Genomic DNA, 144,179 nt, shown 5'->3' with positions numbered 1-144,179 from the left:
AACCTCCCTGATATGTGCAGGGTTGCCAACCATTAGACCAGGCTAGGTTCTAAAGTTACTGATATCCAGTTCAGACAACTAATGGTTGCGACATCTCTCAAATGTGACACATAAGATTTGAGCATGGATACACCCAGAATACAGTTTTTGAAGGGGAATGAGCACCAAGCGCTTGCAATAACAATGAAAGAAACTCCAACTGCTCAGTGTCTGCACCAGAGTGAGTTTCCAACTAGAACCTAAATTAGATGTAGTGTACAGCAAGGTTAGCATCCCTTCTAGAGTAATATGATGATCATATTTTTTGTACAAACATGCTATCCTCTGTTTCACCTTTGAGACCAAACAGGTGAAGAGAAAGTCATGATTTCTCACAATGTCCAGCTAAGATCTGTTGACTGATAAACAGGAAGGTGGAAGGAGAAGACATGCATGCCTGCTGTTAAAGAAAAGCCTATTTGCACATAATGCTCTGTAGAAATTATTGAACATTTCATCCACACAAAATACGAGTCCTGTCATTCTGCCAGGGTCAGTGAGACCTGAGCTGATGTATTGAGTCAGTTCTAGTTATGCAAGTGAAACGGTTTACTGGTTGCTTTAATTAGGAACCTTGTTTTATTTACAAACTTTCAAAAACTTGTAGCAAAGAATGTTCTATGCTCATGCCTACCAGCCACAATGCCTGTCCCAGCTCTCAGTCCTCCAAAAAGTCTTCTCTGCCTCCTCTCACTCATGCATAACACGTTGCCAGAAACTTGTTCCAGAATATAACAAGTATATATATAATAGCATAAAAGCAAGATGAAGCAGAAAGCTTTTCTTCAAGGTTCTCATGTAGTGAGGTGATAATAAGATTAAAGAATTATTGGCACAGCAAAGAAAACAACAGGAATTTAAATTAAAGAACAATTTAAAAAATTATTCACATTTTCCTACATCTGCTAACAACATCACTGAAAATATTTTCATTGTGACATCAGTCATCCTTCACATAATACTCCTCCATAATACTTTCTTATCTCTCAAACAGATCCACACCTCAATCCACTCTGCTCTTTCTAGCAGATAGGACTGACTTTCCACAATATAGCTGTCCAGTTTCACCCTAACCTGACACAACCTTCAGCTAAAAGAACTTTTTTAAACACCATTGCTTCACTGATGTTCTGTGTGCAGAGGACCGAAATTCATCAAACAACTCAAATTACAAGGATAGCCATACCTAATCTTATTTCCACAGCTCACCCTCACTCCTTCTGCTTCAAGATCTTCCCCCTGAGGTTGCTTCTTCTACTGTTTGTACTGTTGTACACTGGAAATAATTCAATTAAAACCAATGGGCCCAAACTCCTGCTGCTGAGAGTGGAAATATTATAATATAGCCATCCTTCATAGAAACTTGTTGAATTTCTCCAGTTTAGTGTTAATCTCTTTGCTTATTTGCCTACCAAGTTCATCATTTATTTGTGATACGTGCATTCGGTAGGTTTGGGATCCTCCTCCTTGGATCCCATATGACTCATATAGCATATTTGTAAGTGCTATCATCAGCAAACAGCAGTAAAAAGTAGTATCTGTCACATTAAGCATATGCATATAGAGCTGACTCAATATTTCTCAGAATTGTTGAATTTTCCTGTTCTAAAATATAAGGCAAAGCCATGACCATGCCTATTATGGGAGTCAGGAAAGGGAAAAAGAGTCACATGTTGAATGGGCAGGAGCTCTGCAGATTTTGGCTAGCTGCTGCAAGGGTTCCTCCTTGCTGCCACTGCCCTGTGGACACAAAACACTCTGTTGGGTGGAGGAGCAGCAGCTGTTTCCAGTCTTGTTTTCTTCAGGTCCTGCAGAAGCAAAGAAGGCATGACATGTAAGGTAACTGTACTGCATTAGCTTCCTGCTTGCTCTGCACCCAGAGTTTGCCCTAACTATACGCCTTATTCCAATGTATATTAAGAAAATGGCTTTGAATTCCCACTTCTTTGAACAAAACCTGTGATTCAGTGGAAATTCGCTTTACTAATTCAGATACAGTTAAACGTCCTCTCCATAGTAGAAGTACTTCTCAGAAACTTTCAGGAAACTGATAGACAAGAGGAAAACATCTGAGTTTTCCCTTTTAGGTTATGCCAGTGAATCTCTCAAGATAACCTGAAGTGAAGCAGAAGGTTTCCATACTCACAGTGGAAAGCTATCTTGCCAAAACAGGACTTGGAAGAGTTGAAATAAAAGCAAATTTGTGAGCTGACCAATTGCTCTGCCAAGGGAGTTAAATGTAGAGAGAGAGAAAAAAACTCAGCATTATACCAGGTCACCATACTGACATGACCAGTTAAGGTTCAGCTTTGACCAATTAATACCACAGAGAGCAAAGCAAATTGCTAGTTTGTATACACACCTAATGAGTCAGGAGAATGATCCTCCAAGATTTACTGAAATCCAAAGGAAAATACAGAAAAACTTGGGCTGCAGTAGGACCAGACATCCTGTTCAGAGAAGTTGTTCTTCTGTCAGCTTCCTTTCCTCACTTCCTCTTGGCTCCTAGTCCCGTTCTCAGGTCATTAGACCACATAACTTCTCTGTTGTTAACAAGTTATAAATTCTGAGACAGATAGGTACTGACATGATACTAATAGCAGTTTGATATTGACACGTCCATACTATCAGCTCTATGACTTGCCTAAAAGCTGACAGAGTTTGACCAGATCCCTCTTACTATTAAGAACCAGTTGCAAATTTACAGCTCCCTTCCTTTGAGCCTAAAATGATTTTCCCATGTTAAAATTCACTCAGCCTTATGGTTTATTCCTACACAGCTCAAGAATGATATTGTGCAGAACACATGATGGTCTGGTCACCCACAGTAAGTATTTTGATCAGTTTTAAAAATAAGTATATTTTAAAAACAACAGCACGGCATGCTTTATCTCTGATTAATATGGGATTCTTGAATCAAAGTGCATCAAATCAGTAGTAAAGTGACTAACTTTTAGCTTTACTGACTACATCTACACAGACTTAATACAGAGGTTTACCAAATGTTAGCTGTACAGATCTCCTCTTCCTTGGAGCCAGTCATGGATTGCACAAAGCAAAGAATATCTTCCTGTCACACTCATTCCTGAAGCTGTTTAATTTGATCTAAACCCACGCTGGCAAGTGCTAGACAGCTTGGTAGAGTTGCTGTCATCAACAGCAGGAGAAAAAAGATCCTTGCACAGAGCTCTCAGCCTGAGCTAGGCTTTCAGCACATACTACAGAGATACATGCTCTCCTTTCTGTCACATGGAAAGCTCCACTGAACTGTCATTGTCAAGTGTTCTCAGATCTCCTTGTAAATCCCTCTGAATTAACCAGCTTTCCTCAGAACAAAAATTATTACTTTCTAAATTAGATACAATGCCAACAAACCTGCCATCCATGACCTATGACTTTCAGGCAAATTTCCACACAACAAAAAGAGAATAACATCAACACAGAAACAGATTTCAGAAAACAATGTTTGAACATACCCTCTTAACCTGCAGTAGGAGTCCAATCAGTGAGATGCAATCTAGCTGAGTGGAGAAGTAAAGATGCACTCGGTGTGCTCCAGTCAGGCCCTTGACAAACCCTTTTTGGTAGCTACCACTCCAAGAGGATGCTCTGTAATAGCCCATAGGGAGCTTGTCATCAAATTCACACAGTGGGAGAAGACTGCTACTGTGCAGAAGAGAGGAATGAGTGGTTTGAGTGAAGAGGAGGAAGTGCCATTAATCAATACAGCTGCATGTCACTTCACAGCTGTGCCAGCTAAAGCAAGGAGGGGAAATATCAACAAAATTTCTCCCAAGATCAGCCATTTGCCTGTATTCTTAAGGGGCTTCTGCAGGGGTGGGGGAAGAGGAGGGTTGTTTCTCTTTGGATCAACTGGGAAAGATTTTGAAGGCAACATTCAGCACCACAGTGTAAAAGCTCAGCAGCCACAGCAAAGAAGGAAGTGGTAATCTACTTCCAGGAAAGCTGAACGAGATCCTGGCTTAACCCTAAATGAGGGAGACTATGTGACCAAGGAAGACCAAGGGGAGGCCTCATGATGGCCTCCATCTTTCTCTCAAATGGAGCAGAGGGGCAGCGATGAGCTTGGCTCTGTGACAGTGACAGGACCTGAGGGAATGGCATGGAGCTGTGCCATGGGAGGGGCAGCTGGGGGTTAGGGACAGGGTCTGCACCAGACAGTGGGACTGGAGCAGGCTGCCTGGAGCAGTTTTTATGACCCTGAGATGCAGGACTTCAAGGACAGTTTGGATTATGCTCTCAGACATAGGACGGTGCTGTATGAAGTCAGGATTTGGACTTGATGATCCTTGTGGGTCCAACTCAGGATATTCTACGGTTCTCATGCTGTCTGTAATTGAAACTATGTATCCTTGCTCCTGGAGGAGAGCAGGACTTGTATTCCCTCCCAAAACACTCCTTCCTAAGGATAAGTTGTTTCTGTACGTGTTACATTTACAAAGCGGAAGAAAGAAGACAGAAAGCTGTGTAGACCAGAGAACAGCAGTCCTGTGAAGAATGGAGAGGCCTAATTGTGCAGCTCCCCAGGGAGGGGAAAGATGGAGGGGAAAAGAAGGGAGGGCAAGTGAAGCCCAAGCCAGATTAGAATCTCTCTCCCTCTTTCTTCTTGTTGGCTGCAGCTGGGTCTCACCCACTCTCCGCCTTGAAACTGTCAGCAAGCCAATGCCTGGCACAACGGCCAAGTAATTACTGATGACAAGTGAGAGGTATTTTTTTTCCAGATCAGCTTTCCTGCCTTTCTGCAAGAAAAATAAATGAAAAGCTGTACCCCAACAAACATGACAGGAAAAATAACAAAACTTGCATGGGACTGATACTGGAAATGTGTTGCTCCTCCAGCTGCAAATTGTAGAGAAGTACAGCCACACTCACCCTCCACAATCCCAGCAAGGAAGGGCAAGACTGGAGACAGGATGGGAAAAAGGGCTTTTTGCTAAGGTCAGCACATCCCTTTTAGTCAAAGCTCAGTGCCACACCAAGAGCAGGCAGAAGGCAGTATGGTAGAAGTACTGGTTTTAACTGATACAGATATAAAACATTTTGCATCAGATTTACTGGAAAGTGGAAGCACATTATCGTTCAGTTGAAAGGACTGTTTACCTGGGTTATGTTACCCATTCTGTTACCCATTGAACTCATATGTGAACTCTCATGAAGGGGGGGTCCTTCATGAGATGCTTTCAACAAGCCTTTCTCAACTTTTTAGCTCTTCATTTTAAGCAGTGAAGGTCAAATTCTAAACATATCCCCATGCATATTACAGATTTGGCCTTGATGTTTGTTCAGCTCTGTCCTCTGGATGTTATCTGCTAGCTTATTCAATATGCTGTCCTATTCCATCCCAAAAATCAGGAGAGAACCCAATACATGAAGGAAATTGATAAGTACCAATAAGATCTCATTTTTACCACCTTTTCTTTATTTTAATATAAAACTTTTGTTCTACAAATTGCAGTAGCAATCATAGAGAACTAATTCTTGTCCTTTCATTGCTGCAGTTTGTGAGATATTTACAATTTCCCTCCCTTTGGACATGACAAAGAGAAGTACATCTACTTACTAGAGGAATGGAATTGGTTCATTTGGAGGTCTTGTGGTCTTTTATTTAGTACTACAAGGACCTTGTTTCTCTTACCTTCATACTCACTGATGATAGATTGAGCAGAGAATTGCTGGAAAAGACTTCAAGTGTTTTGTTTTGTTTTTAATGAAATCTTTTCAACTGCTTTAGAGCCATGTAAGAAAAAAAGTCCACTAAAAGGACTTGCTGTCTTACTAGGCCTACGAGGTTAGTTCAAAGTATGTTGAATTTGAATTTGAAAGCTTCTGGTGTGAGGCTTAGTCCTCCATACAAGACCAGACAGACGAAGTCCTTGTGAGAATCAGTAGGGCATCTCTTTAAAAAAAAAGAAGAAGAAGAAGAAAAAAGAAAAAGAAAAAAAAAGACTGGTTAAACTTTATAAAGGTTTACACCCACTTGATATAGTGATGTATAATCAGGTCTTGTGCCTACAGGAGTAAGCTATCAAAATAGCATGCTTTAATATGACTTAAACACCACAATTGTCCATAGCACCTCAATAGAACAAAACACACATAGCCACTGTTCCTTAGCTGAAGGATAATAGCTTCCTGCTAATGGATGGCAGCTCCTTCAGATGAGTTAACTCATTCACTTTCAGTCATGTACCCAGAACAACAAGCAGCTTTCCAAAAGATGTTATCTAAGGAGCACTAGTATTTAGCCAGCCCTTCTCCCTATTAATCCTCCCCCATCTTGTCCTGGTTCAAATCCCTGTACTGTATTCCTGAGGAATAGAAATGTTCTCTCCATCTACCAGGCTCATCATCATTGCCTACCTGGTCCACCTCTGAAGCATTTTCTGAACTACTGTAGTGTGTACACAAATTGCTTAGTTGCAAAAGAGAAAACAGAACTCAGTGTGTGATCATGAATAGACACAGTCTGTGCCTGCCCTTGTAGCAGAGCAGGGCTAATATGACCCAAAAGAACAGCTCTGTGAGACAAGCATTGCAACATCTTCAAATGAAGGCATTATATTATGAAAATATAAAGAAAAAATTAAGAAATGAAATTGCAGAAGCAAAACTTTCCACAAGAAATATCTGTATTGCCCAAAGCAAATTTTGAACTTCTTCATCCCGCTTTTATTTCTGACCTAACTGATGACAAATATCTATCTATTAAATCATTGCAGTAAAGTTAAAAAAGAAAAAAATGATGAAATCACGCCATATGGATGGATTCTAGCTTGTAAAGCATTTTTATAGCATACCAGCTGCAGACCAGCCAAAATGTGCCCCACATCTGCTAAAAAAACCCAATCATTGTATGCATTCACACTGCTCTCTCTCCTGCTTTGCAACCCAAGGCAACATAGAAGCACAGAGAGAATGGCTTGCATTGGAAGAGGCCTTAAAACTCATACAGTTCCAACCCCCTTCTGTGGGCAAGGTTGCCACCCACTGGATAAGGCTGCCCGGGGCCACATCCAACCTGGCTTTGAGCCCCTCCAGGGATGGGGTATGATAGTTTCTTGTCATTTAGACTAGCAAGTCCAGACTGTTGCACTGCAAAAGAAGCTGCCTCAGCACTTTGTACAGAACAGGTACTGAAGATACACTGGCGTGTGCAGCTCCATGGATGTGCACTTGCTGCATTGTATGATACAAAAGCCTTTGAACTTTAGCTTAAGCTCTGTACCTCACACTTGAAATTTCAATTGTAATCCTCAGTGTGTCAACCAAAACACCAGAAACTATCCTGCTCCTTAGGCATACCTGCACTGCAAAGTAGACAGCACCTGTTTTTATTTAATTTTGTTTTGACTCCTGTGCTGCTAAATAAGTGGAACGTGGTTTTGATACTTCAACTCTGTATGTAGCCAGTGCTTTTCTAAAACATTAGTTTCTTTTTCTCTTTTCTGTGTTTCCATTCTCTCCTCTCCTCTCCTCTCCTCTCCTCTCCTCTCCTCTCCTCTGCTCTCCTCTCCTCTCCTCTCCTCTCCTCTCTCTCTCTCCTCTCCTCTCCCTCCTCTCCTCTCTCTCTCTCTCCCTCCTCTCCTCTCCTCTCCTCTCCTCTCTCTCTCCTCTCCTCTCCTCTCCTCTCCGCTTTGCCTTGAATTTTCTTCTTTTTCTTTTTTTCAGATATTTCTTGTTTCTCGCTGCTGTTCCTTGCAAGAAAGAATGAATAAGGAGACATTCAGGTATTTTCTGGTGGGAAATCCAATCATGATGTCTCTGCTCCAGTCACGGTGTGCTTTTTGCACAGCCCTGCTGAGCTCAGAGATACACAGATGCAAGGCATGCACCTCCAATACAGTGATCAGATGTAATACATTTATGTACAGTGACATGAAAGAATCAAAAGGGGATAAATAAACAAACTGAAGTGAGTCTGCCAGGTTATTTATTCTTAAAGTTGTTTACTCCACCTTTCTCCACATCTAATACCTTCCAAATTCTTTACACTGTAAGCAAGTATCATGTCCTCTTCATTGAACTATATTCGCTTGTACTGCAGCAAACTCAATGGCCAAAGATCACATACCAGGTGAGTTTAGAAGCCTCCCTTGAAATTTTATTATGGAAAATGTGTGAAATATTCGATTACTGCATCTTTCTTTCTCACTCTCTTTCCCCTCACCAGCTCCAATAATTATTTTCCCCCATGCTGTAGCATTTGCAAGTCAGGTTTCAGGATGTTAATAAAGCACAGAACTGAACTTTGGAATGTGTCCAAATCTTTACCCCACCCTGATGAATACCTGGAAGCACGCTGTTACCATGGCTATCCTGCCAGACTGGAATCAAGTGTGGCCTCAGCTGGAACACGTCTAGAAAAGATGGCCTTCAAACAGGCAACCCTGGGACTGATGCAGCAGTACGTAGTTTACCATTTTATCACTTGATGGTAAATACAAGTCTTTCCATGTAGGACCAGGCATGTTGCAAGCAAGTATTAGTGGTGTCTGTTTTAAATGTACTTTATCTCATTATTGTCTGGACAGATCTGATTAATTTCTGCAAAAAATTAAGAACTGAGTAAAGTTAGAATTTTAGTTTTTGAAATGTGTTACTTATACCATCTATACTGCCCAATAAAAGAAAAAAACACCAAAAGACCCAAAAACACAACATGCAATGTCTTTCATTGTACGTCAGCACTAAAACTGAGAATTTTGTGGAGCTTGACACATTACACACATTACACACTTTATTTTTTGGGTTCAGATCCTTTCACAAAACCCAAAGCAGGCAGCTGTTTATACACCCTGGGACCAGGGTCACTGAAGTTCTTTAAGGTCCTTGCCTCCAGCTCCAGTGTCCTCCAAGTGGGAACTCTGTGTTTTCTGATCCTGTATCACAGAGACAGAGATCTCAGGTCCCCCCATGAACCGCTGTTTGCCACCTGGAGCTGTAGTCTGGCCAAGTTTCTGGGTTTTCAGCCTCTCTGAGAGCCTGGGGTGCCCTGCAACCTCAAGAATGTGAGGTTGTGCACAGCTTCATGGCTGGGTGGCAGGAGATGAGGAGGCATCTCTGCTGGCTCTGTCAGCGCACCCTACTGTGATGTGGTGTGAAGCTCCACTCAGACCAAGACTGCAGCAGATAAGACTAAAAAATCAGCAGACAAAACTAACTTAGAGTGAACATCAGTGCTAACAGGAAAACTAGCTTTCCCCTGTGGTCTGGCCCACATCTGGACCCCTCCACATGTGCAGGGAACTACCATAACTTTGCTCCCCCCTACACAGAGGTACTGGACACAATGCCTGATCCTGTTCTCCCAACAGAGCAGCAGCACTTCCTTCCTGGTGCCCCATCACTGCAAGCCACCCAAAAGAGGCCAGGGGCCTCAAAATGTCATTATTTACTTCATTACCTGTTGTCTGCACCAGATGACAGCCGTTGTCCTTCAGGGTGAGACAGCTGGGTGATTGCTCTCTGTCACACAAAGGGTTATATCTCTATGGACATGGTTCCTCTGGGTCTTCCTCTGTGCTGACTGGCTCCAGTGAGCCCTGCCATCAGCCTGACTGTGTCTGGCACTGAGTCTGGCCCTATTGATTTAGTGGCCCATTGTCCTGTGGGAAAAGTACTTTGTGTCAGATACCAGAACACGATCAATAATACATAACCTCAAGGCTCTGCATTAGAGCTTCAGCACCAGGCCTGGGGCAGCAGAAACATATCAGCAGCACCACCATGAACCTCACAGCACTGTGATGAAGGAAATGGAATAAACTGGGAAGCACCAGAAGCAGGCCAAGGACACCCTCTGCACACACCCCAGGTACCTGCCAAAACGTCACAAACCATCTGATCATAATGCATTACAACTCTTGGCAAACTTAAGAGTTCAGAAGTCTGCTTCTGATCTCAGATTTATTATTCCTGTACTTCCGAAAAACCACTGATTTCAGTGAAATTGCTCCTGATTTTTAAAACAGTGAGCTCAAGCTCCAGCTCTTTCATGTTTGAAGTGTCATCACAGTGCTGCCCCAACCCCAGGACTGAAAACATCAGCAAATCGTGACAGATGCATCACATCCTCCTTTCCCTTTCTTAGCCCCACTCCCTGCTGCCCACCAATACTCCCAGCTGCAGCACAAATAAAGCCACAGCAGCGTAGCATATTCTTGTATATCAAAACAGATGAAGTTCGGAGAACATAAACAGCAACAAACTAACCCTGTTCATCTATGATCCCAGGCTCCAAACAAAAGGGCAAGGGTGGGGCACACAGACTAGTCCAAGTGTCGGGTGGGTCCGCGTTTTACGAAAGATAAGAACATATTCTATTAAAGAAAAAGTCTTTTGTGCAGTTGCTCTTTGCGACCCTGGAGGGGGAAAAGATTATCTCCAAGCACAGACTGCAGCGGTGCACGCACATACACGCGCTCATGCGATGGTGTTGCCAGGCATCTGGGATCATGTACGTTATCCACCAGTCAGTACTGCCAAGGGAACACCAGTGGAAACTCCATCACTCAATAACAACACAGCAATGGATTTACCCTATGGTATATTTTTATATAGTTTCATTTTTAACTCGGCTTTTTCTTTTCTGTTGTTGCTATTGTAAATGACAGTTCTGGGATTCTGTCTTTTCCTATTACCAGGATTTACAAGGCCTGGACATTTTTGTTGATGGAGGTATCCATCAGAATAATTCTAGCATTGATAAAATGAAGAAATCTTCATGCTTTAAAGCTATTCAAATGGTCCTGAAACACAGTGGGTCTGTTTTATGTGGGCCTTGCAATGACCTCACACCTGGAAAGACTTGTCCTACTACAGAGCACCATGTTCCCACCAGTCCCTAAGCCTTGGGGAGCAGCTGCGGGGTCCAGCAGACCATCCAAAGGAGTCCACATGCCATGTAGACCCCACAGTAGCACAGAGAGGAGTCTAGGAGACAGAACAAAGCTCCTCCAGGTGCAGATGCCCAGGTAACTGCCTGATGCTGGATATCCATCAGTTTCAGTGATGAACTGAGTGATACCGAATTGAGTGAATCAAAATACAGTGACACAGAATTGAGTGAATCTTCTATGCAAGTACCTTGGAGGCTTTTTAAACCTTCTGTTGTTGTTGTTGTTGTTGTTGTGTTATGCTTAGCATTGCTTTGAATTGCAATATTTGGATATTTGGATATTTGGTTATTTGGATATGGTGGCTCAGATTCAAGACCCTTGGGGTCAGCTCATTTTAGCAATCAACACAAAACAAGTAATATTAGGGATACAAGGCACTCAACAGGCTCCTTTGAAATCAAAGTTATAAATCAAACCATTTTGTCCTATTTCTTGTACAGGGAGTTAAAAATATTATGTAGATTACTTTTGCAATCCATATATAGGTTTCAGTGATTCAGTCAAGGATTTTACACCTACTAACATTTTATTCCTTTCAGGAAGGGTAAATTATGTGTTTTAAAAAAAAAAAAAAATAAAAAAATGCTTCTTAGGAGGTAACTTCTACTGCTTAGAAAGGCATATTTGCCTGTTTATCCTAAAGAAAATCAGTCCATTAAATTTAATGGCATGTAATATTGCCCCTAAGAGAAGGTATGTAATTATCCATCTATTCCTGTCTATTCTTTGTAATTATTCATTTGCAGTTATCTCCATCCTGCCTCATATTTTCCTAAATCCTGCATGAATATAAAGTAAAGCAACAGACATGGTAATTTTGTATTTCTGTCAGGCTTTGTCCAGTCAGTGAAGTAATGGTATGGAAGGGGTTACACGCTGTGTCCAAGTTCCTCTTTCTGTCCCCGAGGAGAGGAAAGAAGCAGAATACCTCCAGAAGCTAATGAAGTGTGGAAACAATTTGTGTACAAGCAAAAAAAACAAGGTTTGTCGTCTCTCTCTGCCAATAATAATACTTTGTTTCCTATTTGTACTGTATAATGTTCAGGATGAAAAACAAGTGATATACTTCATAATTCCCAAAGATGTCATTTTGAAGGTAGTGTAGCCATCTCCCTGAGGTCACAGTGAATAGGAATAATTCCACATCCACGCGAATGTTAATTGTCTTAGTTTGGGCATCTTTGATATCTCCTTGGTGGAAAACTTCAGGAATTTTGGCTTCTTTGAGGTGTCAGAGTTTTACATTGAGCCATCATAAACTCAGTTAGAGCTCTCTATCTGCAGATGGAATTCATTTAAGTGTTCTTTAGCAGTAGCATTTGAAGTTATATTTTTGCCCAAACCCAGAGGATGCACACAGAGCTGTGGGATCGGTGCAGGGCAGAGTGTGAGGGTGATTATTACAGGTAGGCACTAATTATCACCGACAGTTTCCTCAAGAAAGAATTAGTGTCAAAACCAGCTCCAGCTTAATGAGGGCACAGCCTCATTGACATTCATGGAAATTCGCCTCTATTTTCACTAAGTCTGGCTCTATCCAGGGAAGAGGCTGAAACCTCCTACCAGAAAAAAAGCTCAAAGTAACAGCAGGTGTCAAAATCCCTAAGAATAGCTGAGAAACTACCTCCCAGCTCAGCGCTGTTGTCAGATGAACAGAGATAAAACCACAAAAGGATGGGGTCTCAGTGGGATCCACCAGGCACAGCTGGAAAGGAGCTAAGCTTCCTACCTCCCCCCCCCGTCCCCAGGTAGTCACCCTCCCCTTTACTGGGGACAGTGGCTTGAGAGCTTTCTTTGTGGCCCAGGAGTGCAACATCAGGACAACAGTTTTCTCGTAGTATGTTTCCAAAATATTGATTGTAGCTTAAAATTGGGCTTCAGCACAAGTGCATCCAGCATCTGGTTAGGCCCATCCAAGTTCTCATGAAATATCAAGTGGGCTTTCTTCTGACAAAATAATGCATTAAAATAGCAGTATGATGTATCCATATGTACGTCCTCTGTATGGGTCCACTGTTCTGCTAAAGCAGGTTTCACTCCTAGAGAACTGGAACATACCCATAAGACAAAACCCCTTGGGTTAATTGATTGACACTGGGACCAAACAGGAATATCACTGGTGCCAGGCACCTCATCCACAGGAGGCTGAGGCCTTGAGTCACAATTTGGTAGGGCCAGTATTTTTTCAGAATGGTAACTGTTGGCCACCAACAAGTTCTAAGAAGTTGACCTAACTACAAACTTCTGGCAATTTAGAAATATTGCCCAGATCTGTCAAATCTGGCACAGCGTAGTGAGGAAAGCCAGAATAAAGCAGGTGCAGCAAATTCTTGTTAGGTAGACTAAACTCCATTGTAGCTCTCTGTGCCTTCACATTAACAAGACACGAGCATGTTGCACCAACACATACTGAGCTGCAAATCAAGGGCAGTCTCACACTACAGCCCTCGGTTTCAGCAAAGGCTGGATGCTGATTTGGGGTGGATGGTTCAAAGCAAGGGCTGGGTCACTGCTTCACTGTGATGTGCAGTCACCACAGCAATGATGTTTCTCATAGCTCAAGGAGCCTTGCTGTTGTGCATGCAATTACAGAACAGACTTAATGCTTACAATGATTTAGAAGGCCCATTTATTAAATGAATGCCTTATCCAGGTACAAGCTGCAAGAGGAGACACAGCTAAGTTCCCCATAATTTCCTAACTCCTAGACAGCCCAGGTTTAAAGCCAGGTGAGAGTTACACTGTTTGATCACATCCACACGAATTCAAGAAGAAGAAGGAGCTCCATCTGTCCTTCCTTTTCACATTCACTGTAGAAATACTACTTCAGGATGTCTGGTAAATGTCAGCTTTGGAAATGGGGTTAAGGAAGCTAACTTGGTAGCAAGGGATGCTTCAAATAAGAACTCCCTATTGACAACTCCCTGCTGTTTAAAGCTGGAGATGTCTATTTCTATAATATGCCTAGAAAATCTCTAGGCAATATGACATCGGATTTCTTATGTATTCTTTCAGACCTTCAGCAACCTTGTAGTTCAAATTTAACAGACCCCCATCATCAGTAGCAAATACATACCCCAAAACAATATCAAATGTGCTCATCACAGGAAAACCCACTACTGTGTATGTCTTGCCATCACTGAAACCCAGCACTGTTCTAGTCATAGCTATGGATGCTATCTGGCAAGAGAGAGAGCTCCAAGGGCAAATCCAGACTTTACAGACCCTCACAGGGCTAGATAGTATGGAAATGAATTGCTAACACTGCTGACCAGCTCCATTGTTTAAAGCAGCGCCCTCTCAGACTTCAGCAATAATTCAACAGTGAAATAAACAGCCCTGATCAGATAGCTATGGAAATTAGATAAAGAGCACAATAGCTGTGAAGATAGGAATATGTCATGACAAGCCATATATCAGTTTATTCCTGATTTAAGTTCCGTTTTGATTACTATTTGTTGATACCTCACATATATATGATAAGTCAGAAACAAAGGCAAAGATCTTTTCTGACAGAAGCCATCTTTCCCCCACCATGACATATGCACACTTCATAACTTAGGTGGCTCCACCGTCTCCTTGTGACTCTTTCATGTTACTTAGAATAATGGCTGCATTTCAGGACATTGCAGTTTCCTCAGCACTAGTTTTTCTACTTTAGTGTGCTGCTGAGATTCAAAACTGTTCAAAAGTGCTCTTTTCCTCTACGTCTGTTCCCACAGAAGTCCAAAGCAACTCCCGTGAGTCTGGGGACAGCATCCTTGGGAATTTCTTTCCCCTACTGCTTTGAACATAAGCAGGACAAACTGAAGCTTAGCAATTATTTTATCCCATTAAATGCTTATTTCCTTCAAAACAATTCCCTTTAACTAAAAAATAAGAATGAGTCAAAGATGCGTGGATATAATGAGATTAACAGGGTTACCACTTTCCTCAATAGTGTACTTTCTAAAAATGTTGCTGAGAAGGCTGAATGGGGTTGGTCTGGATGAAAGCAGCAGCAGGCAGCAGGCAGCAGGAGCAAGCTTTCAGCACTGGGAAAGAAGCAATCTCCAACCTTGCTCAATGGGGCTACTGTGGAATTCAGGATGCGCCATAGTCACAGCTAGCTATAAAACTCTTCAGATCATCCAGCTCTGCCTCTCCCTTGAGCAAACAACTCTCTTAGCATTTCTTCTTTCTCTTATCAAAAGTAAATAGGTTGGGTATTTCATAGTACACTCAGGTTTTTTGAGGATGTCCTCAAAGTCCTGGTCACGCTGCAGGACCCCGGCCCACAAAGGGGACGCTGCTCTCTTGACACATTTGAGGGCTACATTTTAAACTAACACATTGTGAAAGGTATTTCTTCTTCAGATCGTTCTGAGAGTTAGATAGATACTCAGCTAAAACATGCATATCTGAGTCCCAGAGCCATCATAAATCGTTGCAGTATCTTATTGGTTATCATAAATTCAATATTGCATCCATTCAAATTACAAAATTTTATGAGAGAGAAAAAAAGGTACTTTTAGCCCATAGTACCAAACTGCTTTCCTTTTCCTTCTCGAAGACATACCATTAAACTGATTGCCAGGCAATCCCAACCAGGAGGTGCTGTGGCCCACTCTCAGTTTATTTTTTAGGAAGCTATGCTTTAAAGAGCATAGATAACATCTACCATTAATAAAAAAGTCAGAGAACTAGAAAACTAACCACAGAAATCTAAGATATTCAAATGCATTTCCTTTTCCCCTTGTAGATCTGAAGCTTGGTGCCTCAACTTCAAGTATCACTTTGGTATGTTTTACATTAAGTTCCCTGCATTTAGAGATTGCATACTATGACTCACTGCTGTATTTTTACAAGCATTTATATGGATTAATCACCATTAATTATTATCAATTCTAATTTACCCTCAGCAAAGTATTTTTAGGGGAAAAAACTACTTAAGATCATTTTCCCCAACAGCTCTGTAGCTTACAGAAAGGAAAATTCATCTGTGGTTAGGAGAGCTATGTGATAAAATATGGCTCTCCTGAGGTGATGAACAAGTCTTAACCATTGCACAGAAGTCCAAAAAGTTCCTCAGATTTACTCATCTCCCTTTCTATTCAGCTCTGCAAAAATAAATCCTCCTACAGATCTGAGGTTGTAACCTAGACTGACTGTAAACAGTGAGAACTTGTGCAGAATTAGCAAAGATAAAGCTTAATCATAATGATAAAAAATAACCAATCATAATGGTAAGTAGATTGCTAATAATCTCTCTTATTTGCTCCAGCATAAGTGTAGGCTAAATTCATTAACCTTACCAAAGTTACTTTGGAAATACACCAGTGCTAGTGAAGCAAAGGTTTAACTCAGGTTTTATTGATTATCTGATGCTGATTGTTTCTTACGAAAAATCTATCAAAAATTAATATTTCTGTTCAGATGAAATAAATGCAAGGTTTAACATACTAAAAATAAAACAAGACAAAAAGAAACCCCAGCAACAACAACAAAAACCCAGCACTGCTTTAGCAATAGAGTGAAAATCATTGGCTTTAGTTCACCTTTACTCAGCAGTAGCAGAGATTTAAGTCTGTTGTACTTATCAGCAAATGAACAGAGGCATTCGCTTCAGTTAAAACTGCAAATACTGCTTCTCCAAATCCTATGGCCAAGATCCACGGAAGAAAATAAAATCCAAAGATAGTTTTAAATGAAAGATTTGAATATTTCTTGACAGTGATAAAATCTATGGGAATTGCTTTTATTTATTTTTAGTTTATCACATCACTGTAGATAGGTGTAAGAAAGATCGAGTTACGTATACATATATTACATACATACATATAGTACATATTCCACTGTGGCCAAATCCTGCAAGCCTTACTCAGGTAAGATATTTCAGATGGGGGCAACATGTTTAGTTTCACAAATAGGTGCAAGAGAGTGAGGTTCCAAATGAATCCAGGCTTTGTAGCACAAAAGCCTTCCCAAAGCTAACTATTCTTTTAAGAAATCTGCAGCAGATCAACAGGAACGCAGAGAGTATCTTGGGTTGCATCATTAGCTTCAGTTTCAGGAATTACTAAAATCCCCTAAGCTACAATTTGTCATGATTCTCATTCTTGGGAAATCCTTTAAAGAGACTGTTAAAGTAATTAAGCTAGTGTCCTCGATTTAATCTTTAAGGCTGCCTAGCCAACATTGAGTCACAGCAGTCTTCTAGGTCGGACAGGAAAAGAATTGACGTCATTGCAAAAAGCCACTGCGTAAGTGTCTCTGAAAAAAATGGCAGCCAGGAGCACACAGTTGGATAATGAGATGTTGTGAATAACATGCTGCCCAACAGGTGAGCTTAGGGAATTTGGCACTTCAGAGCTGACACAAGCTCTTCCTTATGCAGATGATAAAAGAACTTTCTCTGACATAACATATTTAGCAAACTTATCAAGATGTTTCCTCTCTCCAGAAAGTCCACCAGCCTATTAGGAATGATAATTTGGCAGATAATATACTCGAGGGACAAATACGATAAGGGATGTTTCATACAAAGGGGCTTCCACTAGTAGCCAGTTATGTCAATCCACAGCTAAAAACAGCAGCATAAAAATAAACTTTAACTCTTCACCCTGAGCCATTAGGCTGTTTTCTAACAACACGAGCATAGCTCAAACAGGCACCAGGAAAAGCAGCTACAGCTCTGCTGCAACTGTTGCTCTTGAAAAATCAAAATGAAGCATTTAAACTACATTCTAGTTATTTTTCCACTCAACATTTAACATTTCCATATTCCATATGAATGGGAACAGAACTGCATTTTTCAGAGACCCCCAGCTTGCTCAAAACCTGGAGACCCTCAGACCAGAACTGAGCTTGTTTGGACTCATTTTTACACAAGTCACAAACAGGAAGCTCATGTTCTGCTATCTGCAGGCAAATGGAGGGAGAATAAAGCTGTGTTTAGGCATACACTAACCTTGAACCTTATCCCTGTGACTTGTACCTGCCCAAGCACTCATAAAAGGCTTTTGTCATGACTACAAAAGTCCTACATCCTTGCAGTGTTTCACATGATTCAGAAATACACCTACCTCTGGCTGTCCAGAATGCTAATCCCCAGAGAAACATCACTGCAGCCCAGAAACTCCTTCTGTAGCAGAAATAAAAATAGCATATTTGTTCTTTAGATAGGCTAATGGTTCTCATCTTCACTTTATCTCTGAGAGCTTTATCTGTCTAATCCTAAAGCCACCTCTCTTGGAGTTATCCTAAACGAAAGCCCAAACGAAAGCTAAAACCCATGTAACCCCTGGTTATCGCAGATTCTTCAATATTTTGTTTGCCCCAGTTCTTCCAAGAAAACCAGCAATATGGCATCCAGTAACAATTTTAATTCCTTATTATTCCTTTACAGTCTTAAACCTTACCCTAATTTAACAGTAGCCCAAGGGCTTCTGTGCACATCCAGAAATCTTCCTGTCCATACACACAAGTGCTGTGACTCCAGCAGGACCTAGCACAAACACACATCTTCTATTCTTAGTTGTGAGAAACTTTACTCCACCCTACCTTGAACTCAACATATTTTAAAACTTGCCTTAAAATATTCTCACCTGTCAGACTTCCATCCCAGCCCTGCAGGGCTTGTAGGATCCAGCATTGAGCTGTCTTCAGCTTTGTGATACCTGAAGCTAAGGCTTAATCATAGCTGAATGACCCAGTGTAACTTGCAGCATAAACACTGATGCAAAAAGCGTACTTCAAAGCACGTAGCTCTGCTAACACAAATATAAAATAATTAATCATGCTACAGTCTCATCTCAGGGTTGGAGTTTGTGTCCAGGACAGAGCTGATTTTGTTGCTGGTTGTGCAAGGCTGCAGTAGTGGGATGAAGACTCAGCCAAAAAGAGTAAATGACTTCTGGTAAGTTCTGCATCAGTGTGAATCTGCTGTGCTGTACCTTACCCTACAGTTAGTTTTTGGGCTTGTATTTTGGTCAGGCACAACACAAACTGAAAAGATTGCTTTATCACTGAGTTTTACAATAACTGGAGGTCTATGATGAGGTAGGCACCAACAGAGATGCCTGACCTGGATAAGATGCAGACTGGTGTTGAAACAACTATCGCTGGCAGGGCTGGGCTTGATGGGCCATCAGAGTCAGGCTGGAGATAGTTGGAGAAGGGGAGAAGGTGGTTTGAAAAGCCCAGCAAAGGCTGGAAGTAGTACAAAGAGACTCAGATTTACTAATGGGGGGTCTGTTGATTACTTCACACAGTTAGGTTTAGTTTTGGAGGTGGACAAAAAATTTAGTACAAAAAAATGGGGTGACTGCAGGTTCCAGCCAAACCTGACTGAAGGCTCTTATCATCTCAATGCAATGACTAGAGATAAAGACATATCACGTTTCAGGTTTATGGCCATAACCAAGTGGCTACATGCCATTACTGAAACCCCAGGATATGGCTACAGTTAAGGCTGGATTCAGCAATTTTTTCTAGTGACCCAAATACACTTCCAAAAGTTGTTGTCTGAACTTGTCATTAGAAAGGCTGCTATAGGATCTAGCAGAAAACCTAGCTCTATGTTTATTTTGGCTGTGGGATCCTGGGGCCTCCTCCTCACTCCAACTCTTCAGTTTGAATTGTCCCATAGAGATTTCTAGCAGTCACAAAACTAATAATAGAGCCTTTTGCACTATCCTGCCTCTAACTCCATTCCTAGATCTGCAGTCTTTGCAAGTTCAGCAATGAAGCCACCTCCTCCTTGTTCCCTGTCCTGAAAGAAAGCACTTTCCCTACTCAAAATGCTGGCCTTGACCATACAACAGTGACTCACAATGCTAACAATAGTTGTTCACCTCTGCCTTTGCTGGCCCTTATCCTCAAGGTGCCAGACTTGCTTTTGGATCCATTCTCCAACACACAGGCAATTCTCAAAGTGGGATACAGTTTCTCATGAGAAATCTAACCAGGGACTGCATGAGAAATATTGAACATTTACACCTTGACTTTGTCTATTCCCTCATTTCTGCATTTATTTCCCTGTTTCTCTTCCCCATCCCTCTCATGAGCTCTCCTGTCCACCAGCTCTGCACTGTTGACATCATATAATGCTGATGGCACGTATGGTAGAGTGCTGAGTGATTAAGGCCAAAGGATGCTCATAGCATATGTTTGCTAGCAGCTGGCTTGTTGGGCAACGGCTGCAACTCCCTTTCCCTTCCCCTCTCTCTTTCCTTTTCCCCTCTTATTTCTGGGGTCAGAGAACCATAGGACAGCAGCTACCCCAGCCCCACAGGGCCAGAAGACAGCCTAGGGAATACAGGTAATGTTAGGGCATCAAGCCAGATCTCCACAGGGCATGCTTTTGGTGGAAGAGTGATTATTTGCAATGTTTAGAACTTAAGTGACCAAAACTGAGATCTCTAACCCATCATATAAATCTTGTGTGACCTCAGACAGGTTTCCCTGTGTTCCATGTACACTGTAGCTGTCTTAAATGATACAGGAGCACAGCTTTATTTTCTAATGAATGAGCAAAAGAAGTAAAAGAAGGCTGTGAGGTGCTTGGATAGCATTGTAGGGGATGTTATAACCATAAACCAGCCACTACTTTTTACATCAGTATATGAGATAACTAACTAGCACTAATGAATAACAGACATCAATGTCAGAGATTTTTAAACCCAAAAAAGATCCTCAAGGCTTTTGCAATCTTGGTGAAGGAGTGATTCAAAACTCTTAAGTTAGGTTTCGTTTCCACTGCTTCAACTCAAATATAGACATAAAAAACATAACCCTATGAAATATGTGGGCTGCTCTGAAAGTCGTGCATTTTGTTTTATTATGTAGGCTCACAAAGTCAGAGGTAGATGTTGGTGGTGTGGCAGTAGAGGATAACCCTTCGCACCAATATCCCATTCCATTTTGTTGCTGTGTGACAGACAGCAGCAGAGTGCCAGTCTGACACAATGGCGTCTGACATGGAAGTACATGTGAAACAAAGGTGTGTCACTGAATTCCTTCATGCAGAAAAAGTTGCACCTGATGGCATTGATTGATGCTTGCTGAATGTTTATGGAGACCAAGCAATGGATGTGAGCACAGTGAGGTGTGTCTGGTGTGTTTCAGGAGTGGTGATGGTGACAGTGGGTCACTTTGTCTTTAATATATCTCAAGGGGTGAAAGGCTTGTAGAACCCCTCTGTTACCAGCTTACATCAGGAGACAGGAAGGCAAAGATGGATGCAGTGTTTTTTATCTCTGTTAGAAGGTGTAATGGAGCTGATGAAGCCCAGCTCAGAGGGTGGCTGAGGTTTATGCTCAAGCCTTGGCAAGGTTTTCCCTTAAACTTAAGGAACTCAGGGCTGAAAACACTGTGCAAACAACACAATTAAAAAACAAATTCCCATGCAGCTAACCCCTTCTTAAAAATAAACATACACTAGCGTTTGATCTCACCCTTAGCTAGATGACATTGTATAATTCCCATAGATCTGTAAGAATGATGTTTAAGATACAAGAGTATTTGCCAGAAAAGATGTCCTAATTTCCAAAATCATTTTCCTTGGCTTGAAAAGAGGTGGCCAGAGGGCAAAGAGAAACAAGCTCTTTTCACTGGTACTTGGAGCCTCCCAGGCACAGCAGATGAGTTGGGGTGTCCCCACACTGGCCCCCACCTTAGCAGCCAATACACAGTGCTTGTGTCTGCCACCTCTCCCAGCACCTTATTTACATACTGAACTGTCTTGAGTCACAGGTAGTCCAGCTGCATGGAACAGAAGGGGATGGCCATTTAAAAGGCAGGCCTATATTTTTCACTATCAAAAACCTAAACACTCAATGTCATTTTAAAGCACTGTAGGAGGGGAGGGATCTGCGAAAGTTATCAAAGGGCTCAGAAATGGCTGTAAAACCTGGTCCAGACTGTCTGTAGTCCACAGTACCCAAATTAGCAGTGAATGTGAGCAATGAAAGCGCTTCAGAGAGCAAAATGAAATTTCATTTGTTTCAATTTTGAGCTAAGACTCTTATTTACATTTCCTTGTAGTATAAGATTCTTCAGCTTCCATTTTTAATTTACATCATCTGTTGTATTAAGAGTTAGATGAGTCACAAATGCAAATACACAATTCCTGACCCTGAGGCTTGATCAAATCAGTGATGCTAAAGGGCTCTGCCCATCACTTGGCCCATCACACAGCCAATTACTTCTCCTACTGCGCAAGTTTCCTTCCTTGAAAAGTCAGCCTCACGATCCTGCTTCAATTATCAGGCAAACCATCTTCTGAGAGTGGCAAGAACAGACTTGTCCAAAGGGCGAGCATCAACCTGTTCTCTCAGCAGACCTTCCTCCTCTTCTGCAGTCACATTAGTATTACATTTTACTGGTGCAGATAGAAGACTGAACTATCAGCCACTTAGTCCCAGGGAAGAACTTTTGATTGATGAGCCTTACAGCGTTTACCTCCAGCTAAACCCATAACAAACACCAGGCATTTCCTGGCCACACTGTGGAGTTGCTCTTTGGAATGGCAGCACCCCAAGACCTCATTCATATAGGAATTATGTTGCCTGCTGAATGAGTCTCTAGAAATGGCTGTAAGTAGCTGTATTTGAGTACATATTTTGTATGAAAATCACCACTGATACAATCAATCTGCACAATTTCTGCTTTAGATTTTGAAATTCTAACCTTAGCTGAACAAATGGACAAATAAGTTTCTATAGGCTTTGGCACCCCAATATTTCTATTTTCAATGTATGAAATACTGAAAGGTTGCACAGTTTCATGTAGTTAGCTTCATTTGGGTGCTGTAGGGGGAGCAAATAGAATTTGCAATGGCAGGCATGTTTGCTTAAGCAACTTCTTTGTTTGCAAGAAATGAAGGCAGAAAAAAACAAGTTTCTGTTGAAAACCTTTGCCATTTTGTGCCACCTTGTTGCTCCGTTGTCCTACAGGAATGACAGCTGAGGGGAGTCCCTGTTGGAGTGGCACAGTACGTTACGTACAGTCAGGATGTCCTGTCCCGCATTCTCACCTTCCCAGCACTGCAGCTTGGCTATCGGCCCACAGTAATAGGAGGTTCTTAACTGATTGCTAACAACAAACAAACGGATCTTTAACCGCTGATAGACAAAGTACAGTATGTGCTGTGAACTGTATTTCTGATTCAGAAGGAGAAAGTATCCAAACAGGGCATTTAAGGTATGCACAAAAAGCATCTAGACAAAACCAGAGCTCCAGGTCTCAGCTTCACCTCAATGTAATTTTAGTGAAGCATCTAACAGTGACAGTTTCAAAGCAGCCAGCTATCAATAGTGCTGCTTGGAAGAGCCCATAACAATCTCAGCTTTACAGCAGACTGTAGGTAAGCCGCTCAGTGATCTAAATAAAATAGATTAATGAATGCAACTGTCTGTCACATGTGCATTGTGTGCAGCAAAGGTAAATTTAAGTTGAGCTAAAGATGTTTTAAGAGCAAGTGTGCAAAGCTGAGCTTCTGAATAGGTATTATGTCCTATCAAGGACTCATTGTTTAGCAGATCCTATATCTAACAATGCCTCATTGTGAAGGCTCCAAAGATCAGTGCATTAAATACCAGTTTTTCAGACCCCTTCACATTTTCAGTGTCTTCCAGTGCTGCAGACACTTGGATATTCCTGCTGCATTCATACCTGTATGGGCTGTGTCTGCGTTACTCTGTGTAAAAGGGAGAAATCAATGGGTTCGTTTCTACAAGAATTTTATTCTATCCCATTCCATCTTCTTATTGGGATACTGGAAAGCTGCTGCACATGCAAGAAAAGAAATCTGGATTTCACTAATGACTTCAGCTGGATGGCTGCTTCAGAGAAAGACCAGGAGAAACACTGCTGTGAAAGGCCATGTGATTAACGTGCAGTATGACATCCAGCCTCTGTGCTTTGACTGCAGGGAGGATATGGCCTTCCATGAGAGGAAAGATTCCGGTTCATTATACTGTGTGTAGGAAGTGGATTTATGCAGTGCTATCAGGAGACAAGGAGGCAAGCACTGCTTCCTTGCTGACAACTGAAGCATGTGAAAATGCTGTAATCTGATCACTAAAAACGAGTGGAAGACTGGTGATGGGATGAGCAGTGAAGCAACATCGTGGTTCAGAAGTGGCAGCCGAGACATCCCTGTACTTCTGCTGCAGTGAAGGTGAGACCTAGCTCTGGATTTGTAAAGCCAGCCTGGTGAATTGCAGCAAATCCTTGATTCTCAGTAATTCCAAAATGAGGCACATTCATGGGGCAGATCTCTAACACAGATAGGAAGGAGGTGTATCACTAGCAATCCCAGCCTTTATGGTGAATTAATATATGGATTTGCACTTTGTTTCTGGCACAGCCTCCATCAAGGGAGCCCTTGGGATCTGTTGGTGGGGGAGGAAAGTAGAGTGAGGGGGGAGGATATCCTTGAAACCAGTGCCTGTGGATTCCATGGGGACATTTCCCCAGCTCCAGCAGCTCTCTAACCTCTGCACAGGTATAGGCAGCCAGAGGAGTTTCAGAGAAAATTAAAAGCACTGTTCCTTTTGCAGGCAAAGAGAGGAGGAAGTGTGCAACTATATATACCTGTCCCCTAAAACTGAAAAGTAACAGTTAAAAGTTGTTGTCCTGGGGTTTGTCTCTCATGGTGGCTATTTTCAGTTTTGCATCCCAAACTTTGCAACTGTGAATTCCTTCTCCAGCTTCATACCAGTACTACACCAATGCAGGGCGTGCAGTCAGCCCCTAGCACTGTATGTAACAAGAAGGAATGTTACAGTCAGTTTTGTCGGGGCATAATATTAACTGACTGAGCTCAGCCAGGTTTCCCCCATAGGTAAAGGCATCCGTTTTAACAGAATCCGTACATTTTACACATATCTGACACTCCTCTGTAACAGCTGAAAACCAGTGAATTAGAATCTTGGTTAGAATATCTTGGTTTGCAGAACACCTCAAAGATCATCTAGTTACAATCCCAGTGCTATGTGCAGGGCTGACAACCACTAGCTCAGGCTGCCCAGGGCCCCATCCAGCCTGACTTTGAATGCCTCCAGGTATGGGGCATCTACAGTTTCTTCGCGTAAATTAAGTATCACAAATTCTTGCATGTGCTAAACTTGACAATTTCAAGCATCTTTAGAGTGTAAGAGGAGTCAGGGTCTGTATCCATAAAGATACATTTAAGTTCAAAAGGTACATCTGTAAAACACTGGAATTCAGTGTAGAATGCAGTCACATTAGCTGTGAAATCAGCCATATTAGAGCACAATTAAGGTTAAGGATGTTTTCTTCACCTGTGTATCTTTGTGCTTTTGTCACCGTGTTAACTCATTTACAGGCTCCTCTCTTGTAGAGGTCCTCATTCAAAAAAAAAATACATGATCAGGATGGGAGAACTACTGCTAATTACCCCACTTCTTCGCTTCCAGTATCCTCACATTAGCATGAAAAAGTAAAAAAGAACAAAGTCTGCAACCACTTGTTTTCAAAGGTAAAAATCCCCAAACCAGATTTTATTTACAGATCAGTACTAGCAAGAGATCTGACTCTTGTGCTGACTCCAGTGCAATTTAACGTTAAAGCTCAGCATCAGTTTTGAACGGCTATTTAAAATGAAATGGCAATCTCTCTTACAGAGCTGCTCCACTTTTCAGTCAGCCAAGCTTTTTTCCAGCCTGGGCTGGCTCAGAGCAGCTCTGACTGTGATTTAAATGTAGACAACACAGAAATGCTCTGCGCCATGTCTTCCCATGGCATTCAATGGCCCTGAGTTTCTGGCACCCTCTCTCTTTCCCTCAAAACTGCAGGGTTTTTATCTACGTGATCTTGATAACTACTCAGATCTAGTTATTTCTTGAATTCATTGCTTGGAGATCAAACATTACATCACAAGAACTTAATCCTGTTCCAAATGAAGCCAAGGACAAAACTGCCATTGACTTCAGTGTGTGGGATAAGGCCATAAATCCTTAAACACTGAGCATCCAATTTTCAAATTAAAACATAATGAACTTAATAGTCACGGATTGGAAGGCTGATACATTTTGTATCTCATATGAGACTCTACAGCTGGGTTATAAACTCTTCTTAAACTTTGATGCTTTGAGGGAGGGTCATTTTCTAGGAGCTCACATATATCAGGCCAGTACACAAAACACACAATGGAAGTGATACTGCCCTGACTGCAAACAATGTCTTTGGAAAGCTTCAAACAATTTCTTGGTAAACAACTGATCAGGGTAATTACATTTTCTAATCTGAAATGGGGCTGTGACATTGTTTCAGGTAACACATGAATCACGCTAAAGGGTTTTCCTCTGCTAGCACTGGCTAGCTTATCTGAGCAAGCACTGGTCTAAGGATGGAGACCTAAGCCTGATGGAGTATTGTACTGGCACGGCAGGTAGTGGCTCCACACCTGCCCCCATGAGTCCAATCCACTGCTACTGTGGAGCAGACAACTCGCCAGGTAGTTAAAAGAAATTAAGTTGTAGTGAGGCCATGCCTAATGCCTCATAATCCCAACTCATTCTCTCAAAGAGATGAGGCATCAGCTGGACAACTTTGCTGCGTACCTGAAAGGTTCTGAGTCCAGGCGAGAGAGCTACAGCCTTGCTTAGCAGGGGAAGGCAAACATGACTTTGATGACTTGGCGCTTGCTAATGAGCACAAACGACCTAAAACACAATGAGCGTGTCTCCCACCATCTCTAAGCCAAGTCGCAATGTAATGAAGTGGCTGCCAAATCCTCACCACTACCTGGGACTGTGTTAACAAACTAGTCCAACATTATTACACAAAGCATGATTAAGTACTTAGAAGAAGCAGCTCTGGTTTGCTGTTTTACTTGGTTTTGTTTTGAACAGTGTTTACAATAGGAAAACTGCAGTGTGACCTGCCCCTGCAGTATTCTTTTCTTCTTCTATCTCTTGTCATAGATGTAATCTGTCCACTGCTCAATTTTTGTTATCATTGCCTTGGATATCTACCAGCTATGATTGTCATGATTAAATCAGAATTAACTTAATTACAAAGAGCTTTACTTAAGATAAACAATGAAGAAGTGATTCAGAACAGTGAGAATTGCAGTGCTGAGAATGTCTGGCAAAAGCCCTTCAAACAATTTAAGCCAATTTCTTTTTCCCTCACATATATATATATTTTTAATTCTGATGTGTTGTTTTTTCCAATCCCAGAAATTAGGTCAGTCTGTCACCTCAGAGTCTGATCCTTGAAGTCAGCTTCATCAGCGCCTTTGGCTGGGATTTCTCTTTAATGCCTTAAGCAACTGAACATTTTGCTTCACTCCAAGCTTGAGGACACTGATGGTCTGCCATGAGTCAGACACTGAGGGCTTTCCTTATTTCCTCCTCATGGAGAAATGAACAAAGGACATCAGGCTTTGGCATGCTTCCCACGTTCATCTCCTGCTCTAAGGTGCTGATTTAGCCATTGAATCAGTTCCAGTTGAATCCAACAGTGAAACTCCCATAGGTTTTAATAGGAATATCAGGCCTTTCCAAATCAATATAATAATCATATATTGCTGGCACAGCAACTGATGTAGTAACCTTTCAAGGAGCCTTTAAAAAAAACCTCAAACGCTGTCACTTGCTTTTTTGAGCACTACATAGCAAGTACATACACCACGTGTAAACAGACAGCAAGGGATATTTCAGCATTCCAGGTGAAAAGCATAAGGTTTTCCACAAATTGTGCAAGAAAGTTTTGGAACCAAGCTAAGTTTTTCAGAGACCATGGTCTGTATATTCAGCTGCTTGAATCTCAGCCTGTGGCTAACCGCTATATCTTCTCAAGGGAGAAGCCTGGAAGTACTTCTGCCAGAGGAAGTATACAAATCCTGGTTTAACTCAAAATCCTACCTTCCCATAGACTACATTAACATTCTAATCAAAACCATCAAGAGAAATAGAGATATGGCAATCGGTACAAAATTCAGACTCCTGTTTTTTCTGCCACCTGTGCTAAAAAGAAAATTCTTCCAGGCAACAAACTATTCCTAATTTCCCATGCACATATGCCCAGAATTTTCTCTTGTTCTCCAGTTGCTAGCAAAAGAGATACTCTCACATCCTATCAAGAGATGGAGTAGAGTCCTATTTCTGGTACATATCTGTGGAATTATACCAGAAAGGTCAGGATGAACAAACTTGCCCCTTGCAGTGACATTTTCCATATAAAATCTGCTATTTATTTCACTTAATTATTAAATATTTTCTTCACGGAACTGAAAATAACATGGTTAGGATTGTGTTCTTTCTTTCCACTGGTACTTTCCTCATTTTGTCCAGTGAGACAACCTCTTGCAGTCTCCTGCTGTTTTTTGACCTAGCACAGGCCAATATACCCTTCTAAAGGAGTTAGACCCAGCCTCATCTGTTAAGTATCTGATAAATCCTGTCTGAGACTAAACGCTTGTATACAGGTAAATTATAAAGTGTGATGATTTTGTGGTGCCGGGTCATTGCAGAGCCAAAGTTATGAGTTGTAGGCCAGTTTCTCATCTGTGGGCTTCTGGCAAGAGCCAGAAAGTTAAAACTCAAAGCTAAATGTGTAGAAAAGACTTCTAGAGAAAAGGGTGATGGATTTGCTGATGTTGCATAACACTGTCCATCTTTTCTAGGTGGCAGAAACTTCATGAAGCTCAGCAGAACAAATGCAAAGTACATTGGAAAGACAGAAGGCCTTGTAAGGTGAAGTCTGGCTAGAGTGAGAGCAGCTCTGTAGGGCAGGATCTGGGGTTTTTGAACACGATTCAGCAGTGCGCCCTTGAGGTAAAGAAAGCTAACCACATGCTAGGCTGAATTAGCAAAAGAACAGCCAGCAGCTGGAGGAAAATGGTTATTCCTTTTCAGTTGGTATTTGTGAGGCCACATTTGTCATAATGTGTAACGTCCAGTTTTGGGTTTCACAATGAGAGGCAGTGGTATGCTAGACTAAGTCCAGTGGAGGGCCACAGTGACAGAGGTGTAAGGCATTCAAGACAAGCTGGGGAAACTGAGTTTATCCAGGCTGAAGAAGCAACGTCTGAGTAGGAGGGGGAGCTTTGATGATAATCTTTAGCTTCATGAAATGATGTTACAAACAAAACAGAGACAGTCTTCTCTCAGAGGCGTGAAATTAAAAGGCAAACATCAGTGGTCACAAGCTGTAGCCAGGGAAATTCTCATCAAGTATGAGAAGGAAAAAAAGCCAACATCAAACAGAAGGAAAGAGTGGTCAAAAGCAACCAGAGAGGTTGTGGAATCTCCATCCTCAAAGATTTTCAGTGCTTGACTGGAGAAAGCCACAAACAACCTCATCTGACTTTTGAGTTTGTCTGACTTTGAGCAGAGGGTTGGACTAGATGACCTCCAAAGGTTATTTCCAGTGTAAATTATTCTGTGATTCCATAAATAAGGTAGAGATTGTATGGAAAAGGACCTAAATCAGATTCAGGAGTGGCATGAGTCTTTCCTGTGTTGAGAGATCAGGCTTGCAAGCTGTTAATACCAGTGACCTCCTAAGGGCTGAATGATTGAAAACCACTCTTGGGCGCAGCAGAGCATGTGTTCCTGGCACAGCGCTTGCACTGAGCCCTTCCCAAGTTTCTGTAAGCAATGGCTTTATCTGGGCGGAGTGCTGTCACTCAGGCATTTTTTCCTTCGTTTTTCCCTCACTGCTTGTCATCAGGTTACATGAAAACCAGTCTGTTAAAATAACTCACCAAACATCCACACTTCAAGAACAGGAGTGTGATTTTTGCAAGAATTTTAACTTTTTTTGCACCATTTTCATTTCTCAGAAAATCTCTTGTGCCTTTGGTAACCAAAGTATTGCACAAGTAAAAAGGAACCAATCACGCACAAATTCAGGTGACCTCAGAAAGCAATGGACTGAAGTTGCAACATCTTTTTTATGGTGGATAGCTCAAACTGGTGAGATGTTTGCTCAACTAATTAATAAAAATGAAGTTTTGATACATCCCTTAGTAAAGTTTTATTTGACCATCAGCCACCTGCTTGATACACACAACATCCCCCTTTACCTCTATTGAACCAACATTTGTTGTACTTTATAAAAATAAACATTTTGTTCTATCTGTAGACTGGTCAGCTGAAGACAAAAAAAACCCAACATTTTCATCTGATAATACTAACCCTCCTAGGGAAGCCAACAGACTAACACAACTGTCTTCTTATTTTCTATTTCTTAGCAAGTAGTGCTGGAGTATGGATTTTCTTGCATAAGGAAGGGTTTTAATTGCTCTCTGCTTATTTTTCATAGAGTTGATACCTATGAGAGGAGTAAGAACCTATGACAAAAGTATCAAGAAAAGGTTGTGACTATTACATTGACAGAATATATAGGATTTTATCTCATGATGTTCATCAATTGATTGTTTAAAGTCCCTAAATTTTAACATTTCAAAGTGGTTCCACATTTTTTTTTGTCCCCACTGTAGGAATGTCATTTTGTGTTAATTCTCACATTTCATTAGGTTCAGAATTTGACACTGACGTACCACAGTTAGCCATCTTGCTTATAGACAACAGAAAAAGACAACAGAAGTATTTACACTATAGAAGTAGCAGCAGACCAAAAATATAGGCTCACAATGGGAAACTCCGCAGTATTGGTCCACATTCAGTCTGAACTGCAGTCTGTTAGTCCAGATGGAGCTCAAACTCCCGTGTTATGATGGACCAGACTCAAGATATCTTCTGCAAACTGTACTATTAACCTGATCTGTGCAGATCAGAAAGGAAGCTTGGACTGCAGATGTGACTGGGCTTTACCCTTAGCAAACCACAGCTGAAACCAAGCCTATGACTAGTGTGTGGTTGACAAGCTGAGGTAGGGTCATGCAAGTCGCCTTAGCTGGCAGTAGAAGAAGCCGTGAGCTGGTAAAAATTTCAAACACAACTGAGAAATTTGTCCTCTCTCAAGCAGACATTTTATGAGCTTCATTATAATGTTTTCTACTTCATTGGTTCCATTTTTAGTTTGATTTGGTCCTCCCTAGTCCTTACATTACTCAAATGCCTTCTCTCTGAAATCCATTACAGTGAACATAATCAGTTCAAAAACAGTCTTCATCTGCAAGGAACACAACTGTAAACATTCTCTTAGTCTTTAAAACTGGGAACTCAAAAATACTTGCAGATGTTACATAGAGCACAGAAGGAAAAGACTGCTAAAGTTAACTCACATATCTCTTATCTAAGCAGCCTGCAGTGTTGAGCAAGTCACACACATTTTAGTGTATACTGACACACGTATCAGTCCTTTTGAAATGCGTGGCAAAAAACCCAGTAATTTTACTATGAGTAGGTCTCAGTTCAGAGTTGGCAAGCTTGGAGAAAAAAAATAAAGCAGAAGTATTTCTAAGTTTCCAAGTTAGAACAAAAAGCACCTTAGAGACTCTATATCAAAAGTGAAAACTGAAGCCAGCAGTTAACTCCGGCTTCATGTGTACTTCTAACCTTTACGCCAGTATACCGACCAGTTTCTTCAAATACAATAGAAACTCTGCCACTTTGAAGATAAGCCCTCACAGTTTGCTTAAAACAATAATTCTGTACTTTCTTTCCTGTTTCTAGATTTATTTTAAGCATTAGTATAAAATGTCAGAGTCTGATAGCAGCCAGATCAGTTTGTATAAAAATCGACTGCCTGTTTGTAGTATATTACAGGCTATATTTGACACAGGAAAGCACTTAATCATGAATGCTATCAGCATACCACACCCATCTTTGTAAGTGCCTTATAAGCTAGATTTATCACTGAACTTGAACTGGATAGAGACAAGCAATGATGCATAGTGTGAAGCCCTTCTGAGGAGGTAGGGTTAAAAGTGTTTTATCCACAACAGACTTGTTCAGAAGGCATGTTCATGTCTGTCAGCTGCACAGAAGCAGTAGGCCCAGCACTCTTCCTTTGTGCTGATGGCCTTCTTCCATTACAGTCATCAGGTCTTGGTGCAGATAAGAGCAAAAAAAAAGAATCTGACTCAAAAAGATGGTCACACAGATTATGTCCTTTAAATATCTTCTACTTTCATCTTGTTTTATCCACACAGTAGAACTGACAGCCCTTTGGTACCACATAATCCTTGCTATGTGTCATATATATTTTCATTTCAAATATCTGAATTGTTAGGCTTATTCTATCTTTGGAGTTCTAGTATACTACTAGGTTTTATTAATGTATTAGTTAAACCTAAACTCGATCATTTTTCCATGTAGAGGAAAATAAAGCTTTTTTTACACTGAGTATCCTCCAAACCTAAACAATACTTCTTGAAATAGTGCTAAACTCAGGAACATTTTGAAAGTAAAATTTTCTGTTCCTAGTGAGTCATTTCTCTTTTCAAAAATGCCTCTTATTAAGCAATTTATTAAGCAAATATTTTCTTGAACAAGAAAACTACTGAACATCACACTGGCTTCTATTTTAGCAGTTCAAAAGTTGTACTAACAGCAAAACACAAATATTCCTTAAGCAGAACAGTGCTTTCTTTTCACATAGTCATAGAATCACAGAGGTTAGAAGGGTCTTGAAGAGATCACCGAGTCCAACCCCCCTGCTAAAGCAGGCACCCTCCAGCAGGTCACACAGGTAAGTATCCAGACAGGTCTTGAGTGTCTCCATCAGAGGAGATTATAAAACCTCTCTGGGCAGCCTGTTCCAGTGCTCCGTCACCTTTACCGTAAAGAAGTTCTTCCATATGTTTGTATGGAGCTTCCTATGTTCAAGTTTTAGGCCATTGTTCCTTGTCCTGTTGCCACCGAGAAAAGCTTGGCCTTTTTGGTGAGAAAACACTCCAGAGTTTCCAATGGTCAGTTTTATGCCTCATCTGAAAGATGTGTCTATTGGAGGACTGTGCCCATACCCAGTGGTGACAGACTTCTCTGCTGTGACTCAGAGGGCAGCATGCCGCCCGCTGTGCTGTCATCAGTGCTTCCTGGAGAACCCGTAACACAGGCGGGGTCCTCAGGTGGCCCGACCTTGACAGCTTGGAGTGAGGTAATACAGCTGCAAACTAAATAAAGAGAGAAAACAGTGAATCTAATTCAAAGGGATATAGCTGGGAGGCATAATTTGAATTTCACTAAGTTGAGGTTATTCTGATTTAAGACATGACTCTTACCTGCCACACAAAAGAGACACATATACATTCACAAATTTCTTTGTTGATGTTATTATACAATTTTTATTAAATCTGTGAATTCTTCTGAAAATACTTATTGAACTGCACAATGCTGCATCTGGAAGAAGCAAGGGGTTTAGTACTCAGCACCAAAAGGCAGCATGACACTAAGAAGTGTGTCCTAGGAAATATTTTCCTTACTTTGTCATTCTAACCCTAACTTTTTTACTCACAGAAGTGATTCGTGATCATACAACCAATTAACATCTTAAAAAATACAAATACGTTGTTGGCTGAATCTGGTAGCAAAGACCGTAGGCTACCAACTCATTCACTAGGGGTAGTCATCTACACTTACTAGATCTAAGTTCAAAACAAGGCATAGGAAAAAAATAATCCATTAATAAAACACTGTTGATATTCCGGATCTTACATCAGATGTTAAATAAAATAAACAAATAAAACAAGGTAAAGTGTATGTACAGAGCTATCAAGGTCCTCACTCAACTCACTCCAGGTCAATATCACTAACAGCTTTGGGAAAAGCAGGTCTAGGACCCTGAAAAGTCTTAGGGCCAATAGATTGAAAGCTCAAGTAATAAAGTGTAAAGATTTTGAAAGTCTTTGAGTTCAGTGACAGGTCTTATCATTTGAATGATCTTTGAGTTTCCTCAAAGCATTTTTTAGATAATGATTTGGTTATAATCCACAACACCCAGAGATCTACAAAACAGAAAAACGCAGACAGAGAACTAACAGGAAATAAAGGCAGTACTTATGATGTGTGAAAGCTTACGTTTTCTATTCAACACCAAGTTAATGGCAACAAAATTAAATTACTAAGATCTATTCATTTTATACAAAAAGCATGTGAAAGAAGAATCAATCAATCCCAACTCATGAAATTGCTGGACCAGCTCAGCTGCTACTTACCCTTGAATTCCTAACCCCACCATCCTTGATGCAAGCTGCATTTCAAGGTTTTCTAGACAGATTTATGCTTAAGAGTACATAGTGACCCGCAGTTAATGACACAGAAACAAACAAACAGAAAAGATTGTATCTAATAATCACTCTGAAAGTTACAGAGATTGATTAGCCTACTTCATGGTTTCTTCTTTTTCTTTAAAGTGAGCTTGCATCATCTTTTTTATCTAATCTCTTTTTGCTGTGGAAAGTCAGCCTCCAAAATGCCTCTGCTTTCATTACAGAGAAACTGAGAGTCAGATGGAAAGGGACTTGACAATGTGGATACATCTTCCGATCAGGGACCTGAAATGAAGGCCTAAGCAGTTCTTTACCTTCTACCATCTTGCTATGCAACACTTCAAAGAGAAAAGGCTTCACCCATCCCCTAAGAACTTACTGTAAAATTCAAGGGATAAAGCAATAGTGATGGCCCTAAAAAAGAAACTGTCAAGAGCTGTTGAAAGTCTGGCACATGCACCACATCAGGCTCCAAAATCACATATGATCTAAATTCACTTAATTACTTCCACAGCTATGCTTTGTACATGTCTGTTGCTGCAGATTCTGGAGCCTTCCCCAGTATTAGTCCACCACTATCAACTACCCCAGGTTGTGCCAAGGAGCTTGTCCTGCACATGAGGGTATTCAGCACACACAGAGAATTGCTAGCTTGTTCTGCTCTGGCACACACATATCTATCCAGGTAATCTTTTAAATCCCTCCAAGTATCTGCAGCAGCTCAATGAACAGCAGGTGAAGCAAATAACCAGTCATTCAGTGGCACTCATCAAGCCATAGGGAATGGAGACACCCATTGACATCTTCACAAAGAGCCCATGAGAAGGGCTGGATACCTTCATGTGTGTGCTCCAGCTCAGATCCATCTGGGCTTAGGCACAATTGTTATGGGGAGGGAACACTGCTCCATTTGGCTAATGGTTTCTCCAGTCTCTCTGATTTTCTAGCTAATGTAGCTCCGGGTCTGCAGCATTTATGCTAGCAGGAGCACTGAGTGGTTAGAGCTTCATGCTTCAATTTCTCTAGTCAGGACATGCAGCTGGAGACTCATAGAATCACAGAATAGAATCATAGAATGTCCTGAGTTGGAAGAGATCTGCAAGGATCATTGATTCCAACTCCTTGCTCCACAAAGGACCATGAAAATTTCAAACCATGTGTCTGATAGCATTATGCCTTTGTCCAAAGGACTCGAGAGATGGTGTTGAAGTCCCACAAAGCAGGAACATGTCTCACAGCACTGACAAGCATGGTGGAGGCAAGCTTAGTGCAGATCTGTTACTTACTGTATATGTTGTAGAGTCTCTGTGGCCTCCGTAAGAGCAAACCAGCATTGCTGGGGCAGTATGAGCAGCAGACAGGAAAATACCAAGTACTCATGACTATGAAGCAGATCCCTATCAAACTACGCAAAGAGCATATCTGTTGGCCAATGCCAAAATTTAAAAGAAAAATTCCTTACAGATCCAGAATAGGGTAACTAGCTGGTGTCATTGTATAGAACCCCAGCACATTAGTTTCATAGCCAAGAGTTTATTATTCAACTATCAGCATGGTGCTAGTAATGGTAGAGATTGCTGAGTGAAGTGCAGTACCTTCTGGGGAATTATGAAGCTGCCACTTTTGCAAAATCCTTTCCATTCAACTGCTCAGCTTTCACTCCTTTATTATCATTATTTCAGTGTAGCCACAGAGTCCAAATTCTTAATATTAAAGAAACAAACAAAAGAAATGCAAACAGAAAGAGAGGGGGGAAAAAAAGATCTGGAGGAAAACCAGATCTTTCTGCACTACAACACAGTCAAAACAAAACACATCCACGTTCCCCCCACTTTGTAGGTCACTTTTATGTAGAGCTGTGTCCAGCAGCTGGAAGCTGTCTCTCTGTTCACACTGTGCATGGGGATGTGCCAGAGATTCCCTCTTACTCCCCTGGGTGGGATGTAAAGAATTCCTCCACACATAGCTGGCATTCCTACTGAACTGAGTCACTTCATAGCCCAGACAATAATGCCAAAGTCTTATCCAAACATTTGGAGATAGATATCCACTGTGATTTTTTTCTAATGATATAATAACGAGAATGCCCATTGGATATGAAGCTTTCTGGCCAAAATCTGTGTTAAAAAACACATAGCCTATGCTCACCACCTGCAGTTAAGAGACATACTTGGCCATCCCACTTTCTCAAGATTTATTATTCAAGCCTGAAGAAAAGGGGCCAAAATTACAGCACATATGTTACAACAAATGAGCTCCAGAAGATGCAGACATCATGTGTTCCTTCCTCCCGGTGGCAACCAGAATAAGCACCAAACTGCTCTGTTGGTTTTTGTTCCTAACAGTAAACCCTCACAGCCCTTTACCAGTAGCTTTGGCAGAACATCTCATCTTTGCTATGTTTGTGCTGCAGTGGCAGGGCACAAACAGATGTATTTATTTTCTTACCAAGGCCATTAGTTGGAAATACAAATATTAGTCAAAACTGAACTTGGGTCACAAGATGCTGGAGCTGTACTTCTACTTGGAAGACATTACTAGATAGATGAAAACAAATATCATGTGATCACTGTAGGGTGAGACCCTGATGGAACCCAGCATGAGGAAGAAGAGGAATGGAAAAAGAGGTGGCTCTGACCTCATGCTTTGACTCTTTTTATTAAAGAACTAACTAACTAAATAAACAAATATAAATAAATAAAAATGTTGGTGTGCAGATGTTTGTATGTGTGGTTCTGGAGCAAACTGCCAAATTAGGGTTTGCATTTTGCACTGCTTTCCCTTTGTCTTTCTGGGTTGAGGCTGCTGGTGTTGATGACTGTCCCTTGGGGTTACAGATCTGTGCCAGAGCCCTGCGTACATGTAGGGTATTAGCCCTATTATGCAGTATGAAGTCATCAGCTCTAAATTTTACTTTATTACACAATAAAGACCTCAGCAAGCTTCTCCCTGTACTTCTTGCCCACTCCAAGATTCTTCCTTTCTATACAGAACTCCCTACAGAAAATAAGTTCTGAAGATGTATTGAATGTGTAGCAGCTTTTCAGTACCGGGGTTTTGGATATTTCATTCAGCAATTTATAGTGTAATCTGTCCCAGAATCTGACAAAGGAAATTTGGAATTATCCAATATGGCTTCCTATCTATGCTGAGAAAGGCTATCTTGCCATTCAAGAGTAGCTCTAAGTAAAATGATAGTATTAATTTTCCCACAATGTAATATTTTTACATCAGTTTACTGGTGCTGTAGCCCATGAGTGAGAGGGGCAGCTTCTCTACAGAGCAATGAATATCCTGATGATTAGGTCAAACCCATGAATTACTCCTTAAATTCCTGGTCTCAAGTCTCAGGGCTGCTTCACTGTTTCTCAGTCTCTCTGGTTTTATATACACTAAACAAATAAACAAGCAGAAAAACTGCCCCATTACCAAAAGGTCTACCTACATATAGAGTACCTATGGGACCAGCTTTGGAGGTTGTTTTAATGTAAAAATATACATTTATGAGTACACACTTAGGATATCAGAATGTGCTAAGGGGATATTTGTGCATAATATGCACTAACTTTCACGGAACACCATTTGTGTTCAGCATGTTCCTAAGCTTTTAGCTTAGGCTTTTAGCCAAACGCAAACACAAGAATAATGAAGTCACTTACTGGAACTAGACTACTGATTCACTTTGGGGCAGTTTTACCACTCAGCCCAATGCTCAGGCAACAAATGAGTCCTTTTCCTGATCTGGCAGCTGAGGAGGTGCCAGCTGTGGCCAGAGGCAGCCAGATCTGCAGGGCGAGGTGGGATGGGGAGCAGCAGGCTGCAGGGGTAGGCAAGGAACTTACTGCTAAAGGACGGACCAGTTATTCATCTATCTGTCCAAACGCACATTAAAACACAGGGTATCAATTACAGAGCACAAACACACCAAAGTTCAGCCAATTATTTAAGTGATGTTTCCTTGGTTAATACAAAACAATATTTCAGATATGTTCTTCGAACACTCTAAACACATTCTTACTATGAAAGACGCCTCTACACGCAGCGAGGATTACCCTTCCTTTGTACAGCAGCGCCTCATTTGTTTGTTTTGATTTTTTTTTCTTTTATTTTTAGAAAAACAAAAGCAAAAGCCAGAGTGCGGTCCTGTCAGAAATATAGGAAGTGGTGATACACAACATAATAAATCTGTGCCCTTCACAGAAGCTTTAAGCAGCACACAGCTGCAGCTCTGTGGCTGCTGGTGAGCAGGGGACATCTTGTTCCATTAGCGAGAAATCCAAGAGCCATTATAAAAAACTTCTTTATCGTCACACTTCACAATATACAATACTAGAAAACATTTCTCTGCTTTCTGCTGTTTTCTTCCTTCTTCTAACGAAGTTTCCGATAACATTAAACCAGGCACATATTTGATGCAATAACCAAACCTCCATTAAGGAAGAATGAGGCACTGCTTGTGATATGAATCCAAAACTAGGCAGCTGAGATGCTCAAAATGATCCTCTTTGCCCACTCTAATTACACTATATGGAGAGCAACTGTCCATCAACACACAATAAAAAATGCCAGCCTCATTTTTTTTTTTCTCAAATGCTGAAGAAATACATAATCAGTTAAACAAGTTACTCTAGGGACCCCATTCCACATGGAGAAGTGATTCATGCCTATAGCCCTCTTCTGCTTCCTGCAGTTTCTCCTCTCTGCCTCTATATGTTCACATTAGATTTTGATGCACCAGCCAGTAGCCTTGTGACTAAAAATCATCTAGTCTTCCTATCTACATGAAGCCCTATTTTTGTGCGTTAAAATTGTTCTTTCTAATAAACATATTGTAAAATCATGTCCCATGGTTTTGTTTATTTGTTTATTTGATTGGTTGTTTGAAGCATTATCTTTCATTCCTATCTGAAAACAGAATACACCCTTGCTGTAAAAATCTCACAGACAAACGTTAAAGAGAGGCTGGCTTAGAAATGGTGTTTTCATTGTAGACTTTGCAAGCTCAAAAACTGTTAGTGAATTGTGCCTGAGCTGAGAGCAGGTCAGGTAAGGTTCCAGGTGCTTCACCCACAGCATGGTCATTCTGATGGATATACAGAGCTATGCCTCAGCAAGAGGCTTGGAGGCACCCTGGATTTCTTTGATCAGTCTCTGATGCATTCATTGAGTGCTGACAGGAGCTGTAATGCTGCGTGTTGCTCCAGGCACTTTGCACTTCACCAGGACATGGCTGAGGTCTCATCTCCTGAAGAATCTCCTTTAACAGGGCCAGGTGGTGTTTCTTGGAAGTGAGCAAACCCTACATGCATTCTCCTCAGCGAAAAGAAAGGGAAAACCTTTACAGCTGTGGTGATATACTTCAAACCTCAGACCTTTCTGCAGGCTATCATCACAGCCATTATGGGACTCAGTGCCCTACAGACACCAGGTTGATCTGTAGACTAACCACAGGAGCATCTCTGTTGCACCCCAGTGTAAAAATCTTCTTAGGACCTCCTCCTTTGATGGTAATGAAGATCTGGCCACTACATACAGCACAGAAGAGAAAAATAGGTAAATACTGCTTTGAAATGAAAATGTAGTTCTCATGTTCGCTGAAATATTTCTCCAGTCCCCAGCATCCCTTTTCTAGAGGTGAATTTTTCATGGAGCTCCTTTACATTAGAGATATTTTAGAGATAGATTTACCTGCACTTTGCTTTGTAACTCTGATATGCTTGCTTCTCCCCCTTTCTTGTGCATATGTGTGTGCTTTTGTTACTTGTATTGTATAAGGTGTCTTGGGATATTCGTATCCTGTGCATTGTGTGGCATTGTGTTGAATAGGAGGTACAGAAATTAAAAGCAGGTCTCCTCCTACCCACATATGCCTTTTCTTTGCAGGTTTTCCTGGAAGTTTTGTGTGGGGAGGGAAGGGAAGAGGTAAAATATGACTTGGCTGAGACTGCCGGATGCTGAATCAGCTGCGATTGCCTCACGTTTTCCTTTCTTTTAAAATAAGGGGTGCAGTTTTTGAAAATGTCCATTTGATTTCTCTGTAGGCCCTACCCAGTCCATCACCTCTCAGCAAGGCACCTCTTTAAAATGGTGCACACGCTTCTCAGTCACATGGGCACCTTCTAAAAGCACCTTTAGAATCCCTTGCTCCTAGGCCTGGAGGGTATGTGTTCCGGTCTTTCAGTAACTTGGTACAGCTGCTGCAGGCTGGTACAGTGCTGGTATTCCTCTCCTAAATATTCTCTGCAATAAAAAGAGGAGGAGGTAGTCACGGTCATTAGCTCAATAAGAAGTTCACAGTCCTCTAAGTTCCACAAAAACACACAACCTCTTAAAGTGTAACTGTGCCATGCTGCTCTGCTGTGGTTATGAGAGTTGATGTCACCAGTCATGACTCCCTGCTCCTCATGGTTGCACACAGCTGGCTCTGACAAGCTGGCAATAACTGCATGATTATGCCAACGTCACTGCATGGAGGTGTACTGCGGGAATAGCAAACAGAGAGTGCAACATCACAATCCTATGAAACCCTAAAGAGAGTATTTTTGCAAGAAAGAGGAGAGAAGAGGAGAGGAGAGGAGAGGAGAGGAGAGGAGAGGAAGTAGGAGTGAGTTGAGAGCGAGAGGAGAGGAGAGGAAGGAGGAGAGGAGAGAGGAGGAAGTGGAGAGGGAGAGGAGAGGTATGAGGAGAGGAGAGGAGAGGAGAGGAGAGGAGAGGAGAGGAGGAAAAAGAACAGTTTAATTTCTTTTCAGGGCTGATAAAAAAGGGAGTTGTATTTGTATGAGTGGAACAGCTTACATTTGGATCAAATATTTTGTGCAAATTCCAACATCTAATAAAGATATTCCTGCTTTTGATCATTAGGAGCTAATAGCAGCTCTCTGGAGATATAGCATGTGTTTTAACAGTGGTTAGTGAGTATTTTGATTCCACAACACCCCTATCTTTAAAAATGAGGGCCCTTTAAGTCAATGGAGATGCAACCCTGTTGCACTCAGCCCCATGGTTCTCAGCTGTTCCAAGCTCTCTTCCCTGCAGTGAACCACCCTGCTCAGCCCTGTTGAGGTGATCCCCTGCTGAAACATAGGCAGAAGAGCAAAGGAAATGACTTGCCAATGAGGGCTGTGCACCATGAAGTTGTGTGAGGAACTGCTATCTGCCAGGCAAAGTGAAGACAGTAATTGCTAGTTGACATCTTCCTTCCTTCTACTTTGCACAGATGTGAACACATCCACTTCATACAGCCAGCATTTGAAGCTGCAATAGCTGGTTTTATATGCTCTCCTAAAGGTTATTAATTCTTCCTACACCATTCCCAGTAAGCTAGAGTACCTTATAATATAACTTCCTCATTAACATCAAGAGCTGTGATTATGTGGTCGTGTTACCAAGGGCTTCAAAGCCACCAAGCCTAAATATAATCTTACAGTACCTTGTTACAATACAAAGCACATCCTCTAATACATTTTTTTGTTGTTGTTTGCATAAAATGCAGCACAATAATGGTTCGCGTGACCTCTGCCCCCCATACGGTTCATTGGGACATTGTTTAGGAGCACACGGTCTGCGTTTCACAGGGCACAGGTGCTCGGGTGCATACAGGCCCTGGGCCCAGCCCTGCAGCCCGGCGCACCGCCGCTCCCCCGGCAGCTGCACTCAGGGGACCGCTTTTGTGGCCCACCAGGAATTTCCTGTGATAGAATATCAGAAGCCTACTGGTGACTGCTAGGAGGTGACTTCACAGGGCAAAAGTTCTCCCTCCACAATAAACATTCTCCGTGTTGCCGTGTGGATTTCCTACGCTGGGCTGACAGAGGTGATGGACTTGTCATCTTGGCAGAGAACAGATCAGGGAAGGCATCGCGGTGGCTGCTTGTAAGGCTTTGTCACCGGAGGGGTGAAGCTGACCCTTCACTGCCATTTTAAGAACACATCCCAAGAAGAGGAAGAATTTGAAGTATTTATACTAATCTAAAAAAGAATGGACTGTAAAAAAATACACTAATCCACAGTCAAAAGTAAAGCATATACTCAGCATTACAAAACCTGGCGATACAGTATGGACACTAGTAAATGTATTATATCTACATACAGTATAGACAGAATATCTGTATAGTCTTGAAATTATAGAATCAAAGAATCATAAGGTTGGAAAAGACTTCCAGGATAGACCAGTCCAACCATCAACCCATCCCCACCATGCCTGCTAACCATGTCCCTCAGTGCCACACCTACATGTTTCTTGAACACTCACAGTAATGGTGACTCCACATAGTACAGACTGCCAAAGAACTAACCCAGCAATTAGGAATCTCTCCATACATGGTTTTCTATGTGAAAAACACATAGGGTTCTTCAGCTACTGGTGGTAATCCTGGGACTGTCACAGTTCACTTGGCCAAAACTAGGCAGGGGACTGTTTGAGGGCACCTGATTTGTTTGGCCAGCTGAAGTAACGTGCAGCTCAGGCAGCCTGCAGCGAGGTTTGCCGACTGAAATAGCTTTGGGGAAACAATACATTAATTTCCTGTGGAAAATACATCTATTAAAATTGGACAGTAGCCTTGGTTGAGTCCCAGCACAGTAAAACAGCACTCTGTAGAGCCTGAAAGTAAACAAAGCTCCATGCTGGTTTCGAAGTCATGAAATGATGAAAAGCACTCATAATCCTCAGGATCGGGGCCATGGCAGGGTCCTCCTTGGTACAGTCTATGAGGAAGAAGGTGTCCTTTAGCTGTCTCACCTCAGCATACCTCAGCATTCATACATACCTTCACCACAGACTTTGCTGATCACAGAGAAAAGTTTGACGCAAAGCAGTGTGTGTTTATTTTGCTGTTGACATCTCATATCAGATAATGGTCACGACCACAGATAGGTCTTAATTACAACTTACCTGGAAGACAAGGAGGTAAAAAGGTGGTGAGAAACCTGTAGGAAACTTAGCAGCACTGGTGATGTTTAATGCCACCCAATTGTTTGCTGTTCCTGACACTTCTCCTATAACCACCACCATTTGCACCATCACACCAAGCACTGCCTGTTCTCATCAGAGCAATCTGTGCCCATTTGTGTGGGTGTGAGGATGGAGTCAGCACCTCAGCTCAGGTGAGCGCAGCTGTACCTGGAACAAATCCCCACTCTTCAGAGTTGCTTCTCTTTTATATTCTTAAATAAGCTTTTCCCCCAGCCACGTACAACCTTCCAAATAGCTTGCTTTTTATGAGAACACTTAACAATCCCTCCCAAGAGCTCAATTCCAAGAAATAGCATCCACCTTATGCCACAGCCTGTTCTTGATGGATTGAGAAGGGACCACATTGTTCGGCTTCAACATTCTAACCAAACTCTTAGTGGCAAATAGATGTTCATGCTGAAGGAAGACTAAATCCATCTGTTCAATGTTTTTCTTTCCTTTGTGATCAAGCTGATATTTTTAGTCTCAGTGACTGAACTTCAAATCAGTCACTATGTACCCAGGAGGAAGGAACCAGTTTGGTTAGCTTTTTTCTATTTCACAGCAAGCAGAACACTGTATTCCACTTCTGTGGACCGTGACATCCCATGGCATATTAAAAGCCTTATTCAAACTGCAAGACAGCCATATTTTACACTCAGTAGGAGACTGTAGGAAGAAGTATGAGGCCAGGGTTATTCTGACTCCAGACAGCTTGTCAGCCTGAGTACTAGGAACAAAGCTCAGGACATTCTCTGCCTGTTCATATGATCCTGAAACAAATAAGTGGAAGATTGTCTCAGCAGGAATTTTCTTTATATCATCAGAGACTGCATATACGCAGGTTTTATTTCAGAATGGCTAAACCTGCACTTGTGCTTTTGTTCTATGTCTCCATCCATTGTGCAATATCACAAAATCTGTGAAGAAGCTGAGTGCAGCTCTGAAGGGTTTTATTTTCTTGATTAGAGCAATTAAACACTAAGTTTTCCACCAGATTCACAGGCCATGTTCACTGATATCTGGGAAGTCTTCTTTGAACAACATTGCAAGTAGTTATACCTCAAATCTGTACCAAATTCATTCAGTAGCAGAAGGGCCTGAGAATTCCTTCACTAGCCTGCTCAAATTTTATTCCAATTGATCTCTTCAAAGAGATGATGACTTCACTGATTGATAGAAACTGCAAGAATCTCTTCCAAATGCCTTCTGAAACAATACGATGTATTTATTGAACTCAAACACATAGATTTCCTGCATCATTCATCATGTAAAGGCAGAGTACATTATATATCCTGTGTCTATCCAGACCACTGTGCTGGAGAATGCACAGGACTTGTGCATTTTCACATGACAAGAAACCTTCCTCTTCTTTTCTTCCACATCTTTTATTCCACAGTCACTTGAGATGAATAGAAGTTGAAAAGTCTCTGCAACTCTCTCCTTACTTTACGCACATAAGGCTGGACTAAAGCTGGGCAGAAACTGATCTGAGTATTCCCAGATGATATTGCTCATGAATGTGTTGTATCAACTACAGCTATCAACCATAAGAAATAAAATTATCCAACACTTGAGTTTCACACTTAAGATGCACACAGTCCAAATTGCCTCCTAGGCAATTCGCTTCACCTTGTTCCAGAATGCTATGATACAGCTTCTTATCTGATGAAGCTCATTGCAATCTGCAGGGCACAAGCTGACAGACTTTGCAGTGATGTTTGCATTTGAACGTGGAAAGTACTTTAAGGAGTCTGTTTTTCATGCCACGCAGTAGAAGAAACTCATAGATACCTTTCATTGTACTGAGGAGAGGAGGGAAGACAACGGTGGCTGCTGTCAGATCTGTGCTGCATCATTTCCTCAGGGCTGTAGCTGGAGGAGCTGAGGACAGCTAGTGCCAAAGCTCTTGCTATACTCTACAGAAGAAACTGGAAAACATGAAGCTGACATTATATTTCGTCTCTAAAAAGTTATCAGATTGTAGTGGTGTTATGGGAAGGCAGTTGAGTGTAGGGAAACACTGGCTTTCCAAAACCCAGAAGACAAAATTTTGTCTTCAACAGAGCTAAGAACAAAACAATCCCTAACAGATATACAAGGGCTGCTCGGAAAGTAATGCGTCCTATTTTATTACGTGAGCCCATGATGTCTGAGGTGAATGTTTGTGGTATGGCAGTAGAGGCTAAACCTTCCCATCAGTATTCCATTATGTTCTATTGCTGTGTGACAGATGGCAGTAAAGAGGCAGTCTGACAGAATGGTGTCTAACATGGAACTGTGTGTGAAGCAAAGGTGTGGAACTGAGCTTCCCTGTGCTGAAAAAAATTACACCCGGTGACATTCATTGGTGCTTGCTGAACATTTATGGAGACCAAACAGTGGATGTGAGCACAGTGAGGCAGTGGGTGGTGCATTTCAGCAGTGACAACAGTGATGTGAAAGACAAGCCACATTCCAGATGGCCATGCACAGCTGTCACATCATGAAATGAAGAGAGTCTCAATCAGCACATCTGTGTGAATCAGTTAATGGGGTGACTATGTTGAAAACAGTGTTTTTTTAGCTGAGAATTTGCACTGTCACTTAGTGCTATTGTGATCTTTGTTTTAGTTTCAGAGGTAACAAATAGGAAGCATTACTTTCAGAGCAACTTGTATACTTATTCTGAAATACTGCACTAAAAGGTTTCCCAGGCTTGAGGAAATCTCAAAATATGACTTCACGATCCATTCACTTCTTTCCCAGACGTGATGTGAAGAAGAAATAGATGACTCGCTGATGATAAAGGGAAGATAGATTGCTCTCTGTCCCAGCCTAACACTGTCAACTGCCACCAAGAAGGAAATACATCTATATTCCAGAAGTACAGCGACACTGAGGAGCATGGAATCAGCCACTTTGTGCTTGGGTCCACAGGGTGAAAAGCAGAATAGACACCTTTTCCCCTATCAGTATATACTTACAAGGCTTCTTGCCTCATTACAGTCATGGGGCACACCTCACAAAATTGGTTTCCCGTAGTACTTCTGTTAACAAACATGAAAACGCCGTTCATTTGTATTGCATCTGATTCCCCAAGGCTACTCGTTCCAGCGCTTGACTGCTTTCCTGCAGCACTAAATCTCTGCATACCTTTGGTTCCTTAATTTGTAAGCAGAGCCCTAAGGGTTGAATTGACACCCGCCGAACAGCAACCGTAGAGGCATCTCAGTGGGACTGTGTGTAGATCGGCGTAGAGTAATGTAATTCTAAATAGGTTAAGAAGTGGCCTGAACATCTCCTGCTTAATGTATACTTTGTATCACCATTTATTTATGGTAAGAGAAAGAAAAGGTAAATGTATAAGGAGCCCTGACGTATTGTCTGGTCAGGTCTTCTTTTCCTGACAAACTTATAAAGATCTCCAAGGCTTCATTATTTCATGGTAAGGAGAGCATTCATCTGTCCATTTCTGACTTAGAGATATCCTCAAAGATTGCGTTTTTTTAACACCAGGAAATGTGAAGGTAATAGAGCAGCAGCTTTCCCATTTACGAACCATTATCTTACAAAACCCTCCTTTCCGCCCCCGCCCCGAGTTGCTGCCTCATTAATCTCCATGCACGACTTGAAGCGTTAAAAGCTTTTTATGATCGATTTATTACCAAGAGACGTCCCGGGGCACTACCGAAGGCTGTGAGCAGCACCGAGCCCTTCGGGGAGCCCCCGGGGGCATCTCCCACTCCCCCGGCGCTGAGCGAGGCGGCGGCTACGGGCAGCTACGGGCCGGAGCGCGGCCCCACACCTCCCCCCAGCGGCCCGGCCACAGCCGCGCCTGTGGGAGCTTCGGAACGGGGAAAGAACTACGAGATGTACTCAACGAAAATGTTTAACTTGTGATGTAACGATTTGTGGATTTGATTTCGTTGTTTCCCTTTCCAGCTAGGCTGTTTGTGTGCATCCTTTACAGAGATGCAGTAGGAGGAGATACGTGGCAACTTGGCAGCCGTACCCTTGGGACTGCATCAGCTGGTGCCTGCAAGAGCATCCTAGCTTGTCTTCCCCAGGCATGCCAGCTTCCTCTCCTGTCTGTCTGCTTGGCTGGGGGAACGTCCTCTCTCTGACATCTACAGTATCACAGAATCACAGGGGCTGGAAGGGACTTCTGCAGATCATCTTTGTTTAACCTCCTGCTAAAGCAAGTTCCCTACAGCAGGTTGCACAGAGAAAATGTCCAGGTTAGTTTTGAATATCTCCATAGAAGGAGACTCTCTTCTCTATGAGGAGAGACTTAGGGAACTGGGTCTGTTTAGCCTTGAAAAAAGAAGGCTGAGAGGGAACTTGATCCAGGTTTATAAATACCTGAGGTGTGGGAGCCATAGTGGTGAGTCTGGTCTCTTTTCAGTAGTGCGTGGGGACAGGACTAGGGGTAATGGGATGAAAGTACAGCATAGGAAGTTCCGCACGAATGTGCACAAGAACTTCTTTACAGTGAGGGAGACGGAGCACTGGAACAGGCTGCCCAGGGAGGTGGTGGAGTCTCCTTCTCTATATTCAAGATAGAGATATTCAAGACCCGCCTGGACGCCTACCTGTGTGACGTGGTGTAGGGAGCCTGCTTTGGCAGGGGGGTTGGACTCAATGATCTCTAGAGGTCCCTTCCAACCCCTACAATTCTGTGATTCTGTGAGACTCAACAGCCTCCCTGGACAGCCTGTTCCAGTGCTCTGTTACCCTCCACTACTGAACTGACAGACTTTCAGGCAGAACAGTAAGATGAGGATTTCCATGCCAAACATACACAGGGACCTGTCTGCTGCTGCTTTAACCCAGGGGAAGGCCATTCCTTTGGCTCGCAACCCTGCAAGCAGCAGGTTTGTTTAACCCAGTGATCTGGGTACACCGAAGCTGCTCCCCTCTCAGGTTATAACAGCAGGGAGGATGATGTGGTACCATATACTGAGGTCATGGGTTCTCCATTCACTTCTGCATATGCATCTGCATCCCCACTGCTGGAGCTCCATGCTAGGTGGTACTTTAGGAATGTATGGATCTGGCTCTTCACTCAGTCCCCTGCTCTGTGGGTAGTACTGTGAGGGTACAGGGACCTGTACCTACCCATAGAGAAGCAACTGTAGGAGGTGCTCTCCTTTTCTCCCTATAATCACAAAACTTTATGAAAATTTTAATTTTCTCCTCAATGCTGCTTTGAACAAAGACAGGACTCCTTCCCTAGCAATCTGAAGTAATGAAAACAAGTGGCTCAGTATGGCCTATTAATGGAACTCCCATTACCATCAAAAAGCAGGAAAAAAAAGAAAAAGGAAAAAAGAAAGAAAGAAAGAAAGAAAGAAAGAAAGAAAGAAAGAAAGAAAGAAAGAAAGAAAGAAAGAAAGGGAGAAAGAAAGAGAAAAAAAGAAGAAAAGTTAGAAGATTCACCAAGTACTGCATTTCTCCTAAATACAAAGATTACATTCAAGGTCCTCAGGATAACCAATATTTAGATTTCAAAACTGGGAATTACTTATAACTAATCAAAGTTATACTTTACCTGTTCTATGAGTACTGGCTCAGAAGATGATTAGATCTTCAGTGTGAACTATATTATTATAAGCTGAGAGCTTATTTTCAAGAATTTTAAAAATAGTTATTCAAATTAATTATAGAATCACAGAATTACCAAGGTTGGAGAAGACCTACAAGATCATCCAGTCCACCCATCACCAATAGTTCTCACTAAGCCATGTCCTTCAACACAGACTCCAAAAGTTCCTTGAACACCCCCAGGCTTGGTGACTCCACCACCTCCCTGGGCAGCCCATTCCACTGCCTGACCACTCTTTCAGAGAAGCAGTATTTCCTAATGTCCAGCCTGAACCTCCCCTGGCAGCTTGAACCTCCCCAGCTTGAAGCCATTCCCCCCAGTCCTATCACCAGTTACATGAGAGAATAGGCTGACCCCCAGCTCACTACAACCGCCCATCAAGTAGAGAGCAATGAGGTCTCCCCTGAACCTCCTGTTCTCCAGACTTGAACATTCCCAGCTCCTTCAGCCGCTCCTCATAAGGCCTGTGCTTCAGACCCCTCACCAGCTTTGTTGCCCTTCTTTGAACATGCTTCAGGGCCTCAATGTCTTTCTTGCAGTGAGGAGCCCAAAACTGGACACAGTACTCAAGGCCTGGCTCCACCAGAGCTGAGTTCAGGGGGACAATCACTTCCCTGTTCCTGCTGCCAACACTGTTTCTGATACAAGCCAGGGTGTCACTGGCCTTCTTGGCCACCTGGGCATACTACTGGCTCATGTTCAGCTGAGCATCAATCAGTACCCCAGGTCCATTTCCTCTATGCAGTCTTCCAGCCACTATGATGCAATGACACAAACGGGTTACCTTTTAGCCCTCTTTCTTTGTGAGCACCTTTTGAAGAGAAACCAAGAGCAGCTGCATACAGCAGTGAAAACAAAAAGCAGGTTCTCATTCAGGCACACATTGCTGGGTGACAGCGCTGAGACATTTGGACAAATTGCCCTGACACAAAGAACACAAATATCAAACCTACGCTAACAAACACAACACTGTTCCTTTCTCTCTCTGAACAACCATAGGTGCCATTTGCACTGTTTGGAGGTAAGCATTTCTCAGTGACTTCATTCTGCTGCCTTTGGCAAAGGTTTTTGCCTGGGGAATTTGTTAACACATCCTATCAGAGGATGTGGATTTTAAAATGCAGAACCTTATATATATATATATATATTTTTTTTCCCTTGAGCTAATTAGAAACACACTACAGGTACAGAACCTGAGCTGCCTATAATGTTCTGAGTCCAAGGTGGGAGATTATCAGAAGGAAAAGAGACCTGCTTTTTCCTTTCAGCAACACAGGGCTTGTGCAAGTTCCTAGTCATTTCATTCAGGAAGAATCAAAGTTTCCTTTCAGCCAAAGAAAAACATTGAGATCTGATTCTGCATAGACAAATTCTGTGCTAGGAGCAATGGCTAATGATTTCAATGGGGAAAAAAACTATATACAGGAGGGCTGTGTTATCAGTCATCTCAATTTGCTTAGAGCAGCTGGAAGATGCAGCTCCAATGAGAGTGTGTGCAAAACCTGCAGCTCCAATGTTTGAACAAGACTTCAAGGCTCCTTAACTCGACCTTTAGAAGAACTATTCACTTCGGAGTCTAAATTTTCCAGATTAAGAGGTGACCAATGAGTGACCAAACCAGGACCGGGCGAATTCCCTTAGGAATAAATGCATCTGGTCACTAGGTGTCAGCATTGTCTGTACCAGGAGGACAGTAGACCTGCCTAGCCCTGTGTGTAGATGCAGCTCTGAGCACTACAGATCATCAGAGCAGTCATAATTTGGGCAAAGGATGCAGTTTGCATGGGACGGTTATGCACCAAATACAGCAGTGTTTTGTTGGATATTATAGGTGAGTGTTGAATGTTACTTTCACACTGGGAAGGCATGACTGAAGGTTGAGCGTAGGTACAGCAGAGGAGCTATACTTTCAAACAACGAATAAAAACCAGCACTGGTATAAGATATGAATCAGTAACTGTTCTGCAAGCCTTACAATATTTACTGTTTATCCTAAAGAACAAGTTCTTGGAACAATGCCACCACACGAAAATGCTGGCACCCGCTTCTTAGATTTGTTTTAGCCCTGTTGGATACAGGAACAATGCTTGGAAACAAGATTCCTGCAGGGCTGAAAGCACTAAGGACAACAAAGAAAACCTAAAACGTATTCTTTAAATGATTTCTTGAACATTTACGATCCACAACAGCACAGTCAGCAAAAAAAATATAGAGCAATTAAATATGTGGCAGAGTTTGAATGGTGCTTGCAGAACACTCAGAAGCTTTCTACTTTTAGAATCTCCTCAGATGGAGAATTTCATACTTTGTTTCTCACGTTCTCAAGCCTGTGAAAATTATACTTTACTTCAGTACAGAGTATGGTGCCAGAGCTGCCTGACAGTGCCCACAGTGATCTGGTAGCATTCCTGGTTCTGTACACGGCTTCTTAATATGCTGCAAGCTAAGCCAGCCAGCTTTGTTGAGAGCAACAGTTTGAAGTGGGAAAACATGCACTTTCACAAGGTGTAGCAAAAACTGTCATGACAGCTCTCTTCCCTCTGTTTTCTTCTTGGGTTCTCGTAATGGACAGATTATGTTTTCTACAGTTAGTAGACAACACATCTCTATGCTTTGGTTCCTTCAGATGCATACAAACAAATGGAGAATAACTGACATGGGCAGAAACGTGCTACATTTTCACATCCTTGTTACGGTAATTTATTTCTTAATAGTAAACACTTGGCTGGAGTTTTCCAACAACAACAAAAAGGCAACAAAAACCAACAGTAAAGACGCAATAAGCCCAAACATTCCTCAAGTCCTAGAAGTCAGGGCAGCAGCAATGTCACGTAAGCCAAGGCTAACATAAAACCAGTAGAATAATATTTTGGCTGGAGTGGTTTCAAGTCTAGTACATGGCCCATACCCAGGCTGCTTGCTGTGGTGATAAGTACTATTTACTTAGGGGAATTAAAAAGACTGCCTACGCACTGAAAAACAAATCTGTGTGTGTGGGGTGTCAGGGATGCAGGAATCATCGACATTAGGAGGAATGGCGAGTCAAAATCTGTATAAAGGAACAGTCCCATATAGGTCTTCTACATTATCATCATCAGAACTCATCCCCACAGTCACAGGGTAACCCTGAGAGACACACTGACTGCATATTTCAGAGAGCAGTGAGACAACACCTATGTTTAAGTATCTGTCACCTGCTCCCATGGTTGCATGCACCACTTGCTGAAGCACGTACTTCAGAAGGGCACCAACCTGCTCTCCCATTAGCTTCTGAGTTGCATGTTCAGGTGGCTCTCATTTCCATGCTTTGCATACAGAGGAAATGCATACTTTAGAGTTAGCACAAACAACACCAGCTGATTGCACCAAGGAGGTCAAGAAGATAAGCATGTTCTGAATGGCAGAACCAGTGCAGAGCTGGGAATGGGAAGCCATCCACCCGGAGAGAGTCACAGAGGCTGCTAGGAGGGGATGCCCCTGATCTCTGTACCTTAGAAAAGCTGCTGTCTCCAATAGCTGCAGGTTAACACATCATATAATTGCCAGAGCTTCATCTCTTGTGGCATTATGACCTCTGGCTTGCTTTTCATTGCACCAGCATGCTAATTCTCAAGGACTTCGCGCATCAAGCTTCAGAAGTTCCTAATGCTGATCTAGATGACATGTGGGTCCTTAAGATCATCCCATCTCATGCTTGCAAGTCACTGAAGACTGAAGACAGAAATTGGGATTCAGCTCCAGATACTTTATAGCACAAAAACTGCTGACAGGGATAGTGGAGCCTGGAGAGCACTTCAGCTGCTCAGGTGCCTACTCCAGGCTAAAGGCAGTGAGTGATCAGGCTTCACCGACTGACAATCAGATTCTGCGGACTATAAAGTTAGCTGGAACAGCTTTCCGCTTGTAAGCAATGAAAGGGAAATTATGTGTTCGATATACTGATGCAAACTTGCCTATGTTTATAGATTAGAGATCACAGTCAGGATGATCTCATCAAGAGATTGCTATGAATCTTACAGAGGTTGGGTTTCTAAAAGTGCAAGTACAGACTGGTTTGGGCACAATACACAGAGGCGTCTGTTGAGACGTGGATCTAGTGTGTAGTGTGTAATTCTGAACTAAGCACACAGAACTCCTTCCATGAGTGCTCCTTGACTCTGAATGAGCTCTGAATCCGTTGCTCAAAGAGCTCTCCACACTGGTCAGCGTGACTCTTGGAATCTATGAGGTTAACAAGTAAACAACTCTGCTGTTGACATTTTTAACAACAAAAGCAACACCAGTTCAGGAAACTCAAGCCACGAGAAACCCCCTCGTATAAACAGATGCAGGAATGATCAACACTTTTCCTGCTCCAGAGGCACATTAAACAACCAGATTTTCAAACTCGGAGTGGGCCAGACAGGATGACACTGTGAGAATGATTGAGCCCTGCAGTTCCCACAACTACAACGGGAGAAGTGAGAAGAGACCGCTGAAAGACACAGATGCAACAGAGGAGACAGAATAGATCTGAGGAGAGCTTGCTTCCACCAAGGAACCGACAGCTTGTCAGACAATGCCACACATTTCTGCTATACAAGACAACGATGGCCGCATGGGCTAAGATGAAGGAGCTCAACATTCACGGTTTCCCTCTGACAGATAAGGATTCTGCCACACCAAGACTTCCAAGTTTAATACTTTAAACAACAAATCGTGCAACTATTTCAGATTAATGTTCGGCAAATCTTACAGAATATCTGAGCGCTCAGCAGCACAAAACTAGCTCTGAAGCATCCTTTTAATTAAGTAGAGAAATAGAGCCCAATAAAACAGCAGTGGGAAGCTATCTTCATAATTGATCGGTATTATATGACTTCCTGGAACACTGACATCAATTATGCCCATATGTCAAAACAATGTTGGCACTCTGCCAGTGAAGATTCAGGCCAGGGCCTATAATTAATAACGTCTTTGTGTCTTTGGAAATCACTGAATGGTTTGGTCAACTTTTGACTGTTAAAACACTAATAATTTAGTAGGTTGTGTAATTAATGAATCAGAATGAGTCAGAAGAAAAGACATTCATTTTAACTAGCTTCACTTCAAGCCTGCAGCCACTTGCAGGTACAATAGGCACAGACCTAATAGTTATGGAGCTAGATAGTTGTTCAGAGCCCTTTTCCATTCCAATCTCACATACGCAATCCATGTTATCAAGGAACCATTCAAGCCTGAAGTTGATAAGAAATGAACACCACTTTTGGTATTATATATGGCACTAACATTCTTCTTCTCAACTAACTGGTAATACATTTCAGTTACAGCAGATTCGGTGCTTCTTGCAGTGCAATTAATTGTTGCATATGAAAAACAAAACCCTATCCAAACAGGATATCAAAACCAACAGTTTATCTTATGAACATGAAAACACGGCACAGATTCCTAGGCAGAGGTTGCCCTTAGATGCCAGGGCTAGTTTGTAGTCCTGCATCGAAGGGGCCAACCATTGAAGAAATGACAGCCCACTGGGAGGCTGTTTATTACAGATTCATTGGAAACCTTGTCAATAACATACATGTGCTTTTGATAATTCTGCATTCAGTTGCCAGGAGACTTGTGTTCCTGATGAGATAAAATGAACAGGAAATCCTCTATAGCTTTGTCACTTTTTTTTTTTCACTAGTAAATAAAATCAGAACAAGTGTTATAAAATGCCAGCTACTATAAACAGAAAAGAAAAAAAAAGATGAGCATTGCATATTTTAAATAAAGCAGCATGCAGCCCCCTTTGCCCTCTCCAATTATATGATGATAAAAGATCACCTTTATAAAGTAGAATGACCGGATTTTGTGGAACGTGGCTGTTTTGGCTCCAAGGTATTTGTAGCATTATAGTATCAGAGCCAGGATACAGCTGCCTTGTGACTAAGATGTCGTTCACTTGAATAAGTGCTATCCAATCACCCGACGTCACCAGACATCTGTTTCCTGTTTTCATTCTTTCTTTCACTGTTATCATTTTATCCAAGCTACCCTTTCACCTGAAAACCACTTAGAAACCTATAGCAAGCAGCGCGTACACACAAGTGTAGGTATCAAAGAAACTGACTGAGGAAAAAAATCACTGAAAGCAATTTGTTCATTTTAATACAAAGAGCAGGAGTAGAAACAAAGTTGCCTTCCCCTTCTCCTCCTCCCAGAAATACACAATGATACATAAACACTTTTGTCTTCTGGTCTTCACTAACATGACTAACTTCCTTCTTTGCTTCCAGTTAAGTAGCTTTCCTGTTGAGTACCACCACCTCCACATAACACAATTGTGAATTGATTCATAAAAACAGAAACATTATGGCACAAATAAGGGAAGGCAATAAATACTCTTCCCCCTCCAACTCCTTCCCAAATGGAGGTGGCAGCATTGTAACAACAGCAAGGAAAAAAAAATAAAAAAGTAAAAATAAGTATTGCTTGTCATTTAAGTTTCCAAACCTACAATCATCAGGATGCAGAACAGGATACATCTAAAGCGAGAAAGTTATTTACTTCACATTCAAGTTAACACTCACTATACTTTTTTTTTTTTGGCACCTGCCATGCACCAGAAATGCGTTGTGCACCTTATAAAATACTGATGTTAACACCAGCGAGAGCAAATTCCTGCTATTCACAATCCAGTTTCATATAGGTGTTGTTTTGCTATGCTTCACCTATACTTAAGCTATAAATCAGGAGAACGCCCATTATTAATAGCTTCTCACACACATTAACAGACAATAGAAACCAAAGTGTAAATTGACACACAAAAAAAATCAGTTACTTTCCATTGCTAATGTCTGCATTCTGTGCTATAGTTATTCAGCATGAGAACATTTCACTTTGTCTTGCAATTACAGATGTTCATACAGATTGCCAACACCACTTGCTGAGTGAAGCAGAAATCGGAGTGGTTGACAAACAGCAGCCAAAAGAAAAAGCAAATGCTTTTCTTATTGAAGCACAAAAGTGAACTGCAGGTGTTACAAATGAGAAGCAGATTCTGGCACTTAGAAGGCTTTCCCTGGGTGATGGGGTGGTTTGTCTGTTACAGGAAACTATAAGCAGTATTTCCAAAGGCACATAAAAAAATTGGAAAGCAAGTGTTATTCTTATGTTCTGGTCTTCCGGACTGCTTCCTGCATCTTGATATCCAAATTATCCCTATCTTAATGCCAAACTCAGCTTCCATTAAAAGTCCAAGTTGTTATGAAACATCTCATTAACTTGTGAAGAGTCAGATCAGTTACTCACAGATTAACTTGAGATTTACCTTTCAATTTACTGCATGGTTTGTCATCCCCAAATGCCCAGTCCTAAGCATCCAGATGAAACTTAGGCTAGTAATACTTTAATGTTATTGATGAAATAAGCAGTTGTTGGAAAATATTTACCCACTTTGTTACAAGTTGTTCTTGTTATATACTGTGTTCCATAAAAATAATTGGCAATTTTTTTACAACACCTACATTAATCTCCTACCACACAGAGACTGTGACCAAGTTGAGAACTGAATCCTTACTGTATGTTTTGTCCATCACATACTTCCCTCATACATTCTTCATAATCTGACATCGCTGGATGCACTACTAATATCCTGCATCACTGAATTCTATGCATGTTCAGCAACGACATTATATCTGCATCAGGGCAAGTTTTAAGTTCCATTTGAAGAAAAACAGTTGTTACAACAGTTATCTTTTGTTTCTGAGATTCAGATGAAATTCTTCCAAACTACACACTATGGCTTCCTCAGTTCCATCTGAAGCAATGACTACAAGACCAAAAAAAGAAAGAAAGTTGAGATTTTTTTGGCAGTGGCAAAACCAAAAACATTGCTAGAAACTCCAAGAGGTTAATTCATTCTTCTGTACTTCGATAGTTTCCACTGTTATTTTATTTTCCCCATCCAAGAAAAACTGATGGTTTATGTTTTGGAAGTGTTCAAGGTAACATTCTCTACATCAACTGGAATGCTGTATAACAAGTTTAAAACTAGTACTTGTTTTTGAATTGAAGGGAAAGATTATAAACTAATTATTAAGTCAAGCTACTCTTTGGAAACATCCACTGAAACATACAACACCAAACTATGTCTTCTGAATAAAATAACAGGCAAATAATAGCAAGAGAAAGTGCCCAAATACATGCTTTATTTCAGACTCCACACTGCTTCCAAATGTTAAGCTTTTTCATCTGCAGTATTATGACAATCAAAAACAGCAAAAGCTACCAGCAGATTACATAAACAAAAACTTCTGTTTTGTTGCTGTAACAGGAGTCTTACAGAAAAAAAACAAACACCACTTTGTATCCATTATTTCATATCCAGATGTTTCCTGTGCACCTGCAGTCGTCTCCAGTCCTGAATTCATGAGCTGTAGTATTTTAACAGCCTCTCATCGGTTGGCTTCAGAATTTTCTTATCTGCCAGGCTTACGATCCATCCTGGAGCAAGACCAAAAAATATCTGCCTAGGGTCTTTGCGTGTACTTAACATTTTGAAGAGCTCATCCTTAGTTATGTCTGGTAGGGTATAACCGTACTTCTTGGCAAGTTCAAGTCTGGCTTCTGCAACCTTCGATGGATCGGCCAGGTACCCACGATTACTTGCATTGGTGTAGTAACGCACAAGGTCTTCAGGGGGAAGCATTCGCTTTGGAATAGGTTGGCCGCGCAGAAAAAACGGGACTGGCTTAATTAAAATATCTGCATGCAAAGAAAAGGGATTAGGTATGATCCTTTGTAATCAATACTTAGAGGCAATAAATTACCCGCACTTAGTATTTTGTGCTAACTAACTTATTAAGCTAACTTAAGCTAAACATACCAAGCAAAAAACAAATCAAGTTTCTCCTACCCAAAGAAAGAACTGTGTCACTATAAATATCAGTTAAAACAGTCTAGATGAATTATATCTAATACATTTAGAATGCCTTCATTGGAAAGACAGCACTGAAGAAGATGGCATCTTCTGGCTTAAAGTACTGGCTGAGATGTTAAAAATCCCTATTTACACAGTCAACAAGTGATAACTTCAGTGTTTCCTTAAGTATTTTAAACAAAGAATCAATAGGAAGTTTATTTAAATTGGACACAAGGAAGAAATTCTTTACTCAAAGTCACTGTAACAGGTTGCCCAGAGAAGCTGTGCATGTACCATTCACTGGCCCCATTCAAGGCAATGCTGAATGAGGCCCTGGGCAGCCTGATTGAGTGGGGGGCAACTCTGTCCACAGTGGAGCAAGATTGAAGGGAAGATTGAACTAGACAATCTTCAAGACCCCTTCCCAAGCCATTCTATGAGTCTATTTGGACATCTGAACATTTGGGCCCTTGCCTCATTTTTTGCTAGTTGACAAATTACATTTCAGATGTTTTTAAACTAAATACTTGATCATTTCCTGGATTAGGAAAAAAAAGTGCTTATATCAGTCCCAAACAACATGTTTTGGACAAAAGAAGCCTATTCCTCTTGTCCTCAGCCTCATTCACACAAGAAATCTCCATTATTGTCAATACTAATGACATGAATGAGTATCAGGCAGGATGCAGCCTCGAGCAAAGCAAAGTCACATTCTTCAGTGAAAGTGTTCTCAAAACAATAGCCATTTTTATTGGAATGATTCTGACCTTCTCTAACTTAGTTATTTCCTCATTTTAACTGGAAAGCAATTTTAAATTAAAAACATCATCAACTGAGTGTCATTTAAATCAACCTTCCCCTGCATTTCCCAAGGGTTATTAAATGTGTGGAAAAGTTAAGACAAAAATTCAAAGAATCAGTCCTTTATTAGTTCCTCTGCTTACACAGCAACTGACATTTCTTAAATTGGCTGATAGTTAAATAACCATTAACCACAGAATCATAGAATTACTCAGGGTGGAAAAGACCTCAAAGATCATCAAGTCCAACCTCAACCTAACCATAGTACCCTAACTCTAACAACCCTCTGCTAAATCATATCCCTGAGCACCACATCCAAACAGCTCTTAAACACATCCAGGGATGGTGACTCAACCAGCTCCCTGGGGAGCCTATTCCAGAGTTTAACTACCCTCTCTGTAAAAAAGTGTTTCCTAAAGTCCAACCTAAACTTACCGTGGTGCAACCTGAGGTCATTTCTCCTCATCCTGTCAACTACCACCTGTACATACCACCAGTAGGGCTAAATAAATGAACATCTTAAGAATAAAGAAAAGAGAAGAGACAGACCAGCTCAACATTTTTTATAACGTATCTTTGCTTAAGCTTTTAGAATGGATGAATTGGATGACTTTCCAATAAAAACTACCTTTGAAATTTGGACCCTTAATCTTCGTATTTTAAGAAGTCAGAAATGAAGAGATATTCTTACCCAAACTCCTTGGATCGTAGAACGATGTTGTAACGACACCTCCATTTTTTTCTATAGCTGCAATTGCTAATTCAGATGCCCTTTGCACTTCAATGTTTATTTTTGCTGCAAAGATATCAGCACCCTGTAAGTTTCAACACACATTAGAGTAACGTTAACAGGAGTATTTTAAGGCATACACATATTCATCTCTTTAAAGTTATAAGAAATATTTTATCCTGAAAAATACTACAATTTGTCTGTTTACCATCCCAAGAAGGGTAACCAAACTGCTCTCCTTTAGTCGTCTGGGTTCAATTAAAAATGTTAGCCTGTCCAAAATTCTCATACATTTATTTTAGCATGTTCTAATTTTCTGTCCCAAAATAATTTTTGATCTATTGTTATGTTTTCTCAACTATTATTTTTGTATAGTCTCTCTGGTCTTAAAACATCTCCCTAATGTTTTGCTTGTCCATACTGCCCTCTAGTGGGTTAGATATCATCAATTCTACAGAAAACTAATTTAGAAAAGCAAGGATGCTTCCAAAGCAGTCAACAGCCTAGTGAGAAAAAAACTGAAAACCCAAGGCATTCTGCTGCCTGAAATCATATGTTTTATTGTATGCCTACCTCTTCCACCAGCTGGACACCATAATCCCGTTTGTAAGGTTGTATTGTTACACCTCTAGCATTAGTAAGCTGCGTTAAGTCAATTGGTTGCGTAGGGTCAACTCTACCCAAATCAATCAGGTACTGCAGCCTCTGAAGACTGAGGGGATGATACTGACGTCGGCAGCTGGAGAGGAATGAGGGGGGGAAAAAAGGAACAAAAAGAAATGTACAAAATACAAACTTTAATAGAGCTGAACAATGATATACAGCACACATTCAGTTTTCTACCTAGTCTTAAAACAACCAAATAAATGCTTAAAATAGCCTCATCCATAAGCCAAACTGGCATTAAATTAAACTTACAAGTCCCAGTTACAGACCAAGACTGCACTATGCGTTCAATTCCCACCCTCCAATATGACATTGATCCTTTTCCTGTTGACAAGCTGGTTGGTTAAAGGAAGCAGCAAAACATCATGAGTTAAGTATAAGCATATCTTTGTAATTCAATAAGATTCTAAATAACCAACACACTGAAGTGAATCCAGCTTGGTAACATCACTAATGCCTTTTGAAAATCTGACAAAAAAAATAAATCAAGACAAACTACCACCAAAGAAAATTGAGTGTTCTGTCCATAGCTATCACCTTCAGCAGAATTTTCTGTTGCCTTTTATTAAGTTCTAACTTACTTAACTACATAATCTGATCCTCAGAGTAGTTTCCCCTATTCCAGTATCTCTGCCTACTGCATAGGATTCCTGCTCATGCTCAAAACTATCCTCATACAGTTTAATTACTGCTACTGCAAGTCCGTGAATGCTTGTAGAAAAGCCAAGACATTTATGTAAACTAAGCCAGGAAAAATAAAAATGACAAGCAACAGAATTAGCCCAGTCATATAGATTTGCTCCTAACAGAGCAAAAGTTGAAAAAGTAAAGGATGAGCACTGCAGGCAGGAAAAAATAAATAAAAATGAGGTAAGGATAAACTCTAGAGACATTGTTCACTATGCTCTTATTCTACCACAGTAGCCTCTGGAGTGCACTTCAGTTGAAAAAGTACCTTTTGTTATTGTTTCCATGTTCACCCAATGCGATTAAAAAGCAGTAGGATCCTTTTATTTTTGCCATTGCAGAATCTTGGATTACTGATGTTGTTTATTAATAAAACTATGACCACTGCTAATGTGAGAAGCTCAATGTTTGCATTCTGCAACATGTCCTTTATGGATGAAAAGTGCTCTACCCTTATTGTAAATTAATCAAAACATAAATTGAAAATATGAAACAGTAAATCAAACTGCAAGTTTAACAGCTAACAAAAAAAGACATCAGTCTTTTCATTCTTCAACTGCATCTGTGGCATGTTTCTGTTACTAGTACCCATAACAGCACCGTATGCATATAGAAGTTCTTGTGACCACGTATAAAAGGAACAAGAACAGACAACAAAAACCTAACAGTTTTCCATCTGTCAATATAGTTAAGAAAATTAATATATAGAGACCAGCACACAGATCCACTGCTAAGAAAGGAGACAGAAGAAAAAAACAAGTCGGGCAAATAATGTTAAAAAGCTGAAAGAGGGACAATGGCACAAATGAGCACAATGAGAAAAGGGGACAGAAGCATTAGGCAAGGCAGAGCACCTGATGAAAACAGGAGCAAAGGATGATTTAATGTCTGACAGATTTGTTATTAATGAGCTTTTTAAGATACTGAGCAGAACAGATGGAGCACGGATAGACATAAATGCCAGTACTGCAGAGCTTAGTGAGTAGAGCAATGAAGAAAAGTGGAATTGCTTGGCTAGCAGACATCAGAGCTCCAGGTGAATTAAGCAAACTGAAAGGAAAGCTACACTTATGAAGCCTAACATCTTCACAGGAGTTCATTAAAGGCAATGTGCCCACTTCCAGCCAGTACAATCAGCTATCTGCTGTGAAGACAGGCATGGAATAAAAGAAGCATGTTTGGAAGAGGGTTCTCAGAAGAGAAATAGGACTAATTGTAGGGGATACACTGCTACAAATGAGGGATTGTGCAAAGAGAAAAGGGCAAACAAGAAGAGTTGCAAAGCAAAATAAAATAATTTATTAAAAGAAGTACATAATGAGAATCAAGACATTCTGCTTGTAGGCAAGGTAACTATCAGATATATCTAGTCTATAACAAGGCTTGTTTTGTCATACTAGACGGACTCTGGCTTGACAAGAAAGATTAAGAAAAGCAGACTGATGAATTTGCGTGCTACTACGAAAGAACTTACCTATGTCCCTCATTAAACCCATATTTTGGTATTGACAAATAAAATGGAGTTTGGCCACCCTCAAAGCCTAATCGGGGGCGATTTCCTCTTTGTCTTTCCCCTTTGTGACCTCGACCACACTTTCTACCTCTGTATCGTCCACGGCCACGTCTTCTCTCCTTGAAAATAATAAACAATACATTTAGTTAACTACTTTCTAGAGAAGAATCTATAAAACACAAGATTTCTGAGACATAACCAACACAACGAAATGCCAATTTTTGACAAAAGCTACAGAGCTCCAAGAGGCACAACCATATCTGCACACCACTTTGATGAATGCATTTAATTCTACATAGTTTTTATCCATTTAAGCTAGGATTCACTGGAGTGCAAACATACAGAAGGAGCAATGCCATATTGCTTACACTATTGTGTCCCCACAAGTATTTGCTGTGTTCCACTGTGTTCTTCAGTTTGAATCAGGCATACTGGGAAATATGTAAGGCAGCACATGTTAAACATGATTTGATGTTCACAAGTAACCTTTGATAAGTCACTCCATAATCACTCTTGATTCAAAAATAAATAAGTCATTAGCAAAAAGATTTCATTAAGTCTCTTCACATTCTAATGTTTCGCATCTATCTCAGACAAACTGTGGACACTCCTAATACTGTAAAACATGTTTTGCAGCTATCCTGCAGCAGGGAATATTTAGTAAAACTAAGGTTTGAGAACTGCCACAAATACACAAAATTTGTTGTTTTATGCTTTGTATTAAATTATAGAACACATAATGTGCACTGGCATATTAATATAAAAGCCAATATTGCTATAAATAATTAAAAATTATAATTCTTTTCAATCCACTTGAAATAAGGCAAGGCTTACCTGTATTAATATTAAACAGAACAGAGTTCAAGTGCAAGTTCATGCTAGACTACACTACTGGCACTAATGGAAGCTGTTTCATCCCAAACCCACACACTGTGCTTACTTTATTTACAGAATCTTTTGTGCTGTAGAGCTCTGCATTAGATAAATCAGGAAACTAAGCTGGATGCAAAATATTTTTTGTCTAATTGGTTTTCAGCAGTTTCATTCCTCGATCTGGCTCAACACACAACCTTAACACCAGCATAAATACACAGAAGGAATAGAAGTACTTGGAGGCAAAGGGATGGGCACTCCTGGCCCATCTTTACCAAGGGCTGCCTGCACATACGACAATCTGTGGTCAAACATAGAAAGCAATTGGTATATTGACTAGATTTTAGATCGTCGGTGGAGCTAATGAAAACACTGGTTCTGTTCAAAACATGTTTGTGAAATAACAGGTTCTTAAATACACTTATTTGAACTGATTAACCACAGAATAAAACCATCACACACCAAAACAAAAAAAACAGGGAAAGCCAGCTGAGATCACCCCTACAAACAAACTCTAACAGACAGCTGACAGGTAGCAGGAACGTGTAGAAAACAAAGTTATCAACCCACACCTCATTTCCTATCTGAAGTTGCAAGTTACTTGCTAAAAACCCAACGAGTACATAAAAATTTAGAGAAGAACCCCTGATAAACGCAGTGGCGAAGAGTATCTGTTCTCCTGCCTGTGGGATTACAAATATGCAGAACTCACTAGGTCTGGTGTTCTGTCTGTTCTTTATTCTTATGACTCTTCTTGCCCCTATATCAGTTGGGCTCCTTTTCCTTACTTCTCTATTGTTTTATAAGTAAGGAGTGGAAGAGAGAATCAAAGAATCACAGAATTATCAAGGTTGGAAAAGACCTAGAAGATCATCTAGTCCAACCATTACCAATACTTCCCGGCTAAATCATATTCCTCAACACAACATCCAGATGTTTCTTGAACACTGCCATGGTCGGTGACTCCACCACCTCCCTGGGCAGTGCATTCCAATGCCTGACTACTCTTCCCAAAAACTAATACTTCCTAATGTCCAGCCTGAATCTCCCCTGGCGCAGCTTAAAGCCATTCCGTCTAGTTCTATCACTGATTACACGAGAGAAGAGGCCAACCCCCAGCTCACTACAACCTCCCTTCAGGAAGTTACAGAGAGCTATAAGGTCTCCCCTGAGCCTCCACTTCTCCAGGCTGAACAATCCCAGCTCCCTCAGCCTCTCCTCATACAGCCTGTGCTCCAGACCCCTCACCAGCTTTGTAGCCCTCCTCTGAACACGTTCCAGGGCTGAGAATTCAGTTTTGCTTTGGAACTATCACTACTAATAAGAAATGCTGGCTGGAACGACTTTCCCTTTTTGTCCAGCCTCTCCTTTTCCACGCATACTATTACTCCCAATCATAAATGTTTGCTATTACATATAATTTTTTTAATGCCTCTTAACCACTACAGCGGCACTGTAGTGCTGCCCATCATCCAGCTGTCCGTGTAGATGGCCATGAGCACACAGCTTTAAGGTACACAGGGCCAACACACGTCACCACCCCACCTCGTTCCTGCTGGGCAGCTCTCCCAGGCCCGCCGCAATCAAGACCTTGCAACGACCCTTAAGAGCAACAGGGAACCGGAGACCCACCCGACCAGCCACAAGCACTCACCGTCTTTTTTGAACCCGGGTTGGGCCTCAGGTTGGCCAGGGTGACCTTAGGCAGCGTCCGCAGCAGCTGCAGGGCGCCCTGCACACCATTCACGTTCATCGCCACTGCCCTCACAAGGACGGCGGCGGAGATCCGCGGGCAGAGCTGCTTTACGGCAAGAGCCGTAAACCGCGCCTCCAGCACTGTCGCGCGGTGCCACAGCCTGGGAGGGGGGGAGCGGGGAAGATGGCGGCGGTGTGGGGTGTGTGTTAAGTTGTGCACTAGGAGAGTGGTGAGGCCCTGGAACAGGCTGCCCAGGGAGGTTGCGGATGCCCCGTCCTTGGAGGTGTTCAAGACCAGGTTGGACGGGGCCCTGGGCAACCTGATCTAGTAAATGTGTATGTTGGCTGTATTGCTTCTCCTGGCGTTCAGAAACACCAACTACGTAGTTCCCTTAGGAAGCAAGGCCCTGTGCTTTTTGCCTGCAGGCAGCGGGCTGCCCTGTGCCCCACTGCCCTTCTGTTGTGCAACTATGCCCTATGCACACAGCGCCGCGCTGCTCCAGCAGCACTGATTTATATCACAGAATTATCAAGGTTGGAAAAGACCTAGAAGATCATCTAGTTCAACCATTACCAATACTTCCCAGCTAAATCATATCCCTCAGCACCACATCCAAGTGTTTCTTGAACACTCCCATGGTCGGTGACTCCACCACCTCCCTGGGCAGTGCATTCCAGTTGCCTCACTACCCTTTCCGAGAAGTAATACTTCCTAATGTCCAGTCTGAATCTCCCTGACACAGCTTAAAACCATTCCCTCTAGTTCTATCACTGATTACGACGAGAGGAGGCCAACCCCCAGCTCACTACAACCTCCCTTCAGGAAGTTATAGAGAGCAATAAGGTCTCCCCTGAGCCTCCTCTTCTCCAGGCTGAACAATCCCAGCTCCCTCAGCCGCTCCTCATAAGGCCTGTGCTCCACACTGCTCACCAGCTTCGTAGCCCTCCTGTGGATGCGTTCCAGTGCCTCAATGTCTTTCTTGCAGTGAGGGGCCCAAAACTGAACACAGTACTCAAGGTGCAGCCTCACCAGCATCGAGTACAGGGGGACAATGACCTCCCTGTTCCTGCTAGTAACACTGTTTTTGATGCAAGCCAGGATGCCGTTGGCCTTCTTGGCCACCCGGGCACACTGTCGGCTCATGTTCAGCCGAGCATCAATCAGTACCCCCAAATCCGTTTCCTCCACACAATCCTCCAGACACTCCACCCCAAAACCTATAGCACCGCCTGGGGTTGTTGTGGCCAAAGTGCAGAACCCGGCATTTGGTCTTGTTGAACTTCATCCCACTGGCTTCGGCCCAGCTCTCAAACCTATCCAAGATATAAGAAACACTGAGATGGCAGCCCCCCCTACAATCACAACCTCCACCTCACAGCAGCTCCCCCTACTCCGCCCCGCTCTCCCGCCAACCCCGCCGCATCCAATGGTGCCGGTGACGGCAGGCTCATCCCCGCCCCCTGCCGCCCCACCTCCCACTCTCTGGCCGTCGTCCCGCGGCCGCCCGGCAGTCCGGTGTATGTGCGGCAACAACATGTCGGCGCCGCTCCCCGCCATCGTCCCGGCCGCCAGGAAGGCGACGGCCGCCGTGAGTTCGGGAGGGAAGGGGAAGAGACAGCGCAGGATTCGGGAACCCTAGCGAGAGGCGGCCCCCGCCCCGCTTTGTTCTTCGCCGGGCCGGGGCTAGGAGCGGCGGCGGCGGCCTGGGGTGACACCGCAGCGTGGCCGGGCCGGGCTGAGGGTGGGCAGTGAGAGGCCGGCTCAGTGCCACAGGTTCCTGGGGCGATGGGCTCGGAGCGGAGCTCGGTGCTGGAAAGGTCGCGGTGTCAGCGGGCGGGGCGGAGCTTCGGGTGCCTCCTACGGGCGGCCGGGGGCTGCAGTCCGGTTACATCGCCCTGGGGCCCCTGAGGGTATTGGAGCTATGCGAGCGGGGTTCTCGCTTTCACAGAATCACAGAATGACCCGGGTTGGAAAGGACCTCAAGGATCATGTAGTTCCAACCCCCCTGCCTGGCAGGGCCACCAAACATACACCTTTAACTAGATCAGGTTGCCCAGGGCCCCGTCCAACCTGGTCTTGAACACCTCCAAGGACGGGGCATCCACAACCTCCCTGGGCAGCCTGTTCCAGGACCTAACCACTCTCCTAGTGAAGAACTTCCCCCTAACATCCAACCTAAATCTTCCCTCTTTTAACTTAAATCCATTTCCCCTAGTCCTGCTTTCCTTAAGTCGTCTCATAGCGCTGTGTATTTTTCTTAGGTGATTTTTCTTCATGGACTGGGAGACACCGGGTGAGTATGTCGATGTGTTTAGTGCCTGCATGTAGCTGTGAAGAGTGCCGGGTGTAAGATTGCATGCTTTAGAGATGCGAGCCGCTGGAAGTTGTTTGAACTTCTTACTTTGCTGCATCCCCTTGGTTGACTTGTCAAAGTGTGAAGAAAGCGTGCAACACAGCTGACTGTTCTATACAGTCAGCATATACGTTTATGCAATGCAGATTTTATGATTGTGCAATACTGACTGAGTTAGGGATGCTGAATAATGAGAGAAGTCAGGAAATCCAGGAACTGTTGAATGTTTGCTAAAGTCAAGTGGCAGGCGCAGCCAGCAGCTCTGCACAGGTTTGGCTTTGGGTCTAGTTGTGTACAAGTTTAAAGCTCAGCCCTGGTGTGAATCTCGCCGAGCTTTTAATTTAAATGATGTATTCCAGTTACTTGGTTTGCAGGAAGCTTGATGGCTCGTGCCCTGAGCAAATCTCAGGCTCTGTGCATTCACAGAATCACAGAATCACAGAATTACCCGGGTTTGGAAGGGACCTCAAGGATCATGCAGTTCCAACCCCCTGCCTAGCAGGGCCCACAAACATACACCTTTACTAGATCAGGTTGCCCAGGGCCCCGTCCAACCTGGCCTTGAACACCTCCAAGGACGGGGGCATCCACAACCTCACTGGGCAGCCTGTTCCAGACTAACCACTCTTCTAGTAAAGAACTTTCCCCTAACAATCCAACCTAAATCTTCCCTCCTTCACTTAAAACCATTTCCCCTAGTCCCTGCTATTATCAGCCCTTTCGAAGAGTTTACTCCCTTCCTGGGAGTAAGTTCCCTTCAGGTATTGAAAGGCTGCAATGAGGTCACCCCGCAACTTCTCTTCTCCAGGCTGAACAAGCCCAACTCCTCAGCCTGTCCTCATAGGGGAGGTGCTCCAGCCCCTGATCATCTTTGGTGCCCTCCTCTGGACCCTTTCCAAAATCTCCATGTCTTTTTTTGTACTGAGGCCTCCACACCTGGACACAGTACTCCAGATGGGGCCTCACAAGAGCAGAGTACAGAGAAGGGACGATCACCTCCCTACCTGCTGACCACCCCTCTCCCTGATGGAGCCAGGATCCCATTTGCTTTCCGGGCTGCCAGAGCGCACTGCTGGCTCATGTTAAGTTTCTCATTCTATCAGGACCCCTAGTCTTTTTCTGCGAGCTGTTCTCAAGGACAACTCCTCCCAGCCTGTACAAGGTGCCTGGGGTTCTTCCGGCCCAAGTGGCAAAACTTGCACTTTGCCGTGTTGAACCTCATTAGGTTCACCCGAGCCCAGCTTTCCAGCCTGTCAAGGTCCCTCTGAATGGGCATCCCTTCCCTCCACCGTATCAACTGCACCACTCAGCTTGGTGTCATCAGCAAACACTTGCTGAGGGTGCACTCCATTCCCTCATCGATGTCATTATAAAGATGTTAAAGAGCACCGGTCCCAAGACAGACCCTTGAGGGAACACCGCTCGTTACCGGCCTCCTCCTGGACATCAGAGCCATTGACCACCACCCTCTGTCTGCGGCCTTTCAGCCAATTGTCTTATCCATCTAGTTGTCCACCCATCAAATCCACCTCCCTCCAATTTGGAGATGAGGATGTGATGGGGACCATGTCAAAGGCTTGCTCAGTGTCCAGGTAAATGACATCGTCGCCTCCCCTTCATCCACCAACGCCGTCACTCCATCATAGAAGGCCACAAGATTAGTTAAGCATAACCATTCATTCAGCGTATATCTGAGATCTGAAAAACTGCTTGATTCTGAGAGCATGCAAGCTAAGCTGATGTCAATATATCAGGTTTGATTGGGTTGGTTCTACATAGTCCGTGCTTAGGTATTGGCTTGCTCTTCTATTCAGTATTTTTTATGTGCGCTGTGTAGTTGGAGCATCATAAACGTAGAAGCTAAGCTGGTACATAAATGACATACAAGGTGTTTTTTTGTTAACAGGCATGGATGGTCAGAAGCACTTGCTGGTATCAAAAGCCCCCATGTGAAATACATTTGCCCGCACGCGTAAGTTTGGAACTTTTCCTGTTTCATCTTTTCTATAGTTAGATACTAAGGTACTTGTGTGGGTGATGAAGTCACATGGAATTTGGGATGGCTATACTTCTTTACTAAGACATTGAAAACAATTCTGATTCTATTAAATATTTTGTTGCTTTTTAGGAACCTTTGGACAATTGCATTCATGTTTTGCTTTTGTTACTCACTCAGACTGAAAACAAATTGAAAACCTTTACATGTAGTGTTAGACTGTCTTTATGCTCTCACTTGATTGAGGTCTCTCCTCACTCCCAGTTACCTGTTCAAAGCCATTCTTAACAAGGACTAATTTTTTGTTTCATTGACCATTAAATATACTGTATATACTGTATATTATGTACGTGAACATCTTAAACTTGTGTGTCTAGTAGTTGCAATTTACATGTTACATGCGCATTTCAGGAGTTCACAGGGTGTTCTTATATCTTCTGCAAATAATGCATTAGGAACTCTCTGTGCAGTCTGAGAACTAAAGTACTTCTGAGTGTGGTGAGGGGTCAGTAAATAATCCTAGATGTATCATAATGCTTTTAGTTTATTTTAACCCAAAATTCAGATTTTCTTCTGCTCTAACAGCAATAAGTAAGCAAGCTGTTCTCTTTCATTGCTCTTTGTCTCCTTTCAGTCTGCCCTGCAGACTTTATGTTCCTCTGTTGATAAAACAGTAGCCACATTTGATTCCTCACGCAGTCACAGAATCACAGAATTATCAAGGTTGGAAAAGACCTAGAAGATCATCTAGTCCAACCATTACCCAGCTAAATCATATTCATCAACACAACATCCAAACGTTTCTTGAACACTCCCATGGTCGGTGACTCCACCACCTCCCTGGGCAGTGCATTCCAATGCCTGACTACCCTTTCCGAGAAGTAAAACTTCCTAATGTCCAGCCTGAATCTCCCCTGGCGCAGCTTGAAACCATTCCCTCTAGTTCTATCACCGATTACACGAGAGAAGAGGCCAACCCCCAGCTTAGTATAGCCTCCCTTCAGGAAGTTATAGAGAGCAATAAGGTCTCCCCTGAGCCTCCTCTTCTCCAGGCTGAACAATCCTAGCTACCTCAGCTGCTCCTTGTAAGGCCTGTGTAAGGTACCTTCATCCACTGAGCTTGTCTGTGGAACTGTGGTATACAAGTCTATATAAGAAATAGCTATATGGAGCATTATATATATGCTTGTATTTTACATGTGTTTGTATATATAAAACAGCCTGTTAATGTTTTGCTTGCTCTCCAAGCAAAGGTCAACCCTAAATGACAAATGTGTTCTGAGACACTGATTTTGGGGGAGATTTCTTGATGAGACACTACAGGGTAGTAGTGTTAATTATGGTTTGGAAGAAAGAGTGTTGTAATTCAATGCCATAACTGCGTCTGCATAATTAAATGTCAGTATGTACCTTACATCTATGTTGTTAATTCCCATTCTTAGGCCATTTATGCCAGTTACTTTGAACATGAACATGAGTATGCCATCGTGGTGAGTATAAAGCTGCAAACAATGTGATTCAAAATATATCCAAAGGTCTGAGCTCATTGTTCTTAATTAAAAATCCTGAACAACCTGAATGGCTTCTTTTAATTGGATGGAATTATCAAAAGCTTTTTGCTTTAGTTTTGTTTTATAGAAGGGCTCTCAGAGTGTACAGCAATTTTCTGTGTGTCTGTGGTAATGGCTGTTCTTCAGTACTAATCTGCATGTGTTAAACTACATGAAAAAATAATCTTACATCTATAATCTCTGGTCTATATTGTGTATGAATTTGTAGTCAGTAATAGCAGAGGTTTGAATATAAATACCATTGCTACCAAGTAAGCAATATTAAGTGCATCAGTAGAATTGGGATGTCTAGCAACTGTTCTTTAGAACATCCATTCTGAATAGAAAGCAGGAAAAATATGAGAATTTCAGTGTTCTTAAAGCAGCCCTCATGATTTTTTTTTTCTCAAGTAACTTTAGTTTGTTTCTTCAAACAGCATTTTAATGTTATACTCGTAGCTGTTAAATTTAAGTCCCTGCTGCTGTTTTTGGAGCAAGTATCAAAACTGCTGTTTAATGTGCAATAAATGACAGAAGAAAGCAAAGCTCTCAAAAACTTCATTGACTGGGTCGAGCATTTTATCCATGTTTACAGATTGTTGATGATTTCTTGGAAACTGTGGATAATTGATATGAAGTATGTCAGCTAACAAGCATTCAAGTTTGGAAAGCATCTCAATTTTGTGCTTTAAAGTAGTGGAATGGTTGCTCTAATGAGTAATACTCTTGTTGATGTTTTTGTAAGGTTTGATATCATTGGACTTTCTCCAGATTCGCAGGAAGATGAAGTTGGGATCAAACAGGCAGCAGAGAATGGTATGTTTAGTAATACTTTCTAGGTCTTGAAAGTGCTTCTATGTATTGTTAAGAGCTAATGATGAGTCTGAAAGAGCCTATTAGATTAAAGAAGTCAAAATGATTAGAGAAGGTAATGTGTATGCACTATTATTGCTGAGCTAAATTTAGCTTTTTATTTAGATTTTTTATTTATTTTATTTTATTTTATTTAGATTTCATGACTAAGTAGGCAGTTCATCAGTAAAAACACTTTATATACTTCAAACCTTCAAGGATGAAATGGGCAGGGGAGCCTGCATGCTAAGAGCCTCTGGATAACATAGCAAGTTAGAGCTATATGGGCATTCATTTGTCATAGTGGATAGTTAGAATGTGATACCATTTTCCAGGCAGTGGAAGACTTCCTTGCACATGATATAGGGGTATAGTGATATAGGGGCACTGGAATTCTTGATTGCATCCTAGATTTTTCTGTTACTTTTTTATTGTAGAGCTAACAAGTTTTTTCTCTCATGAACTTTATGTTGACATCAGGGAGGTGGTCTCTCTCTTCTAGATTTTCTACAGAATAGAGTGCATTTTAATTCCTGTTCTTTGTGTTGCAGTTAAAGCACTAATAGATCAAGAAGTAAAAAATGGAATTCCTTCTAATCGAATTATTCTGGGAGGCTTTTCTCAGGTAAGGTGTGCTTTAAAAGGACCATCTTTTTCCAGGGGGATAGCTTAGCTGTCCCATTGTGGGAAATCCAAACTTGAATGGGTGTTTGTTGCGTCTGACATTTTGAGGTGTCTGTTTCTCTTCACCTGAACAACCAAAGTCTGTTAGTTTATGTAAATAATTAATTTTCACTGACAAATGAACTTGTGGGAAAAAAAAGTTACCGACATTATTAACCTATTTAAAGTTATTAGTCGTTATATATATAGCTTCTGTAGTGTTGCCTGAAAATCTTTTTTTTCTTTAACATCTTACATCTACCTTTAATGTGTTAGTTATTTCGTGGTCTGGATTTGTTTGGGAAATACGGTTCCATCATTTGTACTTCTACAATATCCAGTTGACCAGTATCCTACGGACCTTTTAGATCTATTCGTCAACTCTGTGGTTGTTGTTTCAGTGAATTAGAATATTAAAGTTGATAATAAAATAATAAAACTTAAAGTTAAGTTGAGGTGATACAATCTTTATTGATACATGAATAATACTCCTCTATTTCTTGCCTGCGTTTCAGCTGTCAGTTGTGGTACATTTTACTTGTGAATCTATCACATGGGCTTGGAGGGGAAAAAAATGCACAATAAGTACATATAATACTGCTTTTAGTATTGATTCTAAGGAAGAATGAATTGGAATATAAGAAGTTCTTTAAAAGAGAAACCAAAGATCCTGAAACAAATGTTAGAAGTGACATTACCTTCACTATTCTAATACTGATCTGTTTATTTTAGGGTGGTGCTTTATCATTGTATACAGCCCTTACAACACATCAGAAGTTAGCAGGTGTTGTAGCCCTCAGCTGTTGGCTTCCTCTACGGACTTCTTTTGTTCAGGTATTTATTTATTCTTTCTGAAGCAGTTTTGCTGAGGCAAAATGAGTGTATCTGAATGCTGTATCTTCAGACTGCAGCTGGATAACTCAGTCATTCTCAGAGTAGGGCACTGGGGGTTTAAATTCTGGCAAGAAGGGGAATTGAAGAAGTACTCAGTGGTTACATCTGCTTAACATGGTATTCATATGATATCTCACCCCACTTATTTCCTCCTTCTTCTCTTCCCACCCTGGACAGGGTGCTGTTGGTGTCAACAAGGAGATTCCTGTACTTCAGTGCCATGGGGACTGTGACCCACTTGTTCCTTTAATGTTTGGTTCTCTTACTGTTGAGAAGCTAAAGACTATGATAAATCCAGCCAATATAACCTTCAAAACTTACTCTGGCATGATGCATAGTTCATGTATTGAGGTAATTTTCTTAATATAAATGTTTTAGCTAAGTATGATTTTACTTTTTCCTAACAATTACAGGGCATTTTAATTTAATTGTATTTTTTTCTATTAAAAGTTTGTGATGCCACTGACTTATTTTACTGTTTAACTCAATGCCTGTCTGAAAAAACATCCAAGGGAAAAGTTCATATGACCAGTGGGAAATTCCTCAGAGGAATGTATTTTTGGGGCTGGGATGGCTGAGCTATAAAACAATCTTATTTCTAATTTGTTTTCCTAACCTGTGTTAATCACATTAATAATTATTGAATTAGAAGGCAGATAGAATTCTCGCAGTGCCAATGCAACTTGGTATTTCAAGGAGAATTTTGCATGGTTTTGAATGGAGACATCAGAAAAATGTGGAAGGAGGGCTGATATTAGGGAAGTGGCAGCCTCAAAACATGCTTTTATGGCTCTGGATCAGCAAACAGTTGAGTTGATTTAATAATTCAAATGTGTAAATATGTGCTCCTTCTTATAACACTTAGTACTATGTGAGTAAAGAGTGAAATCTTTATCAGTGACATCAATGATGTAATCGATTGCACCCTCAGCAAGTTTGCTGATGACACCAAGCTGAGTGGTGCGGTTGATACGGAGGGAGGAAGGGATGCCATTCAGAGGGACCTTGACAGACTTGAAAGGTGGGCCTGGGTGAACCTAATGAGGTTCAACACGGCAAAGTGCAAAGTTTTGCACTTGGGCCGGAAGAACCCCAGGCACCTGTACAGACTGTGAGGAGTGGTTCTTGAGAGCAGCTCGGCAGAGAAGGGCCTGGGGGTCCTGGTGGACAAGAAACTTAACATGAGCCAGCAGTGCACTCCTGCAGCATGGAAGGCAAATGTTATCCTGAGCAGCATCAGGAGAGGGGTGGCCAGCAGGGACAGGGAAGTGATTGTCCCTTTTTACTCTGCTCTTGTGAGGCCCCATCTGGAGTACTGTGTCCAGGTATGGAACCCTCAGTACAAGAAAGACATGGAGCTGTTGGGAAGGGTCCAGAGGAGGGCCACAAAGATGATCAGGGGGCTGGAGCACCTCTCCTATGAAGACAGGCTGAGGGAGCTGGGCTTGTTCAGCATGAAGAAGGCTGCGGGGTGACCTCATTGCAGCCTTTCAGTACCTTAAGGGAACCTACACCCAGGACGGGAGTCAACTCTTCGAAAGGGCTGATAATAGCAGGGCAAGGGGACATGGATTTAAGTTGAAAGAGGATAGATTTAGGTTGGATGTTAGGGGGAAGTTCTTTACTAGGAGAGTGGTTAGGCCCTGGAACAGGCTGCCCAGGGAGGTTGTGGATGCCCCGTCCTTGGAGGTGTTCAAGGCCAGGTTGGACGGGGCCCTGGGCAACCTGATCTAGTAAAGGTGTATGTTTGGTGGCCCTGCCAGGCAGGGGGGTTGGAACTACATGATCCTTGAGGTCCCTTCCAACCCGGGTCATTCTGTGATTCTGTAAAGATACATTTAGTGCCTTGAAGAGTTAGCAGTGTTGACTTGCTGTGATTAAAACATGCAAATGTGATTAAAACATGTCAAATAACTAATTAAACATTCAACAGCCCAGCTGCTCACAATAATTGAAATTTTGAAACATTATGTGTAGTAAATGTGTATTAACAAAGAACTTGACTCATACGTACCTTTATCTTTGAACAGGAAATGATGGATATAAAGCAGTTCATAGACAAACATCTACCCCCTGTGGACTGAAATGATATGTGAGAAGCCTTCTACGTAAACACCAGCATCAACTGTGGTAGAGTTAGTCTTTTCACATGCCTGATAAGAAAGCATTACTTCTGTACCTGCAGTGTTACTACTGTGTTGCAAATCAATACTTAAGGAGTAAATTTTACACGTATGCAAGAAATGATAATCTTTCTAGTGTTGATCACCCACTGATGGAATTGAAAAATGATGCAGCTAGGTAACAGTGATGGAATGTAACCTGAATGTAACTATTTTAAGACTTCTGAATGCAGAATTTTGAACTATTTGTACAATCAAAGACTAAACTTACGTGAGCAACATAAATGTGACCAGTTTAGTATACTTGAGACATGATTTGTTCTTAGTACTCGTTGGAAATAAATTAAAACATTTCGTGTATGTAATGGATGTATGAAGTACACAACATGTAACAAAGTGAGCATATGATTGTAGAATAAATGTTACTGAGGACAAAGCTTTAAATGTTAAGCATTAATTGTTGCTCCAAATAGGAAGGGCTTTTCTTCTAGGACGACTATTACAGTCAATAGAAAGATTTCCTGTATTTAAAACGCCTCAGTTTTAAATGTTTTCATACAGGTAGATACCGTAGAAATTATAAAGGTACTCATTCCTCGTTAGACCATCGTTTGTTGCTGTGCTGCTGCCATTTGTTTTAGATCACTATAAATTGATGCCAAATGAAATGCTGACTCGAACAGAATTCTGAAGAAGCGCGTAGGAATAATTTGAATTTTGTTTAAAATTTCTATTTTCATATTGAATATTCACTCTATACTTTAAAGATGTAGCTTTCATTCATGTAGAAATGTCGATGATGTATTTTACATGAGCTATTCCACTCCTGCTGTGGAGTAACTAAATGAAAGCGGTGCAGCTGTGTAGTTTGTAGTTTTGTGTATTGCTGAAGTCTCATCTGTAACACATTCTTACCACCCACTACTTTCTTTACTTTATACTGACACTTGAGATTTGTCTGGGAAAGAACACAATGTTATTTTCAATTGTATGATTTTACATTTCTCTGGATTCTTGTAGCTTAAAAATATGGTCACCTACTATTGGGAAAAGGTCAAGATACACAATGTTACTTCTTTAAGAAGATCACAATTCTAGAGTGCACTGGATTACAGAATAATTGCAACAGCTTTCTTTTTTTTTCTTTTGTAATTTACTTTCAGAAACGTGAGGAGTGTTTAAAAAATACACTTTGCTTTTTACTATATAATATGCTGCTTAACAATGTCCCATACTAAAATATGTATGCAAGCAAAGAATGTTCCTGTCTTGAATGCATCTGTGATGATCTGTTTTGTCAGCATTGTGATTCATACCAGCATAAAAGGTACTTATTCCTCATCCAGATTAATCAGTGGTCCTCTTACAGTACATTTGGATTTATATCAGGGCCATCTGCCAGTACAAATATATATATTGGGAACTGCGGTCTTTAACATAGCTGCTACCAGAAATCTGACACGTTCACCTTGTCAGAGTTCTCAGATTTTAGTGCATTTCTTCATATGTATTACACTTCATTTTTAGAAAGCCAGTTTTTTAATCCAGTTTCTCTAGATTACTACATATCTCTTAATATATAAAACTTAAGAAATGATTTATTTTCATGGTATTGAAACAATTCTAGAAATTCTGTCTATGGCTGAGGAGAATATCAGGTTTGAAGTTTAATTAGTTTTTTCAGTTGGTCACCATCGTCTATATATTTGCCAATTTGTCTTACAGCTGATTTCTTTCACGGAAGGAACCGTAATGTTATTGCAGTTGTGCCAATGTTCTGTTGAGAAAATATTATTTTCTAGCTTGGAGTCATTCCCAAATTGTATTAACTAATTTTGCAGTCCTGCCGAATTGCAAACTTGGAAGCAAAGTTATGTATTCCCCTATTTTTTAGGTGGCTGCTCATTCCTTTATGTCTAAATTATGCCCTGAATATCAGTGTGTTTCAAAAGTTCTACACGAGCCTCTTATTTTTTTCCTGTACCGTTTCTTCGTCCTGTTTGTAAGTTGTCCTGTAACACCATTCTCGTGCTCTTGTTCATCTTCTAATTGACTGTCTACTTGTTTGATGTTTTTTCCTTCTATTGAGATAATTAAAAATACTTTTAAGATGCTAAAGTGAGATCACTCCTCGCTTTATTCTGTCTTCGGGTTTTTCTGAGGCACTGTGTTCATAGTTTGCAGTCAGTTTTTAGTACTTCTGCATTTTCAGCTGTTAGCTTCAACTGTTTTCTCCATGATGCTTTTGGATGTTCTCCTATAAATGCTTTATATGGTAATTGCCTTCAAATACCCTGCTTTCATAACAAGATTGTTTGTTATACTGTTGTTTTGCTGCTTGCTTAAACCACAGAGAGCTGTGTTAACCAAAGTGAATGTAAGTAAATGTCGTGACTTATTTGAGTTTCTGCCTTTGAAGAAGGGTCCTTCCTCATGTTTGTGTTGCAGGGGAAGATGCGTATGTTGTAGTTAGAAGTTCGGAAATAATTCAGAAATTAGAGAAAACTTCATGGGTGTATTTGAAACCTGTCCTGTCTCTTCCCATAGTACAGAGTCCTGAGTTCCTGACTTGACTTCTTTAACTTCCCAGCTACTTGGAAATCTGTGTGTGATCTGGTAGCTGAACTTACTGCCTGGTGATGCTCGGATTGTTGTCGTAACTGGTGTGTATAATGGTAGCTTGACCCAGTGCGTTTATTTCTATGATTTCTTATTAAAATGGGGATGTCGGGCTGTCAGTGCTTCAAATATGAAGATCTCATTCTCAGAAGCTTCGATTTAAAACTGGCCAAGAATTAGTTATATTTTGCAGTATTAAACTTCCCCCAAATGGGATGATGTCTTCAAATCTGTTATAGCATTTGATATCAAAGTATGAAGTTTTTTTTTCAGGGGGTTTCTAACTCCCTACCACATTTTGGTTTCAGCTGGTACTTACATTCAGCTGCAGTTTTGTGCAGTCAGAAGTCTGACTAGCCTTGAGATTAGCCTTGAGAAAAGAAGGCTGAGAGGGGACTTGATCCAGGTTTATAAATACCTGAGGTTTGGGAGCCATAGTGGTGAGGCTGGTCTCTTTTCAGTAGTGCATGGGGACAGGACTAGGGGTAATGGGATGAAAGTACAGCATAGGAAGTTCGGCATGAATGTGCACAAGAACTTCTTTACAGTGAGGGTGACAGAGCACTGGAACAGGCTGCCCAGGGAGGTAGGTGGTGGAGTCTCCTTCTCTGGAGATATTCAAGACCCGCCTGGACGCCTACCTGTGTGACGTGGTGTAGGGAGCCTGCTTTGGCAGGGGGTTGGACTCTGATCTCTAGAGGTCCCCTCCAACCCCTACAATTCTGTGATTCTGTGACTTCTTGTTAGAATGTGCTGCTCATTTTCTAAGTAAGTGCACCAAGTTAGGTATTATAAGCCAAGTCTTTCAGCCAGTCTTGAAGTAAAACTGGGGTGAGGGCTGTATGCTCTGGTTTCTTATTCCTGCCTTCTGTGATTACAGTGCAGTAGACTGATGAAAAGTACTGTATGCTATAACTGATACTAGAATTGTTCATTAAAACATGTTCTCTCTGATGGGGTACACTGAACTTCATTAAAGCTATTAGGATGCATCTTTTGTGTAGGGGTGCTGTTTATGTTAACAGATGGGACTGAGAACAAACTTGAAGTTTAATGTGAACATGGAAAAGCACATTTACTGTGAGGGTGACAGAACAGGCTGCCCAGAGAGGCTGTGCAGTCTGCTTCTCTGGAGATATTCAGAATCCGCCTGGATGCTTTCCTGTTCAACCTACTGTAGGGAACCTGCTTTAGCAAGGAAGTTGGACTCCATGACCTCCAGAAGTCCCTTCCAACCCCTACAATTCTGTGTAATATTGTACTAAACCTTATCCAATACAGTTTGAGACCACTGGTGTAAATGAAGAAGGGGACAGCATTTTCATAATGTCAACTAATTAGTTTGCAAATGGGATTCTTTGAAGAAGAATAATAGGTGTAGAAGAAAAGATTGATTTTCTTTGCTTGCTGCTGACATTGCTGCCATTTGCCTTTGGGACAACAGGTTTTATTAATTCTCTTTGAGTGGAATGTGCCTTTGATGTAACTCATTAAAACTGATTTAGTTGAAGTGCTAACATAATTTAATTGACATCCACAAAATAAACGAGTAAAGAATGGTTTTCTTTTAGATCCAGTTACTGGGAAAGAGCAACACGTTGCTTCCTTTTATCTCTGTAATAACTCTTGTCCAGTTTGCAGAGGTACAGTCAACTTCAGGCATGGAAGTGTGAGGTTCAGCTTTTCTGTGTAAACAAGGTCGCTTTCCCTCGAGGCAGTTCAGCCTTTCTGAAGGGCTTCTTGTGTATGTTAACAGAGGGAGCTGATGGACTTCAAAAGGCAGAGTCTGAATGTTCCCTGGTGGTGAATGTGAGCAAACTCTTGAATTAGCTTATACTTGAAATGATTTGCTAAGTAGTGCTTCAAATGATGTGGGGGTGGGGTGAAAAGTCTTTAAAAGACTTGAGTACTTTGAATCTCTAGTATAGAATAGTCTCCAGAATAGAGATGACAGGGCTCATCTGAGTGACAGTGTAGTAACAGTCCCTAAATCTATCTATCTATCTATCTATCTATCTATCTATCTATCTATCTATCTATCTATCTATCTATCTCTCTATGTTTTTCTTAAATTTTCATGTATGGATGCCTCCAATTACTGATTTCAGTTGGAAAAGGTGAAAATAGTGTTTTTAAATGATACTGCTAGCACAGTATGCCATATGAGGAGAGGCTGAATGAGCTGGGATTGTTCAGCCTGGAGAAGAGGAGGCTCAGGGGAGACCTTATAGCTCTCTATAACTTCCTGAAGGGAGGTTGTAGTGAGCTGGGGGTTGGCCTCTTCTCTCGTGTCATTAGTTAGGACCAGAGGGAATGGTTTCAAGCTGTGGCAGGGGAGATTAGGAAATATTACTTCTCAGAAAGGGTAGTCAGGCACTGGAATGCACTGCCCAGGGAGGTGGTGGTCACTGACCCTCGGGGGGGGGGTGTTCGAGGATTAGATGTTGTGTGCCTTAAAAGCACCTGTCTCTATATGGCTTCAGAATTGAAGGCAGTCCTGCTGTAAAGCACGCAGCACGTAGTTGCAGTGGCAGTGCTCTTTGTTCTCATTGCTTTCCTGAGAGTCATTTCAAGGACAACGCTCATCTTACCTCTTCTCCAAAGTGTTCATATTTTCCAGCCCTTGGTTTACAACGCAGGCATCTGCAGCATTACAGGCTTACTAATAATAGAGCCCAGGGGCATGCATGAACGCCCTCCTGAACCTTAGCAGGGGATCATCTGCATGTGATCTTTATGTAACCTGCAGCTATCCCGACTGCCTTCTTGAATTAAATGCAGTGAAAATAGTTAAACAATGGTTTTGTTTTGTTTTTCTCCTGACGACAAAATTAAGGATAACAAATTAATGGTCAAGGATGGATGTTCTGTTGATGAATATGATTTAGCCGGGAAGTATTGGTAATGGTTGGACTAGATGATCTTCTAGGTCTTTTCCAACCTTGATAATTCTGTGATTCTGTGAAGTTAACTGATGGTGCATATCATATATTTACATCAAACTTCATCGATACATATCCCAGTTGAACACAGACAAGGCTTGGGCTATTGTGAAGACCAGGAGGCGTTTAGCACCCTGCAGTATAACGTGGGGCTCAGGTAAAGGTTTCTGCTGTGTCTGCATTGCTCTTGTACTGGATCTGGGTCCTGAACCTCATCGAGAATTGCCATCTAAAATCCTCCGTGATTCATAGGCTTTCTGAAAGACCTTTCTGGCTTCAGGAAAGAAGGGATTTTCCTTCAGTTTAAAGCGAAGTGCTGTAATGGACAGCCGAGGGTAAGCTCAAAAACATAAAATGACTGAATGATGCTGGCGGCTGGGCTGTAACGCTGTGTGGAAGGTGTTTTTCCTCAGGGCTCACGAGCACCCCGAACTGGAGATGACAACGCAGCGAGCAGCTCATTGAACTGCACTTTGCTCTCCCTGGCAGCCATAGCCGTTCCCTCAGCGCTATTTCTCTCACAAGCTGAGGCGGGTAGGACCGCCCCCTGCCCGAGGCCCTCCCCTCCCCGCCCGCTGTCGGCGCTCCGCAGCGCTGCCTGTGGCTCCGGCTGCCGGCGCTCTGCGGGCGCTGCCTGGCGCCGCCGCTGGGGCTGCTGGGTCGGGGCGCTGCGCCGCGGCCCGCCTCCATCCCGGCCTACCGCCGTCCCGTCCTCCCGCCCGGCTCTGGGGGTGCCGCTGCCACGCCGGGCCTGGCAGCCATGACGACGGAGGAGGAGATCGTGCGGATCGCCAAGCGGCTGGACAAGATGGTGGCGAAAAAGAACGCGGTGAGCCGGGGCGGGGCGAGGCTCGGCACCCTGCCGGCTCCGCGCTGCTTTCTCTTTAGCGGGCCCCGCTCGGCCCACGGGGGCCGCCGCCGTCCGGGGAGCTCCGTGCGGCATCCTCAGCCTGGCGGTGGGGTTGGAGTCGCTTCGCCTGGCCCGGCTCCTCGTGTCCTGTTGCCGGGCTGTGGAGGTGTCCGTGCTGGGCCCTGCGGAGCAGGCGGCTGGCGACTCAGCCGCTGGGTGGGGAAACGCGCGGGCGGGTCTCTCGTCCAGATACATTGTTTTCGTGTTCGAGCACGGATGGCGAGGCGATCCGTGCTGTTTCAAAGCTATGAAGGTTAACTGAGGAGCCCTGGTCCTGCTGGTCGGGTTCTGAGGCACACGTGGGCTGAGCACCCCCCTCGTTGCGCTAAAGCAATAAAATGTATTCGTTTCCCACTGATTGGACTGAGTTTTGTATAGCCGACAGCAGCACCAGATACTTTAAGTAAGGTTGGTGCGGGAGGCTGCACCCAGGTGCTGAAGTTCTGGCGGCAGTACTCCACGCAATGAGAGGGGTTTCGCATCCCTCCTTGCTATTAGAAAACCTATCTGCAAGCTTTTTGTGATACAGTAATCCTTTCTCCTCCGCCCTTCAGCTTTTAAGCACCAAATGATTCATTGTTTCACTTTCCCGGCTCTTGATATTGTAGCGATTCTTTCTTAGGATGTATCATAGTCCGTACAGGAAAGCTGTGAAATCTCTTTGTCAGAGAGCATTGAGAAGGAACAAGGGTTAGTGACTTTAAATTAAAGGAGTGTAGATTTAGATTAGATGTTAGGGGGCAAGCTCTCAACTCAGAGGTGGTGAGGCACTGGCACAGTCTGCCCAGAGAAACTGTGTTGCCCCATCCCTGGTGGCCAGGTTGGATGGGGCTTCAGACAGCCTGAGCTAGTAGTGGCAGCCCTGCCTATGGCAGGCAGATGAAACTAGATAGGTTTTAAGGTCCTTTCCAACTCAAACTATTCTGTGATTCTGATAAAAACATGCCGAAAACAGAACGTTTGAATGTCATGATAGTGAGAATGGTGAGATCCAGTCAATTCAGTGCTATCTGGGAGGCTTATGACATCAGAAGGCAAGTCTCCCAGGCAACATGGAAATGGCCACCCATGCAGTGATCCTATGGATGCTCCTGGTGACTGACCATCATCTATTTCCTGGGGATTTTGGAAACTTAGAGCTGCAGTTCAGCAGCACCTGAGAACATGCTGGTGCTCTGGTGCATGTAAGCACCATGTCCATGAGACAAGCATCAGTGGGATGCTGCCAGGGGAGGTTCAGGTTAGACATTAGGAGAAGTTTCCTAAAAGAGGGGTGAGGCATCGGATCAGGCTGCCCAGGGGAATGGTGGAGCCACTGTCCCTGCAGGTATTCAGGGACTGTGGAGATGTGGTGCTGAGGGATATGATTAGTGAGCATGGTGGGGATAGGCTGACGGTTGAACTAGATGATCTTAGAGGTCTTTTCCAACCTTAATGATCCTATGATTGAAACAAAGACTGAACAGGAAACTTTAAACCCTTTATGCTGCCAACGTGCATTTTAGTCTGAAACGCTTTTTGTGTGTGTGTCAGTGTGCATTCTGTGTGTGTCTTTGTGATAGATTCGATGGAAGCCATCAATAAAAAAGACTTTGATGCCATTTCTCTCTGAAGTCGTCAGGAGCCTGATGTCAGGAAAGAATCTCCTACACAGGGAGGCTCTGTGCTTGTGACAGAGAGCTGCGCAGCATTTCTTTTGATGGAATGAAAAGGAGCTCAGAGCAGACACACGTCCTGAGTCAGGATCTTGGTGACTTGCTTTGATGAAGGGTTTAATTGTATCTGGGCAGATTTCATAACTATTTTACTGAAGCGATGCACACAGTTCTTTTATTTCAAAGGACAAAAGAACGATGGAGTTTTGTATTTAATTCACAGTGATATACATATTTCTGCTGTTGCTTCAGGTGGTTGCATTTTTGAAATAGATGTCACTACATCTTCAGAATTAATGGGATTTGGTTAAAATGTGTATTGTACCTTCCTTCCTCTCACTTGTGTGCACCTTCTTGTCTTCCGTTTTGATGAATAGGTATAAAAAAAAATCACCTATGGATGATAAAACAGTTGAATAAGTTCAGAAAAGAAAACATAAAGTTGTCTGTGTCAATAAATGTTTCACAGAATATCACAGAATGACCCGGGTTGGAAGGGACCTCAAGGATCATGTAGTTCCAACCCCCCTGCCTGGCAGGGCCACCAAACATACACATTTACTAGATCAGGTTGCCCAGGGCCCCGTCCAACCTGGCCTTGAACACCTTCAAGGACGGGGCATCCACAACCTCCCTGGGCAGCCTGTTCCAGGACCTAACCACTCTTCTAGTAAAGAACTTCCCCCTAACATCCAACCTAAATCTTCCCTCTTTTAACTTAAAACCATTTCCCTGTGTCCTGCTATTGTCAGCCCTTTCGAAGAGTTTACTCCCCTCCTGGGAGTAAGTTCCCTTCAGGTACTGAAAGGCTGCAATGAGGTCACCCCGCAACCTTCTCTTCTCTAGGCTGAACAAGCCCAACTCCCTCAGCCTGTCCTCATAGGGGAGGTGCTCCAGCCCCCTGATCATCTTTGTGGCCCTCCTCTGGACCCTTTCCAAAATCTCTATGTCTTTCTTGTACTGAGGGCTCCACACCTGAAGGTGTTCAGATCTATAACTATAGATCTACAATCTTCAGAAACATATTACGTTTTCTGCAGCCTGAAGCCTAACTTCAAACAATACACGTAGAACACGTTTCTGTTGTTATGATCTGATCATCTAAGGGAGGCAGAGAGGGATAATCTGTTAAATGTGTAGATGAAAGGTAAGCTAAGCTGGAAGCCACCTGCAATGGGGCCTCGTCTTTCAATTCCTATAAAATTCCAGGAATACCTTGCAAGAAAAAGATTTATAATAATCATTGTAATATGATTTTAATTCTGATTTAACTGTAAAGCACCTATTATTTAGTTCACTTAATATAATTCACTAGAAAAGAGTTAAGGATTAGAAAGCATCAATGCATTACGGATTTGGAGAATCTGAGGGCATGATACATAGGCAGCTACTGGGTAAAGAGTGCTTCATTATTGTATTTTTGGTAGGGGGCTTCTTATTTTTTTGGAATATGGTGCGTATTTTTGGCTAAGAAAATTTTCTTGAGTTTCATTTTATTCTGTATTCCTAAAGCTAATGAACTTATTTGGCTTTTAAAAGGCGTTTGCGATGGAAAACAAAACACACGTATGGGTGGTAAGAGAAGGATATGGATTAGCGTGGTAGCTCAGTTTGGGGAAGTCTTGTATTTCATGCATAGAAGTTAGGGGTCTTTCTGTAACAGTAAAATAGAAGAGCTTTGGTTTCATGAGTGAAAGGGTAGTTAAGTACTGGAATGGGCTCCCCAGGGAGGTGGTTGAATCGCCATCTCTGGTTGTGTTTAAGAGCCGTCTGGATGTGGTGCTCAGGGATATGATTTAGTGAAGGGTTGTTAGAGTTAGGATACTGGTTAGGCTGCGGTTGGATTTGATGATCTTCAAGGTCTTTTCCAACCTGGGTAATTCTATGATTCTATGAATCAGGTTTCTATTAGGTAGGAAGTAATTACATTTCTTTTGTTTTAGCTGCTTGTCATTCACAAGAGGTCATAGTGGAACTTGAAAGCATCCCGATCTGCGTCTGTTTGGATGTGATGCTGAAATTTCACTTTTGTTTTTCTCAGCCTCTTAGTGGTTTTGTGTGTTTTCTTCAGTGGTTTAGATTGTAGGACAGTGCAGGTGCAGCAGCAGGTTACTTGAGTTCCCTTGCAACAAGTGTCAGAAGTTGATTGGGGAGAACTTTAAAACCAGGACAAATGCAAATAAAGATATGCAAAATGTATATTTTAAGTATGGAAAAGAAGATACAGTAAGCAAAATAGGACATGTTGAGTAAGTGGTAGGAATGCCACTTTGCAACACCGAGGCCCGGGTTCGAATCCCCTGTGGTGCAAGTGGTAGAAGTGCAGCTCTGCTACACAGGAGGCTCGAATTCCGGGGGTTGGACTCAATGATCTCTAAGGTCCCTTCCAACCCACACGAGACTGTGATACTGTGATATGATGATGAAAGAAAAGGGAATTGAATTCTAATGAACTGAAAGGAGGGGATTTGGGATTTGTTTCCAAACAAATGTAAATTAAAGAAAAAAAAAAAAAAAAAAGCAGGGGTGTGATGAAGTTAACTGAAGTACGGTGGCTTCTTATGGGAGAAGTCCTTTGCCTTCTTGCTCTCCTTAAGCCACAGGCTGAGAACCACGTGCCTTTGAATAACAGCAGATGTGTCTTAAGTTTTGTGAGGCTGCTGTCATCTGCTGGGCAGCCAGCCCTGTGTGTGGTGAGGAGTGGGTGCTGCAGAGCTTTGCTGAAGTGAATGAGTAAATCATGAAGCCTGTTGCTCGTGTATTTGAAATCTTTGAAGTAAGACCAGCATGGCAAGTGCATGACTTGTTAACGTAGCTGTGTGTATAGACAGTAACTAAATAGTAGCAGATTAGCTAAAAGCGCAGTCTCTGAAATAGGCTCATCTGTCTTGAAAATCAGTGTTCATACAGTATTTGTTTGTACCTTTCCTTATTGTAGTGCAAAAGGAATAAAGACAGGCACATGGCAGCCATATATTAAACAAAAGTGTTGGTTCAGATGTTGTAGTGCATTAGGATGGGCTCTGGCTTCCATTCTGGAAGAAGCTGATGCTTGGCCAGTGTGATATAGGATGAATACTGTTATCTGTCTGCACCAAACTATATGATCTAATGTATGTATGTTTCACTGAATTAATATTTAAGTGAACAGTTGAAAATAAGACTTATAAGCAAGTCTTCCTCAGCTTTGTTACTGGGATATTTGTTGTAAGGAGCAACTTATAGAATACACTGGGAATTATACAGGATAAAACTTCTCTAGTCTTTTAGTGAATAGTGTGATCTCTGAGTTCAGGCCTGTTAATTTTTAGAGTTGGTGAATCAGAATATTTCTTTTCCTGGGGTTTTTCTGTGGATAAATTGAGAGCTGATGGTTTGGATCCAATCTGTGATGTTTAAGACTAAGAATATGCTGTTGGTACGGTATTTGAAGTTCTTGATTCCTACTAACTTGACTTTTTTGTTTGTTTGTTTTGCAGGCTGGAGCTCTTGATTTATTAAAGGAGCTTAAGAATATCCCTATGACCCTTGAGTTATTACAGGTACAACTTCTTTTATTGTTATGTTGCAAAAGTTATCTCTGTAATAATGAAATTGAAGCCAGCAAATTTGGAAGATTGCATTATTTAAATAGATTCCTGTGGAGAAACCTCTTGAAGAATCGTCGCTATTTTGGCTGAATAGAATTATTTCACTATGATTTAGGGCTCTGAAGTGCTTTCTTCCATTATCAAGTTCTTAAACTTAGTTCTGTTTCTGGACTGTGAGGAGAACCTTAGTTCATACCTTCAATAGGTTGTGTTTTACCATTGCATTTTTAACCCCATACCTTTGAGTATTCTTCAATTAGTTACAATAGCAATTTTGTATCCTCTGCATGGGATGTGATGGTGCAGGACAGCCTCTCTCACTTACATGCATTACATTCTCATTTTGCTTATATCTACATCTCTTACATATTACTTTTAGAAATTCTTTCCAAAAAGTGCATCAGTGAACTTTATTTACGTGTAAAGTTTTAGAGCTGGTTATGTAGTTCTGCAGTGATAAACTTTTGTTCCATATTCACTGGAGATTACTCATCTCTGTATTTGCAAATAGCAGAAATTAGCAGACGTTCAGTTTTTTTGCTGTGGTAGCCACTTAAATTGGAAAAGACTGGAAAGTAACATTCTTTTTAAGTGATGTTTAATTTGCAGATGCAGAATTAGCTGGAAAAAGCTAAGTAGTGTCAGTCTTACCTATGTATTTGTAGAATGTTTTTATTTCAGTACATTATTAGTACTACTGGTTGCCATTTAATATTAGAATTAGAAAGTTTCACCTTTTTGCATTAGTTAGCACAACACTGCACTAAATGTAGAGTCTTGCACCTGGGTAGAAATAATTGCATGCACCAGTACAGGCTGGGGGAAGACCTGCTGGAGAGGAGCTCTGCAGAGAGTGACCTGGGCGTCCTGGTGGACGACAGATTGACCATGAGCCAGCAGTGTGCCCTTTTAGCCAAAAAAGCCAAGGGCATACTGGGGTGTATTAAAAAAAGCACGTCCAGCAGGTCAAAGGAGGTGATCCTCCCCCTCTACTCTGCCCTGGTGAGGCACCATCTGGAATATTGTGTCCAGTTCTGGGCTCCCCAGTACAAAAAAGACAGGGATCTCTTGGAAAGAGTCCAGCGGAGGGCCACTAAGATGGTGAGGGGCCTGGAGCATCTCCCCTATGAGGAGAGACTTAGGGAACTGGGTCTGTTTATCCTTGAAAAAAGAAGGCTGAGAGGGGACTTGATCCAGGTTTATAAATACCTGAGGTGTATTGAAATTTGTGTTATTTATGTTGAGTTTTTAAGTATGTAAAATCTGCTGTATGTTTTCTCATAGTGCCCCAAAATTGCTTAAGCAATGGAGGACTTGGAGCAATGGTTCAAATGTGAAGTAATCACACTACTGGCTCTGCTAGCTAGTGCTCATTGGTGTGCTAATGTCAAGGGGAATGACAGTGAGAGAATGGGAGCGCTAACTTCCTCTGTGTAGACTGAGGTATCATACGACTGATATATTTGGACTGGCACAGGACACGAGGGAAAACCATTTCAAAATTACCTACACAGAGAAGAGCATTTCTGACTGGTGAGGCAGTTTCATTATGCCTTTGCAGTAAGAGAAGGGACAGTTCATCATACAGCACGACTGTCACTTTAGTCTGAACTGGGGGCACCCTCTGACAACTTACAACTGCATGGAGTGGGAAAGTACACTTCAGCAATTTGGGCTAGTGCTTGTGTCACGAGTCTGTCTTATTAGACTTCTGTCACAAAAATGAAGCAGTTACATAGAATAATCTGTTTCACATCCCACAGGTTATGTGTAAGCTTGCTCACCAGTGTGAACAGCCAGCAGCTCGTGTCACATGCAGTTTACTAGCAGCTGCATAATAATAAGTACATTGGTTCTCAGATCTTAATTGTAGGTAGCGCGCAGCTAGACAGTGAGTGAGGTAGATGTCCTCATTTGAACCAGCAGGTTTTACTGGACATTACACACATGCATGTGCACACCCCTACACAAAACCGAGCTGTGAAATGCAGTCCTTGTTAATTACTTGTCGGTTCACTGGCAAGCTGTGGAGACCTGGGAATGTGGATGTGGTTATTCTCAAGGGCTTTATTTGTCCTTTGAGCCAAGTTCTCCAAATTCTCTGTCTTATTACTACATTGCAATTTCAAGTTGGTAACATCTCAGCTTGCTTTAGTGATTGCTGTTCTTCCTCAGCTGCTTGGCTGAGCTGTTAGACCTACAGCCTGAATGCTTTGGTGGAAAAAACAGATGTTTATGCAAGTCTGAGTTTCTTTACTTTTCATAAATAGAACACAATAAGCACAAACAAGAAGTGCTGAGGAATTTCAAGTAGGGAAGAATGATTCATTTGAAGAGGAGAGTTTTCAGATACCTGCACATGGCACAGAGGTAATTGAATTTCAGGGGTTAAATTGAACTAGGCTAAGATACCAGAGTCTTTGACTTGAAATGATTCTCATAGTAGCAGTTCCTTAGGTTGGAAGACTGAGGGAATTTTAAATGCTGATGGCTGATGTGTAGTAGAAGCAGTAATTTGGTGAATATAACTGACCTTTTGTGATTGCTTGCATTAGTTTGCAGGTAAATAAATTGGAGGATCACTCCCTCTTAGCTTTTAGGTGATACCAAATCAGTTGTTCTGTATAAAAACAAAGGAAGTGTGTTTACATATAACCTTAAGAAAGCTGAGAGTTCAAGCAGTTGTTATCATCAGTCCCGCTTGCATGATCAGGGAAAAAAATGATCAGTCTAATTAATTCTGAGTTTTATTTCTTTGGCTATGCTTGTAGCTTTGGTGTCTCATCCCTTCTCTAATAAGACTATTAAGAGTCTTAATAAGACTATTTAAGAGTTTATAATATGTTATCTTTATAGTCTAAACATAATCATAGAATCATAGAATGGCTTGGGCTGGAAGGGACCTCAAGGATCATGAAGCTCCAACCCCCGTGTGACAGGCAGGACCACCAACCTCCATATTTAATACCGGACCAGGCTGCCCAGGGCTCCATCCAACCTGATCTTGAACACCTTCAGGGATGGGGCATCCACAGTCTCTCTAGGCAGCCTCTTCCAGCACCTCTCCACTCTTATAGTAAAGAACTTCCCCTTGACATCCAACCTAACCCTTCCCTCCTTCAACTGAAAACCACTGTCCTGCTATTATCTATTCTTTCAAAGAGTTGGCTCATCTCTTGTTTGAAAGCTCCCTCTGGGTACAGGAAGGCTGCAATGAAGTCACCCCACAACCTTCTCTGCTTCAGGCTGAACAAGCCCAGCTCCCTCAGCTTGTCATCATATGGGAGGTGCTCTAGCCTTCTAATTATTTTTGTGAATAATAAGCAGCAATTGATCAGTTCTGCTCTGTTGAGGACTTTGTGTGATACTTAGCTAGTTGCTGAAGCATGTCATGGAAAGTGAGTGCAGGCAGTAATAAAGAAACTCCAAATATCTGCCCATGAGTGAAGTCCTTGGCCTGTCCTCAGTGCTCAGCCATGGGGAGGAAAGGTGAAAAGTGGAAGAACTTCTGCACCTCTTTGATGCTATCTGTCAATGTGTGTGTGCACAAAGTCCATCCTGAAAAACCTTAGTTACGTGTGAGTAGCCATCTGTTTTCTTCAGTCTAAAATATGTTCAGAACTAACGTTCAGACCTAAAATTTGCTGAAATATCTGCTGAAGATTTCAGTTCATTTCCAGTCATTTAGCACATCCAGAGTGCTCTAGAGAAGTGTTCTGTGTGGGCTGTAAGGGGTAATTTACGGGAACAAATTATTTCCTTTTTTAGTGTAATGCTGAGATTTAACTTTTCCTTTAAAGGAAAAGGAGAAGATATTTATGAAAAGCCACTGCAAAAGTAAATAGAATAAATTGTACTTAGTGAGTCTGGCAATTAATAAATGCAGCAAAGCTGGGCATCTTAAGAACGATGTAAAAATATAGTCATCGTTCAAGATATGATCTTGTAGTACAATAATTGTACTAAATGCTTCTTTCCCAAAGCTAAAAGTGTGGAAGTGTTCTATTTTTTATATTAAGGTGTTAGCTGAAAATATTCTAAAATGAATCTTTTACTGCTGTTTACCAAATTTATATCCATAAGTTATAGTTCTTAAAAAGAAAAAAAAAAAAAATCTTAAGTCACTCATAAATAAATCTCATCTTCACTCTATAGGTGGCAGTAGTGCCAAAGCTTTAAAGCCTGTCACCAGCTTGGCCTTTTCAAAAGAACAGGCTTTTCTTATTGTTTCTACCTGAAAGCAGAAAACTCTGAGTAAAATTTTAATAGGTCTCACTGTTGCCAAAATGACTTGGAACCTAAAACGTGATCGCTCCCAGCATGATAGTACGGCTTCTTCCATAGCCAGTAAATGGGAATATAGACTGAATGCCATGCTTAGTTTATGTCAGTAGTCTGTAGAGTTGCTTTGAAGTGCTTAAGGGACAGAAAAACTTCAGCCAATTTCCCTTAGCTCTGACCTTCTGTGATGGAGACAAATGGTAGTGTGGTATTTCTTTGTGAAATGTACTGATAATCATAAAGATAAATAAAAATACATCCCTTTAAAATAAAGTTGTCTAAACAGCGGCTTTAGAAATGTTAATCAATTATCTTCATGCCTCTTTTTATAGAGTATATTTTTATTTCTGTTGCAGACTACCAGAATTGGAATGTCAGTGAACGCAATTCGCAAGCAAAGCACAGATGAAGAAGTTACATCTTTAGCAAAATCTTTGATCAAATCTTGGAAGAAACTGTTAGGTATGGCACATCAGCCTTTTTGTTTTTTAACTACTTTTGTGTATTTCAACTATATATGGACTTGATACAGATCCTTATGCTTCTGTTCTTCAGAAACAGTTGTGCTCTTGCTTAAGTATTGAAACTATCTGTTCTGAGGTAGGTTATTGGTTATTTTAACTTCTTTGACTATCACAGATGATTACTGTACAAATATAGTCAAAAGCAAAGTTAATATGCATTGACTTGTGCTGACAAACAGTAGGAAACCAGCTTCTGTGACATGACTCATTTCTCAAGCTTCACTGCATGCTGTTGAGCGAGCAGTACTGTAATGCAGTACTGAAAGCTAACGAACCTTTTCTTAACTATTTCCTCTGTCAAATGTAAAAAGTACTCTGAAGATTTCATGCAGAACCTCATGTGGAAGCGTAGAACCTTTGAAGTTTGGTTATAAACTCATTTGTGAAGAGAAGAAACAGTAAAAAATAATTAAGTTTAAAATTCTGTTAGAGATAGTGAATGTTTCTCTAAGTAAATCTGTAGTTTCTAAAAATGTAATAGTTTTAATAAATTTGCAAATTAGTGAGCCAATAGTTTTTCTTTTATTTCCATTACTGCAATGAAAGCATCTTGCTGTGAAAGACTGGTATAAATCTGTGTTGTCTGATGGTAATGATACGTTCATCCAAGTGTAGGCTGCAGCTGAAAGAGGTTTTCCTTACCTTCTCAGAGGGGCCTTCTTGCTCATTGCTGTGCTAAAGAGGTCAGAAAAGGGATCTCAGCAGTTGTAAACTAATCATTTTGTTTATTTCTTCTGAATTCTTTTCAACTATCGGTTTCATGATCCAGCCCTTTTGCAGTTCTTGCAAAGGGACTGTAGCAGTAGCACACAGCTGGGGAAAGGTGGAACTTCAAAAGGTGCCCTTTTATTGGCTTGCTACATTCAGATTGTTCAAAGACAATTGTGAGAATGTACCTTTAGGCTGCTTACATCAGGTGATTTCAAACATGTGAGGAACTGGAAAGTAAACAGCAAATACTTGACTACATTCAGCACTGTACATGTTCTTCCTGGGACAGGGAGTATGTTAGCTTTATCTTACTCTAATTTTTGTTACCAGGGTAGATATTGCTGCGTGTACATGATTGTACCAAGTCTGTTAACACTTATGGTTATGCACTTACAATATAAAATCAAATTATTTTTGGACATGCAGCACTGTTTGTATTGGAATCTGACATAATTAGATTCTTGTTGATGACAATGTAGAGCATACAGTGAAGTGCAGTAGGTCAAATGTTTCACTGCTCAGTAATTATTAGAACTTAACTTCCAGAATTACAAGACTTATCTGGGCTTTGTGACTTATTGGGTGGGAATATTACAAAGTACTGTTATTCTGTTTTAGCATTAGTTTTGATTTTCTCAGAAGAATACAAAATACCCTATGTTGAGCTGCTAGAGAAATCAGTTTCGGTTGTGCGGTTTATAGTGCGTGTAAAATGATATGGATCAAAGATGACAATAGAAGCGGATGGCTGTTAATCATACCAAGCATTGTACTCAGAGATCTGAAATCTTTGTGAGTTATTTTTATAAATGACATTTGGAATTTAGGAAAGAATCTCTGTTCAGGCTGCATGTACTTAGTTGAATGCTTTTGGAACTTATGTTTTAAGGATGAATGGGAAACTAGAAATCAAAATATGGTTGTGAATCACCAGAGTTTTAACAGATTTTTATGGCTTGCTTAAAACTATGCCGGGTTACAAATGGATTTTCAAGTGAGGTCAGAAGCTGCCCAGCAGAGGGCTCGCAGGCATTATCTGGAGTGAGTCAGTGTGTGAGCTGTAGTGAAAGATTGCTTTCAGATGTTGCTATAAAAACGTTAAACCACACATCCTATTTGGTCACAATTTAGATGAAGAAGCAAATTCTGTTCTCAGAATAAAATAACATTGTGTCATAATGTGGAATTTGCAAGGAGTTATTGTTTTGCCAAGTAGTTGAGAATGTAGAATACGTTATACAAATGAATCAATGAACATCAACTTTGGTTATGAGGAGTTCTTCAAGTGTATATATGTAAATAAAAGTATACTATATATATATATATATAGTATATATATATAGTATATATATATATATATATATAGTATATATAGTATACTATATATATATATACTATATATAGTATACTATATATATATAGTATATATATATATAGTATACTATAGTATATATATACACTATATATATACTATATATATACTATATATATACTATATATAGTATACTATATATATAGTATATATATATATATAGTATACTATAGTATATATATATATATACTATGTATACTATATATATAGTATATAGTATACTATATATAGTATATATATATATATATACGAGCTGTCAAATCATTTGGTTTGTAAAAGATGATCAAGATCATCAAGTCCAGCCATCAGCTTGATTTGCTGAGTCCCATTGCTAAACCATGTGCCTTAGTGCTCTGCCCACACATCTCTTAAATACCTCCAAGATTGCCTCAGTCCTGATCAGCCTGTTCCAATGATTGGCTCCTCTCTCTTTGAAAAAATTCTTCCTGATATACAATCTGAACCTCCCGTAGCAAAACTTGAGACTTTTTCCTCATGTCCAGTTACTAGGCATGTGAAGAAGAGAGCAGCATCCTCCTCTGTATAACTCCCTTTCAGGGATATTTAGGGAGCAAAGAGGTCTCCCCTCAGCTATCTCATCTACAAACTAAGGAAACTCTGTTCCCTCAGTCATTCCTCATTAAACCTTGTTTTCTAGTCCCTTCACCAGCTTTGCTGCTCTTCTCTGCCCCTTCTTGAGTGACACAGTCTCCTTCATGTAGTGAGGAGCTCTCAACGGACTGTACTAAAAGTTCAGTCTAAACAGTTTGGTGTACACAGAGACAGTCACTACTGTCTAGGTCATGCTCTATTTCATACAAACCAGGAGCTATTGGCCTTCTAGGCAACCTTGGCGCATGACTGGTTCACATTCAGCCAGCTGCTGAGCCAGCACCCCCAGGTTCTTTCCTGCTAGACAGCTTTGCAGCCCCTTTTCCCCTGGCCTCTATTGCTGTGTGATGTTGCTGTCATCCAAGCAAGGACCCAGCACTGGGTTAGATACTGAATGTTAGATAATTGGATGCAACCAGTCCCTCTGCTCAGCCTTTATACTCTCAAGTAAATTGACAGTCCTGCCTAACCTGTTTTTGTCTGTCACCTTACTGAATGTGCTCTCCATCCCCTCATCCAGATTTATGATAAAAATGTTAAACAAAACTGACCCAGTGCTCACTCATGGGGAAGCACCATTGATGACTGGTCAACAACTGGATTAAACTCTATTCACTGTGACTCTTTGAACCTGACCATCCAGCCAGTTCTTCGCCCAACATATTGTACAGCTGTCCAAGCCGTGAGCAGCCAGTTTCTCCAGTAAATATGGGAAACTGTCAAATACTTCACTAAAGTCAAGGTATACAATATCGACAGATACCCTCTCATCTTTTAAGCAGGTCATCTCATCATGGGAGATAAGGTTAATTAGGCAGCACTTGTTTTTCATATACCTGTGCTGACTGTGTCTGATCACTGGGTTGTCCTGTATGTGCTATATAATGACATTCAAGATAGTCTGCTCCATGGCATTCCTTGGTACTGAGGTCAGACATACAAGCCTGTAATTCCCTTGATCATCCTTCCTGTCCTTCTTATAGACTGGAGTTGTATTTGCGAGCCTTCAGTTTGCCGGATATTACTATAAATTAACTTGTGTTGTTTAAAAAAGGAAGAAAAACCCTCAAGTGTGTGTGTGTGTGTTTGTTGTTAATCAGCTTCTGAAGCAGCAGCAGCTAAAACTGAAATAATGTCTTTCATTTCTAAAATTGGTGACAATTTCAGTTTGTTCCTGGAAAAAAAAAGGGGGGGGAGGAGGGGTTGTAAGTTATAATAGCTGTACAATTAAAAAACAACCCATGCCTCTTCAAAAGATCTTAGATAATTTATATTACAATTCTAAATATTGATCTGATTCTTTATGTTTCCTGATGTGAATTACTTGCTCATTTGAATTTTTAAATGTCTGTCACAGGCTGCTTTTCCGTCTTTCTTTGTTAGATTCCTGTGGTTGTTTGTAGTTCCCATTAGCTGCCATTCTTCCTTTGCTCCAGAATCTGGCCGCTGGATGTAAAAAGCTAATTAGAAGAGACCTTCATTTCTCAAGGATAAATATATTTTTCCCCCAATGAAAAGCTGTAATGCTGCCCAGCAGACTGTTAAACACTGTGTTGACAAAAGAACAGTATGTAATTAATAAAATAAGGAATCCTTGTTCACATGTGAGTTTAAGAATAAATACTGCTTTGCACTGAATCTCCTCAATACTTTCAATGTGTGATGCATAAAAGTGAGCGACTTAGTAAGAACATTTCTACTAAGTAGAGGATGTTTTTGTTTTCAGATTTATGAAGCTGGATTTAAGAGAAATATATATAAACTCTGAGAGATTAAAGATAGTGTAATTTCGAACTCATATTTGCTGAAGATGGTTCAGTTGTCTCAGCTGCTGAAGTTTGACCTTTTGTTTGAGACATGCTTGCATAGGCTGCTCTGCAGGTTAGAAAGAGCCATGATTTTACCTCCTACTTTACCCCCTGGTCTCATGTTTGCTTTGCCCTACATAAGTGAAATACACGATAAGGGTATCAGAAAATGTTCACAAGTGCTTACCCCAAGATACATACCAATAGATCTGTCTAAAAACCTCCAGCAAAAATTGTCATGTGCTTGAGATGGGAGTAGATGAGATAACATGCATATATAGAATATTTTAAAATGTATTTATCATGTAAGTGTTTGTAGCCATGGAGACTAGTTGTGAATGTGCGTGTTAAAAATGGATCATGGGTTTGTTTCCTTTCTCTGAGTACAGTGTCTTTGGGTGTCACAGCAAGAAACTTCTGCAGTCTATTCTGCTTATACTTTGTTTGCTTTTTTAGTGGCTTTTTTTTTTTTTAAATAAATAATTTGATTGAACCAGTATCTTAGGATTTTATTATTATTTTTAATAACACTTCCAGTTTATTAAAGACAATCACTCAAAATATATAATAATATATAATGGGAGTATATATACACATACATCCCTGTAGGAAGTATTCTGGAGAATTTTATGGACTTGCCTGGCTTTCAGACTGTTTTGTAGTCAGTGATTTTTGGTTACAGCTGGAGATGGAATACTTGATGTGTGCTTTAAGTGCTTGAATAAGAAGAGACCTGAATCTGTGTGTTCCATACCACAAGTACCCATGAGAAACATGGGGATAGGATCCTTCAGGAAATTAGGTTCTTTTTTGATGCTTAAGCAAGGGTTTAGATATCCAGTTTGTGCCTGACATTTTCTCTTCTTTTCTTTGAGTTTATTTCTCTAGTAAAATTAATAATAAGTTCAACCAGGTAATAACACTCTACAGAGTTAGGTGTGCAATGACAGATCTATGAGAGCTCAGAAGGAGAAATCCGCAAAAATTAGGTGAGTGATGGCAGTGTCACTGGGCTCTTTCTGTAGGTAGTGGAGAAAGCAAGCCAAAGCAGGCGGCTGATTTAACATCAAGCTCCTTCAGAATCTTTTTTATCATGTCTTCACTGCCAGTTAAAGGAGGTGCTGGACTTGACCTGAAGGATTTGATTTTTGTATGCTGGGTCGGCAAGGGTGTGAGAGGTGGAAAGCTGTACTGCAAGAGAGAGTCAAATCAGAGAGTAGGAGCTGATGGCACGTCTAACTGGCTCAGAAATTATCAGAGATATTCTACCACTGCTTTAAATCAATTTCTGAGTAAAAGTTTCTCATGTTTTGTATTCCCAGATGGACCTTCAACTGATAAAGATTCTGAAGAAAAGAAAAAGGAGCCTGCATCTTCCTCACAAAACAGCCCTGAAGCAAGAGAGGAAAGGTACTTAATTCTCGAGGACAAATAATTTTGTTCAGTATAAATTAGGATTAACTTGAAAAATCAACCAGTTTTCACATATGTTTGGACCAAAAGTTTAAATATTAGAGATGACTTCCACATTATTTTGTGAAATATGTACAGTTGTACAAAAAATGGTGTGTTGCTAGGGAAGAAGATCCGGCTGCTGCTGACACACTAAGAAAAGATGAAAGCCACAGGACAAGATATGGTCAGACTAGTTATTGTTTATTCTGTCTTATCTGTCAGAGACTCCTTCCTCTCTCAATACTAGTACTGAGCTTTGTGAAGTGTAGCTTTCAGTTACAACTTTGTGGTAATTACATACGTTAGAGGTTTAGAATACTTCTTTTGTCAGCTTTTATGTTTGATAAACAGTCTCATTCTGCACCTTTTTTGGTGCAAAATATACGTTGTCAGAAAGATGAGCCCATGTAAGTGGCACTTGAGGTGCTGAAGAGTATTTGCGAAGTAGAATCAACAAGTCCAGATTATCTACATACTTCTTTTTGTAGTGAATCAGTTTACAGCAGCCATTTTCAAAGTGTGGCCTCTATTTGTCCCAATGCTAGAAGAAAACTTTCGGAGTATGCGGAACTTCCAGGAACCATAGTACCAATTCAACAGACTGAATGTTAGCATGATATTTCCTCAGTGTTTTTTAAAGTGAGGTTCCTTGAATGAAAAAACGTTTTCATGTTAACGTTGAGAACTGTGAGTTAAAACTTATATATAAGTATCCACCTGATGTGATTAAATATCTGCTGTCTCTGATGTGTGGAATACCCTGGTAAATATTCTGAAGACACTTTTAAAATTGTATTGACTCTAAAGCTATAAATAGCTTTTAGACGGTGTCTTGTGTTTTATTTTCTATTAATATCATTTAATATTTATAGCAAAAATCTGTGTTTTCCCCTCAAAAAAAATGATTTGAATAAAGCAAAAAAACCATTTTATATTAGGTTGGGTTTGTTTTTGTTTGTTTTTACTTTTTGTTTTAGCAGTTCAAGTAGCAATTCCAGCAGCAGGAAGGAGGAGGGTAGTGCTCCCTCAAATTCTTTCATCCCTTCCTTTCCTCGGGCTCCAAGCACTTCGGATTCTGTACGAGTGAAATGTAGAGAAATGCTCTCTGCAGCTCTCAGAACAGGAGGTGAGCTCTGTAGACAAAATATTTTCAATTTTAACTGTTTCTTCCTTCTGTTCCTGCCCCTGTTTACTGTACCCTTTCTTCTGTCCCATTGTGTGTGCATACTCATAGGCCAGTTCACCCAAGATGCAATAAACTGAGTAACCTCAGCAACGTGGGAGTGTATTGAACTACTTTCTTGTAGCTGGTGATATGGGACATTTTGTGGCTTCTGTTCATCTGATATCTTGCCTACAGTAAAACTTCATTACAGGAAGTTATTTCCTCTGCAATTCCTCATTTGACTCTATTAATGGAAACTGCTTTTTTTCATCTTATCTTTGAGTGAGAGCGTCAGCATAAGCGTGACTGCCTTTCTTACTCTAGAGGTCCTGTGAGCCTTCAGATTCTTGATTTTGAAGGCTGCCTGTCTGTTTTGATTTAACCTTGAAGTTTCATGGATATAGTCACAGTTAGTCTTATATTGTTTTATCTTCCTGCCTTTGAGGCATCTGTAAATTGCTTGATTTTGTTGTTGTTGTTTTGTTTTTCCCCATCCTGTACATTTGTGTGTCTTTAAACTGATGTATGCTATGCTATATGATGAGCAAATCAAGTGTTGTACAAGCTCTGAACTCTTTCCTATGCACTGTTCTGGTCTGCAAGAACTTTTCTCTGTTCTTAGCTTAGTGTAGTCTGACTCAATGTAAGCAGACTTCTGAAATTATCCGTTTTTACTCTATTTCACTCTGTTTTGTACTTCACTTTTAATTCACATGAATTCTGACACAGGCAGAAATCAAGGCTGACAAAGGACCATAAACTTCTGGTCTCTCAGATGTATAATTCAGAGGACAAACAGGTTTTTAGAAGGTGCATATAGCTTCTTGGTTTTCGAAATTATGTGTAATTAGAATTTTCTCTAGGTTTCCAATAATACTTTTTCTAATTATTTCCTATTGTACGTGTTAGCTGATCATGCGTAAGTCTAATGTCAGTCTCGAAATATATGGTTATTTTCTGGTCCTATGGACTTATGCCTGAGATCAAGAAGGAACTGTGTTGTTATTACTCATCAAAGTGCACCCATGTTAGAATGAGGAGGAGGAAAACACATATTGTGTCTAATTTGTCCCAGGCTGTGTTGGAAAGGCAGCTGTCTTTATGAGGAAGGGTTTGGGTCGGAAACAGCAAACAATTATCTGGAGCTGTTATAGGTCATGTTGTTTTGTCTTCAATATTGCTACGGTTCATTTCTTCAAATTTGCACATTTGATGGCCATTCCCTACTTGACATATTTTTAACAATAATATTTAATTACTATATTTCTAGAGAAATCTTTCTCTTACATGCATATGAAACATAGCTAGTGTTGTGTGGGCTGAAAGAATTGATGAAACTCAATACAGAATGTTTTCTCATTATTGTAGCCTATTCTAAACACAGATGCACTGTGTGTACAGATGGGTAATTGCCAAGCATGATAGAAGGCAGCGTTTTCTTTTTCTTTTATTTTTTTCTGTATAGCAAAGTTGTTTTTAATTACTATTTGTCTTTCAACTAGAGATCATTTTGTCTGAAGGATTTAAGGTGATTCTACTCTTTTTTTTTTTTAACAACTCTTGTTGCTCATCATTTCATTGATTTTTCTTCACAAAGGTACTGTTAACAGATTTTTATAAGTCAACCGAACTTTCCTTATCAAAAGATATACAGTGTAGTTATTTATAATTCATTGTTTTGATGTTCCAAGTTAGATCTCAGTGCTGTGAAATACTGCTGAGATCATCAGAGTGCTAATATTATAACTTTTGTTTTCCTCAGATGATTACATTGCTATTGGTGCTGATGAGGAAGAGTTGGGTTCTCAGATTGAAGAAGATATCCTTTGCTGGGCTTCTCTGTACTCTAGGATGACAGTATTAAAGAACACTGATACTGTTAAAAAATAGTTCACTTAATCTGTATTTTGAGTATTTTATTTCATTTAAAACAAAAACCAGCAAACTGTGTTAACGCATCAGTACTGAAATTCAGTACTTAGAAAAGTACCACGAACTAAACAAAGGGACCTCTGTGTGTGTGATTTCTATTTCTACTTTTAATACAGAACTTATATTAGTAATTAGATGAGATCAAGGAGCTGGGTTTAAGTCCTTGGGTGATTTTTGAGAATTTTTGTTTAAATCCTATTATCCCCAAATTCACGTTTTGCCAGCTATGTGCTAAACAGTGAATAGGCTTTGGCAAGATGTGAAGCACTGTCTGCTGTGTTGAGCAGAGAGTAACTGTTGTTTGGAGATGGGAGTGTGGGGAAGGGCTTTACTTTAAAAAGGTTGCTCCCCCCTAAAAAAAACCAATCCGCAGTGGTCTGTTTTACTTGTTTTGTTCCTTAAATCTAAAGCACCTATTTTTCAAGAATTAAAAAACACTGATATGAAATACAAAAATAGGGTACGGAGTAGGATAGCGAATCTCAAGGATGCAAAGAATCCAAACCTAAGGAAAAACGTGTTATGTGGGAACATACCTCCTGACAAATTTGCCAAAATGACAGCGGAGGTAAGTAAGGCATAGATCTTGAACTATTTCCCTACTGGACTTATGTCCTAGCTGCTACCTAACTGATAAAAATGCTTGTACTTCTGAAGGACTAAGACTTGTCATGGCTTCCACAGTCTGAATTATAGAGGGCAGAGGAAATGAAAGTGGTGTATTTTAATGGTTCCTGAAAATGTGATTTCTCTGCGAGTCAGGTTAAGCTCTCTGCCGAATTCTCTGCAATACAACACAATGGGCCTCAAACTCAAAGAGGATAGATTTAGGTTAGAGATAAGGAAAAAAATTCTTACACTGAGGGTAGTGAGGCACTGGGACAGGCTGCCCAGTGATGTGATTGATGCCCTGTCCCTGAAGACTTTCAAAAGCGAGGTTGGATAAGGCCCTGGACAACCTGATGTAGCTGTGGTGTCCCTGTTTATTGCAGGGGAGTTGGACTAGATGGCCTTAAGCGACCCCTTCCAACTCTAATGATTCTATGATTCTCTGGCCTGTTGGTGATGGCTTATGCTCAGGGTAGTGACTTCAAGTTACTAAGCCATTCACCCTTATTGATGGATATGTAACTCTACCATCCATGTTAGCCAGTCTTGCCATTTGTTTTTTAAATTCTAGCTTCTGCTACTGTTCTGTGAAAGGTGCAGCACTATGCTTTTAAAGATCAGTTCATCTCGTATTGGCATTTTTAGTGTTGATTTAAAGCTTATCTGAGATTTGACAGATTATGTAAAACAATTTTGAAGGTAACTCTTCACAGTAAATAGAATACAGAAATGATGCGGGAAGGAAGCTAAGAGAATTGGCCTTTGAATCAAATTAGATTTATTATTGAAAGAACATTTTGAACACTTCAACAAAAACTCCCATTCAAATAGATGCTCACTGTCTAGATTTCTTTTGATTTATAAAGAAAGTCAGAAGTGAAAAATTAAATGTTACAGGAAAGAAAAATAAAGGCATGGATAATATTTGATTTCAGTTTTTTAGTTCAGCTTATATGTGTTCTGCTGCTTCCCACCCTCCCCTATACCCAGCCCTAGATAAGTATTTTTGAGATCCTGCTTATTGGAACTGTGGTTCACACTTCATTTTCTTTAAAACAAGAACTCCCTACTAAACTGTGCTGTTTATTTCTGTGACAGGAAATGGCAAGTGATGAGTTGAAAGAAATGCGCAAAAATCTGACCAAAGAGGCTATCAGAGAGCACCAGATGGCCAAAACAGGAGGTACCCAAACTGATCTGTTTACATGTGGCAAGTGCAAAAAGAAGAACTGTACATATACCCAGGTATGTGGTTATTCAGGGCATTCGTTTTCCTTTCTCAAAGCTGAAGTCCTGTATAAACATGGTCAGAGAAAAAAGTTTTCATTACAAAATGCTAACTGAATACAAAACAAGGAGGCAGTTGGGCCTACATAGGTGTGCTTACATAAAGAATGTTTGTTGTATCAACTGTATTAATTTACCAGATATTTTATGTAAATCTAAGCAGATTATGTATGCAGTGTGAGGTGCTAGTTTATTTCTGCTGAGTTTTTGCTAATTCTACTGATTAAATTTTCATAATATGGTTTCATATAGAGAACTATTTCACTGTTTGCAATGTGTAAACCTTATTTTTTATGGAGGTAGTGAATATGTATATATAATATTATCTATCCTTTGACTGATGCTAGACTTTGACTTTGAACTTCTTCATATTATATTACAAGAAGTGTAGTGCTGCAGGGCATGTAATACTGATCACGGGATCAGCTGTGTTTAGTGTTGTGTATAGGATACTGCAAACAAAAAGCTGTGTTTCAGTCACGAGGCTTTAAGCCTTTGTGTCAGTATCCAATAAGTAAAGTTGAACTGCAGCTTTAAAGTGTAGCTTCACCGCAGATCTTTTTCCTAGAAATATATGAACAGTTTCTATACCAAAATTGGTATTTTAGTGCTTCTAAAATTGTCGAAACAGAAGCTTATGATCACTGTGTAGTCCAAACAAAATAGTTTCAACTGGATGCAAAGTTAGCTTATATTCTTATCCAAATGTAGTTACTTAACATTAAACTTTGATTTTAAACCATTCCATTGAACACATGCTAACAAAAGTTGAACATACTAATTTTCCTTTTCTGCTCTGGCTCTTTCCTTTGCTAAAGGTTCAAACCCGCAGTGCTGATGAACCTATGACAACATTTGTTGTTTGTAATGAATGTGGAAACAGATGGAAGGTAAGGCTATTAGACCGTTCTGCATACCTGACAGCAGACAACCAGGCTTTGTGCTTAATTTTATGTTTTACCATAAATGACAGTTGCTTTTCTGTTGACTTGTGGTTATTTCTTAACCCATAAATGATACCGTATGTTGATATTCTGAAATAGCTGTATGTTAGAAAACTATCAGTGGCCAAAGGTGTTGAGAATTTGCAAGTTCTGGCTGAGGGTAATTAGAGGTAGAAAAGTCAAGACACTGGCTTAGACCTTGTGACATCTAGGTACAGTACTATGCTTTGCCATAAAAAGCAGCAGCAAGATAGCCACTCTGTTTTCCCAGTCTTCTCCCAAAGATATTCCAACCATCTCTGCTTTGATTGGTAGAATAGGCCCTTTTAGGCATTTTGTTGGGTTTCTTTTCCCTTTTATTTTCTCCTCTAAAAAGAAAGGGAATATAAAAAAAAGTGACTGCTGCCATATTCCTGCATTGGGTTAAGTGTAATACAGTGATAATTTATTGTAGTATTTCATGTCTTAAACAAACAACAAACCCCAAACTTCAAGAAATGGGAATTATAAGATGTTAAAACAACTGAAGCTGTCTCATGAACGATTGTAGTGTAATGAAGTAGAGAAACACTGAAATGAAGGCCTGTAGAGTTTACAACTTAAGATATAATATTAATATTGCATGCTATCTTCATTTTGTTAGGGTTGCTGTTTTTTTAATATGAATAATACTGCAAAGCAGATATTAGGATTACTGCATTAGGAATTCTTTTGTGTCTTGCTTTATGTTTCCTGTTACTGAATGCAGTTCAGATCTGTGCTCCAAGATATCTAAATAATATATAAAGCTTAGAAGTTATTTGATGCAGCACAGAGAAGTTCATTTGTCCTTAAATCCCCTAGTGAGGTAGCATTTATAAAAGTCTCTATATAAAAATGCTTGAGTGACAGCATATTTGTAGGATATAAGCAAATGATTTGAATACTAATTTCCATATCCAAAGTACAGTGTCACATGACTGTTTCTTCTTGCAAAGATGTAGAGATAAGTTTTACGGAGACCTCATAAAAATTTCTTTTCCTTTCACAGTTCTGTTAGAAGAAGAAATTGTCAAGACATCTGGACCAGTATGAAAGAGGATTTAGTAATTAGCTTTAAAAACTAGGCTAAGCAGTGCTAGCTTCCTGCAAACAAGAGGTTATTTTGTTTTCTTTTTTCCTTTTCTTCCTTTTCTTTTTTTAAAGCAGCATACATGCCTGAAGTTAGCCTTCATTTTGACACAGCCGTCATTTCCTTAAATGCCTTCCTATAGCTGATAGTCGGTAGGGCCAGGTTGCTCAATTGTATGGTGAATGTTAAAGTATTTTTTCATTTTTGTAAGTAAGTTGAAATTAAACTTTTACCAATGAAATATTTTGATAATTTGCTTTGTTTGTTTTTTTTTGTTTTTGTTTTTTTTTCCTAACTATGTGGATTGTCTACTGTTATTTTTTTAAAGTCTGAAATATGCATTCCCATAACGTATTTTATTATTATCTTATTATCATACATAGGAAAAAAAAAGAAAGTGGCTTATATGGTGGAAGGAAAAATGCTTAGAACAAAGAAGCTGAGTTACGTATCTAAACACATTTTAGGCACAAAATACCTCAGCATTTCAAGGTTTCCTGCATAACTTTGCATAAAAACCATTTTAAATTCAACTTACTTGATAGTATGACTGTAATTCAGAAAGTATCCCTTTTTCTATCAGAACAATAGATGTATTTGATACATTTTTTTGCCTATGTGTGAGTTCTTTGGCAGAATTGCTTCTTAGAAATTATTTACAGGTTCATAATTGATTTTTCATTTAATTTGCTTTAGACAGCAGCAAACTAATAACAGATGTTTGCTGTCGAGGAGAATGCTGTGTTTGAGTACATTTCAAGAGGAATGAGGCAAAAAAAATATGTTAAAAATAATTGCAAATTGGGTGACAAGTAGACCTAAATTTGCACTGCTGTTCAAAACACATACAGAACAGTCAGTGTTGGCTTATGCAACCTCCTTAACACTATTTGTTCTTTAATCTTTCTGCCTGTCACATGTAAGAAAGCCATTAAAAAAGCTAGAACTGTGGTAGTGCTTTCTATGTTTTAGATATGTCAGAATCATAGTATTGCTCAGATTGGAAAAGACCTTAGAGATCATCAAGTCCAACCACAACCTAACCATACTACCCCAACTATAACAACCCTCTGCTAAATCATGTCCCTGAGCACCACATCCAAATGGCTCTTAAACACATCCAGGGACAGTGACTCAACCACCTCCCTGGGGAACCTATTCCAGTGCTTTACAACCCTTTCTGCAAAGAAGTGTTTTCTAATGTCCAACCTAAATTTACCCCTGTCCAACTTGAGGCCATTTCCCCTCATCCTGTCACCTGTCACCAGTGAGAAAGAGACCAGCCCCAGCTCTCACTTGTAAGCACCTTTCAGGTATTAGAAGAGAGGAGCCTCCTCTTCCCCAGACTAAACAACCCCAGTTCCTTCAGTCTCTCCTCATAGGGCATATTCTCCAAGCCCTTCATAAACCTTGTTGCCCTTTGGACCTGCTCCAGCCTTGTGGCTGTGGTAGCAGCCTCAACTTTTCACTCCTCTGACTTCAGAATAAAGAGCTGTCACAGCAGAATAGTGAAGTCCAAGAAATGGACTTCAAGACAAATCATAGGTGCCTAAATTCTAGTTATGCTTCATTTTGGTTATCCAAATCCAAAAATAGAAGTGCTCATCCCTGAGCTTTTCATGCACATCTTTTCAATAAAGAAGAGTCCAGAATGTAGTTGTCATATAGTATGAGCTGAAGTTTTTACATTAGTCTATTAGCAAAAAAGAGGAAGCCATATTCCTCATAGAGCTGAAGTGAGATTAAGTGCTGTGTTTCTTGAGAGACCCTGCTGCTCAGAAGATACTGAAGGCTTCTGGATCTTTAACTCAAAGCCGTTTCCTCACATACAATCCTGTTAACTTTCACAGGAGAACACTTGATTTTTAAATGATACTGTCCTGACTGTCTTTTTGACTTCCACTAAACAGAATGTAAACAGCTGCTCAGTGACCTAGGCTTTTGTGAACACCACTTTGAAGTCACATTGCATTTCCCAGGTATTGTCAAGAAGTGCCTATTCTTTAAAATCCAAAGTTCTGGATTCCCCTTGTGATCACATACATTAAATTGCACCGAGGTGGACTCTGATCACATTTTCTGTTTCAGCTGTTATTAATCAGGAGGCATGCATAGTGTTTCTCTGATCAATTGTAATTTATATAGTAGAACCTTTCAGCCCGTGTATGTTTAGATGGTTTTCTTTTTTCGCCTCCATTTGTACTTTGCTAATTACTTTGGAATTTAAAGGTCAGTGTACAGCACAGTGTGTTGGCTGAAGGAGGCCATACAATTTTAATATTACTTAGCAGGCTCTTGGAAAGAGCAGTCTTTAACAGTATGCATGTTCCGTGAGAGTTATTGGCTTGTAAAGTGCAGACATTGAAGAAAATACCAGAGGACCAGAAACTTGTTATAGCTTAATGATATCCTGTGGTTAAATAAAGGCCAAGGCAAACCACCCGTGCTTATTTTCAAGCTAGGATAAGTTGGCTTGGTGGTAATTTTTTAATTTATGAATTATAAATAATATCTTGTGTCAGTGTCATTGTTTTCTTATAAAATCCTGCTTATAGTAACTTTTTTATATAATTCACGTTTGCCATGGAAAAGATTTGTGCATAATTAGCAAGTACATCATAATGAAGTGCAGTTAAAAACTTGTCTTCTGTGTGAGTTTCGTTTTTTTTTTTGTTTTTTTTTTTTTTTTTTTNTTTTTTTTTTTTTTTTTTTTTGTTTGTTTTTTTTTTTAGTTTTGCTTTTTTCTTTTTCTTCAATTCAATCCAGCATTGAACAGCCTCAATATAATGTTGTTTAAGGGAGAAGTGATTTATTTTGTATGAGGTGCTCTCGGGGTACCTAGGGACCAGTATTGAATGTGAGCTTGAACCTAAAACACAGCATTAAAGTGTAAGGTTTTCCAAGAAAGATGAGCACTGCAAATATCAGCACACTGTAATGCAGAAATAAAATGAAAATTGCCTCGAGTATTTTAATTATTTGGATGTGGAGAAAAAGTTTAGAAATAGCTACTTTTTCTTTTTAGTACTCTCATGTTTGTCATAGAACTGCCCAATCCGGTATCGTTTTGTCTCCCCTTTAATTTCAGCATATCTTTCTTTTCCACGGGATAATAGAATGCATTGTCTACTATAAAGTATGAGCGTTCCGGCTGTCTTCCAGCTTTTAATGAGGTATCTTTGCAGGGAAGGGAGATAACTTAAAAGAAGCAAAACAGTCCATTTCAGTGAAGTGACACACTTTGAACTTTTTTTGATGTGTGTGTCTGATCTCTCCAGCAAGCAGAATCTGACCTAGTTAAACTTACTTTGTCAGCTTAGAGTTTTAGAGCAGCATTACCCAGTCTGATTAAAACAGCAACGATGGCATTCTCAGTTTGACTGCAAGCTCCCCTGAATACTGCCTTACCAACAGGTCCAGTTTGTTCCTTCGTAGCCTATCATGCTATACTTTATATAACCAAGATTATACTGGTAGTGCTTTGGGATATGCCAAAGTCAGTTGAGAGAACCCGCATTCATACATGAAGCAGCGCCGTGTCTGCAGTAGTAGTAGATAGAAGGGATTCCTCTTGACTCGGTGGTCCAGGTCATCCATTGTTGTTCTAGAGGAGAAAAGTACTTTGCTTTCCAGTTTTCTAGCTGGTTATATGTTCTTCATGTTGTTTTTAAGTTGGTGTGTTTCAATTTTGGAAGAAGATTGGAGAAACTAGTCCGCAGCTATTGTAAACTTACCTTGTATTAGGTCTTCTGCAATGAAAAAGCTCCTTATTTGTTTGATAATGTGAATGCAGTTGGGGATGTCACATCTCCTACCTAGTGCACTGAGCAAATTAATATCCTAAATTCTGCTTTGCTATTCCCATTTCTTTTTTTTTTCTGAAAGCGCTTTTTTCATTCTTTTCATGGTGCTAGAATTAGGGGTAGTGTAATGCCTTGGGTGAAGTGTAATGAACTTAAGTTTATTAGTTGATAAAGCCATTGCTTTTCTTTTGGACAGTCTGAAAAAGTGCCGTGGAATAAAATAGTTCTGGCTTCCATCTTTTGTCAATGTAAGTAATGGGTATTTGTTACCTAAGCCTTACAAGCTGTCAACTTAGTATGTACACAACTGAGATGGCTGATAGTGCCACTCTTTCAGGAACAAACAATGAAATGGTTTTTACACCTACCTACAGTGGGAAGATAAAAATATGTGAGAATTGTTCTTTATTTGAGAATTTCAATCCCCAGACTCTTCTTCCTACTAAGTAAATAATTGAATGTTATAAACATGAACAACATGAACTTAAAAATGCTCTCAGCAGACTCCAGTAGTAAAAGAACAAATTTTTTTTCAGCAAAAGGTTTTTATAGGCAGCATTAATTATTTCAACAATAAGTTTTCAGAAACTTGAGATCACCGTACTGATTTCCATTATCACACACCATGTACGCACCAGATAAGACAAGTGGGGTGTACCTGCGCTGAGCACAATTCATACAGGAGGTGAAACTTGGTCTCATGTAACCCAGAGAGTGACGGTACAACTGTTTGTACTTTGGTCATAGTGCGATGGAGCAACTGGTTTGACTTTCAAGAAAACTGTGACAGTCCACTTAAAGTTAGTTCTCATGCTCAGTACTTCAGATATACATTATAAGAGACTTGTGTCCGAGTTGTATGCTGCAATGTAAAAAATACTGCTTTTTTCTTTTGAACATAAACGCTTATGTTCCTCATTCTCTTCTGCAAAGTAATACTTCGTTTGATCAGAAACTGTAGTTAGCTGACCATATCAGAGCCTTGTGCGGGTTCCAAGCATTCAGTTGGTAGTAAAACTTGCCTGAGTTGTTGTCAGGTAAATGAATACTAAATCCCCTGCTGATAGGGATAGCCCAGAGTCCCATTTGTTTTAAAATAAATACAATATAAGAAAAAAAGGAATCCTACGCTTCAATGGATTTTTCAGATAAGGACCGAAGTAAGTCCTTATAGATAGCTGAGTTCATGAACCGTGGGTAGGAGTCTCTGTGCATTAAGGTATAGATTTGAAGCTGTGCGTCATCGAAGGTATGTTGTGAGGGTTCCAGCATATTTCGGTTAATCACTTCCCTTACTCTGGAGTCCAAGCTGACCTGTGTGTTAAAATAAAGAGTTACGTAAGTAATAATGGTGTACAGTAGCTGGTTTCTTTGTTTGCTTTTTGTTCTGTTGGCTTAAAAATATATATTTTAATAGTTTCAGTTGGTGTCCTTGTCCTTCAAGAGTATAAGGGCTATTAGATATGTGTATATTTACACCAAGAATGACTGTGGTGGAATTTGGCAATAAAAACCTGTTGATTATCATCATCAGAGAAACTTTCTCATGGAAGCAGCGTTACTTTGAACAAAGCTTCCTGCAACCCCATTGGCACTAAAACCTGAAGGACTGGAAGATTATTTCCAGACCAACTTCCTGCTCTGTAATAGAGAGGATCTGTAAAGTTTTGTGACAGCTGGTTTCCTTGAGAAGTAGTGCTGTGCTAAAGAGACTGAATTTAGAGTCAACAGGATGACACAGACAGAAACTGTAACCTGGTAAGCTGGTGCTTAATCAAATCCCTATCTTAAAAAGCACGGTGAATTGATGTGGACCACAGGCATAGCTATAGAATGATTCCATACAGAGGCAGTTTGTGCTGTGCAAACAACACTTAATTTGTCGTTACTGTGCTTTTGGAGACCTGATCTACGTGCACTGCAAAAGAAAACCCCACTGGTTCATCCAACAAATAGAATTTAAGTTGAGCAAGGATAAAACCTTCATCTGTGTTGAACTTCATGATCTTTATGGGTCCCTCCAAAATCAGGATGTTCTGATTCTGTGCCTCAAACTGAAGCCTTCACATCAACATTCCAAGGCAATGTAGGAAGAATTTTCTTACATACAGCGAAAGTAGTTCTGATCATCTCACCTCAGTGCTGAGTTGGTCTTTTCTTCTAGCTTTATACACATCAACCATGCAAAACAGCATTAAAAAAAAAATAATGAGGAAAGTAATATACCTCCTTTGGAGAAAGGATAGAAATATAATCTTCATAAATCAATCTTGCTTTTTCTTCGATTACACTTTTGTTGGATTCCTGTTTCAGTTCCTCACAGGCCATCCAGAAAAGCATGTTTTCTTCACTGAATTCTGTTCGTAGAAATTCACGAAAAGCATTTCGACCAGCTGGCGTAAGCATCAACTTGTCAAATGACTGAGCCCAAGCATTCACTTCTTCAAGAGTAGGAGCAGGGCTGTGGAGGTAGGAGGACAAGAGAGAAGCAAACAATTGTTACTTAGACTGTTTTCATCTGGTAGAAGGCATCTGCCATCATGATGGAACAAAAATGCAAAGTTCACAACCCTCTTTATTTCTCACTGGAACTGCCCAAGTGCAAACTGCAGTAAATAGATGCGTTTTTGATAAGATGATTGCCTGTATGTTGGTGAAGAAATTGTGCTTTACTGCTCAGAGTAATTGCAGTAAAGAAACCCCAACAACTGAGCTTTTTGTTATTCCTAATAGTCCTCACTGAATCACTGTGTTACAAAATGAATGAAAATATGTAAAAAAGAAGCAACGATCCAAATACCACAACAGACACCGTCTTGTTTACTGCAGCTTCACAGCTCCTCGTACCTGCTTGGGCAACTCTTATGAGCAAATGCCTGATTCTTGAGAATCTGAGCTCCCCTTTGTATTCATTCCTTTTCTAAGGCCAAGCTCTGCCAGTTCACAGAATCACAGAATGACCCGGGTTGGAAGGGACCTCAAGGATCATGTAGTTCCAACCCCCCTGCCTGGCAGGGCCACCAAACATACACATTTACTAGATCAGGTTGCCCAGGGCCCCGTCCAACCTGGCCTTGAACACCTCCAAGGACGGGGCATCCACAACCTCCCTGGGCAGCCTGTTCCAGGGCCTAACCACTCTCCTAGTAGAGTTAGCTCCAGTGATGTATTAAGTGAGTGGGGAAAACCTTAACTTTTTTTTTCAGATAAAGGGTAGACTGTTTACAGTCAGGCTGCCCAGAGAGGCTGTGGACGCCCCATCCCTGGAGCTGTCCAAGGCCTGGTTGGATGGGGCCCTGGGAAGCGTGGTCTAGTATTAAGAGTGGAGGTTGGCAGTCCTGCCTGTGGTAGGGAGTTGGAGCCTGATGATACTTGAGGTCTATTCCAACCCAGGCCATTCTGTGATTTTCTATGTCTTGTTTTTTTTTTTTAATTTGAAAGCATTGAAAACTGGAACATGATTACACGCTGCATATAAATACAATGAAAGGCTATAGATCAGACTCTTGGTTCTTTGAGGGGCAAGAGATGGATGACTTGCAAATTCAGCTTTATTATTATCCATTTGTCATTTATTTGCATATGCCAGATAATTCATTTTCATTATTTAGTAAGATTTGAATTTTTGTTTCGTTCCTTGTTAGACAGAACACTCAATAAAAGCCATACCTTTCCTCACAGTTCGGAATACCCTCTGCTTGGAGTTCATGGGATGTTCTCCTTGCTCTCTCTTCTTCCTGGTTTCTAACAGTAAGACTGCAAGGTAGCAAGCAAAAGTTTGGTCAGTTTTACGAAGGGAAGGACTGACTGATTACAGGTGACAGGATGAGGGGAAATGGCTTTAAGTTGCACCAGGGTAAGTTTAGGTTGGATATAAAGAAAAACTTCTTTACAGAAAGGGTGGTTAAGCACTGGAATAGGCTCCCCAGGGAGGTGGTTGAGTCACCATCCCTGGATGTGTTTAGAAGCCTTCTGGATGTGATGCTCAGGGACATGATTTAGCAGAGGTTGTTAGAGTTACAGTAGTATGGTTTAGTTGTGGTTGGACTCAATGATCTTTAAGGTCTTTTCCAACCCGAGGAATTCTATGATTGTAACAATAGCCATAGTTATACTCTGATGTAGCTCTTCAGTTATGTAAGCTTAGCAAACTTTCACGTAGCAGGACTATACAATATCAGGTATGTCCTTGGATAGAAAGTAACCTGTATCTGCAACGAAGTCTGTATGTACTCCACTGAAGTTTATTACACTGTACTGTTTTTACCCAAGTTACCCTTAATGCAATCATTTCAGGTCACTTAAAACATCCCAGTGACTTACAACCAGTAATTTATATGAAAACTGTGCTTCAGCTGAGATAAAGCGGTACAGTTTAGGAAAATACCAAACTCCATTTCTTCATTTGTATCTTTCTTTTCCTCAGCATAAGTTTGCTTTAATCTCTAAGAATCTCATTTGTCTCTAGCAAAGGTTTTTGTTAAACCAACCAATTCTTCTTCTTTTTTTGCTTCTTAAGCTCTTGTCTTTGTCTCATTTGAAGCCTTACTATAAGTGGTAAGACTTATTCCTTCTCTTGCTCTTTCCACTGGTGATCCATCATCTGCAGGGACCTGATGGGGGGAGGTGGAAAGTGGTAATATTTTAAGGCTTGAGTAGAGTGGCTGGAGGTTTGGCAACAGAGGAGAGAAAAGCTTTTCTCTTTGCCATGCATTGAAGAGGTAAGGAAACTTTCCTGTTGTGAGGTTTTTGAGCAAGCACGTTTCCTGTTGCAAGCACATCTTTTCTCAGCAACATCCTAACCATACATTGGAACCAATGAACTACTTGAGAAAATAAATAGTTAAAGCCTGTTAGTGCTTTTCTATATAATTTTTGTGTCTACAGGATTCAGTCTTTTAATATGCTTTTTACCAGTGGTTTTGGCCTTTTTTAATAAGAGAAGTGGTATGCATTCCTCACACAAGAATTGATGTGCTTGTCAGAGCTGTTTTTAGATTGAGGGGAACAAACCTATCCAACAGAAAGGGGAAGAAGACAAATAAGCCCCAAAGAAATAAGTTTCCTTCAGAGGTCGTGTGGTGCCTCACAAGATGCCCTTGCAGGTTACCTCATTTCCTAGAAACATATGGGTTAACAGAGCTAAGAGTCAAAATGCATATTCTCAGGTTTCCAAAGGATCACGTGCTCGAGGCTTCAGTTTTAGCTGCAAAGTAAACATGGTCTGTGGGAATCTGGCTGAGAGACTTGTTTCACCGTTTCTTCGTTCTAAATCTACTATTAAGTGTATGCTGGATATTGGCTGTTCTGCAGATCAGCTGCGTGACTCATGCAGACTGTTATTTTTATTCCTATTCATAATTTTTCTGTTCAAAGTGCTTGAGCTATTTAAAGGAAAGGCTTTATGAACAGGGAATAAAAATAGCTTAATTATGGTTTGTTTTGCATTTCTTGCTACTAGAAAACAATTGTTATCAAAGAAATCAGAGATTATTTTAAAGCTAAAACGAGCAACTCTGTTTTGGAGCCTCTATTGGTTTCTGATTTTATTCTGAAGTGCAAGTTAAGAGTTTTCAGCATTGTGAAGTTTGGGTAATTTAATTCCATCTATTGAGTAAATTGCTTTCTTTGAATTGTTTGACAAGTGAAGCGCACAGATAATCAGCATCCTCAGGAATATCAGGTAAAATGTTAAAAATAAAATGTTTATCAATAATTTCAAAGACAAAAATGCAAGTTTTATATACTCGGACTTCATAGGTAAACGTGTGGGGTTCCTTTCCTTATGTGCAAGTATATTTGTAAGTGTTATAATGCAGGTTCCAGATGACCTACGTGAGATTGCACTGGACAACTGCTCAGATCACACTGATGTTTGTATGGTGATGGTTGAGTATAGGAACTGTTCTGCAAAGAAGCAAACTCTGATCCTGACCAGCTCTGTATTTCTGTCTCCGCATCACCATAGTTTTCCTCTGAGCACCTACTGCATTGCTTTGTAGGAAAGAGCCAGAGTCCTTGGCATCCTGCAAGAAAAGAAGCCTTTTGTCTTTACCAAATATTTTCTGTTTCTATCAGGGTGGGCAAGATTGGGTGTCTATAGGCTCTGGCAAGCTGCATACTAATAGCAAAGGAACGATGAGCCTTCCATTCCCTAACATGTTCTTCTCCAAAGTGTTTGCTACCAGCTGCTGTGGGGAAGAAGTAATGGTGGAACAGATTCCTTGTCTGGTCACTCAGATTGTTTTATGACTTCTTTCCTTCACCTCAGTCCCAGGTTTGCTTGCTCTGAAGTGTTCGTCTGGTGGATACTGCGCTTACAAGGAACACTCAGCATGCTGTCAGCGGTTTGGTTTAACTCTTATGGCTTAGAACTTTTTTCTTTATTTCAGTGCAAATTCTGGTCAAATTAATGCTACTAATTAATTAGTAATGCAAACAGGAACAGGACTTCAGAGTATGGCAAGCTTTGCTTGTATTTTAAATGAAATAAATGAGCTGATGTGAGAGTGAAGGTGGCAAATCTTTAAGGAATCCAGTGATTTCTTTTCCTCTCTTGATTTCTTCCCTGATAAATTTTCCTCTTCAACAGCTTGTAATAGGAGTTATTTGAAAATATGTTCTGCTCCACTGTTTACTTAAGGTGAGCACTGAACACCTCTCTGATCCCAAGGGTTTGCTTCACATGAATTGCAGGTGCTGTGAGCTGACACCGCTAATTAATGACTATAGATCTGCTTGCCTTTCTCAGCAAAAAAGCAGTGCCAGACACTTGGCTATTATCTTTCTGACCTATGCATCTTTACACCTGCTCTTAATTCCCTGTAGCAATCTATGCTCCTTCTAAGGCCCAGTCCTCCATCTAGAACTGTTACACAGTATGTATGTATATGTTATTTCTGTGGCAAAAAATGCACTTCAGCAGAAAGCAGTGCACATGTATCTCCTAGTTGCAGCCTTGATGAATACTGCAGGCAGTTTTTTTGCCTTCTGCTGTCCCACATGCTGGCTGTTACCTCCCTCCACTTCTGTGCTGGGTAAGGGCCGTACCATGAGCAGCTGCAGCAGCAGCACCAGCAGAAGCAGCAGGCGTTGGGCCCGCGGTTTCCCATGTTGTGCTGAGCCTGCGCCGTGCCCGGGGTCTCCTGAGTCGCTGCCATCTGCCGCTTGCGCATCTCCGTCCGCTCCGATCCCATGGGCTGCAAGAGAGCAGGACAAGGGGAAAGTAAGGCACATCTGGGTTTTATCGTGTTAGTTTTGTCATAAAAGTCTTACTGAAAGCTACCGAAAGCCGCAGCTTCAACCTGCAAACAAACTATGAGACTATTCTTGGTGGAGCCCGAGTTCTGCCAATTGTAAAGAAAGATATCAGTGAGTGCTGCAGAGCAAGGCTGAAGCTCACACTTTCACACTTTAGCCTTGCTCTCCAGCACTCAGTATGTGCTCTCTTACACAGAAGGTTGTGCCATGTCTCAGAGCCTGATGTGTTTGTAGATTAATTACCAGCTTGTAGAAAAGTGAGTGTAGCTTCACAGAGTTGCAGGGACCTTTTGTGACCATTTAGCCCAACCTCCTGCTGAAGCAGGTTCCCTACTACAGGTTGCACAGGAAAGCATCCAAACCTGTCTTTGAACGCCACCAGAGAAGGAGGCTCGCAGCCTCTCTGTGCAGCTTGTGTCAGTGCTCTGGGGCTTCGGTTGGATTGCGTTTGTGTTGTTTTTTTTTCAGGTCAATAAACCTTCCAGAGGAACTTGGACAGGCTGGAGAAGTGGGCCCATGTAAACATAATGAGGTTCAACAAGGCCAAGTACAAGGTGTTACACTTGGGCCAGGGCAATCCCTGGTGTTTATACAGAATGGGCGAAGAACCTCTTGAGAGCAGCCCTGCAGGGAAGGACTTGGAGGTCCTGGTGGACGAGAAGCTCACATGAGCCAGCAGTGTGCGCTTGCAGCCCAGAAGGCCAACTGTGTTCTGGGCTGCATTAAAAGTGGGGTGACCAGCAGTGAGAAGGAGGTGATTGTCCCCCTCTACTCAGCTCTTGTGAGGCCCCATCTGCAGTACTGCATCCAGGCATGGGGCCCCTAGCAGAAGAAAGATGTGGAGCTCTTGGAGCGGGTCCAGAGCAGGGCCACTAAGATGATCAGAGGGCTGGAGCACCTCTCACATGAAGAAAGGTTGAGGGAATTGGGCTTGTTTAGCTTGGAGAAGAGAAGGCTCTGGGGGGACATCACTGTGGCCTTCCAGTTCTTGAAGGGAGCATATAAACAGGAGCGGGAATGGCTGTTTACAAGGGTGGATCTTGATAGGACAAGGGGGAATGGTCTTAAACTGAGACAGGAGAGGCTTAGGTTAGGTATTAGGAGGAAGTTTTTCACACAGAGGGTGGTGACACACTGGAACAGGTTGCCCAAGGAGGCTGTGGATGCCCCATCCCTGGAGGCATTCAAGGCCAGGCTGGATGTGGCTCTGGGCAGCCTGGTCTGGTGGTTGGTGACCCTGCACATAGCAGGGGAGTTGAAACCAGACGATCATTGTGGTCCTTTTCAACCCAGGCTATTCTATGATTCTATGAAACTTTCTTCTCTCAAGGCCATGATGATTGTAGAGAAACTAAAATTAGTGGTTACAGATTTGAGGTTAGTTTTGTGTTGATAATTTAATACCATATTTGAAATATAATTCGAGAGCCAAACAGCAGGTGGTTAGAAGTTGCCTTGTTAAAATGTTCAGTCAGGTTTAGGAAACGCTGTTGTGAGGTGGGGGAGGAACGCAAAGATATTGTTGCAGACTTCAGGAGTGTCAGAAAGAAGTGCATTATTTTAGCAGAGCACAGCACTCCACTGTGCTGAATTTCTTTTATTCTTTTCTGCTGAATTTGTTTTTCTTTTATAGAGATTAAGCATTTTTATTTCGCTTTTTTTTTTGTGTTTGTGTGAGAACCACCCACTCTCCCAAAGGAAATACATATGACATGCTGAGCAGAAGATGCACCTGTTTTGCAGGAGGAATAAAGCACGAGAACAGTGCAGATAGAAATGATAACCCATGTGGAAGTCTGGAGACCTTAATCTCAGCAGCAATACCTAAATGCCCCGAAATAGAAAATCAGAAAAAGAACACAACTTCCAAAAAACCCACAGCATCGCTCATTTCAAAGTGTGGAAGCATGAATGTGAAATGCCGAGCACATCTGGAAATTCAGATTTCACAGTAATAGAATAAAAGTCTCAGTATTAACTTCCCTTCGAACTCCCTCTCCTGTTTTAAAATCATGTGTCTTTGCGTTGCAATTAGAATGTAATAAGCTGTAACGCGCTGAGGGATTGATAATATATCTAACAGTATGTCAGGCTTCCTTGGACAGTAAACAGTTATTACTGACAAGAGAATTATTATTGACAAGACATCTGCTGGTGCGGGTTCACCAAACAAGCAATGAGTCAACGACCCGTCCAGCATCACTCTCCCAACCTCTGGCTCTAAACCAAATCACAGTCACGTTGTTACCTATACTGTTCCACTGGGGCCAACTCCTGTTGGCCACATAAGAGTTATTAATACATGATAATGCAGAAGAAACAGAGTCTATGTCTTTGTGGTTCCATCCTCTAAGCAGAATTGTGACATACAGGTAGAAATTAATGCTTGCAACATTACATGGTCTCAGTACAATCACAATTTAAGTGCCAAACATGAGGCCTGAACCCACTGTAAGTTACTAGGCTCTGCTTACCGCCCTGTGGATCCTACAGCTATAGTACGTAGTATTAGCGACATGTTATCTTTGCAGGCTTATAATTCCACAGGATTAGGATGAGGGGCTTAAAACACCTGTAATCAAAACAAAAGCGTGACTGCTAATGCCACGAGAGGGCTTTCCTTATTTTCCAGACCAACAGTGCAGGCAATCAGGTTGTTTTAATACTGAAAAATGGCAATTATCAATGGCATCGTGAGCCAGTAGCTCACTCATAAAGTTGATAAAGGGAAGTACGGATGTTGATACACACGTATTTAGCTAACTGTGCTTCCTCCCAAGTCCCAGATGAGAACACACTTTGCAGACACACAGGCAGTGGCACAGGTGCACTGCTCACCTCCAGCCGCTGCTTTTCATGCATAGTAGAAGAGGTGGCTTACAGCCTGATTAATGATTTGCTTTGCTGTCTTGTTTTAAACGGAAAGAATGATCTCTGTTTTCTTAAACCAGAAATGTGACCTTGTGGAGAAGTGAATGTACACAGCTGGGCAGGGAAAGCATTAGCTGTAGCAATCAGCAGGAAGATTTTGGAGCTTGAGGAGCTGTGAGAGCTGAAATGTGTGTAAGTGTGTCCAAGGGTAAGGGGTTCCTTGGAGCTGTTACTTGGCTGTAGAACAAGAGGGTACATTGCTGATGAAAATAAGGTATAGAGCCATCCTCCTACAGCTGATGCCTCCAGATCACCTACATCAGATAGGAGCCTGCTTTCCAGTCAATATGGAGGTACAAGTCCAGATTACTGGCCTGTTGATTTTGAAAGTCCCTTGGGCAGTCGCTCTGAGATTTGCTTTTTGGGCAAGGCTGTATCACTTCTTCAAGGTATATGGAAAAAGGTCCATGAAGAGAGCTCAGAGGGACATTCATCAACATAGCTTGAGAGAGATGTGTTATATCCAGTACTTCAGCACCACAACAAACTCAGATGCTCCTTACTCTCTCATGCTTTTTTAATTCCCTGTCACCTGAAATGCCCTCGCTAGGTTGTTGTGCTACAAGAGAGATCTGTGCTTTAAAGTCTGGTCTGATGGGAAAAAATAACATGATCAGAAATTGCTTATCTTCCTCAAGATAGTCTCTTTATACCAAAATGAAATTGCTGCTGCTGTAAACTCCCTGTGCCGTGAGCCTTCTTTATCTTCTCACATTTCCAGGCCCCTTAGGAGGTACTATGAAGCAAGAACAAACTGTAGGAGAAGCCTCTGTACTGGATACTGCTTGATCTTGAGAATTGGGGTCTGTTTCCTCTGTCCCCTACCATATGCAGCAGAAATGTGCATGGTTTGAAACGGATTTCAGAAGAAAACAGTGGGGAAAAAGATTTTCTAGTTCATACTAATAGGGAAGGACTTAAAGGCACTGCTCTGTGGGCTCTTGGTGAGTCAGTGGGATCTGAGTTTGTTAATATCAATTCACTGTGATGGGACGTGGAATTCTCAAACTCTTGTCACCATTAAGTCAGTCTCAGCTGAAAGAACTCAGCAGCACCTATCTGCACTGAGCCTGAGACCTCAAATACCATTTAAAATAACAATAAAAATAAGTTATCATTGCATGAGTTGCTCTTTGTATGGGGAATAAAATCTCCTGAACAAGACAAATAGTTAATGTTCAGGTGACATAAGGAGTTTCTGGTGTAAAACTCCTTGCTGTGCTGTTGGCTGGACCGGATGAGTCTCTGTGGATTGTGCTTTCCTGTGGAGTTCAGCATCCAACTGCCTTGTGCTCCATGGGACTCCTGCAGTACATTCCTGATCCATCCCTAGGGCTGATCATTAGCTACATATAGAGCATCTCTTAGCTACCTATATCCTCTAGGACAGTCTTCCTCTAGGACAGTCTTTTTCACCTCTTCCCTGAGCAGCCCATTCCAGCATCTGACCACTCTTTCAGAGAAGAAGTTTTTCCTATTATCTGATCTGAATCTCCCCTGGCACAACATGAGGCCATTCCGTCTTGTCCTATTGCTAGTTACATGGGAGAAGAGGCTGACCGCCACCTCACTACAACCTCCCTTCAGGAAGTTATAGAGAGCAATAAGGTCTCCCCTGTGCCTCCTCTTCTCCAGGCTGAACAATCCCAGCTCCCTCAGCTGTTCCCCATAAGATTTGTGTTCCAGACCCCTCCCAGCTTCTCCACCCTTCTCTGGACACGCTCCAGGGCCTCCACGTATTTCTTGTATTGAGGGTATCAATACTGAACACAGTATTTGAGATGTGGCCTGACCATCACTGAATACAGATGGATGATAACTTCCTTGGCTCCTGCTGGCAACACCATTTCTGATACAAGCTGGGATGCATGGGCACACTGCTAGCTGGCCTTCAGCTGACATACCCAGGTCTATTTCTTCTACACAGTCTTGCAGCCCTTCTGCCCCAAGCCTGTAGTTTTGCTTGGGGTTGCTGTGGCCAAAGTGCAGGACCCAGCACCAACTTGGTGTCATCTGCAGACTTACTGGTGGTGCACTCAGTGCCCTCATCCAGATCATCAATATTGATACTGAACAGGACCACTCCCTGGGCAGCCTGTGCCAATGCCTCAGCACTCCTTCTGAGAAGAAACATTTCCTAATACCCAACCTGAAATCCCCTGGCACAACCTGAGGCTGTTACCCCTCATCCTAAAAGCGTGGCTGTTGTACTCACCTCAGACCCTGGCACAATTCTCTGCCATTCAGATGAGGAGGCATTTCTGTGCGTGACCTTATAAACACGACAGAGTGTGAAGATCAAGGAATAAAACTCCTTTCCTTGGTTAAAAGCACCTCAAGAGCTATTTGACTGACACGTAACATTTACGTTATTTGCTCATCTCTCAGCAGAAAGGTGATCTACCTACCAAGAAAACATCCTTCACTAAGGAGAAATGCTTAAAATGTAAACTATGAAGGTCAGATATTAAAAGATATATATAATAATGTCACAGGAATACCCAGAAAACAAAACAAAGCACAGCACAGAAAGCTTTTACACTCCCATCTTCATTTTATGCTAACGCACACTGAGATTTTCTCAGCCTACCATGTGTTTGGGCCCATCTGCATGACCACAGCCTGACAACCTGGAGGGAGCACACAGGAGCAATGGAGCCATGTGCAGCCAACACAGTGGTGCTGTCCTTTGTCATCAAACACCTTGGTTGGTGCCAAATTCCAGAGCACTCAACTTCAGTAGCTCTGAGTGAAGTTACATCCACATGGCAATCGCTGCTCGTTCTTCAGACCTCCCCCAGTAGTGACAGTCAGAAGTGCAAGAAGGATTCTATTGTTGCTCACTAAGGCCCCACAGGGCTTGCAGCTGGGGTTGGGCTCACAGTAAATCTCAAGCTGGTGAGGGGTTGGAGCACAAGTCTGATGGGGAACAGCTGAAGGAGCTGGGATTGTTTGGTCTGTAGAAGAGGAGGCTCAGGGCAGACCTCATTGCTGACCTGAAAGGAGGTTGTGATGGAGTTTGGCCTCTTCTCCCATGTTACTAGCAATAGAACAAGAGGGAATGGCCTCAGTTTGTGCCAGGTGAGACTAAGGTTGGATAATAAGCAAAGTTCCTTCTCTTAAAGAGTGGCCAGGTGCTGGAATGAGCTGCCCAGAGGGGTGGTTGGGTCACTGTCCTTGGAGGTCTTCAAGAAACATTGTACTGAGGGACATGCTTTAATGGGGAAATCATGGTGGTAGGTGGATGGTTGGACTGGGTGATCTTTTCCAACCTTGGTAATTCTATGATTCCACCAATCTTTATTAATTCAGAACGAAGTTCTTCATGAGAACTACAGCCTATGGCAGTGTGTTGTCAACTGAAATATGAATAGCAAGTTTGATAGTCATGTTTCTTCCTCTTCATTGAGGAAAGTGACACAGGCTTCCCGTGCTAAGCAGTGCGCTGTTTTAAATATAGAAGAATTAAATGCATGTTAATGAACACATCCCCACACACGCACATGCTTTAGGCACAGTTATTGTGTTACCTGCCATGTGAGTGCCTAGTAAGGGCTCTTTGGAGATTGTGTGTCAGCAGAGATTTGGCATCTTGCAGCAGAAACGGGATGATGGCAATAGTGGAGAATGTAGGAACGAGGGATGGCTGTAGGTGAGGGGATGCCAGCGGCCACACCACATAACGCAGCTTTGTGTGCCATAGCTGCACCTGGGCCTGCTGGAGGCCTCAGCAGATGACAGTGGACAGCAGGGCCCTTCCCTGAGTGTAAGTAACAATTACGGGATGCTTTTGGGTTCAGAAACAGAGTGTCTTTACCTGGTATATTTATTTTTATAGGAGCTGGGTTCATCTCTCCAGATCAAAGCATTGCTTTACATTTCAAAAGAAACAGCTGAAAATGCATCACACCCACATAAATAACAGGTACCACTGCCTCCATCGTATCATTTCAGCTCAGGTCTTCTGCCAGGGGCTTAAACGTGCTCTGCTCCTCCTTCACTGGCACAGCTGCCCAGAGAAGCTGTGGTGCCCCATCCCTGGGGGTGTTCAAGGCCAGGTTGGATGGGGCCCTTGCCAGATGAGCTGGTGGGGGGCAGCCCTGCCCACGGCAGAGGGTTGGGACTGGATGATCTCTGAGGTCCCTTTGAACCCAAGACACTCTACCAAGATATGATTCTACCATAGCTCTGATTTGGACTCTATCCTCCTGTAAGGCTCGACTGAAGAAGTCATTCTAAAATGCACTTAGTGGAGTCACTCTCCATCACTATCTCTGCTGTAAACTGGGAAAGATGAGAGAACCTTGCATCTTTTACACAGCAAAAGCAACAAAAACACCCTACCACCGCTCAGCCACGTGTACGGATACCACGGCATTCAAGCGGTACAAAAGTGAGTACAAGTGATGTTTGCCCAATACTGAACCCCTCCACAAAGCGCATCATCTCGAGCTGGAATTCAGCTCATCCAGCCCCGGCCGCGCAGCGATAACGGGGAGCCGACGCTGCCGTCCCGCGGTGACTCACGGCGCTGCGCCGGGTCCGCGCAGTCGGAGCGGCCGCTGACTCATCCAACGCGGTGCCGGGCGCGGGTTGTGACTCACGCGGCTCCCGTCGGAGCGGTTGCGGTGCGCTGAGGGCTGCGCGGGGTGAGTCACCGGGGGGGGGGGGGTTGGGATGCGACTGACGCAGCGCGGCTCCTATCGCTGCCCACCGTCGCGATTCGCTTCGGGTCGAGCTACGGAACCGGACTTGGCATCCCGAACCGCCGCCTCAGCCCGGCCGCTCTGTGGACTCCTTTGCATCACGCGGAGGCTCCGTGGGCAGAACGCAAAGGATCCTCGCGGCGCTTCTCGCTGCCCGCTCGGGACAACAAGTGGCGGCCGTTCGGAGGGACGGACTTTCGGAAGCGGGGACACGGGGAGGGACCCCAGGCACCGGGGGAAATCCCGAACAGTCGGGAACGGGCTCCCAGCTCCGCCCCGGGGCATGGAGAGCACCTCAGCGGTGGTGCTCCCGCGATGTGAGAGCCAGAGCGAGGGCAGGGATGGATGGGGGGAAGGTGGGATGCTCTGGTCCTACAGCAACCCCGCCCGCCCCGCTACAGCACGCGGTTGACTCCGACACAACCATCGTTGTTCCGAGCTGGGGGCGGCGCTGTGGCCCCGCTGCCCCGCACGGAGAAACCCGAGTGTTCGGAACCCGCACGGGGCAATAGCGGCACGGCGAGGAACGTTCGGATCGCGTATTTTTCAAGAGCCAAAAATGAAATGACGGAGCGGTCGCTCCGAGCACATTGCGTCGCTAGTAAATTACTGCAATTCCCATCGGCGTGTAGCGGGATAATCTCATTCAGTCTTTGCGGCCGTGCCTCACTCACTCTCACCACCTGCAGCCTCCTCCCGACGGCGGTGCCAATGACGGCGGAGGTCGGAACCCGCGGAGGGGCGGCGGGGGGTGATGCTACCACTCGTGACGAGGGGAGCCCCGCGATACCGGCGTGAGGACCGCAGGCTACGGGGCGAGGCAGCCCCCGCCCTGTCCCGTCCCGTCCCGCCGCGGGACCGAGCGCTACTTACGGTGTCGGCGGCGGCGGGGCCCCGTGGGGCGGCCGTGCCCGCTCCCACTCCCACTCCCGTTCCCGGCCCGGCAGATCCGCGATCTCCGCCCGGGGACGGCGGCTCCCCGGCCCTGCGCATGCGCCCCTCACCGACCGGAGCCGCTGTTTGAGGCCGGGGGAGCGGAGTGAGGCGGGCAGTGGGCGCTCGGAGGGGAGATGGACCGGGGGGAGCGGGTGCGCGTGTGCGTGTGCTCGGGGGAGGTGGGTGGGAAGGGCCGGAGGGGGAGGCGATGCAGCCGCGGGGCTCGCACAGCCGCTGAGGTTTTCAGTGATGCCTTAAATGAGAGCCGCGTTTGTACAAAGCGGGAACGGAGCACGCCCGCACGTTAAGTACCTGCAGGGATGCATCCTCCCGCCCGCCCCCTCCGCCCGTCGCTTACGGCGCCGCACCGCCGGTACACGGAGCTACCGGGGGCAGCCGGGCAGGGGCCGCCCCCTCACCCCGAGAGCTGTGAGAGCTGCCCCGAGGCCGCGCCGTCGGGACGGCACCTTCCCCGCCCGCGGTGCTGCGGAGCCCGGAGCCGGCTGGGGGACGTGGGCGGACGGCGGCTTTCCCGCTGCGGGAGGAGGAGGAGAAGGAGGAGGAGGAGGAAGAGGATGGGGCGGAGGCGGCCCCGAGCGGTACTCACGGCGCCGGGAGGCTGGAAGGCAGCGCGGGGCTGCGGCGGCGCGGCTCCGTGGCACGCCGGGCATCTCCGGCGCTCCGGGGAGGGGCGGCGGCGGGGCGGTGGCGACGGTGGGGCGAGGAGGGGGGATGCCGGGGGAGGCAGAGCCCAGCGGCCACGCAGGAGGGCGGCGAGCGGGCAGCGGGGAGCCGTGCCGCCGGGGGCCGGCAGAGCCGTCAGAACCAAGGGGCCGAGGCGGAGCCCCGGGGCGTCCCGACGGGGCGCACAGACGAAGCGCGGGCGGGGCCGGTGGGAGGAGAGCTGCGGGCGGAGGAAGGGGCTGGAGAGCAGCGCTGAGAGCGGGGAAAGGGGCCCGGCGGCCCGCGGGGGCTGTGGGGTTGCGGGGTGGGAGCGGGACGGGGAGAGAGAGAGAGAAAGAGAGAGAAAAGACATGATAAAATAAACAGCCTTGGGGGTCCCTTCCAGCTCAGGACGTTCTATGATTCTGTGACCCTCCTAACAGGGAAATCGAGCAATAAAATAAGCAGAACCGAAGCACCGAGGCAGGAGTCACCGCGGAGAGACACTGTCCAGGGTGCTGAACCCACCCGGCTCCATCTCGGGACTGTCCTGACTGCTCCGCAAAGCCGCTCCTGTTTCCCAGCAGTAAATCAATACAATCTTCCCCTTTCCCAACAGAATTGCATGGTCCCGGAGGGGAGGAAGCCACCCTGCTACAGTACGAGCCCAGAATCGGAAGATGCAGAAATTACTCACGCCATTCAGATTCTGCCTCCCTTTTCTTTAGCTGCAATTTCTGTCTCTTTCAATTCTGGGCTCGTTTTATTTACAGCCGTTCTACCTTCCCCTTTTCTGGCCCACAGCCATTGCCTTGGCATCAAAGAGAATGAGAAGAAGTGAGGCCTGCCTAGTGTGAAGACAGCCTTCTCTGCGGCGGTGTGCTCTCCCCCAGGGCCTACACCACTGTCGCAACACTGTTGGTGTGAGGAGAAGAGGCTTGCCTGAGTTGAGGCTGCAGGGAAGCTGCCATTCTGGCACACACGGAGTCTGCTGTTGCTTGGCAGCACAGGGAGCTCCCTTAGGTCTGCTCAGAGGGGTAAGCTAGGAAGCTGGACAATGTTCCCAGGAGAGAGGAGACAATAGAAAGAGCGTTTCTACTGTGTGATGGTGAGAAGCTCTTCTGGAAATCACTGCTCTTTTTGTTGTGGCACAAAGCACGTGACTGGGATGTTTAATACATTTCTGTATTGAATTACAGTTGTCATGGCTTGGTCAGGACGTATGGATTAACGATTAGTACTACATGGCCCTGCCTCACTCCTTGGCAGAGAAAAAGAAAGACTTGGTGAGGGTTCCAGCTCTTCCTCTGTCCTGAGATCAACAGCAAGACACCTGCTAACATCAGTGGCCTCTGCCTCCAGCTCTCAGCCGTTCTGCAGGGATGGGCTGAGGGCAGTAAGCTGGTGTGAGTCCCTTAAGCCCCCTCTAGACCAGAGCCATGTCAACAAGGGCACAGTGTAACCCTATGGGAGGTATGGGCTTGCTCTGTTACTCTTGAGGGGGGAGGTGGAGTGGGGTCATGACCAACTAGCACCTAATTAAAGATGGTCGGTTTCTTCAACATGAATAGTAATGCTGAATAGTGTCAGTACAAACAGGCATCTTCCTCTCCTTTCTTCTTGACTAATGACTGCAGGCTGATGTTTGGCTGCGTAAGGAAGGACTGCATAAAGGAGAGCCTGAACTTCTTTGAAAGGAGGTTTATAAAGATGAGGAACTTCAGAAGTTGAGATACAAAGATTCATTCCCTTTCTTTGCCTAAATGAGTTTTAGCATGTGTTTTTCATGCACTTATGGGAAGACAGTTCCCTCTGACATCAGAGAAACCTGCACTACTTGTGTGCTGCTGTGGCTGCACATCCAGTCCCCACTGCTGCATCACTACTACAGGTTAATTCTACTTCACTAGGACAGAGAGAAAGCAAAATGTGAACACCTCGTCAACCTGTTTGTGAGTTCTGGGTCATGGAAAACTGACGGTTTACACATGAACTGTGTATTTAAGAAAACTAATCCCACATAGTTGCAAGTCTTTGTAACACACAAGGTAAGTATTAAATCACATCTCAATTTCAATATTGATATTATCTATTACTATATAAGGCATTATAAATAAATACATCCTTATTAGACTCTCATGAACGATTGTGGAAATGAAGCAGCCTGCAATTATCACAAATCTGAACTAACTTTTAAAAGCTTGTCACCATTGAAAACGTTAAGATCGTGTTATGATAAAGGCAATATAGAATATGCATTCGTATTTTAATAGCATTGTATTGCAGCATTCTGTCAACCAGACTTAATGCCACTCAATGACATAATGCCAAAAGCATTTATTTATTGGCTTGCTTTACTTTAAAGTTCTAGGACAGACTGTGGGCCTCACTCCTCAGCTCCCTCTCCTTGTCCTAGGAGAGCTTTTGCATGTTTTCAGGCAAAGGAACAGGTAGCCTGCTTGCTTTATATATACCAATCTATTTTGCTGTTCCCTGCTCACTTAGATTGTTAAGTAGAGATTTTCTAGACTGTTGAGTGGAGTTGATTCATAGAGCACTGGGGAGCAATTCAAACAGAGGTGAGGAGCCATGTTTGCCTGTTTTCAATGACATGAAAGTGCCTTTGCCACAAATTACTTAGAGGCTTTTTTGGGAGAGGAGATATTTTCAGAAGTAAAATGACTTTACTTGAACTTCTTAGGTTTTGTTTGTTTTTGTTTGTTTATTAATATCAGTGATATTCTAATATTTATTTTATTCCTTAATGAAAACTCAAAATGTGAATATATGTTTATAATCTTAAAAGATGTATTTGAAGTTTTGCAGTGAACATGTTGCAGATGATATTCTGGGAAATTAGTTTCTTGAACTTCTAGCTATTAGTTTTCTTTCAACATTAGTTACTTAAAGGTGAAAGCAGCTTTCCTTAATGGACCCATCACTAGTTGGTTTCAAAAAGAAGACTTAGGTTCAAGGCTGATGGGAGGCAGAATAAACCAGAGTCTTACAGGATATTAAAGAAGCTATACAGCTGCATGGAGCAGTCCACAGAGAAAACCTACCCTACATGCAGGGCCTGCGTGTTACTGCTTGATTTTTTCACAAACATTAATGGAAACGCATTCATTTTTCAGCTGAATTTATTTGGTGTTGTGAAATTTACACCGGGAAGAAGTTCCTCCTGTGGTTATTTACCCTGTTCAAGTGTAACTGTTCAGTAGGAGGCATGCAAAGCACAGAGTTTCTCTTAGACTTTTGCTGGTGCTGTGCTAAAACTTGTGGATGCATTGTTAGGTGGCCGTATTAACTTATGCTTGAAAAGTTATTGTGATTGTTACACTTGCTTAGATCTCAGTGCAGCTGGAATTGTTTGCTATCGATGGCTCTGCTGAGAACTTTGCTTCCACATGGTAGTTTTCTGGAGTGATGTGCTGTCACAAGGTTGGCCAAGGCTCAGTGTATGTTCTGCCAAAACTATCAGGCTCTATTTCTTTCTGCTACATCACGATTATTTTTTCATGCTCTTCTTCCAAAATTGAGCCTCATTACTTGAAGACGTGGCTCTGTATGCAGCTTACACCTGAATCCTTAGTGACTGTTTTATTTTAGATAGTGATGAAAAATATTTCTCCTGACACATCAGAGACACTCTTTGGAAACTAAAGAGTCAATCCACAGCTGGTGTGAATCACAGATCTATTGAGTTCTGTATATCTCTGAGTATTTCTATCAGTCAGCGCCTACTCTGAAGTCTCAGGAAGTCTGGAAATCAGCCTCTGCTGTCTCCACTCACAACCCTGCTCCTTTCCCACTCCTACATATCACATTTTTGTTATTTCTAAGGATGAGGCAGCTTAAGGAGAATTGAGCCGGAATTGAACATTAGAAATAAGGAGTGGCTTTCCAGTAATAGGAGTGAGTGCTGTGTTTTACAGCATCATTTAGTCCAAGGATGGCTCTGCTCCTGTTGTGGCTCCCATCCAACTAAAGCTTGCAGGCACCATAGGGTGTGTGAGCCCTTGTACTGAGGTCTGGGTCACAGCCCACATGGTGAAAAACCTCGTTGACTCAGAGTTGCTGGCAAATTGACAGGCAGACTACTCAGGGAGCCGTCGGCTTGGGCAAAGAGCACCTAATTAGAAACTGCAATATGACATAAACAAAAATGAAATTTCTGCTGGAGTAAGACTGCATTAAGAAACTATGCCATTCATTTCATTTGCTGCGTTAGACAAAGCAATGTCTGATCTGAGTGAATTTTGTCTGGCCCTCTTTGGCGTGAACAAATAGCAGTGAAATGCTTATATTATTTTTCTTGTTTTAATCATGAGCTTAACATACATTTCTAATTCTACCCTACTCTTTCTATTTGTCCTTTGCATAAACATTTGAATTATTTGTAATCATTAAAAGCCCTACACTTTGGCGTTGACTTTGGAGGAAAACTCTCCCATCAGGACAATGTTGTGCTGCTGTATGTCCCAGTGACATTAGGAAACGCGTGCCAAAGATCTGATAAAACATTGGCTTCCGCATTTAAAATCTCTGGGTTTCCAGGCGATGGAAACTGCTCAAGTAACTCATATATCAAACTTCCAGAAGGTGTCACTGTGCACCTACTATTTGAATGGGGAACCTCGCCAGTTGAGGATTAATAAGGTTATGTGCCAAAGCGCTATTCCTATCAGGGGTCTTTTTCTCTGCCCACAATGGAAAGCAACCAAACTAGATCTGGGAACAAAAAATACTTTCCTCTCTTCGTGATTGGGAAAGGGTATCAACATCACTCAAGAGATTCATATCCAACCACAACCTTCAGAAATATTCCCAATATCCGGTGTCATAAGTAAGCAAATTGTTATGCAGAATCCTTCCTACTCCTTCCTACTGATAAATACTTAATATAGTTAAATTATAGAAGAACTGAAAAGTGACATAGCTGCAACTTTAAGGTCTGGAAAACTACGAAGGTACTTTGTAATTATATTCCAGAGCTGATTCAGAAAGGAAGATTGATAGATTAATTTAGAACCAATGCTCCTGAACAGCTTGGTTTCTCACAGTAGTATCAAAGTGTCTTTAGAAGCCTGGTTGCACAAAGTGGCTGCACATTAATATTGTGCCTTGACAATATTCCTGAGGAAGATGCTGGGACTTGAGCTACTGCCTTGTAATCGAATTTTGGGCCTTAGAAAATCTGGAGGGATTTGGAGAATAATGTAGACCTCTTAAAAGACCAATGGGAGAAAATTTGCTAGCCAGATGTAGGGGAGAACGTGAAAAGACATGATGGCTAAAATACATATTAATTCCTTTGATGAAGAAGGGGAAAAAAAAAAAAAAAAAAAAAAAGAGGGCAATAAGAGAATGCAAAAGAGTACAAGGTTAAAAGAAGTTATACACAAACTAGAATGTTCTTGGCTGGTAGATACTGGCACAAAGAGCAGATCCTGCATTTGCTTCATTTCATACTAGTTTGAGGTAGTAGCTACTGGTGTTACTCCAGCATGATCTGTGTGTTCACGTCCCTGTTTGTGGCAGTGTAGTTGAACTGGATGAACTTAAAAAGTTCCTTCCAACTCTAAGGATTCTCTGATTCCGCAATGCTGAAAAAGATCTTCAAATGATGATTTGAGGAAGGGGAGCAGATCTGATAAGAATGATGGAGAGGGGCAGCCATGATTTTGTTGGAGAAATAGAAACATTTTAGATGGTGTTTGCCCCAGCATACGAAATTAGCAATGGCAGATAACAAAGACAGATTTGGAGAGGCCAGGTCATCCCTATTTTGTAGATATTCCTATGGAATCAAGAAGAAAACCCTGTGGCTTCCTTGAAAAATCTCCTACTAATCTAAATCAGAGAAGCCCTATGTAAACCTACCCACATAAGCATACATGCCTAGATTACACAAACTGTGACTTCAGATAGCAGAAATTACTGCCTAAATGTCATGCTTGATTTCAGCTTAGGGCCAGCCTCACAATTGATGTTGGTTCCCAGGTCTTCTTTAGTGCCACAGATACTGTCATGGACGCAGAGGATCTGTTCTGAGCTTTGTGGGGATGGTATGTGATTTTTCCCATGAAGGCATGTTTCTCCCATTGGATGCTGAGAGAGGAAGGCACTCCTTCCTGCAGTCCGGTCCTGTTCCCCTGGCCACCCCCAGGCTGTCTGCCACTTTCCCTGTAATCACAATCAAAGATACAATACACTTTGCTGTGAATTCTAAAAGCATTTTAGGAGAGGGAGAACAGAAGTTCAGATGGGTAGAAACTGGGACAGACCCAGTTTTATATCTCCCCTTTACACATTGCTGTTCAAAGCAACTAATTAAGAGTTTCGGATTGGTGGCAGTTTCCCTGTGACACCGCTGTTTCTAAAGACCACTTCTTCCTCCTGGGCAGACCAAAAGTCCCTGCCAGCTTCCTTTCTGCAGTTCATTTCAAACCTGTTCAAACACTGAAAAGACAAAGTGGCCCCCAAAATGCCCTGTTTGCAACAGCCTGTGCTTTCTTCTCCGATCCCTAACACCCTTATGTCATTTTTCCTAATGATCTGAAAAGGCTGGTAGAAATCTAGTTGAGTTTGGCTTTTCTTTCTGTTTAAAGGGTGCCTCCTCACCACGCAGTCTGATACTCAAGAGGGCACAGATTTCTATGTGTCTGAAACAATTCTGCAGTCTGAGCATGCCGCTCTTGGTCAGGTAAATCATTCAAGCAGATGCTGTTCTGTTACTTAAATGAAGCATATGCATTCATCTGCACAGGGCCTGTACCAACACAATGGGCAGTGCAGCAAGGAAGGCTGGTCTGCTATAAGAACAGTAATCATCCTTCAGAATCAGATATTTCAGTGAACAGCAAGTAATTCTAGTTTGAAGAAATGTCCTTGTTGTTTAAGGCTCTGACTCAATGTATCAGTCTTTGACAGAGAACCAGCCTGCTGCTCCATGCCAAACCATCCAGATGATCTGTATCAAAATGTAGAAACACTCCTTACTGCTCTTATTTAGCACCACTTGTGTGAATCTGAATGCGAGTTCCAAGTACCAGAAGCTACAAGGAGTGTGGGTGTCAGAGCTTATTTGTGATGCTCAGCTCCAGGAGTGGTAAGGAGTCCCTGAAAGGATATTCCTTTCCCCAAAGACATTCCTAAAATGGTGTTTAAATCAACATTTTTGGTCATCAAATGAGAAGATTATGTTTTTTATTTCAAAATTAAGCACTGCAGTTCAAGTAATTGGATGCTTTAACGTCTTATAAGCCTCTACTTTTCATAATAAATGCTGATTGTTATTCAGTTAGAGAATAAATAAATACTTTATCTTATCTCCAAGGCTGATCCATGGGTTTTGCTCTTGTTATCCTGCTAACCCCCAAAGGGAACAGGCAGGTTGAAAGAATCATTCAGAGATGTCTTTGCCTTTATTGAGCCCAAAGAACTCAAAACCAAAGTGCCCAAATATTTCTTTGGAATCAGTGCTGGGTGCAGGGGTGGGCTATGGGAAATCACATCCAGTCAGTATAGAGGCACAGACCCACCAGGAGCCAGGTGTCACCGCTGCACATGTTCACAGATCCTTTGCATTTCACAGGTGGCAGCTTTCAGCACATCTTTTGGACGTGACTGTTAGGAAAAAAAACAGCATTCTGCCTGCCTCAGAATTAAGTTGTTCTGCTTGTGATGAAGCATAGAGTTCCCTTTTTGGTATAACACAGCGCTCCTGTTCCCTGCGTGAACTCTGAGAGACATGTGATGGGCTCTTCCCTGTGTATCCTGGTGTGGCAGGGGAACCCTAGCAACCTGGAGCTGGGCTTTGAAATTAAGGTGTTTATGGTAGGGTTTTAAAGAGTTTTTCTTTATGGTGAGGTTTGAAAGAGCAGGTGAGAGAAACCTATATGAGGAAGGGCTTGAGGAGAGCTGATCCTAGCAGCAAGGGTCAGATGATACTATCAGACTCACACTCAGAACTGCCCTTGGCAGTACTGCAGCTGAGCAACTGGAAGGGTGTGTTAATTAAGGTGGATTGGCTGACACCTGTGACCCAAGCACAATTTATTCTGGCATGCGGGGATTCCTTTGACACACAGAAGTCACTGAGAACTCTGAACTCAAAAAACGCCAACCTACCACCATTCCTCTTTCTTATTCTGTATCATTGAATTTTCATTTTTAATTGGCAATCATTTATTTTCATCCATCTGGGTGTGGGAGATGTACCATGGAATAAACATTAGTTCCTCCTACCTCACAGACACAGAACTACCTGCCTTTTTAAGAAGCTGCTTCTAAGGTTTTCCAGACAGAAAGAGTGTCTGTTTTTATTCTGTATCCTTTAGCTTAACTGTTGATTCTTGCTCATAGAAGGAGATCCTAAGTTAGTATATTTTTAACTACCCATACCTTGAGTTGTTTGATTAACATTCAGCTGAACAGGTAAGATATTGGTCAGTGAAATATTTTATTCCACTTAAAGAAGGTTGTAATGTATTAATGAAATCAAACTGTATTTCAGGCCAGTCTAGGATTGCTTTCTAACAACATTCTAGAAGTACTGTAATAGTTTGGCTTTTGTGATCACTGAATTCTTCCTCTGACAGTAATATCCAACCAGCTCAGGCTTTGGCATGAGGGACTGATTTGACACTATACTTACATCATCCTTCACTTGGGAGCAAGAGCTTCAGAGATCTCCCCAGACCCTTCACAGACCTATACCCAGTTGTTAGTATATCTACTGGCCACACATGTAGAGCTCCTTTTTTCACTGTGAATTTCACTGATCTCTCAGGCTGGTGGCCTGGCTGCAAGAGGTGGCCAACATCAGCCTCTGCTTCCGGAAGGGCCCTCTTGGATTTGGATGTGGCTAAATGTGGAGGGGAAGGGGATGACTTTCAACTCTGGCTGCAAGGGAATTCCCTATGGATTTTGGTTCAGGCTCACTGAGTACCTGTTAAGAAGGAAAAATGAATCTCACATCTCTACTTGGTAAAGTCACATCAGAGAAAGGTTTTCAACTTGGACTGCCACAGTTTGGGCAAAAGCAGTAAATAATGGGCTATCAAATGAGAAAGTGCTCCTCTGTCCTGTGTCAGGCCTAATTTCAGGACAGTGTCTGAGTCTGTGATTCACAAATGAAAGGAGAGGCCAATCTCTAACATTATTTGGTGTTTCTGCTGGTGGTCACCTTCCCAGAAGGGTGCTTTTTGAATCCAGTTCCTATATATCCAGTTCTGCTCATCTATTACTGAGATAGCCAGTCCCTACCTTGAAACTATGGGCTTTAGTGGACACCAATGCACTTACATGCAGTGGCATATCAGTCTTGTATCTTTTCATTCCCAGTTATTAGTTTTGGTTCCCTCACTCAATACAGAAAACTGTAGGAGCTTTACCCGACCTTCAAAGAAAAATGTCTTTGGCACAGTGTGTGTTAAGCTAGAAGAACTCCCACTTCAGAAAAATGTGCTGAAAGACAGAACTCTCACCCTCCAAATGACTACTACAGTCTTTTTCACAGCATGAATGACCATAATAACTGCTATAGAGTTGGGAGTGAGTAATGCTGAAATAATCCCAGCATGCTTTTTGAAAGTGGCAATTAATGCAACAAGTTTTTCCTTGGAGGAATTCTCTTGAAAATGACAGAAAACGTGGTGAGTTTCTACCAGACTTCTCTATAGGGTTGGGGGGGGGGGGGTGTCTTAATCTTTGTAACAGATCGGCTCAAGAAATGGACCCCAATAATTTGATGAACAGGATTGATAGTCCAAAAGCATGCAGAAGTAGCATTTCCTTAGTAAAAACACATCAGGAACAGGATAAACTCCTCTTATAAAAGATACATGTCAAGAAAGCTAAATTAAATGGCACAGACAATGGCATATTATTTTACCTCTTATCTATTGCTAGTCAGGAAAATAGCCCTTTTTCCCCCTTAAAGAACAGCGTATCCTCAAATAAGTTGTCAGTAAGACTAGATAATCATAATTCGGTGGTGTCAGCACTCTGTAATACTCCTATTTCTCTCCCAGAAGTCTGGCTCCAGTTGAAGCAATGCTGCTCATGAATAAAACAGAGCACCAAACATGTCTCAAATTTTACAGCTGCTATGTAAGAGTAACTGTTCTGGCAAACATGAAGAGTGTTAGCTGCCAAGTGATTCAATCCACAGACATGCAGTTAGCATCCCCTGCTCATCTCAAGCATCAGAATTAAACAAAATGTGACTATTAAACTGTATTTCAGCCTATTTAACTAGGAAAAATGCCTGTTCAAAAGGACAATAATAATTTATTATTGGTATAAATTACTCTTTGGTTTGCTTTCAACATCGTGTGATGCAATCACAATCTTTATGACATACAAGTGCTACTATGACTAAGCGTGAAATAATGACTTCACCAAATAAACAATACTGCTATGAAAATCTACTCAGCAGAGATTATATTGACTACAGGAGGTGAGTCTTTTTACTGATATTAGGGCTCATGCTGCTCTTATGAAAGACATGACAATACCTGACTTCAGCAGGACAGTTATCAGTAATTAATACAGCATTTATCACCTGAAGACATAGAGTGTTTTGCAGAAGAGTGCAATCACGAAAATGACACACTGTCTTTCACAAATAGAGGGTTTGGGGAGTTTTTAATGATTTCTGGAGTTCTGAATGGATCCCTATTCAATCAGACAAATTATGATTCATATCAGTAGCTGACTAATCTGGATGAGCTATGCATGGTCATGAGCAATTTCCACGTTATGTGCAGTTAGTGGAATAATGTCTGACACCTCCAAACTCAGCGGATGTTGCTCCAGTGTGCTTATGTCCATGTCAGTTTCGGCCTTGTCTTGCACACAGCTCAGACTGGTGAGACTTGGTAAGCAGAAGAGCAACACTACTGTAACCAGAGTGTCATCTGGGTGCCCATAAGGCCTCAGCCTACTGCTGGTTGTTTGGCGAGGCTTGAGAGCTGCTCTCTGCCTTTCCTTGGCACACACCTCATTTAACAAAATGTTTTTCTTCACCTTCCTTCATCTCTCTGTTCCATGACTTGGGGAACAGTAGATAGAAAGGTATTACAGGTAAGATAATCTCAGAAGAAGATGGAAAAGATTTTGCTTGTCAGGGGCAAGAGGGTTGCTCTCTTGGAAAGTTGAGCTTGAAGCAAAGGAGATCCAGCAGCCAGCAGGACCTCCCCTGCCACAGCCCATGCCACAGCACCTGGGCAAGGCAAACAGGACAGACACGGTGATGGTGGCCAGGTCCAACCAAGAAGTCAGACCTTTAAAGCAACATCATAATACCACGGCAGGATGGAATTCAGTCCCCTGGTCAGGGTTAATACCAGGGCCCTCAATCACCTGGCAAAACCAAACTGTCAGGGGACAACAAAGGTCAAGCCGGGAAGTTAGCCTGGCAGTTATGGTCTCAACCAGGCACCTCCATTCCTACTTTAAACGTGACTGAAGCTTTGCCAGAGACCAGCGCTCCTCCTACACGGCTCAAGCAAGAAATAAGCACCCAAGGTTGATCTTAAATAGAGCAGCTGGGCCCATAGAAAGGTGTGGGTGGAAGCCCAAGGTGTTAGGGACACTTAGGCTTATTAGTACCCTCAGACAACTGACACTGCCATCCTATTTGCACTTCTCCAGTCACGTGTTGTCCATAGGCATATCGTTTTTGTCAAATCAATTGAATCTGTGGCCTATATACTTAAAAATAATAATTACACTATGTGAGTGAAACAGATCCTATTCAGATGTAACCTGGACACAAATGAAGATATGACACCTCTGAGGAAACCAGCTTCATTCTCCTCTGAGGCACTGAGATGTGTTTAATAGGACTTTAGACAAATGTTACCATTAGGAAAATACTGTGACCTATTTGTACCCTCTCATTATATTCCTGCTCAGTGTAGTGCTTCTGGGCTGTTGTTAGGGAACACTGGGGGCACATTAGAATGTATCCACGGTAGTTTTGGGTAAAATGACTCTTTGCTTCTTTGTGCTGAGCCTGGTAAAATAGCTTATTTGCTTTTGCTTTTTAACTCTTTTTACAAAACAAGATAAAACACGTCAGAGGGAAAGATATTTTCAACAATGCAAATGAAGTTTAGGAATATCTAACTGAATCAATTTAAACATCATGAAGAGAATTTAAAAGGACTTAGCTCTGCTTAAATATTCATCTTGTAGTTCAGTTGCTCTTTAAAAGCATGTTCAGGAATAAATAAGTCTAATCAAGTGTTTTGTTAAAAGATTCTTTTTTTAGCCCCATTTATTTAATGTTTCAACATTTTGCCATGTTGAATTAGAAGGTGAGTTGCTCTCAGAAGCAGCTACTGCTCACATTCAGAGGCATCACATTCAAAACCTCATCTAAGGCTGAAGGGAACATCAGAATTAATGAGTACTGTGGAATCAGTCTGATCAGAGTCCCTGTCAGTCAAACAAATATATGGGTCTAATGACATAGTTTGCCCACAGTGATCAGCGTCACACATAGAAATACTTAACTAGATCAAATCTGAACTTTCTGCTGACTTCAATGTCACTGTGAAAAAAGTTTTAATTTCATCTTATCTATTCCGGGAATGTAAGTGATAAACTGGTCTTCAGCTTTACAAATTTCATTTCCTAAGACCTCGGAAATCATGCCAAGCATTTCTGTCTTGGTTCCCTACCAGTAAAAAAGGAAAGTATTGCTTTCCTACGTGAAGTAAAGCTTGCAATTTATTTTATTTTCTCAGTCTTAGGGCTGTACACATTCCTAAGTGGGTATGTTTTGTAATTTCTATCTCTAACACAGCCCCTTTGGACACCTGGTAACTACTGGTAGTAGCTCTCAGATTGCATGCAGAGACTGAATAATTTGCTAGAATGATTTATGAAGCTGTGTAAGCATGTTCCCCCAACACATGCAGTCTTATATGAGATATGTCAGAAATTTCACCGCAGATAATCTCACGAAGCAGTTACTGAGCAGTTTCCAGGCTGTCCCTGCTTCCAGAGATCAGAGCCATGCTGGTGGAGCTGCAGCATTGCGCAAAGTAAACACAAAGCAAAGTAAATGGGACAGGTAGCCAGAGGGACAAGGGAAGCTGGTAGCAACGGTATTTAAAGAACTATGGACAGTGAACAACCCTAAGCCTTGCAATGTCATTTAAGTCCCTCCATAAACTCCTTTGCAGAGCAGTGAAATATGTTCTACTCTATTAGGTCCCTGACTCCATCCTGTCCACTATAGTCTCAAAGATGCATCAACAAACTACAATTTCAGGTCAGAGACAAGCTGAAAGGAACAGTTCATATAGAATGAATAACAGGGCAGCTAAACAAGACCTGACTGGGGACATGAGCTCTGAAGAACACAGGGTTCCAGAAGCAAAGGCTATCAAGGATTATATTAAGAAGTAGTTGTGCATGTGACAGAACTCCAGTTCCCTTCAAGAAAGCCAAGAAGTTGCCAGGATAAACAGACAGATAACTAGGTGGAATGACATGAAATTTTAAAAGTACTTTGTTGATGAGGAGGAACAGGTAACTGACAGTGGCAAAGCTGGCTGAATATTTCCTCTTGGTAAACGCACTATCACTTAGGATTTCTGATGAGTGTATTCCTGTCTATAATTCAAGCGAAATGGCCCCCAGGAAGCAGATTTGTTGGCTAAGGAAGTGGGATGGAGAAGCAAATTCTTGCTTTAACTTAAAGGTACGTAGGGAATGGCTTCTTCTCCCTTCTTGCCTTTCACCAATGAGATCTGCTCTTCTGATAGGTTACTTTAGTTTCTCTTCACTCTGGTTCTAAATTAATCTGAGAAAAAGCCAACAAGCTATGCTATTTCAAAAATGTCTGAGTTTTCTGTTTCATTTTCTTCCATACCATGAACCAAGGTGTATTACTTCTGCACCAAAGTTTTATTAAGATAATTTCTTACACCTGCTTCTCATGCTCTGCTGAGGGCACAGGAAGGTGCCCTTCACCATAGATTATGTTGGTTCAGCCCTCAGACAGCTTTCAGGCTTTTGACAAAATCTAGAGGATAGATAACAGTTGTTTTTAATTAAGAAAATGTTTCATCTGTAACATTCTAGTAGATTTTAGTACTAAACTATTTGATTCCTTTGAGATATCTTCGTTTGTTAATTATCATTAAAAAGCATCTGAGGTAGCATCAGTAAAAATGCAGATCTCCTCAGCATCTAATTGCCATGAAACAGCATGTTTTGCCTCGCCCTTTTACCACAGATAAGCTCCATGAGGTATGAATCATTTTTATGAGTTAGATATATGCATTTAATTTATTGTTTGAAAGCAGACTTAAAGGGAAGGCGGATCGCTAACTCCCTTGTCCTTGTGGTTATAAAATGCAAAGGAACAGAGAGTAGAGGTTGGGTCTCAGCAACAGAGGAAAGCTACTGATGTCTTGGTGACAAAAAGTCTATAGCTGTTATATATCACATTCACAGTTTCTTTTAGCTTCTCTCCAGGTAGAGCGTCATCATGCCTCATCATGAAGGACATTGGGAAACCCTGAATTCTACCTTTGAATTAGAATGATTCCTTTGCAAGGGACCTACAAAGATCACTGAGTCCAACTGCCTGACCACCTCAGGGCTAACAATAAGGTTAAACGTGTTTTTGAAAGCACTGACCAAATACTTTCTCTACAGTGACAGGTATGGAGCACCAACTTCCACTCTAGGAAGCCTATTACAGTGTATGGCCACCCTGATGACAAAGAAATGTTTTCTAGTGCCCAGTCTGATCCTCCCCTGGTGTAGCTTAGGTGATCCAAGCATCCTCTTCTTCTCCTCACAGGACATGCCTCCCATCCTTTTTACCACCTTTATCTTCCTCCTCTGGATGCAAACTTTAAAGAGATCTTACCTTGAAAAGCTGCTGCACCGTTTTAATATCCTCTTCATTTTCATTTTGCAGGGCATCCTTTGCTTGACAATTGTCTGCATGGTAGCTGTGAGTCCTGAAGTAGAGCAGAAGTTGCCTCCACATTGAGAAATAAAAGGCTCTTCTTGAATTCAATCTTGCAGTGACCTTTCTCAGAAAACCACCAATTTTATTTAACGATGAAACAAAACCAAATCCCAGACATCGGGCTGAATGACAACAACATAGAGATGGCTTGTCCTTACACCAGCGGGCAAATGTCAGGGACTCTCACAGCTTGCCAGCTCCTCCTGTGGTCTCCAACATTCTGGAGACAAACAGGATTATCTGCCCTCAGATATCTACAATGCCTCATCCCCTGAGCACTGCACCAGCTTAGAGATTAGATTTACTGCTCTGTGGGTTTTAGCAAGCTGAAAGGGAAGAAGAATGGTGTGTAGTGGTTGAATATCTGTCAGAGAAATAGGCTGTAACAACCATGAAACACATCCTATCACAAAGGAAGAAGCAATTCACCATGTAGTTGTATTCTGCAGACAGTACCAAAAGGAGATGCCTGCCTTAGGTCAGTGGTACCTGTCAATCACATTTTTTTCTAACCGACTGAACAGATGGCCTAGCGGTAATCCTTCCAGATCCAAGGAAAACACCACATTAGAAGCAGCCCTGTCTGAGGGTAGAGATGAACTAAATATAAAGACTAAGGCTCCAGGTAGATTATTAATAGTTTACTCTCTTAGCTTTGCAGAGGACTGCCAAGCCCTTGTCTCCTGTTTGTCAACTCAGGATTTATTTTTTGTCCTTTTTGTAAAGCAAATGGGAGAAACACAAAGAAGTAGAAGGAACATTGAGCAATGCTGAACTTTTAATTGCAACTGTTTAATTCACTAATTGCGAATGTTAATTGCAATTCTTTGCTGTTTATAATTCTGTTTTAAAGAGAATTAAGGAAGCAATAGCATTCCCTGTGTGGAAAAGCCTTTAAAAAATTCTTATCATTCAGACTGCATTAAGTCAAAATCACACAACTTAATGTGCATTGAAAATCAACTTTTGAATTTATTCATTGTTTCAAACAAGTTCATATCTTAAGTTATTCTTATTGGCATTAGTACGAGCTGAAACTTCCAAGTGAGAATTTACCATAAACAGGGACCTAGAGAGTTTCTATTTTGAGTGTTGAATGGGATACTTTATCAGTTTTGAAAGATTACTACAGCCGTTTCAATCTGAAATATATCATAAAATGGTTTAGGATGGAGGGGACCTTAAAGACTATCTACTTCCAATCCCCTTGCCATCCAGTTTTTTTCCCATTACGACCTACAAGTCCTTCTCTGCAGGTCTGCTCTGAAGGAGTTTTTCTCCCAGTCTGTACTCATATTTGGGATTGCCTGGATCTAACTACAATACCTTGCATCTGGCTTTGTTAAACCTCATTAATTTCTCATGTGTTTGCTTTTTAAGTGTGTTCAAGTTCCTCCGGATGCCATACCTCCTTCCTGTTCTGTCAGCTGCACTACCCAGCTGGCTGTTATCTTGCAGAGGGAACTCTCAATCCCACTGTCTGTGTAACTGATAATGTTGAAAAGCATTGGTCCCAAGACATCCCTCCTGGGGGATGTTACTTGTGACTGGCCTCCACCTGGACATGATTGACAACTCTCTGGCTATGATGATCCGATCAAATCTTTATCCACCTAACAATCCAGCCTTCAAATCCATTTCTCTCCAATTTACAGATAAGGATATGGTATGGGATCATGTCAAAGGCTTTGCACAAGTACAACTAGATGACATCAATTACCTTTTTTCTGTCCATCAACGCCGTTACTCTGTCATAGAAGGCCACCACATTAGTCAGTCATGATCTGCCCTTGGTGAAGCTGTGCAGGCTGTCTCATATTACCTCCACATCTTGCACATACCTTAACACCACTTCTAGGAGGATCTGCTCCATTATCTTCCCAGGCACAGACATGAGGCAACAATCTTTTTCTGCTAAGACTAAAAAGTTTTGGCAATTTAGCACTGTAGGTATACTGTAAGTGTAATGCTACCCACTCTTATACTGCCTTTTGTAAGAAGAAATGTCTTTGTCACACCTCTTTCTTTTCAGAGAAATCCAGTTAGTGCTGAGGAGAAAAATACAGAACAACGAGAGAATGCTGCTTCCAGCATTTGGCTTAACAAGCTGAATTGCACTAGAAATCATTGCCTAGAAAGAAAGCTGTTGTATAAGCTTTGGTAGTAAGCCTGACTTTGGCAGAGTTGTTGCTGAGATTTAGGTAAGCATTCTCATTCCTGTCCTTCGTATAGAGTTAATCTCAACAGCATCAGGTAACTCAGCATTTACTTCTACCACCAAGACGCTACTGCTCTGATCTAGCTTCTTCTGTCAGGTAAGTTAGAGGATCTCTTCCTTTTTCTATAACTATTTTATCCCAGTGGTAGGCTTCATTTCACCTGCAGCACATTCCCAGAGAAGAGAGCTCTTTCCACACGTTCAAGTGCCACCCACTTGTTCAGAACTGCCATCAGCACAAAGCAAGTGAGACTGCAGCAGAGAGGGATGGTAACAGAAGAAGCGCTACTGTAGGCTGCGAAGAGGTGCTGAAGAGTCCAAGATACTCCAGCTTTCAATACAGAATTGAATACTCATGGGACTGAGAGACACTTCTTACTGATCTCCAAATAAGACACCTTCTTTTTAAACTTCAGCTGCATTTATTACTCAAGTCTATAAAAAGGTACCTTTGCTCTGACCTTTACGTTCCTCTTTCTGCATGGTGCTTCACTTTCAATTTTTGGACAATATAGCATTGTACCAGTCTATTAGGGGAAAAATTGAAGATACAGTCATTACAATAATATGTCAGCTTACTTTTCTTTCAGTTCCTACTAAGGATAAGGTACGTGTCATACACTAACTGAGCATGCAGAATATAATTTCAAAGAGGTTGTGGAGCAATCAGAAGATTTCTTGATAAGAAATTTACTAAATAGTGGATCAGTTCCTTTAAGATCTGATTAACTTTAAAGTAAATCAGCCAAGTTCTAGACTAGAAGCCACATCATTCTGTATTGGTTGCAGGAAGCATGGTTTAGTCTTGTTTAAAAAAAAAGTACACAAAATAACCATCTCCCACAGTGTCACAGACACTGAAATGAAGATAAACTAAAAGTAGAAGACAAAGAGCCAAAGCAGTAAAGATAAAGCTGTGGGCCAATCCTGCTCTAATTACCCAGGAAAAAGCTTCAGTGAATTGAGCCCATTGAGAACACTTCTGTGCTTGTGAAGGGGAAGACCCTTCTGTGACAGCTCTTCACTATTTGACAGGAGAGACGAGCATCTTGGGTCCCCCACCATCCTGCCCCACAGGTTCTCCCCGATGCATGTGGCATCTTACTGTAAGGCAAACCTCCTATTTTATTATGCATGCCCACAATATCAAAGGTAGATGTTGGTGATATGGCAGTAAGGGCTGAACTTCCCCACCAATATTCCATTACATGTTTTTTCTGTGTGACAGATGGCAGCAGAGGGGCAGTCTGACAAGATGGTGCCTGATGTGGAAGTACGTGTTAAGCAAAAGTGTGCCACTGAATTCCTCCATGAGGAAAAATTGCATCCACTGTCATTCATTGATGCTTGTTGAACATTTCTGGAGACCAAACAGTGAATATGAACACAGCAAGGCAGCGGGTGGCACATTTCAGCAGTGATGACAGCAACATGAAAGACAAGCCATGTTCCAGACAGCCATGCAGATTTTTACAAGCACAACATGCAGGCTCTTGTTCATTGCTGGTGAAAATGGTGGTGACTATGTTGAAAAATAGTGTTTTGTAGCTGAGAATTTGCTCTATCAAATAATTATTGTGCTATTTGTGTGTGCTGCAGTTTCCAGGGAAATAAATAGAAAGAAGTGCACCTGACACTGAGATCTGTGATAGAAAATGGATGCCCTCCTGCACAGCCATGGATGGTTCATGCTTGAAGAACTCATGCTAAGAAGCCCATGCCTGTGGCTATCTTCCCTTCCCCGTCATGCAATGCATGTACTATTTTCTTTCCACTTGCCCTTGAGGGTGGGTTTAAAGCCTTGGGAAAGTGGAAGCGTGAGAACTCAGAAGCCCTGGTCTGAAGCCCTGGATGACCTTAAGGTCAAATGAGGTGCTTATTTTAGGATAACACTGAGACTATCCCCCATGCTTTTCAAATGTATAGATACCACTTCAAAAATGTACTCCTTTACAGTTTAAATAGTTTGTGGACTAAAGAATTGTACTCACTTCTCATTACCTTTTACTTCTGTTTTTAGCTGGATGAGCTTTCCAAGTCACTTCTATACATGCTGGAAACTTGTATGGACATACAAGAGACAGCCAGGTGATGCAGAGAATGCTGAGAGGTTAAATGGCAGACGTGTAAAACACTTCTGCAATTTGCAGAATACATGAGAGATTATGATACACAATTCCTATTACAAGAAGGAAAAGGGAACAGAAAAATA

At 41.8% G+C, this 144,179-nt stretch overlaps 4 protein-coding genes across 9 annotated transcripts; 2 read left to right on the top strand and 2 right to left on the bottom strand.

Moving 5' to 3' along the window:
- Positions 1–56,778: 56,778 nt before the first annotated feature.
- On the bottom strand, positions 56,779–64,607 carry MRPL15 (mitochondrial ribosomal protein L15). Its single transcript, XM_015855644.2, has 5 exons — positions 64,444–64,607; positions 61,878–62,035; positions 59,624–59,789; positions 59,012–59,135; positions 56,779–57,362 (listed from the first exon to the last, which is right to left on the bottom strand). The coding sequence occupies exons 1-5, from the start codon at positions 64,540–64,542 to the stop codon at positions 57,025–57,027; spliced, it is 885 nt and encodes a 294-aa protein (XP_015711130.1). The 5' UTR covers positions 64,543–64,607; the 3' UTR covers positions 56,779–57,024.
- Positions 64,608–65,947: 1,340 nt separating this feature from the next.
- On the top strand, positions 65,948–77,314 carry LYPLA1 (lysophospholipase 1). The gene is made up of 9 exons (XM_015855643.2): positions 65,948–66,073; positions 66,747–66,778; positions 68,745–68,810; positions 70,277–70,324; positions 71,130–71,200; positions 71,788–71,861; positions 72,632–72,733; positions 72,971–73,144; positions 74,824–77,314. Exons 1-9 carry the CDS (start codon positions 66,005–66,007, stop codon positions 74,875–74,877), a joined length of 690 nt encoding a protein of 229 aa, XP_015711129.1. The 5' UTR covers positions 65,948–66,004; the 3' UTR covers positions 74,878–77,314.
- Positions 77,315–81,110: 3,796 nt separating this feature from the next.
- Positions 81,111–105,394, top strand: TCEA1 (transcription elongation factor A1). Of its 3 annotated transcripts, none has more exons than XM_015855599.2 (10): positions 81,111–81,306; positions 86,522–86,584; positions 91,270–91,375; positions 97,263–97,350; positions 98,376–98,521; positions 100,323–100,379; positions 100,906–101,060; positions 102,200–102,346; positions 103,207–103,278; positions 104,363–104,695. In XM_015855599.2, exons 1-10 carry the CDS (start codon positions 81,238–81,240, stop codon positions 104,369–104,371), a joined length of 912 nt encoding a protein of 303 aa, XP_015711085.1. In that variant the 5' UTR covers positions 81,111–81,237; the 3' UTR covers positions 104,372–104,695. The 3 variants fall into 3 exon arrangements, with proteins under 3 accessions (XP_015711085.1, XP_015711084.1, XP_032298618.1); XM_015855598.2 differs by having other exon boundaries at positions 81,167–81,306; positions 98,373–98,521; positions 104,363–105,394; XM_032442727.1 differs by lacking the exon at positions 81,111–81,306 and adding an exon at positions 82,425–82,481 and having other exon boundaries at positions 98,373–98,521.
- A 1,769-nt stretch (positions 105,395–107,163) lies between these two features.
- RGS20 (regulator of G protein signaling 20) lies at positions 107,164–126,233 on the bottom strand. Of its 4 annotated transcripts, none has more exons than XM_015855603.2 (5): positions 125,440–126,233; positions 115,297–115,445; positions 111,916–112,002; positions 110,473–110,707; positions 107,164–109,560 (listed from the first exon to the last, which is right to left on the bottom strand). In XM_015855603.2, the coding sequence occupies exons 2-5, from the start codon at positions 115,440–115,442 to the stop codon at positions 109,372–109,374; spliced, it is 657 nt and encodes a 218-aa protein (XP_015711089.1). In that variant the 5' UTR covers positions 115,443–115,445; positions 125,440–126,233; the 3' UTR covers positions 107,164–109,371. The 4 variants fall into 4 exon arrangements, with proteins under 4 accessions (XP_015711089.1, XP_015711088.1, XP_032298619.1 ...); XM_015855602.2 differs by lacking the exon at positions 125,440–126,233 and adding an exon at positions 124,687–124,916; XM_032442728.1 differs by lacking the exon at positions 125,440–126,233 and adding an exon at positions 124,392–124,674.
- Between the last annotated feature and the right edge of the window lie 17,946 nt (positions 126,234–144,179).

This window comes from Coturnix japonica, chromosome 2 (assembly GCF_001577835.2).
Source record: "Coturnix japonica isolate 7356 chromosome 2, Coturnix japonica 2.1, whole genome shotgun sequence".
Taxonomy (NCBI): domain Eukaryota; kingdom Metazoa; phylum Chordata; class Aves; order Galliformes; family Phasianidae; genus Coturnix; species Coturnix japonica.
This window is presented reverse-complemented; position numbering and strand designations above follow the sequence as displayed.

Coding starts and splice junctions, on each gene's coding strand:
- LYPLA1 (XM_015855643.2), top strand. CDS start 66,005: ATGTGCGGCAACAACATGTCGGCGCCGCTCCCCGCCATCGTCCCGGCC. Junction 66,074..66,746: donor CCAGGAAGGCGACGGCCGCC/GTGAGTTCGGGA, acceptor TATTTTTCTTAG/GTGATTTTTCTTCATGGACT. Junction 71,862..72,631: donor TTCTGGGAGGCTTTTCTCAG/GTAAGGTGTGCT, acceptor TGTTTATTTTAG/GGTGGTGCTTTATCATTGTA.
- MRPL15 (XM_015855644.2), bottom strand. CDS start 64,542: ATGAACGTGAATGGTGTGCAGGGCGCCCTGCAGCTGCTGCGGACGCTG. Junction 62,036..64,443: donor ACCCGGGTTCAAAAAAGACG/GTGAGTGCTTGT, acceptor ATTATTTTCAAG/GAGAGAAGACGTGGCCGTGG. Junction 59,136..59,623: donor GTGTCCAGCTGGTGGAAGAG/GTAGGCATACAA, acceptor TGAAACTTACAG/GGTGCTGATATCTTTGCAGC.
- TCEA1 (XM_015855598.2), top strand. CDS start 81,238: ATGACGACGGAGGAGGAGATCGTGCGGATCGCCAAGCGGCTGGACAAG. Junction 91,376..97,262: donor ATCTTGGAAGAAACTGTTAG/GTATGGCACATC, acceptor TTGTATTCCCAG/ATGGACCTTCAACTGATAAA. Junction 98,522..100,322: donor TGCAGCTCTCAGAACAGGAG/GTGAGCTCTGTA, acceptor TGTTTTCCTCAG/ATGATTACATTGCTATTGGT.
- RGS20 (XM_015855601.2), bottom strand. CDS start 124,136: ATGCGCAGGGCCGGGGAGCCGCCGTCCCCGGGCGGAGATCGCGGATCT. Junction 112,003..115,296: donor TGCTGCTGCAGCTGCTCATG/GTACGGCCCTTA, acceptor GCTACCTTGCAG/TCTTACTGTTAGAAACCAGG. Junction 110,708..111,915: donor ATTCCGAACTGTGAGGAAAG/GTATGGCTTTTA, acceptor CTACCTCCACAG/CCCTGCTCCTACTCTTGAAG.